This window comes from Taudactylus pleione, unplaced genomic scaffold (assembly GCF_031769625.1).
Source record: "Taudactylus pleione unplaced genomic scaffold, aTauple2 ptg001392l, whole genome shotgun sequence".
In the NCBI taxonomy this organism is placed as follows: domain Eukaryota; kingdom Metazoa; phylum Chordata; class Amphibia; order Anura; family Myobatrachidae; genus Taudactylus; species Taudactylus pleione.
Window position 1 is genome coordinate 291482 of NW_028285792.1, and position 108519 is coordinate 400000.

Below are 108519 nucleotides of genomic sequence, written 5' to 3' on the forward strand. Positions count from 1 at the left end.
GGGGTCCTCTTGTGTTACTGATGGGTAGTACATGTCATAGATCGGGGTCCTCTTGTGTTACTGATGGGTAGTACATGTCATAGGTCGGGGTCCTCTTGTGTTACTGATGGGTAATACATGTCATAGGTCGGGGTCCTCTTGTGTTACTGATGGGTAGTACATGTCATAGATCGGGGTCCTCTTGTGTTACTGATGGGTAATACGTGTCATAGATCGGGGCCCTCTTGTGTTACTGATGGGTAGTACATGTCATAGATCGGGGTCCTCTTGTGTTACTGATGGGTAGTACATGTCATAGGTCGGGGTCCTCTTGTGTTACTGATGGGTAGTACATGTCATAGGTCGGGGTCCTCTTGTGTTACTGATGGGTAGTACGTGTCATAGATCGGGGCCCTCTTGTGTAACTGATGGGTAATACATGTCATAGGTCGGGGTCCTCTTGTGTTACTGATGGATAGTACATGTCATAGGTCGGGGTCCTCTTGTGTTACTGATGGGTAATACATGTCATAGGTCGGGGTCCTCTTGTGTTACTGATGGGTAGTACATGTCATAGGTCGGGGTCCTCTTGTGTTACTGATGGGTAGTACATGTCATAGGTCGGGGTCCTCTTGTGTTACTGATGGGTAGTACATGTCATAGGTCGGGGTCCTCTTGTGTTACTGATGGGTAGTACATGTCATAGGTCGGGGTCCTTGTGTTACTGATGGGTAATACATGTCATAGATCGGGGCCCTCTTGTGTTACTGATGGGTAATACATGTCATAGATCGGGGCCCTCTTGTGTTACTGATGGGTAGTACATGTCATAGATCGGGGCCCTCTTGTGTTACTGATGGGTAGTACGTGTCATAGATCGGGGCCCTCTTGTGTTACTGATGGGTAATACGTGTCATAGGTCGGGGTCCTCTTGTGTTACTGATGGATAGTACATGTCATAGGTCGGGGTCCTCTTGTGTTACTGATGGGTAATACATGTCATAGGTCGGGGTCCTCTTGTGTTACTGATGGGTAGTACATGTCATAGATCGGGGTCCTCTTGTGTTACTGATGGGTAGTACATGTCATAGGTCGGGGTCCTCTTGTGTTACTGATGGGTAATACATGTCATAGGTCGGGGTCCTCTTGTGTTACTGATGGGTAGTACATGTCATAGATCGGGGTCCTCTTGTGTTACTGATGGGTAATACGTGTCATAGATCGGGGCCCTCTTGTGTTACTGATGGGTAGTACATGTCATAGATCGGGGTCCTCTTGTGTTACTGATGGGTAGTACATGTCATAGGTCGGGGTCCTCTTGTGTTACTGATGGGTAGTACATGTCATAGGTCGGGGTCCTCTTGTGTTACTGATGGGTAGTACGTGTCATAGATCGGGGCCCTCTTGTGTAACTGATGGGTAATACATGTCATAGGTCGGGGTCCTCTTGTGTTACTGATGGATAGTACATGTCATAGGTCGGGGTCCTCTTGTGTTACTGATGGGTAATACATGTCATAGGTCGGGGTCCTCTTGTGTTACTGATGGGTAGTACATGTCATAGGTCGGGGTCCTCTTGTGTTACTGATGGGTAGTACATGTCATAGGTCGGGGTCCTCTTGTGTTACTGATGGGTAGTACATGTCATAGGTCGGGGTCCTCTTGTGTTACTGATGGGTAGTACATGTCATAGGTCGGGGTCCTCTTGTGTTACTGAGCACCGGGGTTCTTCTTCCATTCCCATGTTTCTCAGCGCCTCCCCATTGAAGCTCATCATTTGGTAGCCAGGGTCCTCTGTCAGGTTCTCAGCCCCCAGGGACCGGTACAGGCTGATGGCTGGAAGGTTCCATTTCAGGACTGACAGGTGGATCTGGGCGCAGCTGGACTTTAGACCCTCCTGAAAAAAACCCAGCAGGATATAAGGACAGCATTAGATTGTTTGGAAGTCATTGAACCACATCTTTCGTTATCATTGCCAGTGGCGGTGTTTGCAAATTAGGGGGTGGAAACTGACTCAGCTGATATCTGTTTCTGTCCCTCCATTTTCATTTGCAAAAACATCCCCCATATCTTTCTATGGGGGCTGCACATTTTTGACATTTTCAGAGCACTGATCTTGGCCCCTATTGCTAATAGAGATGTGCATGGACCCTCGTGTTATGGTTTTGCTGTGTTGTTGTGTATTGGCAAAACCACCCTCAAGTGTTTCAGTTTGGAATTTTTTCAATTGATAAAAAACAGCTAAAATCATGTAATCTGGGCACCGCAGTGGTAGAAAGGATGGCAGTTTAATAAACTATACAATGCTACAGAATGTTTTCATTAGTCGGGAACTAATAGCCTAAAAGTTAATGCCTAGTAGAAGAATATATAATATATTACTATACATGTCTCCAAACAGAAAATCACAGGCCTCAGGCCAATACAGGTAAATGGAGATGGAGTAACATCCTAGCAGACTTTACACCAATACAGGAAGATGGGCAAAGCCTATAATGTAAAGTGATGCATGATGTAAGTATCCTGGGGATTATGTTGTATGTTAAAAAGGACATGCACAGGGGGGCGTGGCCTAGCTGCTGAACGTGGAGGAAGCAGGAGACAGGAGCTCCTGCTTTTTCTTAGCACAAATACAGTGCAATCCGGATCCCTTTTGGGGATTTTATACAACTGCCTTCTGCCCTGACACCCGCTTGTACCTCCGGATGTGGAGTGGTGCCCCTGGACTGCACCCCGACGCTCCCGCTTGTGAGGCCTACTGATCACACAGAAGCCGCGGCCTCAATTTGCGGGACTCCCCGGTGGCCTCATACGCGGCGCTTCCACGACCTCGAGGTGGATCTCAAGTGGGGCCATCTCCCTTCCCTGCCCGCCGAGTGGCCTACTCGGGTGTGACATCGGTGCTTCCCCGCACTGCTCCGGGGCTGCCTGCTCACCTCTGTTGGGAGCTTTCCTGTTGTTGCTCCGTTGGCGGCCGCCATTTTGGAGGACGGATTCCGGCTCTGTGAGCGCTGCATCCCTCTCTGCTATACCCGCGGTGAGTGACCTGTCAGCTGGCCTGGGGTCTATGCTCTCCCTCCTTTGCTGGGCTGGGTGTCTGAGTGCAGAGTGGGATCTCATAGTTCCTGAGGCATTTATAGCATACGCTTTTCACTGACCATAGCTAATTTGGAACATTCATCTGTTTTTTTGCTCTCTCAACTCTGCACCCTCTGTTTTACATTTGACTCTCCATCCTGTTACCACCTTGCTGTGAATAACCAACAATACTCTTTTTTTTTTCAATTCTGCATTTTTGCTATACATGGCTATGAGAGTATGTAATTTCTAATGGTCTCCAACAGTGACATTCTACTGCCATCGAGTGGCTAATGTGATATATTGCTTCAAAAGGAATTTCCTATACCCCAATATCCCCACATGGAAGTGATAATTTTCTAATGTGAATATTTTCCCACCACCACCGCAACTACACACCGCATAGCATATCCCCATTTTTCCAGAGATTACTTAGTTATAAGCTATTTTTTCAATTGGTCATATATCCAGTAAACATGGGGCCTAAGAAGACTCCTAAACCAGCTAAAGGTATCCCTCCGGTGAGTTTCTTCAAGACTGCATCTGCGACCACCCCACTGCCGAAAGACTCCGTACAATCTTCACGACCGCGAATGTCGCACGATAAATCTGCTGCTTCTCCTCCAGCTTCATCCACACATGCTCCCCCAGATGATGCTTCTATGGATGAACCTATCACTGTGAGGCGCATGCTGCAGCTCCTAGGTGATCTTAAGAAAGATATCACAGCCGAATTATCTTCTACTGTTGGGGAATTGAAGCATGATGTTGCTGAACTAGGTGGTCGTACGGACCTTCTCGAAAATAAGATGGGAGAAGTAGTCGCCTCCCACAATGACCTAATATCCGCTCATGAAACTACCCAAGCGGAACTCTCTGCACTTCGGGACAAAATGGCTGACCTTGAAGACAGGGCTCGCAGAAATAACCTTAAAATCCGTGGAATTCCGGAGTCGATACAGTTTTCGGAGCTTCCTGAGTTTGCTGTGACCCTATTCCAGAAACTAATCCCAGATATACCTTCTTCACAATTTTTCTATTAGACCGTATCCATCGTCTCCCTAAAGCTCGCAATGCCCCTGAAGCCTCTCCGTGAGACACTATTGTGAGGATGCACTATTTCCATGTGAAGGAGCGTTTACTTCGTATATCTAGAGAGGCTAGATCTTCTGATGTATTGGGCAACTTACAAATTTATGGAGATCTCTCCCCGGCTACATTAAATAAAAGAAGATCCTTCTCCAGCTTCACATCAGCTTTACGTCAAGCTCAAATCCAATATAGATGGGGGTTTCCATCTAAACTTATTGTCACTTACGATGGATCTGCAAAAGTGCTATGTTCCCCGGAAGACGGTATGAAGGCTTTGGACCTTTGGCGGATCTCATACACTACGAAATCTACTGAACATATTCCTACAATCAGTTCTGATTGGCTCTTAGCAGGCAAAAACGGTTGACTGTTTTACGATCTACATTTCTTTATCTTAATTTAATGCTTGCACCCATGTTTATGATGTCTCCTATATCGTGGTTGCTGGACATTTTATTGAAGTTTTCAGGTTTAGGCAGTTTTTTGAAACTCCAATTGTTTTTTCTATATGTTACACAGATTTAGATTATGATAACTATTTTCTACATTTTATTCATTTTAAATATTGATTGATATAAGGTGTTTATGCTCTAGTACCATTTTCTATGTCGATTATTGCTAAAATAGGCTTAATTTTTTTTTTGTTTTTCCTTATATCTTTTTAGTATTCGTTTTTTCAGATATATTTGGTGTGTGTTTTGCTATATTATTTTTGAGTGTTATTTGTTATATTGTTCCCAGGTGGTGGGAAACGTGTCACTACCCCCGTGGTTCTACCATTTTCGCCAGTCTGTTTAGTGGCCCTTATGACTCCCGCCGTGGAGTCATTTCTATTTATATTCTCTTCTATTTTATTTTCTTTTTCTTTTTTGACCCAATTTACAGGCTCTATATTGCTTGCCTTTTTTTGTATCTTTATGCCAATGTTGATCAACCCAGGACAGATAGGATGTTCTTTCTCTGGTTACGCGTGTTTTTAGATTTGTTAAAATGGTGAATCTTATGTCTATCAATGCTAAGGGCTTAAATTCCCCTCATAAACGTAAGATTGCCCTCCGCTATTTTAGAACTCACAAAATGGACGTAATAGCAATTCAGGAAACTCATTTTGCCAAGGATGCCTCTCCCGCTTTTTCTGACCCTCATTATTGGTATGGCTATTTTGCATCAGGTCCCACAAAGAAGAGGGGAGTGGCAATTCTTTTTCACCGCAACTGTAATTTTGTTTTAAAATCCCAAGTAGCAGACCCCTTGGGTAGATACCTTGTCTTGATGGGAGAGCTGGAGGGTAAAGCTGTTACTATAGCATCTGTATATGCCCCAAATACTGGTCAATTGTCATTTATCAGGAAATTTTTCAGAATTACCCAGAGGGTATGTTTGGGTCAGATTATCTTACTCGGCGATTTTAATTTAGTTCTAGACCCATGTATGGATAAATCGAATAACACAGGTGGTGGCATTGCTACTGACCCTACTGGTGTATCGGGGGCTTTTGGCCGAACGATTCTGGAGTATGGTCTGTATGATGTTTGGCGGGCAATGCACCCTACGACCCGTGATTACACCTTTCTCTCTCGTGTTCATGGATCATATTCCAGGATCGACCTTGCTCTTATAGATAAATGGTCCCTCCAACAGATTAGAGGTGCAAATATTCTCCCTATCACATGGTCTGATCATGCCCCTTTGACAATTATGTGGGATTGTAGTGTATCTCTCCCCTCTAGTAGACCATGGAGGTTCAATAATTTTCTTTTATCCTCTACTGAGGCGAGGAAGGCCATTCAGTCCGCCCTATCAGAATACTTTCAATATAATAAACCCACGGATACTACTCCCTTTAATTTTTGGTGCGCCTTTAAGGCTGTTCTTAGAGGATCAGCAATCCAAGTAGCATCTAGAATTAAGCGTCAAGAAGCTCAAAAACAAAAGGAAGTAGAAACTAGACTTCGGGACTTGGAAGACCTACATAAATCTGACCCCTCCAACTCTGTACTTTTCCAAAAAATCCTTAAAGTTAGAGAAGAATTAGAGATATACACTTTGAAAAAGATTAAATTCACAATTGATAGGATGAATCAAAGATTTTACGTGGATGGTAATAGGGCATCCCGACTTTTAGCCCGGAAGCTGAGAGGAGAAGAGGCTTGTGCTTCAGTTCGGGCCCTCCTATAATTGTTCTGGAGCCAAATTGACCAACCCACTAGACATTTCTAATGCCTTTGCAGAGTATTACTCACGCCTCTATAATTTGAAAGATGATGTACACACAGTTCAACCCACGTCAGAGACTATCTCTGCTTTTCTATCAGATCTTGCTCTACCCTCCCTTACTGAACAGTCACTAGTTTCTTTAAATACCCCCTGGACAGAGGGAGAGATGAGAAATGCCATGAAATCCTTGAAACGTGATAAAGCACCTGGACCTGAAGGCTTCTCTAACAATTTCTATATGGAGTTTCAATCGGACCTTATTCCGGCGCTGATGGGGGTGTTTGAGGCGGGGACCAATTCAGGCTCATTTCTTCCTGAGATGCTTGAAGCTCGAATTATAACTATCCTTACACCGGGCAAAGACCCCACCCATGCCCAAAATTATAGGCCCATAGCTCTATTAAACACTGATATTAAATTATATGCGAAAATGGTAGCCAACAGACTAAATCCGTTACTCCCTGATTTGATTAACCCAGATCAGGTTGGTTTTGTGTTGGGCCGACAAGCTCCAGATAACACATGAAGAGCCTTAAATGTCATTGAACATTTTTCACAGGTCGGGGACCCGCTTCTGGCACTTTCATTAGATGCCGAGAAAGCCTTTGATAGGCTGCACTGGGGATTCATGAAGGCTGTACTCTCCAAATTTGGTCTTACAGGATGGTTCTTAGATGCCATTCTTGCACTTTATAGTGCCCCTGGAGCACGTGTGTGTTGCAATGGTTTCTTATCCTCTTTGTTCCCTATAAGCAATGGTACCAGACAGGGCTGTCCTTTATCCCCCTTGATTTTAGTTTTAGCAATAGAACCTTTAAAAGAATATATCCGCACTTCCTCCATTCTTCATGGCCCTCTTATAAACGGGTCACATCATAGAATTTGTCTTTTTGCGGACGATGTCCTTTTGTAACACATCCGGAAACCTCTTTCAAATTTACAACAGCTGCTTAATAGTTATTCTGCGGCCTCATATTATAAATTAAATACATCTAAAACGGAAGTATTAGCAATAAATGTCCCACCCCAGCTTCTGTTTTCTCTTAAATCTCGTTATAATTACAATTGGCAAACAGTCTCTCCGCTATCTTGGTATTTCTTTATCAGCTAAAGAAGACACTCTCCTTGAATTTAATTATGGCCCCTTATTGAACCAATTTGTTATTTACACAAAAGATTGGATGAACCACGAGGTTTCCTGGATGGGCAGAATGGCGGCCGTCAAGATGACTCTTCTCCCCAAACTTATGTATTTATTTAGATCAATTCCCAGGACACTCCCTCTCTCATGGCTAAATAGATTTAATGCAGTGCTGAATAAATATATCTGGAATAATAAGAGAGCCAGGATTGCTAAGACATATCTGATGATGTCCAGATCATCAGGGGGTTTGACTTATCCCAATTTAGCACTTTATCAAACAGCATGTCTGATCGATCAACTTAGTGACTGGTCAAATGTTCTCAATCCTAAACCTTGGTTAAGTTGGAAAGCGATATGTTAGGCAAATTCCACCTCTGTGATTTACTTTGGGTCCCACCCAGCTCTAGAAAGTCCTTAAAAATATGTCTACAGCTACATTAGCTTCTTTAAAAGCATGGGATAGTCTATCTACCCTCCTACAATTTAACCTGCCATCTTTACATCTCTCTGTTCAGGGCCTCTCACAATTAATTCCAAATTTAACTTTATCCTCTTGGCACCCCAAAGGTATTCGTACCCTTCATGATTTTTTTTTATAAATAACACTTTCCTTTCTTTTGCCCAATTACAAGCTAGGTTCTCTATTCCTTCTAGAGATTTTTACAAATTTCTCCAAATCAGACATTGGGTTCAATCTTTCCCACATTTAGTAGGGTTGACTGGTACGATCCCTTCTAATGTTTGTTCACATATATTCTCAATTTCCCGCAAAGGGGGTATATCTTTTTGGTATTCTTTAATTCTAACAGCGGAAGAACCAGCCAAGATACCAGCTATTATTAAATGGGAAAATCATTTAAATATATGTTTAGACTAGGGATGTGCAGGCTCGGTTCTACTCGGTTCCGTTCGGTTCTTTTTACCGGATCTTATTGGGTTTCAGCTGTCACGAGTTTTGGATAGCCAATAAGATTCGGTAAAAAGAACCGAACGGAACCGAGTAGAACCGAGCCTGCACATCCCTAGTTTAGACCCACATGTATGGTCCCAATTATTTTTTTCTGTATTCAAAATGTCTAGATGTATCTCTCATATCGAAATGTATATGAAACTATTCTATCATATTTATCTGACCCCAGACAGACTACACAAAATTTGGCCTTCCCAATCTAGTCTATGTTGGCGTTCATGTGGTCAATTGGGTGAGATTCTCCATATTTTCTGGAGTTGCCCTGCTATACGTCCCCTCTGGCTAGAGGTAGAAGTCTTGATTTTGGAGGTTACTGGTTTGCGGCTGTCTTTGTCCCCAGCCACTGCTCTTTTACATATATTTCAGGAAGACGTTCCAGTTAACCATAGGTATTTTATCGGACATGTACTTATTGCTACTAGGGCAGCCATAACTCAATTCTGATTAAAGACTAAATTAAATCATAGTTTTTTTATGGAAACGCTGAATTGTCCATATTCTCCCTCTACTAATTCACCAATGATAAAGTGGTTCAGTTGGCATGAGTTAAATATGGGGGGCTCATCCCTCACAGTAAACACGGGTTGATACTCCAGGGTTCTGTTATGTTCTTTATTTTGATTTGACTGTTGCAGTTGTGAAGAGGTCTTTGTTATTAGTATTTATTATCTTTTATCTTTACATTATATTATACCAAATATAAAATATCAATGTTTTATCTGTAATTTTCTTCTTTTTATTTGTTATCTTATTGCCTGTACCCCCCACTCCTTTATCTTTTTCTTTTCTTTTTTTTTTTTTTATTTTCTGTACCCCTTTTTTTTCTCTTTTTATTTGGAAAAAAAATCTAACAAAATATTCAATAAAAATTAATGTTAAATTGTGCATGTCCTTTTTTTTTTTTAACAAACCAAGCACTTCAGCAACAAGGACCGCCACTTTTGTGGCTGAGGCGCTTAATTTGTTTGGACCCCCACAAAAAAAAACAACATTTTGGTGCTTTGGTTAAACTAACCTAACAATGGGCTTAAGACTAACAGTGTTAATATATTGCTGTTGTATATTATCATCATCCTCATCACCACACAATACAAGCTCAGCATCACTGCAATCCAACTGTACAGTCTCTGGGCCTGATTCAGTAATGCAAGGAGCTTTGCAGTTCCATCCTTGCAGATATGGTAATGCAGCAGGAGGCATCACACCTACTACTGGATTACTTATCCAAGCTGTGTTGTCCAATGCAGCATTGGATAATCTGTGGTAACTTCGGCCGGCTAAGTGACCCATGGGCTCAGACAAGACAGCCGCCAGAGATGACAGGAAGAGGCCAAGAAATCTCCATCAGCCAACAGAGATCCTTGTCTGTTCCCTCTCCCCCAACAGCAGCGATGCACCTCTGTTTGGGAAACGGAGGCCATCGCTGCTCCCTCCTGCTCCCAAACAGCAGCCGACTGTCAATCTATGATAGTCTGCTGCAGGACCCATACTGCAAATGCGAAGATTCCAGACCATATAATAAGGGACTCTGGGCCTGATTCAGACCCGCTCGCAATTGCTATGCGCTAGCAAGCGGGTCTATGGCCAGGCAGTGCGCACGCACGAGCCCTGGAGCGAGCAACAAATCACTCACTCCGGCACTCGCATCTGGCCAAACTGAGGCGTTCCCGAAGCAATGCCTGACATTTGGGGCGGCCCCACTGACATCACCAGAGATGTCAGTGGTGCCGGAAGCTCACTGGGGCTTGCGGGAATGAGACCCTACCACAAGGGTCTTGTTGCAAGCCCGATGGTCACGATGGTCGTGACCATCGCGACCATCACCTGGCCGCTCGCATAAGCTGTGGGTGGTCACAGGAGGCTGAAACAACAACACAAAAAACCCCTGATTCAGAGCGAGCGCTCTGAAAGAGCGTCCGACTATGAATCAGGGCCTCTGTTTGTACAAGTCGACAAAGTTCTTCCTCATAGAATTTGTAGTTCATTTTACTAAACATCAGTTTTCCACTCTTTTTAGAATGATCTTCCTATGCCGATCGCTCACAAAGTTCCCGACTGGGCTAATCATTCTTTCCGAGTACACTGAAGAGTGGGCAGCATGCTGTTAGTACATCATAGCTAGATTGGACATGGGGCTCTGAATTTCCCTTTTTCCTTTCAGTATTCAAAGGGACTGAATGACATGCTAATTTGTACATTTTCATTAAAATAATCCTCCACCATTCTATTGATGCTTACTGTGTCAAATTGAGTCATGGTAAAGGTGCCAGTAATTGTTGGCAATTTTTTTAAGCCTGGTCAGATGTCATAATGTTCTTTATCTGTGGTGCGCTGAATTGACTCATCATTATCTCCAGTGGGTCACTTGGAAAAGGTCAGTTTTTTTCCTGACAGGAACATTTGCAAGAGAAACTGAAGCAGGAGATGTCGTCATGCCACTTGAGCTGAAAACATGCTCACAAGAAGCTCTTTGCATCTCTTAAGATCTGTGTTAGTTGGAAAGAAAGGCATTACATATGACTTCTTAGTGTCATCTCCTACTTCAGCTTCTCTAGCTGATTTTCCAGTAGTTTAATTAAGGGTATGACCTGACTAGCAGTGTCTGAACTCAATCTTGCTTCAGTTGATGGAATGACAAATTGAACTATTCTTGCAGCTGCTGCTGCAATATTTTACATGCGGTTGCTGAATGAAGAGAATGGCCAGAAATTTTCTATGCCACAGACAGCATCTTCTGCATGTACCTTTAATTTTTTAAGAATTCTGAACCACCAATTTTAATGTGTGAGCAAATTATGGAACGTGTTCAAGTTCACCCAGTTATAATGCTAGTAGAATGTTACTTGCTGTGACCGGGTGGCTTCCAGCCCGGACAACCAATCACAGATTGGTGTTTCGATCCCCACTTGGACCATGGGGTATCACGGATTCCCACTTACCATCAGTGACAGCCTGTCACTGACTCCACCCACTGCGCTGTGGGTGTAACTATGCTGCCACCACCAAACTCTACCATCAGTGTTTGGAACCGCTTCTTAGGTACACTCAGGCTCTACACCTGGAACTGCTTCTGCTGCGTATGCGTTTCACTAGCTGCAGCCACGGCTGTTCCCACCTGATCCCTGATCCCTGGAAATGGACCAGGTCTGCATGGTAGCGGGCAGAGGGCTTGAACTTGGAGACACTGAGCTCTTACCCAGAACAGCCGGAGAACGGAATGGCATTTGGCCAATTCTGTTGGTCGCAGGATTGAGGTAATTGAAGTTAGGCAAGATGTTTATTGCTCAAAGTCTTAAAAAAGACTCAGCCTTCCGAATGAAGGGGTACATCGCATACAGGAATCTTATCAGCAGTTCTTCTCCTCAAAGAATTTTTACCAGGCACGAAGACTTCTTTTATGCTACTCCAATACACATTACCACAGGGGGTAAGTCCGCCCTGGGTTCCTGTTAGCCAATCAGGCTATCTCACAAAACATAAATAAATACGTCTTACATTTCACAGAAATTAAATCAATTTCCTTGATAACACCCAAAAACATTTGGTTTCCTAAGCACAATCTGAGTTAGCATTTACTGTTGCTGAAAAGGTAAATATAATGCAAATTTCTATTGCATTCGTCTCTTCACATGTCTATGACTAAACCAGTTTGGGCTTTCTGAGTCTTACACCTTCTAAGTTCTTACACAACATAGAAGCTCCCTAACCACAAACAACTTGTCTTTTACCAAACTTGCTTTGTATTGTACATAGAGACACACAGGAGACCTCTGCATTGCATATCAATGAAAGTCCTGTAAACGAAGGTTTGGTCACTACGTCAGGATAATTAACATGTCACTAGGAGGTGAGAATATCTCATAACCATTTGACTTAAATGTTACAGCCTTCTAAAACAAAACAACTTATACATTCCTTATAAGTGCATAGGCTAAACATTTATAAGTACATTTCCACAACTGCGCACAGCACATTGAATGACATGTTCAAACACATTACGTATACATTCGCAGTACGTGGCGCACTGCGCCTAGAGGTCCTTTTAAAAATGGTGCAGCGGCATGCAGTTTAATCACGTGTGGTTGGCCTCTGGCCACACTTGCATTATCAGAAATTACAAATCCTGAGGATGGCGTTAGAGGGGTAAGTCCTGAGGATGGCGTTAGAGGGGTAAGTCATTTTGCTATCACATCCCTGAGTTTTTCCAACAGATTGCCACTGGTATGCCTCTTAGTGAAGCCAGTGATACAGAGAGTAGTGATGTGTGTTTAGATACTGCTGCTGTGGCTGAAGGTGATACACCCACCCAGTGTGCTGTCACAGTCATGTAATTGTTCGTTTAACCAGTACCGCTTGTCCACATAGCTGAGGCTACGTGAAGTGGGTACAATGGCATTTTGTATATAAAGAATAACTTATTCTTTAATATCCCTGTACAGCCAAGGAATTGCTATTCTGGTAAAAAGGAATTGAGATGGAATTTGGAAGCAGGGAGACAGGACCTCAACTAATCTGCTGAAACCAGATGGATTGATGGTGGATTTTGGATGCAGATCTAATGTTAGCATAGCCATCATGGCTTCAGTGATCCGCTGTGCAACAGGAGGGTGGCTGTCCAACTTGGTTCCTCTTGCAAATGATTGTTTCACAGTCAATTATTTTGTGAACTACTAATCTTCTTATTGGTCCCCTTCTGTGATGAAATTCACCCCCAGCAGCAGCAGTGGAGGAGTCAGGTAGACTTTGCATATTGGATGCAGGAGAACTATCTGTGATCATTAATGAGGATATTGATGATGTAGGTGTTGGTGGTGGAGATTGCATGTGCTGGGATCCATCCATTCTGCTGGTAGCTTGCTGTTATTTTACAGGATCTTCTTATTGCCCAACACATTCATCATCAACATCCTGTGTCAGATACACAAATATCCCCCTCGTCCTGTTGCACTTCCACAGTAGCATCCTCAATTTCTACCGTAGCCACCACTTTTTGTACCGCACCTCAATAATGGTAAATGCCAGCTATAATTTGCACTGCCGCATTTCGGGTCGAGGCGGTATTTTCACACTATAACCGCGTGGTAAATATGTCCCTTCATGCTAAAAACTCTTTCTGACATGTACTTACCTTAGCGACTTTTCTCATTAGTAGCCGCCCAATGCCCCGTCCTGTCAGAGAGAAAGGACAGTAGGTCAGCATCTGCATATTGCTGATATTAGAGTGGTTAGCAGAGACTTATTGGGCCTACTGTACATGCAAAAGTCTGTGAGATATGGGCAGGGGTGAGTTACAGGTGGCAGCGAGATACAGACAGCAGTTTGATAAAGGCAGCAGCAAGGTATGGGTAGGGGTGAGTAACAGGTGGCAGTGAGATACAGGCAGCAGCTAGATACATGCAAGGGCAGGTAACAGGTGCGATCAGATACAAATAAGGGCAGGGGCGAGATACAGGCAGCAGAGAGATACAGGCAGCAATGAGATGCAGGCAGAAGCCAGATACAGGCAGCAGCGAGTAACAGGCAGCAGCAAGATGCAGGCAGGCGTGAGATATAGGCAGGGTCAAAATACAGGCAGCAGCGAGATACAGGCAGTGGCGAGATACGGATCGTATTTATGACATCGGACTATTGTGTGCGCCATTGCCACTGCGCCAACCTCTGAATTAAGCCCAGTGTGAGGTGTGAATGCAGTTGGCTATTAATTGAATCCCTTCCATTTAGTAAATAAGTGACATATGACCATTCCCATCCCCAGAAGATGTTACTGACCTCTGAATTGGGGGGAGACATACAGGTCCTCTAGGTGTAGGGTTCGGCCCGTCCAGCTACTGTAACTGTTGGCAAATAGGGCATATCCAGCGAAGGGGACGCCTGGCAGGGGGCAGAGACAGGATATTGAGCAACGAGTCTTAGACACTAATCCTCTTAGAAAGACGGAAGAGTCCATAAACAAGGTTTCCGTCCGGGACCATGGACCTCTTACACACTCAGTATAAAGGTTTCCATCTGGTACCATGGACCTCTTACACACTCAGTATAAAGGTTTCCATCTGGTACCATGGACCTCTTACACACTCATTACAAAGGTTTCCATCCGGTACCATGGACCTCTTACACACTCAGTATAAAGGTTTCCATCCAGGACCATGGACCTCTTACACACTCACTACAAAGGTTTCCATCTGGTACCATGGACCTCTTACACACTCATTACAAAGGTTTCCATCCGACCCCATGGACCGCTTACACATTCACTACAAAGGTTTCCATCCAGGACCATGGACCTCTTACACACTCACTACAAAGGTTTCCATCGGGGACCATGGATCTCTTACACACTCACTACAAAGGTTTCCTTCTGGTACCATGGACCTCTTACACATTCACTACAAAGGTTTCCATCTGGTACCATGGACCTCTTACACATTCACTACAAAGGTTTCCATCCGGGACCATGGACCTCTTACACATTCACTACAAAGGTTTCCATCTGGGACGATGAACCTCTTACACATTCACTACAATGGTTTCCATCTGGGACCATGGACCTCTTACACATTCACTACAAAGGTTTCCACCCTGGACCATGAACCTCTTACACACTCACTACAAAGGTTTCCATCCGGTACCATGGACCTCTTACACATTCACTACAAAGGTTTCCATCCGGGACCATGGACCTCTTACACACTCATTACAAAGGTTTCCATCCGGGACCATGGACCTCTTACACACTCATTACAAAGGTTTCCATCCGGGACCATGGAACTCTTACACACTTACTACAAAGGTTACCATCCAGGACCATGGACCTCTTACACACTCACTACAAAGGTTTCCATCGGGGACCATGGATCTCTTACACACTCACTAGTAAAGGTTTCCATCTGGTACCATGGACCTCTTACACATTCACTACAAAGGTTTCCATCCGGTACCATGGACCTCTTACACATTCACTACAAAGGTTTCCATCCGGGACCATGGACCTCTTACACACTCATTACAAAGGTTTCCATCCGGGACCATGGACCTCTTACACACTCATTACAAAGGTTTCCATCCAGGACCATGGAACTCTTACACACTTACTACAAAGGTTACCATCCAGGACCATGGACCTCTTACACACTCACTACAAAGGTTTCCATCGGGGACCATGGATCTCTTACACACTCACTACAAAGGTTTCCATCTGGTACCATGGACCTCTTACACATTCACTACAAAGGTTTCCATCTGGTACCATGGACCTCTTACACATTCACTACAAAGGTTTCCATCCGGGACCATGGACCTCTTACACATTCACTACAAAGGTTTCCATCTGGGACGATGAACCTCTTACACATTCACTACAATGGTTTCCATCTGGGACCATGGACCTCTTACACATTCACTACAAAGGTTTCCACCCTGGACCATGAACCTCTTACACACTCACTACAAAGGTTTCCATCCGGTACCATGGACCTCTTACACATTCACTACAAAGGTTTCCATCCGGGACCATGGACCTCTTACACACTCATTACAAAGGTTTCCATCCGGGACCATGGACCTCTTACACACTCATTACAAAGGTTTCCATCCAGGACCATGGAACTCTTACACACTTACTACAAAGGTTACCATCCAGGACCATGGACCTCTTACACACTCACTACAAAGGTTTCCATCCGGGACCATGGACCTCTTACACACTCACTAGAAAGGTTTCCATCCGGGACCATGGACCTCTTATACATTCACTACAAAGATTTGCATCCGGGACCATGGACCTCTTACACACTCACTACAAAGGTATCCGATGATCAGGCAAATCTCTGGGGGTCACTTACTAAGTCACAGTAATTATTGGTAAAATCATAAGAAGTTGCAAAGGTTTATCATCAGACTCACCCATTCATATATTAATCCAAATGCTTATAAAGCATACCAGAAACATTCACTGGGGGCGACGAAGTTGTGGACACATTTGCTATCGCAGCTGCTAACATGGTAGCAGCTGTGATAGCTGTGATATGGCGTCACGCCTCCTGCGTACATTACTGAGCGGAACTGCGTTCAAGGAAGTAGCATTGGATAATCTGCGATCCCATCGGGTGGCTAAGTGACCCATTGGTTCACACAAGCTGGCTGCCAAAGATGCACAAAAGAGACCAAGAAATCTCTGTCAGCCTGATGGAAATCCTGGCCTCTTCACTCCCTCCCAACGGTGGCAACACACCTCCATTTTGGGAAAAGGAGGCTGTCGCAGCTCCTTCCACCAGAAATGGCAGCAGACACTCAATCGCTGACAGTCTGCTTGCGGGATTGCAGACCCATTCTGCACATACGCAGAAAGGGTTCTGCACATGCACATATTCCCAATAATTGGGAATCTACGGTCAGCGCTAATTCAGGCCCAATATACGTCTGTCATCCATGTGTGTCCCAATTTTAAAAACTGAACTGTTATTCTTGATTCACATGAGCCTTACATGCCAAAATACCCCATTCACATATTGATCCATAAACTTGACCCCTGCACCCACTAAACCTCTGACATGATCTACATCACCCACTAACCCTCCAACATACTCTAAATTACCAACATGATCTATATCACCCACTAACCCTCCACCATGATCTATATCACCAACTAACCCTCCAACATTATCTATATCACCCACTAACCCTCCAACATGATCTATATCACCCACTAACCCTCCAACATGATCTATATCTCCCACTAACCCTCCAACATGATCTATATCACCCACTAACCCTCCAACATGGTCTAAATCTCCCACTAACCCTCCAACATGATCTATATCACCCACTAACCTCCAACATGGTCTATATCACCCACTGACCCTCCAACATGATCTATATCACCCACTGACCCTAAAATGATCTATATCACCCACTAACCCTCCAACATGATTTATAACACCCACTAACCCTCCAACATGATTTATATCACCCACTAACCCTCCAACATGATCTATATCTCCCACTAACCCTCCAACATGATCTATATCACCAAGGAACCCTCCAACATAATCTATAGCACCCAATAATCCTCCAACATAATCTATATCACCCACTTACCATCCAACATGATCTATATCACCCACTAACCCTCCAACATGCTCTATATCACCCACTAACCCTCCAACATGCTCTATATCACCCACTTACCCTCCAACATGCTCTATATCACCCACTTACCCTCCAACATGATCTACATCACCAACTAACCCTCCCACATGTTCTATATCACCCAGTTACCCTCCAACATGCTCTATGTCACCCCCTAACCCTGCAACATGTTCTTTATCTGGGGGGGCAGACAGACAGGAGTCACAGAGGAGAGAGTGAGTGAGTGAGTAGCATAGAGTGGTGGGTCAGGATGAGTCCTGCAGCCATTCTATCTACAGTACTAACCTTCCAACATGATCCCTTCACATGTTAATACTCCAGTATGTTCAATTCTTGCCACTGAACCACCAACTTGACGCCTTCTAGTCATTGACCCTCCAACATTATTTCTTAAATCATCAGTTCCTCTATTTTGATCTTTTTCCCCATCTTACCAGCCCTGTCACCTAGTGAGCCTCTAACTTGAACCTAACATTGACCTTTCAGCATGACCTTGACAAAAGCATGTAGGGAGTAATTATAAGGCGAGAAACTGCATGAGGGTAGTATGTATATTTACTAATGAAGGACCGAGTTGGTAGGGTCTAAATAATGTGAGGGATCACATGGGTGCAACTTCATCAAGGCCTTTCTTCACTAATCCTAACCCACCTCATGCTCTTTCCTCCCTATCTTCCCCTTCTGTGTCACGCCTGCCTGTCTGCCTCTCCCCTTCTGTGTCACGCCTGCCTGTCTGCCTCTCCCCTTCTGTGTCACGCCTGCCTGTCTGCCCCTCCCCTTCTGTGTCACGCCTGTCTGCCTCTCCCTTAATGTGTCACGCCTGCCTGTCTGCCCCTCCCCTTCTGTGTCACGCCTGTCTGCCTCTCCCCTAATGTGTCACGCCTGCCTGTCTGCCCCTCCCCTTCTGTGTCACGCCTGTCTGCCTCTCCCCTTCTGTGTCACGCCTGTCTGTCTGCCCCTCCCCTTCTGTGTCACGCCTGTCTGTCTGCCCCTCCCCTTCTGTGTCACGCCTATCTGTCTGCCCCTCCCCTTCTGTGTCACGCTTGTCTGTCTGCCCCTCCCCTTCTGTGTCACCCATCTGTCTGCCCCTCCCCTTCTGTGTCACCCATCTGTCTGCCTCTCCCCTTCTGTGTCACGCCTGTCTGTCTGCCCCTCCCCTTCTGTGTCACGCCTGTCTGTCTTCCCTCCCCTTCTGTGTCACGCCTGTCTGTCTGCCCCTCCCCTTCTGTGTCACTCCCGTCTGTCTGCCCCTCCCCTTCTGTGTCACTCCCGTCTGTCTGCCCCTCCCCTTCTGTGTCACGCCTGTCTGTCTTCCCTCCCCTTCTGTGTCACGCCTGTCTGTCTGCCCCTCCCCTTCTGTGTCACGCCTGTCTGTCTGCCCCTCCCCTTCTGTGTCACGCCTGTCTGCCCCTCCCCTTCTGTGTCACTCCCGTCTGTCTGCCCCTCCCCTTAGAATGTAAGCTCTCACGAGCAGGGACCTCTTCCCCCATGTGCTTCTCTATACATTTTCTTCTACTCCTTACTCCCCATTATGGCACCTAACACGTCTCTGCCAACTCCCGGCTGCTTATTGTGAGTGTAATAATCACTATTGCAGCAATGTATATAAATCGTGTCCTTGTCCTGCACTGTAATGTACTGTAATGTACTGTAAGTTACTGGTTTCTTGTTCACCTATTAGTTCTATGTACTATGTAAGGCGCTGCGCAACACTTGTGGCGCCATATAAATAAAGGATAATAATAATAATAACTAACCAATGCTGTGACCTGAGCACAAAGACAGCAAACACAGAATCATGTCTTTAATGTTCTCCTATTTTTGGATGTATGGCATAGAATGCTGATCCTATATTGTGTATGATTAATAGCAGTGATTACGATTTATGTAATTATTATAATGTTAGGACTTTTATAGGCCTGATGGACAGCGATGATAGATAAGGAGGCAGACTGACCGAGATAGACATTATTAGTACATAGACACAGTGACCCAGAGACTCCTCCACTCACCTGCCTCACTTCTTTCATTCTCAGGCAGCTCAGCCACTAAACAGCGAAACCACGGCGTGTCCCCAAATCCATCTCTGTGTAGTTCTGTGGTAAAGAGAGAACCGGTCATATTTCCATCTCAATATCACATTCTCTGTCACTGGTTACATCCTCCCCATTCTCCTATGGGCTTCTAATCGTAAGGAGATGTGAGAGGGATCCAATCAGATCCCTCCCAGCACCCCCTGCAGCGTGCGCGTCCTTTTGCGCATACACAGGAGGACGCCAGAGAGACTTCTGGGTCATAGAGTCGGAAGTCCCTCACTCGCAAAGGACAACTCTTCTCCAGAGAGCTGTCCTTTGCGTTTCTCTTCATGCATACCGACGTAATTAACGCCGGCATGCACGCGAATGGTGGCGGATGCATCGCATGCAAATTGCTATGGGTCATGCATCCCGCTCTCGGTCACCGAGCCCCTAATCCTGGGCCGCCCTTTTGTATGATGTATAAATCCAGAGTCTCCTGCTGGCCATTATATTGTACGAGTACAGGCAACACCCCGCATGGAATGACCCTCTCCCCAGTATATGGTGTAAACAGCATTGAAGTTTTATTTCATTTGACATTTATAAAATGACGTTTGTACTCTTGCTGTGACATAACAGAGACTGCTGATCCTGTGTCCAGCTCCATTTCAATAGTTTGTCCATTTACTCACGGAGTGACCCAAATTGCTCGTATGTCGCCACCTTTTACTGCAAACGCTTCCAAGCTGCCCAGATCATTGTCACTGTCTGAGTCCTCCTTGTGGTCTCAGGGTGATATTCCTGCGACTGGCAAACCCGTCTAATATGCCCTTTTATGTCACATTTCCTACACAGGTCATGTTCTCTGGGTGACTGTGTACCTGCAGCACAGCGGTAGCGTACATCTAACGGGGCGCCATGTGCGTGCCAAGGTGTTGTTGGTGCCACCATTTTGTGAGCTTGAGATGCTGACTTCCCTCCTATCTGCGATTCCATAACATCCTCAGCTGCAGCTCCTATAGACAGCGTCACCTGTACTGCGCGTTTACACGTCAGATCTGTCTCTGTTAATAAAGGTTATTGTACAATCTCGCTAGAGATCTCACACCGGACGGTCTCTCAGGGCATCATTCAGGCCATCTCCAAACTGACAGAACTCCGATGGTCTTTTTAGTTCTGCCACATACGCAGCCACTGTCTCCCCGTCCTCCAGGTTCTGTTTATGGAACCTGAACCATTCTGCTATCAGGAGAGGCTCTGGGGACAGACGCTCTTGTAAAATCAGCCTTCTCCCCCTGCGTCCTGAAGTTACGCAACTGCGCCCTGAGATCTCCTTACCTTCCTCCGTTAGCTTTATAAAATGTGTTATTTTCTCATATTCAGCCAATTCCTGTAAATAAAGATGTGAAGTTAATATCTCTTTATTAGCTGATTAACAATCAAAAGCATTATCAGTGTATACTCAGTATTATTATACAGAGCTGTGTGATCATTATCAGTGTATACTCAGTATTATTATACAGAGCGGTGTGATCATTATCAGTGTATACTCAGTATTATTATACAGAGCGGTATGACCATTATCAGTGTATACTCAGTATTATTATACAGAGCTGTGTGATCATTATCAGTGTATACTCAGTATTATTATACAGAGCGGTGTGACCATTATCAGTGTATACTCAGTATTATTATACATAGCAGTGTGACCATTATCAGTGTATACTCAGTATTATTATACAGAGCAGTGTGACCATTATCAGTGTATACACAGTATTATTATACAGAGCGGTGTGACCATTATCAGTGTATACTCAGTATTATTATACAGAGCGGTGTGACCATTATCAGTGTATACTCAGTATTATTATACAGAGCAGTGTGATCATTATCAGTGTATACTCAGTATTATTATACAGAGCGGTGTGATCATTATCAGTGTATACTCAGTATTATTATACAGAGCAGTGTGATCATTATCAGTGTATACTCAGTATTATTATACAGAGCAGTGTGATCATTATCAGTGTATACTCAGTATTATTATACAGAGCAGTGTGATCATTATCAGTGTATACTCAGTATTATTATACATAGCAGTGTGACCATTATCAGTGTATACTCAGTATTATTATACAGATCGGTGTGACCATTATCAGTGTATACTCAGTATTATTATACAGAGCGGTGTGACCATTATCAGTGTATACTCAGTATTATTATACAGAGCGGTGTGACCATTATCAGTGTATACTCAGTATTATTATACAGAGCGGTGTGATCATTATCAGTGTATAGTCAGTATTATTATACAGAGCAGTGTGACCATTATCAGTGTATACTCAGTATTATTATACAGAGCAGTGTGACCATTATCAGTGTATACTCAGTATTATTATACAGGGCAGTGTGACCATTATCAGCGTATACTCAGTATTATTATACAGAGCGGTGTGACCATTATCAGCGTATACTCAGTATTATTATACAGAGCAGTGTGACCATTATCACTGTATACTCAGTATTATTATACAGAAAGGTGTGACCATTATCAGCGTATACTCAGTATTATTATACAGAGCGGTGTGATCATTATCAGTGTATACTCAGTATTATTATACAGAGCAGTGTGACCATTATCACTGTATACTCAGTATTATTATACAGAGCGGTGTGATCATTATCAGTGTATACTCAGTATTATTATACAGAGCAGTGTGACCATTATCAGCGTATACTCAGTATTATTATACAGAGCGGTGTGACCATTATCAGTGTATACTCAGTATTATTATACAGAGCAGTGTGACCATTATCAGTGTATATATCAGTGTATACTCAGTATTATTATACAGAGCGGTGTAGCCATTATCAGTGTATACTCAGTATTATTATACAGAGCGGTGTGACCATTATCAGCGTATACTCAGTATTATTATACAGAGCGGTGTGACCATTATCAGTGTATACTCAGTATTATTATACAGAGCTGTGTGACCATTATCAGTATATAGTCAGTATTATTATACAGAGCAGTGTGACCATTATCAGTGTATACTCAGTATTATTATACAGAGCTGTGTGACCATTATCAGTGTATACTCAGTATTATTATACAGAGCGGTGTGACCATTATCAGTGTATACTCAGTATTATTATACAGAGCGGTGTGACCATTATCAGCGTATACTCAGTATTATTATACAGAGCAGTGTGACCATTATCAGTGTATACTCAGTATTATTATACAGAGCAGTGTGACCATTATCAGTGTATACTCAGTATTATTATACAGAGCGGTGTGACCATTATCAGTGTATACTCAGTATTATTATACAGAGCTGTGTGACCATTATCAGTGTATACTCAGTATTATTATACAGAGCGGTGTGACCATTATCAGTGTATACTCAGTATTATTATACAGAGCAGTGTGACCATTATCAGTGTATACTCAGTATTATTATACAGAGCGGTGTGACCATTATCAGTGTATAGTCAGTATTATTATACAGAGCGGTGTGACCATTATCAGTGTATACTCAGTATTATTATACAGAGCAGTGTGACCATTATCAGTGTATACTCAGTATTATTATACAGAGCGGTGTGACCATTATCAGTGTATAGTCAGTATTATTATACAGAGCGCTGTGACCATTATCAGTGTATACTCAGTATTATTATACAGAGCGGTGTGATCATTATCAGTGTATACTCAGTATTATTATACAGAGCGGTGTGACCATTATCAGTGTATAGTCAGTATTATTATACAGAGCGCTGTGACCATTATCAGCGTATATTCAGTATTATTATACAGAGGGTGTGACCATTATCAGTGTATACTCAGTATTATTATACAGAGGGTGTGACCATTATCAGTGTATACTCAGTATTATTATACAGAGCGGTGTGATCATTATCAGTGTATACTCAGTATTATTATACAGAGCAGTGTGACCATTATCAGTCTATACTCAGTATTATTATACAGAGCAGTGTGACCATTATCAGTGTATACTCAGTATTATTATACAGAGGGTGTGACCATTATCAGTGTATACTCAGTATTATTATACAGAGCGGTGTGATCATTATCAGTGTATACTCAGTATTATTATACAGAGCGGTGTGACCATTATCAGTGTATAGTCAGTATTATTATACAGAGCGGTGTGACCATTATCAGTGTATACTCAGTATTATTATACAGAGCAGTGTGACCATTATCAGTGTATACTCAGTATTATTATACAGAGCGGTGTGACCATTATCAGTGTATACTCAGTATTATTATACAGAGCGGTGTGACCATTATCAGTGTATACTCAGTATTATTATACAGAGCAGTGTGACCATTATCAGTGTATACTCAGTATTATTATACAGAGCAGTGTGACCATTATCAGTGTATACTCAGTATTATTATACAGAGCAGTGTGACCATTATCAGTGTATACTCAGTATTATTATACAGAGCAGTGTGACCATTATCAGTGTATACTCAGTATTATTATACAGAGCGGTGTGACCATTATCAGTGTATAATCAGTATTATTATACAGAGCGGTGTGACCATTATCAGCGTATACTCAGTATTATTATACAGAGCAGTGTGACCATTATCAGTGTATACTCAGTATTATTATACAGAGCAGTGTGACCATTATCAGTGTATACTCAGTATTATTATACAGAGCTGTGTGACCATTATCAGTGTATACTCAGTATTATTATACAGAGCAGTGTGACCATTATCAGCGTATACTCAGTATTATTATACAGAGCGGTGTGACCATTATCAGTGTATACTCAGTATTATTATACAGAGCAGTGTGACCATTATCAGTGTATACTCAGTATTATTATACAGAGGGTGTGACCATTATCAGTATATACTCAGTATTATTATACAGAGCAGTGTGACCATTATCAGTGTATACTCAGTATTATTATACAGTGCAGTGTGATCATTATCAGTGTATACTCAGTATTATTATACAGTGCAGTGTGATCATTATCAGTGTATACTCAGTATTATTATACAGAGCAGTGTGACCATTATCAGCGTATACTCAGTATTATTATACAGAGCGGTGTGACCATTATCAGTGTATACTCAGTATTATTATACAGAGCGGTGTGACCATTATCAGTGTATACTCAGTATTATTATACAGAGCGGTGTGACCATTATCAGTGTATACTCAGTATTATTATACAGAGCGGTGTGACCATTATCAGTGTATACTCAGTATTATTATACAGAGCAGTGTGACCATTATCAGTGTATACTCAGTATTATTATACAGAGCGGTGTGATCATTATCAGTGTATACTCAGTATTATTATACAGAGCGGTGTGATCATTATCAGTATATAGTCAGTATTATTATACAGAGCGGTGTGACCATTATCAGTGTATACTCAGTATTATTATACAGAGCGGTGTGACCATTATCAGTGTATAATCAGTATTATTATACAGAGCGGTGTGACCATTATCAGTGTATACTCAGTATTATTATACAGAGCGGTGTGACCATTATCAGTGTATACTCAGTATTATTATACAGAGCAGTGTGACCATTATCAGTGTATACTCAGTATTATTATACAGAGCGGTGTGATCATTATCAGTGTATACTCAGTATTATTATACAGAGCAGTGTGACCATTATCAGTGTATATTCAGTATTATTATACAGAGCGGTGTGACCATTATCAGTGTATATTCAGTATTATTATACAGAGCGGTGTGACCATTATCAGTGTATACTCAGTATTATTATACAGAGCAGTGTGATCAATATCAGTGTATACTCAGTATTATTATACAGAGGGTGTGACCATTATCAGTGTATACTCAGTATTATTATACAGAGCAGTGTGATCATTATCAGTGTATACTCAGTATTATTATACAGAGCAGTGTGATCATTATCAGTGTATATTCAGTATTATTATACAGAGCGGTGTGACCATTATCAGTGTATACTCAGTATTATTATACAGAGCAGTGTGATCATTATCAGTGTATACTCAGTATTATTATACAGAGCAGTGTGATCATTATCAGTGTATATTCAGTATTATTATACAGAGCGGTGTGACCATTATCAGTGTATACTCAGTATTATTATACAGAGCGGTGTGATCATTATCAGTGTATACTCAGTATTATTATACAGAGCAGTGTGACCATTATCAGTGTATATTCAGTATTATTATACAGTGCAGTGTGATCATTATCAGTGTATATTCAGTATTATTATACAGTGCAGTGTGATCATTATCAGTGTATATTCAGTATTATTATACAGAGCAGTGTGACCATTATCAGTGTATACTCAGTATTATTATACAGAGCAGTGTGACCATTATCAGTGTATACTCAGTATTATTATACAGAGCAGTGTGACCATTATCAGTGTATATTCAGTATTATTATACAGTGCAGTGTGATCATTATCAGTGTATACTCAGTATTATTATACAGAGCAGTGTGACCATTATCAGTGTATACTCAGTATTATTATACAGAGCGGTGTGACCATTATCAGTGTATACTCAGTATTATTATACATGAAATTGGTTTCCGTACCCGGATCATCCTCATGATTTGCGGACTGTCTGTGGGCTGTGCCAGGCGGATATTATAGTCCATCTTCTGATGAGCTGTTTCTATGAGAGATGAGACATATTAATATAGATTTAAATTTCAAAGAAAAAAAATGTATCATTAGATCTCTAATCGGGTTGGGTACAGGATGCTGGCAGTCGGGGAGGCTGGCAGTCGGGGAGGCTGGCGGTGGGGAGGCTGGAGGTGGGGAGGCTGGCAGTGGGGAGGTTGGCAGTCAGAATACCGGGGCTGGGATCCCAAAAGGGTTTACATACCGACACTTGTTAGTCCATATGCTAACCCTCCCCCTCTCCCTAACCCTAACCCTCCCTCTTTGGTGCCTAACCCTAACCCCCAAATCTAACCATCTCCTATCCCCCGATACTTACACCCCACTTAAATCGATGCAGAGCCGGATACAGGGGTTGGGTCAGTAAGCTCAGTCATCACAGAATTATTTGCCCCCCCTGATTTCTGCTTATGGATCATGAGCTTTCCAGATAAGAGAGCCAATGCAACATAATGTGACCTGGGGGCACTACAATGGTGCAAAATGTGACCTGGGGGCACTACAATGGTGCAAAATGTGACCTGGGGGCACTACAATGGTGCAAAATGTGACCTGGGGGCACTACAATGGTGCAAAATGTGACCTGGGGGCACTACAATGGTGCAAAAGTGACCTGGGGGCACTACAGTGGTGCAAAATGTGACCTGGGGGCAATACAATGGTGCAAAATGTGACCTGGGGGCAATACAATGGTGCAAAATGTGACCTGGGGGCACTACAATGGTGCAAAATGTGACCTGGGGGCAATACAATGGTGCAAAATGTGACCTGGGGGCACTACAGTGGGGCAAAATGTGACCTGGGGGCACTACAATGGTGCAAAATGTGACCTGGGGCAATACAATGGTGCAAAATGTGACCTGGGGGCAATACAATGGTGCAAAATGTGACCTGGGGGCACTACAGTGGTGCAAAATGTGACCTGGGGGCACTACAATGGTGCAAAATGTGACCTGGGGGCACTACAATGGTGCAAAAGTGACCTGGGGGCAATACAATGGTGCAAAATGTGACCTGGGGGCACTACAGTGGTGCAAAATGTGACCTGGGGGCACTACAATGTAACATAAACTAGGGAACAATTATGCCTAAAATGAACATAAGCTGTGGGGAGGTGCAGGTGCCCCTTACAAATGTTGCTAAATAGCCAACAAAGTTCTAGTAACATCATACTTGCTGACTCTCTCTGAAATATTAACAATGTTCCTGACTCCCTAAAGCAGGGATGGGGAACCTCAGGCCCGGGGTCCGTATAAGGCCCCCAGAATCATTTGGTCTGGCCCTCTGAACTTCTTTCTGTTAGCCTCATCTGGATAGCTGGGTGCCTATAATGTCCCCCTGCAGCCAGAATCTATGCAGCAGTGCCACCTGGAACAGTCACACTGCTGCCCTGACAGCTCCCCGGAGCATCCTCAGGATGCTCCAGGCATTGCTGTAATCACTGGCGATTGTGGCTCCATCCCCGTGTGACATCACACAGAGGGGGTGTGGCCTGCACTGGGCCCACGAATAATGTTATATATATCAAAATGGCCCTCGGCAGAAAAAAGGTTCCCCACCCCTGCCCTAAAGAGTCTAGGGGGTAAATTTACTAAGCTGAGAGCTTGGCCATTTTTTCCCACTGTCAAAATTACTAATGTCAAACTCGGGAGAAAGATTTCCTTTGCTACGGAAAAATACTGGAGAGTTAGCAAACTCAATTCACCATCGCAAAACTCGAGAACCTTTTCACTGGTGAAGATAGGATTCTGGAATTTACCAAGCAGAGAGTTTCTAAACTCTCATGAAAAGTGAAAACTCTCCTATAAAAACTTGTGAAATAAATACACCTGCCTGTTATCTGCGAGTTTGGCAGAAACATACAGAGATCGCTGTGATCCATGTAAGTTTCTGCCTGTAAATATAGAAAATAATTTTAAATATCCAAAACAAAATGACATAGGGTCCCCCCCTAAAGCTTAACCAGCCCCAGGTTTGCCAGCCTGTCCTGGTTTCTAACATAACGGGGAACAAAATGTGTAGGGTTCCCCGTCATTTAGAAACCAACACCAGGCTGCAGGGACAGTCCTGATTTTAAATATAGGGGGGGGGGAATGACTCCATGGATTACTGCGGAGACCAGCGCCAGGATATAGGTGAGCATGAAATCTTTTTTGCAGGGCCAGTCAACACGGATTCTACTGGAGAAGAGGACAGAAACATCTGGTATAGGTAAGTATGTGTGAATGGGTACGTGTGTGTAATAAAGTTATACTTTGCACGGTGTGTGTGTTTTGTGTATTTAACTATTTATTTTACAGTGGGGGTACAGGTGCCTCCCGTCTGCTGGCACTTGTAGTTCCACAAGTGCCAAAGGGCAGCATGCTGGCACCTGTAGTTCCACTGTAAAATACAATATTTAAATTATATTTCCCCACTTTATTAACCCCATACCCAATGCTCCAGCGGTGCAGAGAAGAGCCCCAGGTTTCAGACCAAGCCTGGGGTTAAGGGAGAGGGGGGACACCTTTTTTGGGGGGTCCCCACCTCCCCTGAGATCCTTGGCTTGGCCTGACCGGCTTGGGCTGCTGATGCTTTGGACCTGGAGCACGGTAAAAGGGCCGTTTTGGGTCTGGTGCTGGTTTTAAATATAGGGGAGACCCTACGTAATCCCCCCCCCCTATATATAAAATCAGGACTGTCCCTGCAGCCTGGTGTTGGTTTCTAAATTACGGGAGAACCACACACATTTTGTTCCCCGTAATCTTAGAAACCAGGACAGGCTGGCAAGCCTGGGGCTGGTTAAGATTTAGTGGGGGGGCTATGTCATTTTTTTTTTTTTTAACCAGTTTTTTTACAGTTACAAGTACAACACAAGCAGCCTTCACATATCTCACTGATCTATCTCACTGATATGTGCAGGCTGCTAGCTCAGCAGAGTGTTGCAGAGAGAAGACACAGCAATCTCAGGTGAGTCATCTCCTGCAAAACCTGTTATCCGGGGGAGAAATCTCGTTCTGCTTCACCGTCGGACGTCTCACTCTCAGCTAAACTCACTTCTTGGTAAATTTGAGAGTCTCAGGAGCTTCAAATCACCCGAGTTTAGGTGACGCTAATCGAGTTGAAAAAGAAGCAGACTCTCCCAGACTCGATTCTTAGTAAATGTATCCCTAGTAATCTCCCTGATTGCACCTTTCCCCCATTATGTAGCTGTTTATATACTGTATATATAATAGGGATCACAAAATACGTGCTATAGAGCGTTTTTACATGCTACAGGCATTTGTGGACCTGGTTCTTAAAACAGCGGGTCCCGCAGGACGTGCTCTGCTGTGTGAGCTGCAGCAGCCGAACGGAGCCCGGCAGCGTGTCCCCAGCCAATGGCGGCCTGGCAGCAGCGTGTCCCCAGCCAATGGCGGCCTGGCAGCAGCGTGTCCCCAGCCACTCGTGAACTGGCAGCGAGCCCTGATACCTCCTGTTTCCCTCCTTGCCCACCAGCGCGCTCTCCCCGAGTCTGTCACAGTCTGCACTGCATTGGTCATCTCTTCCTTGGCTGCACTCTACCCCAACTACCTACCCCCAGCACTGTCCCAACTGCTTCCTGCCCTCACACCCCCCCCATTTTATGAGAAGTACCCACATTTTTTAGAGTGAGGGGTCCCAAGGACCCACAAATGTTTTTGCTCAGTGCAATCACTGACATAGATATATATATATATTATATACACATTTATACATTCAAATTGGATCATTAGTGTAATTTCCCTGCATAGTTATATGGCACAATGGGCGTGATTCAGAGATGCTCGCAAAAAGCGAGCGCTTGCTCTGAATCAGGGCGGGCGCAGTTTTTTTTAGGAGCGGTCTCCCTGCCGCTCGCATAGCTGTGGGTGACCACCCACAGCTATAGCGAGCGGCCATGATGATGGTCATGATGGTCAAGACCATCGTGACCATCGGGCTTGCGACGAGACCCTTGTGGTAGGGTCTCATGGCTGCAAGCCCCAGAGAGCTTCTGGCTCAAATAGAACCGGAAGCTTTCTCACTGACATCACTGGTGATGTCAGTGGGGCCACCCACAAACGGCAGGCGTTCGCTTGGGAATGCCTCCATTTGTGAAGCCACCCCCCCGGCCACGCCTACAAAATGGGGCAAGCTGTCGATCAACATCGACAGCCGCCCCTTTTGTAGTGAGTCCTGGAGCGAGCGCACACACCACGCGTGTGCACTGGGCCACCATTGACCCGCTTGCGAGCGGGTCTGAATCAGGCCCTATGATCCCTATGGCTACAGGCGTTTTCTGAAAAGTATCAGTGTGTTTTTTTGTCAACCGGTAGATCTTACTGAGTAGTGATGGGAAATTAGTTCATTTTGGTGATTAGGTCATTATGATCTAGTTCACTCAAAAGATCAGTTCATTTAGGTCATTACATTACTGGCTCTGATACGCTGCTGAGAGAAGTGATTGGAAACAGAACTGGTCTATTACACATACAGTATGGCATTTCTACTAGATGATTCTTGTTCCAATGATCAGATATGTTTAATATGTCTGATCTTTTAATATTTTAAAAAAAAAGCAATCACTTATACAGCAAAGTAGTAGTGATAGGTGTAGCTCTGCAATGTTCATTATTTTTGAGAGAGACCCAAATTAAGAATATTGTCACCTGTCACTTTTTCTTGCTATTAGAGCATAGTAATTGGGAAGAAAAAACAGTAATTGTAAAAATCCCATACTGTACCTTTATCCCATCTTATTTTTAATTGCACCCATTAATTTCACTGAATGCACACCTGGGCTAGATTAAAAATGGGGTTGATGGGACTACACAGCTCCAGGCCTTCATATAAACATAGGCCCATCATCATTACAGCATTATGGTACCCAGCTGCCTCGCTGGCACACAGTCGGCTATAAATCATAAGTATTCTAATGGCATTTCTGTTTTCCTCTCAAAAATATAACATTTTTCTATTTTTCAGTATTTAGGGAGATAATGGGTGGGATAGTGTAGGGGTTGTATATGCAAGCTTCTATCATTTATTTAGCACTAGTCTATAAAATGACAGAAGCTGATTGGTTGCTATGGGCAACTTTCATTTGATCTTTCTTGAAGGTTTGATACATCTCCTCCTATGTCTTGTGGAATAAACAAAACTACAGTATATAGCATGCAGCACTCAGCACTTGATCTGATGGGGAATGTATCATGTGACTTGTGAGCTACATGATCCACTCACTGGCCTAAACGAACTACTGACCTATATACCAGGAGAATAATGACTCATGAGCTCTACAGAATCCTCTCAATGTCTGATCATAGCAGTGCCACCTGTGGTCATTTAGCAGTACTGACTCATGATGAATGTATGAGGGAGCTGATAGGGAATGTATCATATGACTTACATGAGTCACTGACCTAATCGAACTACTGAACTAGATGCCTGGAGAATGACTCCATGAGTCATCATGACAATCTAGTTCAATCAGCTGCACATAGCCCTCACAAAGTCTGAGCATAGCAGTGCCACCTGTGGTCTTTTAGCAGTACTGACTCATGCCTAATGGAGCTGCTGTGCTCTCTTTGCCAGAGCTGTGATCTAAGTGAACTAGTTCATTTTGAACTGATCATATGTGAACTACCCATCACTATTACTGATTGCTTTGAGGCTCATTACCATATGGATGTAAGTCAGTTCTATGACACGCCTCTCACATGTAATAGTACATGCCCACTTTACCACAGTGCTCATAGGTGTTGCTTTCAAAATCTCCCTGAAATGCTTTTTGAAAAGTAGGTAAGTATGTGATACATCCCTGACTGTAAATATTTAACCATTTGGACCACTTACTGTACTTACACACATGGTCAGGGCCGCCATCAGGGGGGGTAGAGAAAGGAGGACCCAGGTGCAGCGGTGCGGTAGGTAGAATTGGCATGATTATGGTGACCGTGACGGCTGCGAGGTGGAGCTCGCGGACTGACAACCGATCAGGAGCCTCCGCTCTTGATTGGCTGCCAGTCTGTGATGTGATTTGCTCACAGCGGCGCTATCTTTGAAATGCCGCTGCCGGTACAGCACGGAGCTGCTGCACTACTGCCAGAGCCACCCAGACCCCTCTCTGCTCTCTTTCCATATTTCTCTCGGCGCTGATTCAGGCAGGCAGGCTGACATATAAACCACATAGCCATGTGCTCTCTCCAGTCCAGCCAGCCTTCCCTGTCCCCCTCCTAGTCAGGCCAGCCCTCTATGTCCCCCTCCTAGCCCAGCCAGCCTTCCCTGTCCCCCCCCCTCCTAGCCCAGCCAGCCTTCCCTGTCCACCCCCCTCCTAGTCCAGCCAGCCTTCCCTGTCCCCCTTCTAGTCCAGCCAGCCTTCCCTGTCCCCCTCCTAGTCCAGCCAGCCTTCCCTGTCCCCCTCCTAGTCCAGCCAGCCTTCCCTGTCCCCCTCCTAGTCCAGCCAGCCTTCCCTGTCCCCCTCCTAGTCCAGCCAGCCTTCCCTGTTTCCCTCCTAGTCCAGCCAGCCTTCCCTGTCCCCTCCTAGTCCAGCCAGCCTTCCCTGTCCCCCTCCTAATCAGGCCAGCCCTTTATGTCCCCACTCCTAGTCCAGCCAGCCTTCCATGTCCCCACTCCTAGTCCAGACAGCCTTCCCTGTCCCCCTCCTAGTCCTGCCAGCCTTTCCTGTCCCCCTCCTAGTCAGGCCAGCCCTCTATGTCCCCCTCTTATTCCAGCCAGCCTTCCCTGTTCCCCCCTCCTAGTCCAGCCAGCCTTCCCTGTCCCCCCTCCTAGTCCAGCCAGCCTTCCCTGTCCCCCCCTTAGTCCAGCCAGCCTTCCCTGTCCCTCCTTAGTCCAGCCAGCCTTCCCTGTCCCCCCCTTAGTCCAGCCAGCCTTCCCTGTCCCCCCTCCTAGTCCAGCCAGCCTTTCCTGTCCCCCCTCCTAGTCCAGCCAGCCTTCCCTGTCCCCCTCTTAGTCCAGCCAGCCTTCCCTGTCCCTCCTTAGTCCAGCCAGCCTTCCCTGTCCCCCCTTAGTCCAGCCAGCCTTCCCTGTCCCCCCCCTAGTCCAGCCAGCCTTCCCTGTCCCCCCCTTAGTCCAGCCAGCCTTCCCTGTCCCTCCTTAGTCCATCCAGCCTTCCCTGTCCCCCCTTAGTCCAGCCAGCCTTCCCTGTCCCCCCTTAGTCCAGCCAGCCTTCCCTGTCCCCCCCTTAGTCCAGCCAGCCTTCCCTGTCCCCCCTTTGCATTGGCTCCGGACAGAGGGACTTTCAGGTGTAACACCCAGAAGCACCTTTGGCGACCTTCTGCGCATACTCAGAAGGCCGCGGTCCACTGGGGATGATGGGAGGGATCTGATCGGATCCCTACCAAGTGGGAGCATCCTAATAAGAAGCCCATAGGCTGCTATTGGGTAACGCCACTGATGGTGCATTTCTGCAATCTAGTCAGAGTTGTTCCCATACAGAACTCTGTACTGTCAGTGCGGCTCCCTTAGCTCTACGTACCCGTGACAGACACAGCTGTTGTGGTTTCACTGTAAGTTCTCAATCTGCCTATTGCAATTATTGGCAGGATAGTGCAGGCATGTGCGTAATTACTATGGGTGCAAGGGCTGCGGCTGCTATTAATTAATATTAATATATTAATGTTACAGTTAATATTTTTTCCCCTTTTCTGGACTTTAATGAACTGTGCAGCAACCTGATCATATAGAGGGACTGGGCAAAGATTCTCCGATAAGACTAAAAAGGGGGAGTCCTGTCTACAGAGGAGAGTTGAAGAGTCACAGGGGCAGGAGAGAGGAGGAGCGCCATTCTGGATACCTGAGGTGCAGCGGGTCTGGTGATGGAGTGCATTGTGAGGACCATGGTGGGAGCTGTTCCTCCGGTGTGGGTCTGGTGATGGAATGCATCATGAGGACCATGTTGGGAGCTGTTCCTCCGGTGTGTGTCTGGTGATGGAGCGCATTGTGAGGACCATGGTGGGAGCTGTTCCTCCGGTGTGGGTCTGGTGATGGAATGCATCGTGAGGACCATGTTGGGAGCTGTTCCTCCGGTGTGGGTCTGGTGATGGAGCGCATTGTGAGGACCATGGTGGGAGCTGTTCCTCCAGTGTGGGTCTGGTGATGGAATGCATCGTGAGGACCATGTTGGGAGCTGTTCCTCCGGTGTGGGTCTGGTGATGGAGCGCATTGTGAGGACCATGGTGGGAGCTGTTCCTCCGGTGTGGGTCTGGTGATGGAATGCATCGTGAGGACCATGGTGGGAGCTGTTCCTCCGGTGTGGGTCTGGTGATGGAGCGCATTGTGAGGACCATGGTGGGAGCTGTTCCTCCGGTGTGGGTCTGGTGATGGAGCTCATCGTGAGGACCATGGTAGGAGCTGTTCCTCCGGTGTTTTGGTCGGCTTCCGGCTCTGAGTGACAGCGGCCACTCACCGCTACCACAGTGCTACAGCAGGGGGAGCAGCTGAGTTCAGGAAAGAGTCCCAGCACACAGAGAAGCAGGTCGCCATCCCATACAGAAGAATCCCACAGCACTGGCAGTCCTTTCCCCCACATCACCCACAACCTGCGCCTGGAGAAGTTGGTAAATCAGCTCAGCTTACGTCTAACACTGAGCCACAACTAGCACCACACTGAGACACCATAGACTGCAGAGAAACTCAAATCACACCAGGATCAGCAGTTAGACTACACTACTCAGAGCCAGGGGTGTAACTAGGGGTGTGCGAGCAGTGCGGCCGCACATAGGCAAGTTCTAAACTTTATTGTGTTCTGCTGGGAGAACACATCTCAGAACAGGCACTGGAGCCAGAGAAGGGACCAGAGCACCGGAAAAAGATGCCGGGTTACCTGCACACACTGACTCAGGTAAGTGTCACCTGCTATTCACCACTGTGAGGTGGAATTTGATGAATAGCAAAATGTTCTTATCCCCATACTAATGTATCCATACTAATCTACTAATGTGCCCATACTAATGTACTACTGTACCCATACTAATGTACCCATACTACTGTACCCATACTAATGTACTAATACTAATGTATCCATACTAATGTACTAATGTACCCATACTAATGTATTACTGTACCCATACTAATGTACCCATACTACTGTACCCATACTACTGTACTAATGTACTAATACTAATGTACTAATGTACCCATACTAATGTACCCATACTAATGTACTACTGTACCCATACTAATGTACTAATGTACCCATACTAATGTACTAATGTACTAATGTCTTCATACTAATGTACTACTGTACCCATACTAATGTACCCATACTATTGTACTACTGCACCCATACTAATATACTACTGCACCCATACTAATATACTACTGTACCCATACTAATGTACTAATACTAATGTACTAATATACTACTGTACCCATACTAATGTACTAATACTAATGTACTACTGTACCCATATTAATGTACCCATACTAATATACTACTGTACCCATACTAATGTACTCGTACTAATGTACCTATACTAATGTACTAATGTACCCATACTAATGTACCCATACTAATGTACCCATACTACTGTACTAATGTACTAATACTAATGTATCCATACTAATGTACTAATGTACTCATACTAATGTACCCATACTAATGTACTACTGTACCCATACTAATGTACTAATGTACCCATACTAATGTACTAATGTCCCCATACTAATGAACTACTGTACCCATACTAATGTACCCATACTAATATACTACTGTACCCATACTAATGTACTAATGTACCCATACTAATGTACTAATGTACTAATGTCCCCATACTAATGTACTACTGTACCCATACTAATGTACCCATACTACTGTACCCATACTACTGTACTATTGTACCCATACTAATATACTACTGCACCCATACTAATATACTACTGTACCCATACTAATGCAGGGCCGGATTAACAATGGGGCGGGTGGAGCTGCAGCTCCAGGCCCTCCCATGAAAATAGGCCCACACCACCAAGAAGGATCCGCTGGAGACAGGAATAATTTTTTTTTCCTGTTGGAACAAGCGGCCGTCCGATGACCTGCCCTTACAAACCCCACACCCATCAACTACCTGCAGTCCGCACCACCCCCCCCCCCCCATCCGGGAAAACCTAGTCCTGGCTGCCTTGATTATGTATAGAGCGGCGCAGTAGAAGGCTTTGCTTCACAAGCCCTCCCTGCGCCGCGTAGTGTGCCTCAGCTCCTCCTCTTTGCCATGTGATGTCTAGCCACGTGACGTCACATAGGCGCCGCCGCGCCGGGCTCTCGTGGGTGGTTGTCGGAATAAGGAGGAGACGGACCTGACACCAAGAGCACCTGACCTTCCTGTCAGTGCAGTGCCAGTGGGGAGAAGACCCGTGGAAGCCGAAGGTGCAAGCATGGAAGAGGGGTCGAGGCAGAGGAACAGACAAGAGAGAAGAAGGTAAGTGAACTACGGAGGGGGGTGCAGAGTGAGGGGGGGAGGGGAGGAAGCAGAGGGGTGCAGAGAGGGGGGAGGGAATGAACACCATAATGGACACAAAGAGGGATTTATACTAATGGATACAGAGGGAGGAAGGACATAATGCAGACAGATGAGGGGACATAATGATAAACACAGAAGGGGGCATAATAATGGATATGGGTAGGCACATGAAAATGAACACAGGGGGATGGCACATACTAATGGACAGAGGCAGGGCATGATTAACATAGAGGGGGGAACATAATAATGGGGATGGGGGCTATAATAATGGACACGGTGGGGGAAGACATAATAATGGATACAGGGGGGAAAGACATAATAATGCACACAGATGGGGGGCATAATAATGAACACAGGGGACACCCACATAATAATGGATACAGAGGGGGTGCGGCACATACTAATGGACACTGTGGGGGCATAATAAAGAACACGGGGGAACATAATGAACACAGAGGGGGGTGGGGCATACTAATTGACACAGAGGGGGAAGGACATAATAATGCACACAGATAGGGGGACATAATAGACACATAGGGGACATAATAATGGACACAGAGGGGGGAATAATAAATAACAGTAGGGGGACATAATAATGGACACATGGGGTATGGCACATACTAATGTACACAGAGGGGGGAATAATAAATAACAGTAGGGGGACATAATAATGGACACATGGGGTATGGCACATACTAATGGACACTGACCGGAGGCATAATGAAGAACACACGGGGGGCATAATAATGGACACAGAGGGGGGTGGCACATACTAATGGACACAGAAGGGGAATAATAACACAGAGGGGGAACATAATAATGGACACGGGGGGGCATAATAATAGAGACAGAGGGGGGTGGCACATACTAATGGACACAGAAGGGGAATAATAACACAGAGGGGGAACATAATAATGGACACGGGGGGGCATAATAATAGAGACAGAGGGGGTATGGCACACATTAATGGACACAGACTAAGGGCATAATAATGGACACAGGGGGGATGGCACATACTAGTGGACAGAGAGGGGGGGCATAATAATGGACAAAGGGTGAGGGACACAATAATGAACACGGGGGACATAATAATGTACACATGGGGGAAAAAAATAATGGACACAGAGGAGGGGGGAGTACATAATAATGGACACAGGAGGGGTAGCACAACACAGAACATACAGATGAGGGGGCAGCACAACACAGAACATACAGATGAGATGTGAGTGAGGGGTATTTGTGTGTCTGTTGTGTGGTCAGGGAATGATGTGAGTGAGGGGTATTTGTGTGTCTGTTGTGTGGTCAGGGAATTATGTGAGTGAGGGGTATTTGTGTGTCTGTTGTGTGGTCAGGGAATTATGTGAGTGAGGGGTATTTGTGTGTCTGTTGTGTGGTCAGGGAATGATGTGAGTGAGGGGTATTTGTGTGTCTGTTGTGTGGTCAGGGAAGTGTCTGTTGTGTGGTCAGGGAATGATGTGAGTGAGGGGTATTTGTGTGTCTGTTGTGTGGTCAGGGAATGATGTGAGTGAGGGGTATTTGTGTGTCTGTTGTGTGGTCAGGGAATGATGTGAGTGAGGGGTATTTGTGTGTCTGTTGTGTGGTCAGGGAATGATGTGAGTGAGGGGTATTTGTGTGTCTGTTGTGTGGTCAGGGAATGATGTGAGTGAGGGGTATTTGTGTGTCTGTTGTGTGGTCAGGGAATGATGTGAGTGAGGGGTATTTGTGTGTCTGTTGTGTGGTCAGGGAATGATGTGAGTGAGGGGTATTTGTGTGTCTGTTGTGTGGTCAGGGAATGATGTGAGTGAGGGGTATTTGTGTGTCTGTTGTGTGGTCAGGGAATGATGTGAGTGAGGGGTATTTGTGTGTCTGTTGAGTGGTCAGGGAATGATGTGAGTGAGGGGTATTTGTGTGTCTGTTGTGTGGTCAGGGAATGATGTGAGTGAGGGGTATTTGTGTGTCTGTTGTGTGGTCAGGGAATGATGTGAGTGAGGGGTATTTGTGTGTCTGTTGTGTGGTCAGGGAATGATGTGAGTGAGGGGTATTTGTGTGTCTGTTGTGTGGTCAGGGAATGATGTGAGTGAGGGGTATTTGTGTGTCTGTTGTGTGGTCAGGGAATGATGTGAGTGAGGGGTATTTGTGTGTCTGTTGTGTGGTCAGGGAATGATGTGAGTGAGGGGTATTTGTGTGTCTGTTGTGTGGTCAGGGAATGATGTGAGTGAGGGGTATTTGTGTGTCTGTTGTGTGGTCAGGGAATGATGTGAGTGAGGGGTATTTGTGTGTCTGTTGTGTGGTCAGGGAATGATGTGAGTGAGGGGTATTTGTGTTTCTGTTGTGTGGTCAGGGAATGATGTGAGTGAGGGGTATTTGTGTGTCTGTTGTGTGGTCAGGGAATGATGTGAGTGAGGGGTATTTGTGTGTCTGTTGTGTGGTCAGGGAATGATGTGAGTGAGGGGTATTTGTGTGTCTGTTGTGTGGTCAGGGAATGATGTGAGTGAGGGGTATTTGTGTGTCTGTTGTGTGGTCAGGGAATGATGTGAGTGAGGGGTATTTGTGTGTCTGTTGTGTGGTCAGGGAATGATGTGAGTGAGGGGTATTTGTGTGTCTGTTGTGTGGTCAGGGAATGATGTGAGTGAGGGGTATTTGTGTGTCTGTTGTGTGGTCAGGGAATGATGTGAGTGAGGGGTATTTGTGTGTCTGTTGTGTGGTCAGGGAATGATGTGAATGAGGGGTATTTGTGTGTCTGTTGTGTGGTCAGGGAATGATGTGAGTGAGGGGTATTTGTGTGTCTGTTGTGTGGTCAGGGAATGATGTGAGTGAGGGGTATTTGTGTGTCTGTTGTGTGGTCAGGGAATGATGTGAGTGAGGGGTATTTGTGTGTCTGTTGTGTGGTCAGGGAATGATGTGAGTGAGGGGTATTTGTGTGTCTGTTGTGTGGTCAGGGAATGATGTGAGTGAGGGGTATTTGTGTGTCTGTTGTGTGGTCAGGGAATGATGTGAGTGAGGGGTATTTGTGTTTCTGTTGTGTGGTCAGGGAATGATGTGAGTGAGGGGTATTTGTGTGTCTGTTGAGTGGTCAGGGAATGATGTGAGTGAGGGGTATTTGTGTGTCTGTTGTGTGGTCAGGGAATGATGTGAGTGAGGGGTATTTGTGTGTCTGTTGTGTGGTCAGGGAATGATGTGAGTGAGGGGTATTTGTGTGTCTGTTGTGTGGTCAGGGAATGATGTGAGTGAGGGGTATTTGTGTGTCTGTTGTGTGGTCAGGGAATGATGTGAGTGAGGGGTATTTGTGTGTCTGTTGAGTGGTCAGGGAATGATGTGAGTGAGGGGTATTTGTGTGTCTGTTGTGTGGTCAGGGAAGTGTCTGTTGTGTGGTCAGGGAATGATGTGAGTGAGGGGTATTTGTGTGTCTGTTGAGTGGTCAGGGAATGATGTGAGTGAGGGGTATTTGTGTGTCTGTTGTGTGGTCAGGGAATGATGTGAGTGAGGGGTATTTGTGTGTCTGTTGTGTGGTCAGGGAATGATGTGAGTGAGGGGTATTTGTGTGTCTGTTGTGTGGTCAGGGAATGATGTGAGTGAGGGGTATTTGTGTGTCTGTTGTGTGGTCAGGGAATGATGTGAGTGAGGGGTATTTGTGTGTCTGTTGTGTGGTCAGGGAATGATGTGAGTGAGGGGTATTTGTGTGTCTGTTGTGTGGTCAGGGAATGATGTGAGTGAGGGGTATTTGTGCGTCGGTTACCTGGTCAGGGCATGATGGCAAGTGAGGGGTATTTGTGCATCTGTTATGAGGGGTATATCAGTGTGTCAGCATTAGGGTCAGGAAGTGGTGGTGAGAGGGATCACAGATGTTGAAATATGGGGCCGGTGAGCGATAGTGAATGATGGGTACTTCAGTGTTTGAGAGATGGCCTCCATGAGTGGTAGTGGGTAAGAGGTTCAGCATATAGCATTGATTGAGGGGTGAAAGGTGTTTCAGTGGGTGGTGGGTAATGTAGTGTAGTACAGGCAGCAATACTTACATCTGTGCCTACACAAAGGTAGTGCGATAGGTGACTACTATCGGCCTACCAATATGTATGTGGGGGGGGCACATATATATATATATATATATATATGTGTGTGTATATGTATAATATATATGTGTGTGTGTGTGTGTATATATGTATATGTGCGCAAAGTGGGGAGGTGCTAGACCACTCCCCAATATACTGGCCACGCCCCCCACATCGTTAGTCACACCCCTGTTACACTGGTCACACCCCTGCGGCAGCATACAATAGGCCCTTCATAAATTTCAGCTCCAGGCCCATTTGGACCTTAATCTGGCACTGTACCCATACTAATGTACTACCTTACCCATACTAATATACTACTGTACCCATACTAATGTACTACTGTACCCATACTACTGTACCCATACTAATGTACTACTGTACCCATACTAATGTACTACTGTACCCATATTAATGTACTAATACTAATGTACTACTGTACCCATACTAATGTACTAATACTAATATACTACTGTACCCATACTAATATACTACTGTACCCATACTAATGTACTACTGTACCCATATTAATGTACCCATACTAATGTACTACTGTACCCATACTAATGTACTACTGTACCCATATTAATGTACCCATACTAATGTACTACTGTACCCATATTAATGTACCCATACTAATGTACTAATACTAATATACTACTGTACCCATACTAATGTACTACTGTACCCATACTAATATACTACTGTACCCATATTAATGTACCCATACTAATGTACTAATACTAATATACTACTGTACCCATACTAATGTACTACTGTACCCATACTAATATACTACTGTACCCATATTAATGTACCCATACTAATGTACTACTGTACCCATACTAATGTACTACTGTACCCATACTAATGTACTACTGTACCCATATTAATGTACCCATACTAATGTACTAATACTAATGTACTACTGTACCCATACTAATGTACTACTGTACCCATACTAATATACTACTGTACCCATACTAATGTACTACTGTACCCATACTAATGTACTACTGTACCTGTTACAAGTCCAGTCCAGGACTTGTCTCCTGCCGGTATTCCTCCTGCTCCTGACCATGCTTCTAGGTTGCCGGTTGCTAGGAGACCCAGACGTCAGAGGATGTCACATGTTTCCTCCTAGTGTTGCCTGATTGGCAGCTGATCCTATTTGAACTTCCTGGACTGTCGCCGCCCTGTCAGTTATAGAGTTTTCATGTGGAACTTCTGGTTATGCACCTGCTCTCTGTGCATCCAGACTTCCAGCTATAATTTGTACATACTGCGTGTATTCTGCTCACCGGCTACTAAGTGACTCAAGTACCCTGGGTCCAAGCATCGCTGTCTGTAGAGCCTCCAGGCCATACAGCTATCCTGCTTCTATACCACGGTGCAAGCATCGCTGTCTACATACCCTCCAGGCCATACAGCTATCCTGCTTCTATACCACGGTGCAAGCATCGCTGTCTACAGAGCCTCCAGGCCATACAGCTATCCTGCTTCGATACCACGGTTCAAGCATCGCTGTCTACAGAGCCTCCAGGCCATACAGCTATCCTGCTACTATACCACGTTTCAAGTAACACTGTCTGCAGAGCCTCCAGGCCATACAGCTATCCTGCTTCTATACCACGGTGCAAGCATCGCTGTCTACATACCCTCCAGGCCATACAGCTATCCTGCTTCTATACCACGGTGCAAGCATCGCTGTCTACAGAGCCTCCAGGCCATACAGCTATCCTGCTTCTATACCACGGTGCAAGCATCGCTGTCTACATACCCTCCAGGCCATACAGCTATCCTGCTTCTATACCACGGTTCAAGCATCGCTGTCTACAGAGCCTCCAGGCCATACAGCTATCCTGCTTCTATACCACGGTGCAAGCATCGCTGTCTACATACCCTCCAGGCCATACAGCTATCCTGCTTCTATACCACGGTGCAAGCATCGCTGTCTACATACCCACCAGGCCATACAGCTATCCTGCTTCTATACCACGGTGCAAGCATCGCTGTCTACAGAGCCCTCCAGGCCATACACGCTACCCTGCTTCTATACCACGGTGCAAGCATCGCTGTCTACATACCCTCCAGGCCATACAGCTATCCTGCTTCTATACCACGGTTCAAGCATCGCTGTCTACAGAGCCTCCAGGCCATACAGCTATCCTGCTTCTATACCACGGTGCAAGCATCGCTGTCTACATACCCTCCAGGCCATACAGCTATCCTGCTTCTATACCACGGTGCAAGCATCGCTGTCTACATACCCACCAGGCCATACAGCTATCCTGCTTCTATACCACGGTGCAAGCATCGCTGTCTACAGAGCCCTCCAGGCCATACACGCTACCCTGCTTCTATACCACGGTGCAAGCATCGCTGTCTACATACCCTCCAGGCCATACAGCTATCCTGCTTCTATACCACGGTGCAAGCATCGCTGTCTACATACCCTCCAGGCCATACAGCTATCCTGCTTCTATACCACGGTGCAAGCATCGCTGTCTACATACCCTCCAGGCCATACAGCTATCCTGCTTCTATACCACGGTGCAAGCATCGCTGTCTACAGAGCCTCCAGGCCATACAGCTATCCTGCTTCTATACCACGGTGCAAGCATCGCTGTCTACAGAGCCTCCAGGCCATACAGCTATCCTGCTTCAATACCACGGTGCAAGCATCGCTGTCTACATACCCTCCAGGCCATACAGCTATCCTGCTTCTATACCACGGTGCAAGCATCGCTGTCTACAGAGCCTCCAGGCCATACAGCTATCCTGCTTCTATACCACGGTGCAAGCATCACTGTCTACATACCCTCCAGGCCATACAGCTATCCTGCTTCTATACCACGGTTCAAGCATCGCTGTCTACAGAGCCTCCAGGCCATACAGCTATCCTGCTTCTATACCACGGTGCAAGCATCGCTGTCTACATACCCTCCAGGCCATACAGCTATCCTGCTTCTATACCACGGTGCAAGCATCGCTGTCTACATACCCACCAGGCCATACAGCTATCCTGCTTCTATACCACGGTGCAAGCATCGCTGTCTACAGAGCCCTCCAGGCCATACACGCTACCCTGCTTCTATACCACGGTGCAAGCATCGCTGTCTACATACCCTCCAGGCCATACAGCTATCCTGCTTCTATACCACGGTGCAAGCATCGCTGTCTACATACCCTCCAGGCCATACAGCTATCCTGCTTCTATACCACGGTGCAAGCATCGCTGTCTACATACCCTCCAGGCCATACAGCTATCCTGCTTCTATACCACGGTGCAAGCATCGCTGTCTACAGAGCCTCCAGGCCATACAGCTATCCTGCTTCTATACCACGGTGCAAGCATCGCTGTCTACAGAGCCTCCAGGCCATACAGCTATCCTGCTTCTATACCACGGTGCAAGCATCGCTGTCTACATACCCTCCAGGCCATACAGCTATCCTGCTTCTATACCACGGTGCAAGCATCGCTGTCTACAGAGCCTCCAGGCCATACAGCTATCCTGCTTCTATACCACGGTGCAAGCATCGCTGTCTACAGAGCCTCCAGGCCATACAGCTATCCTGCTTCTATACCACGGTGCAAGCATCGCTGTCTACATACCCTCCAGGCCATACAGCTATCCTGCTTCTATACCACGGTGCAAGCATCGCTGTCTACATACCCTCCAGGCCATACAGCTATCCTGCTTCTATACCACGGTGCAAGCATCGCTGTCTACAGAGCCTCCAGGCCATACAGCTATCCTGCTTCTATACCACGGTTCAAGCATCGCTGTCTACAGAGCCTCCAGGCCATACAGCTATCCTGCTTCCATACCACGTTTCAAGCATCGCTGTCTACAGAGCCTCCAGGCCATACAGCTATCCTGCTTCTATACCACGGTGCAAGCATCACTGTCTACATACCCTCCAGGCCATACAGCTATCCTGCTTCTATACCACGGTGCAAGCATCGCTGTCTACAGAGCCCTCCAGGCCATACAGCTATCCTGCTTCTATACCACGGTTCAAGCATCGCTGTCTACAGAGCCTCCAGGCCATACAGCTATCCTGCTTCTATACCACGGTGCAAGCATCGCTGTCTACATACCCTCCAGGCCATACAGCTATCCTGCTTCTATACCACGGTGCAAGCATCGCTGTCTACAGAGCCTCCAGGCCATACAGCTATCCTGCTTCTATACCACGGTGCAAGCATCGCTGTCTACATACCCTCCAGGCCATACAGCTATCCTGCTTCTATACCACGGTTCAAGCATCGCTGTCTACAGAGCCTCCAGGCCATACAGCTATCCTGCTTCTATACCACGGTGCAAGCATCGCTGTCTACATACCCTCCAGGCCATACAGCTATCCTGCTTCTATACCACGGTGCAAGCATCGCTGTCTACATACCCACCAGGCCATACAGCTATCCTGCTTCTATACCACGGTGCAAGCATCGCTGTCTACAGAGCCCTCCAGGCCATACACGCTACCCTGCTTCTATACCACGGTGCAAGCATCGCTGTCTACATACCCTCCAGGCCATACAGCTATCCTGCTTCTATACCACGGTTCAAGCATCGCTGTCTACAGAGCCTCCAGGCCATACAGCTATCCTGCTTCTATACCACGGTGCAAGCATCGCTGTCTACATACCCTCCAGGCCATACAGCTATCCTGCTTCTATACCACGGTGCAAGCATCGCTGTCTACATACCCACCAGGCCATACAGCTATCCTGCTTCTATACCACGGTGCAAGCATCGCTGTCTACAGAGCCCTCCAGGCCATACACGCTACCCTGCTTCTATACCACGGTGCAAGCATCGCTGTCTACATACCCTCCAGGCCATACAGCTATCCTGCTTCTATACCACGGTGCAAGCATCGCTGTCTACATACCCTCCAGGCCATACAGCTATCCTGCTTCTATACCACGGTGCAAGCATCGCTGTCTACATACCCTCCAGGCCATACAGCTATCCTGCTTCTATACCACGGTGCAAGCATCGCTGTCTACAGAGCCTCCAGGCCATACAGCTATCCTGCTTCTATACCACGGTGCAAGCATCGCTGTCTACAGAGCCTCCAGGCCATACAGCTATCCTGCTTCAATACCACGGTGCAAGCATCGCTGTCTACATACCCTCCAGGCCATACAGCTATCCTGCTTCTATACCACGGTGCAAGCATCGCTGTCTACAGAGCCTCCAGGCCATACAGCTATCCTGCTTCTATACCACGGTGCAAGCATCACTGTCTACATACCCTCCAGGCCATACAGCTATCCTGCTTCTATACCACGGTTCAAGCATCGCTGTCTACAGAGCCTCCAGGCCATACAGCTATCCTGCTTCTATACCACGGTGCAAGCATCGCTGTCTACATACCCTCCAGGCCATACAGCTATCCTGCTTCTATACCACGGTGCAAGCATCGCTGTCTACATACCCACCAGGCCATACAGCTATCCTGCTTCTATACCACGGTGCAAGCATCGCTGTCTACAGAGCCCTCCAGGCCATACACGCTACCCTGCTTCTATACCACGGTGCAAGCATCGCTGTCTACATACCCTCCAGGCCATACAGCTATCCTGCTTCTATACCACGGTGCAAGCATCGCTGTCTACATACCCTCCAGGCCATACAGCTATCCTGCTTCTATACCACGGTGCAAGCATCGCTGTCTACATACCCTCCAGGCCATACAGCTATCCTGCTTCTATACCACGGTGCAAGCATCGCTGTCTACAGAGCCTCCAGGCCATACAGCTATCCTGCTTCTATACCACGGTGCAAGCATCGCTGTCTACAGAGCCTCCAGGCCATACAGCTATCCTGCTTCTATACCACGGTGCAAGCATCGCTGTCTACATACCCTCCAGGCCATACAGCTATCCTGCTTCTATACCACGGTGCAAGCATCGCTGTCTACAGAGCCTCCAGGCCATACAGCTATCCTGCTTCTATACCACGGTGCAAGCATCGCTGTCTACAGAGCCTCCAGGCCATACAGCTATCCTGCTTCTATACCACGGTGCAAGCATCGCTGTCTACATACCCTCCAGGCCATACAGCTATCCTGCTTCTATACCACGGTGCAAGCATCGCTGTCTACATACCCTCCAGGCCATACAGCTATCCTGCTTCTATACCACGGTGCAAGCATCGCTGTCTACAGAGCCTCCAGGCCATACAGCTATCCTGCTTCTATACCACGGTTCAAGCATCGCTGTCTACAGAGCCTCCAGGCCATACAGCTATCCTGCTTCCATACCACGTTTCAAGCATCGCTGTCTACAGAGCCTCCAGGCCATACAGCTATCCTGCTTCTATACCACGGTGCAAGCATCACTGTCTACATACCCTCCAGGCCATACAGCTATCCTGCTTCTATACCACGGTGCAAGCATCGCTGTCTACAGAGCCCTCCAGGCCATACAGCTATCCTGCTTCTATACCACGGTTCAAGCATCGCTGTCTACAGAGCCTCCAGGCCATACAGCTATCCTGCTTCTATACCACGGTTCAAGCATCGCTGTCTACAGAGCCTCCAGGCCATACAGCTATCCTGCTTCCATACCACGTTTCAAGCATCGCTGTCTACAGAGCCTCCAGGCCATACAGCTATCCTGCTTCTATACCACGGTGCAAGCATCGCTGTCTACATACCCTCCAGGCCATACAGCTATCCTGCTTCTATACCACGGTGCAAGCATCGCTGTCTACAGAGCCTCCAGGCCATATAGCTATCCTGCTTCTATACCACAGTTCAAGCATCGCTGTCTACAGAGCCTCCAGGCCATACAGCTATCCTGCTTCCATACCACGTTTCAAGCATCGCTGTCTACAGAGCCTCCAGGCCATACAGCTATCCTGCTTCTATACCACGGTGCAAGCATCACTGTCTACAGAGCCTCCAGGCCATACAGCTATCCTGCTTCTATACCACGGTGCAAGCATCGCTGTCTACAGAGCCTCCAGGCCATACAGCTATCCTGCTTCTATACCACGGTGCAAGCATCGCTGTCTACATACCCTCCAGGCCATACAGCTATCCTGCTTCTATACCACGGTGCAAGCATCGCTGTCTACAGAGCCTCCAGGCCATACAGCTATCCTGCTTCTATACCACGGTTCAAGCATCGCTGTCTACAGAGCCTCCAGGCCATACAGCTATCCTGCTTCCATACCACGTTTCAAGCATCGCTGTCTACAGAGCCTCCAGGCCATACAGCTATCCTGCTTCTATACCACGGTGCAAGCATCGCTGTCTACATACCCTCCAGGCCATACAGCTATCCTGCTTCTATACCACGGTGCAAGCATCGCTGTCTACAGAGCCTCCAGGCCATACAGCTATCCTGCTTCTATACCACGGTGCAAGCATCACTGTCTACAGAGCCTCCAGGCCATACAGCTATCCTGCTTCTATACCACGGTTCAAGCATCGCTTTCTACAGAGCCTCCAGGCCATACAGCTATCCTGCTTCTATACCACGGTGCAAGCATCACTGTCTACAGAGCCTCCAGGCCATACAGCTATCCTGCTTCTATACCACGGTTCAATCATCGCTGTCTACAGAGCCTCCAGGCCATACAACTATCCTGCTTCTATACCACGGTTCAAGCATCGCTGTCTACAGAGCCTCCAGGCCATACAGCTATCCTGCTTCTATACCACGTTTCAAGCATCGCTGTCTACAGAGCCTCCAGGCCATACAGCTATCCTGCTTCTATACCACGGTGCAAGCATCGCTGTCTACATACCCTCCAGGCCATACAGCTATCCTGCTTCTATACCACGGTGCAAGCATCGCTGTCTACAGAGCCTCCAGGCCATACAGCTATCCTTCTTCTATACCACGGTTCAAGCATCGCTGTCTACAGAGCCTCCAGGCCATACAGCTATCCTGCTTCCATACCACGTTTCAAGCATCGCTGTCTACAGAGCCTCCAGGCCATACAGCTATCCTGCTTCTATACCACGGTGCAAGCATCACTGTCTACAGAGCCTCCAGGCCATACAGCTATCCTGCTTCTATACCACGGTGCAAGCATCGCTGTCTACAGAGCCTCCAGGCCATACAGCTATCCTGCTTCTATACCACGGTGCAAGCATCGCTGTCTACATACCCTCCAGGCCATACAGCTATCCTGCTTCTATACCACGGTGCAAGCATCGCTGTCTACAGAGCCTCCAGGCCATACAGCTATCCTGCTTCTATACCACGGTGCAAGCATCACTGTCTACAGAGCCTCCAGGCCATACAGCTATCCTGCTTCGATACCACGGTTCAAGCATCGCTGTCTACAGAGCCTCCAGGCCATACAGCTATCCTGCTACTATACCACGTTTCAAGTAACACTGTCTGCAGAGCCTCCAGGCCATACAGCTATCCCTCTTCTATACCACGGTTCAATCATCGCTGTCTACAGAGCCTCCAGGCCATACAACTATCCTGCTTCTATACCACGGTTCAAGCATCGCTGTCTACAGAGCCTCCAGGCCATACAGCTATCCTGCTTCCATACCACGTTTCAAGCATCGCTGTCTACAGAGCCTCCAGGCCATACAGCTATCCTGCTTCTATACCACGGTGCAAGCATCGCTGTCTACAGAGCCTCCAGGCCATACAGCTATCCTGCTTCTATACCACGGTGCAAGCATCGCTGTCTACATACCCTCCAGGCCATACAGCTATCCTGCTTCTATACCACGCTGCAAGCATCGCTGTCTACATACCCTCCAGGCCATACAGCTATCCTGCTTCTATACCACGGTGCAAGCATCACTGTCTACAGAGCCTCCAGGCCATACAGCTATCCTGCTTCTATACCATGGTTCAAGCATCGCTGTCTACAGAGCCTCCAGGCCATACAGCTATCCTGCTACTATACCACGGTGCAAGCATCGCTGTCTACATACCCTCCAGGCCATACAGCTATCCTGCTTCTATACCACGGTGCAAGCATCGCTGTCTACATACCCTCCAGGCCATACAGCTATCCTGCTTCTATACCACGGTGCAAGCATCGCTGTCTACAGAGCCTCCAGGCCATACAGCTATCCTGCTTCTATACCACGGTGCAAGCATCGCTGTCTACATACCCTCCAGGCCATACAGCTATCCTGCTTCTATACCACGGTTCAAGCATCGCTGTCTACAGAGCCTCCAGGCCATACAGCTATCCTGCTTCTATACCACGGTGCAAGCATCGCTGTCTACATACCCTCCAGGCCATACAGCTATCCTGCTTCTATACCACGGTGCAAGCATCGCTGTCTACATACCCACCAGGCCATACAGCTATCCTGCTTCTATACCACGGTGCAAGCATCGCTGTCTACAGAGCCCTCCAGGCCATACACGCTACCCTGCTTCTATACCACGGTGCAAGCATCGCTGTCTACATACCCTCCAGGCCATACAGCTATCCTGCTTCTATACCACGGTGCAAGCATCGCTGTCTACATACCCTCCAGGCCATACAGCTATCCTGCTTCTATACCACGGTGCAAGCATCGCTGTCTACATACCCTCCAGGCCATACAGCTATCCTGCTTCTATACCACGGTGCAAGCATCGCTGTCTACAGAGCCTCCAGGCCATACAGCTATCCTGCTTCTATACCACGGTGCAAGCATCGCTGTCTACAGAGCCTCCAGGCCATACAGCTATCCTGCTTCTATACCACGGTGCAAGCATCGCTGTCTACATACCCTCCAGGCCATACAGCTATCCTGCTTCTATACCACGGTGCAAGCATCGCTGTCTACAGAGCCTCCAGGCCATACAGCTATCCTGCTTCTATACCACGGTGCAAGCATCGCTGTCTACAGAGCCTCCAGGCCATACAGCTATCCTGCTTCTATACCACGGTGCAAGCATCGCTGTCTACATACCCTCCAGGCCATACAGCTATCCTGCTTCTATACCACGGTGCAAGCATCGCTGTCTACATACCCACCAGGCCATACAGCTATCCTGCTTCTATACCACGGTGCAAGCATCACTGTCTACAGAGCCCTCCAGGCCATACACGCTACCCTGCTTCTATACCACGGTGCAAGCATCGCTGTCTACATACCCTCCAGGCCATACAGCTATCCTGCTTCTATACCACGGTGCAAGCATCGCTGTCTACATACCCTCCAGGCCATACAGCTATCCTGCTTCTATACCACGGTGCAAGCATCGCTGTCTACATACCCTCCAGGCCATACAGCTATCCTGCTTCTATACCACGGTGCAAGCATCGCTGTCTACAGAGCCTCCAGGCCATACAGCTATCCTGCTTCTATACCACGGTGCAAGCATCGCTGTCTACATACCCTCCAGGCCATACAGCTATCCTGCTTCTATACCACGGTGCAAGCATCGCTGTCTACAGAGCCTCCAGGCCATACAGCTATCCTGCTTCTATACCACGGTTCAAGCATCGCTGTCTACAGAGCCTCCAGGCCATACAGCTATCCTGCTTCCATACCACGTTTCAAGCATCGCTGTCTACAGAGCCTCCAGGCCATACAGCTATCCTGCTTCTATACCACGGTGCAAGCATCACTGTCTACATACCCTCCAGGCCATACAGCTATCCTGCTTCTATACCACGGTGCAAGCATCGCTGTCTACAGAGCCCTCCAGGCCATACAGCTATCCTGCTTCTATACCACGGTTCAAGCATCGCTGTCTACAGAGCCTCCAGGCCATACAGCTATCCTGCTTCTATACCACGGTTCAAGCATCGCTGTCTACAGAGCCTCCAGGCCATACAGCTATCCTGCTTCCATACCACGTTTCAAGCATCGCTGTCTACAGAGCCTCCAGGCCATACAGCTATCCTGCTTCTATACCACGGTGCAAGCATCGCTGTCTACATACCCTCCAGGCCATACAGCTATCCTGCTTCTATACCACGGTGCAAGCATCGCTGTCTACAGAGCCTCCAGGCCATATAGCTATCCTGCTTCTATACCACAGTTCAAGCATCGCTGTCTACAGAGCCTCCAGGCCATACAGCTATCCTGCTTCCATACCACGTTTCAAGCATCGCTGTCTACAGAGCCTCCAGGCCATACAGCTATCCTGCTTCTATACCACGGTGCAAGCATCACTGTCTACAGAGCCTCCAGGCCATACAGCTATCCTGCTTCTATACCACGGTGCAAGCATCGCTGTCTACAGAGCCTCCAGGCCATACAGCTATCCTGCTTCTATACCACGGTGCAAGCATCGCTGTCTACATACCCTCCAGGCCATACAGCTATCCTGCTTCTATACCACGGTGCAAGCATCGCTGTCTACAGAGCCTCCAGGCCATACAGCTATCCTGCTTCTATACCACGGTTCAAGCATCGCTGTCTACAGAGCCTCCAGGCCATACAGCTATCCTGCTTCCATACCACGTTTCAAGCATCGCTGTCTACAGAGCCTCCAGGCCATACAGCTATCCTGCTTCTATACCACGGTGCAAGCATCGCTGTCTACATACCCTCCAGGCCATACAGCTATCCTGCTTCTATACCACGGTGCAAGCATCGCTGTCTACAGAGCCTCCAGGCCATACAGCTATCCTGCTTCTATACCACGGTGCAAGCATCACTGTCTACAGAGCCTCCAGGCCATACAGCTATCCTGCTTCTATACCACGGTTCAATCATCGCTGTCTACAGAGCCTCCAGGCCATACAACTATCCTGCTTCTATACCACGGTGCAAGCATCGCTGTCTACAGAGCCTCCAGGCCATACAGCTATCCTGCTTCTATACCACGGTGCAAGCATCGCTGTCTACATACCCTCCAGGCCATACAGCTATCCTGCTTCTATACCACGGTGCAAGCATCGCTGTCTACATACCCTCCAGGCCATACAGCTATCCTGCTTCTATACCACGGTGCAAGCATCGCTGTCTACAGAGCCTCCAGGCCATACAGCTATCCTGCTTCTTTACCACGGTGCAAGCATCACTGTCTACAGAGCCTCCAGGCCATACAGCTATCCTGCTTCTATACCACGGTTCAAGCATCGCTGTCTACAGAGCCTCCAGGCCATACAGCTATCCTGCTTCTATACCACGGTGCAAGCATCACTGTCTACAGAGCCTCCAGGCCATACAGCTATCCTGCTTCTATACCACGGTTCAATCATCGCTGTCTACAGAGCCTCCAGGCCATACAACTATCCTGCTTCTATACCACGGTTCAAGCATCGCTGTCTACAGAGCCTCCAGGCCATACAGCTATCCTGCTTCTATACCACGTTTCAAGCATCGCTGTCTACAGAGCCTCCAGGCCATACAGCTATCCTGCTTCTATACCACGGTGCAAGCATCGCTGTCTACATACCCTCCAGGCCATACAGCTATCCTGCTTCTATACCACGGTGCAAGCATCGCTGTCTACAGAGCCTCCAGGCCATACAGCTATCCTGCTTCTATACCACGGTTCAAGCATCGCTGTCTACAGAGCCTCCAGGCCATACAGCTATCCTGCTTCCATACCACGTTTCAAGCATCGCTGTCTACAGAGCCTCCAGGCCATACAGCTATCCTGCTTCTATACCACGGTGCAAGCATCACTGTCTACAGAGCCTCCAGGCCATACAGCTATCCTGCTTCTATACCACGGTGCAAGCATCGCTGTCTACAGAGCCTCCAGGCCATACAGCTATCCTGCTTCTATACCACGGTGCAAGCATCGCTGTCTACATACCCTCCAGGCCATACAGCTATCCTGCTTCTATACCACGGTGCAAGCATCGCTGTCTACAGAGCCTCCAGGCCATACAGCTATCCTGCTTCTATACCACGGTGCAAGCATCACTGTCTACAGAGCCTCCAGGCCATACAGCTATCCTGCTTCGATACCACGGTTCAAGCATCGCTGTCTACAGAGCCTCCAGGCCATACAGCTATCCTGCTACTATACCACGTTTCAAGTAACACTGTCTGCAGAGCCTCCAGGCCATACAGCTATCCTGCTTCTATACCACGGTTCAATCATCGCTGTCTACAGAGCCTCCAGGCCATACAACTATCCTGCTTCTATACCACGGTTCAAGCATCGCTGTCTACAGAGCCTCCAGGCCATACAGCTATCCTGCTTCCATACCACGTTTCAAGCATCGCTGTCTACAGAGCCTCCAGGCCATACAGCTATCCTGCTTCTATACCACGGTGCAAGCATCGCTGTCTACAGAGCCTCCAGGCCATACAGCTATCCTGCTTCTATACCACGGTGCAAGCATCGCTGTCTACATACCCTCCAGGCCATACAGCTATCCTGCTTCTATACCACGGTGCAAGCATCGCTGTCTACATACCCACCAGGCCATACAGCTATCCTGCTTCTATACCACGGTGCAAGCATCGCTGTCTACAGAGCCCTCCAGGCCATACACGCTACCCTGCTTCTATACCACGGTGCAAGCATCGCTGTCTACATACCCTCCAGGCCATACAGCTATCCTGCTTCTATACCACGGTGCAAGCATCGCTGTCTACATACCCTCCAGGCCATACAGCTATCCTGCTTCTATACCACGGTGCAAGCATCGCTGTCTACAGAGCCTCCAGGCCATACAGCTATCCTGCTTCTATACCACGGTGCAAGCATCGCTGTCTACAGAGCCTCCAGGCCATACAGCTATCCTGCTTCTATACCACGGTGCAAGCATCGCTGTCTACATACCCTCCAGGCCATACAGCTATCCTGCTTCTATACCACGGTGCAAGCATCGCTGTCTACAGAGCCTCCAGGCCATACAGCTATCCTGCTTCTATACCACGGTGCAAGCATCGCTGTCTACAGAGCCTCCAGGCCATACAGCTATCCTGCTTCTATACCACGGTGCAAGCATCGCTGTCTACATACCCTCCAGGCCATACAGCTATCCTGCTTCTATACCACGGTGCAAGCATCGCTGTCTACATACCCACCAGGCCATACAGCTATCCTGCTTCTATACCACGGTGCAAGCATCGCTGTCTACAGAGCCCTCTAGGCCATACACGCTACCCTGATTCTATACCACGGTGCAAGCATCGCTGTCTACATACCCTCCAGGCCATACAGCTATCCTGCTTCTATACCACGGTGCAAGCATCGCTGTCTACATACCCTCCAGGCCATACAGCTATCCTGCTTCTATACCACGGTGCAAGCATCGCTGTCTACATACCCTCCAGGCCATACAGCTATCCTGCTTCTATACCACGGTGCAAGCATCGCTGTCTACAGAGCCTCCAGGCCATACAGCTATCCTGCTTCTATACCACGGTGCAAGCATCGCTGTCTACATACCCTCCAGGCCATACAGCTATCCTGCTTCTATACCACGGTGCAAGCATCGCTGTCTACAGAGCCTCCAGGCCATACAGCTATCCTGCTTCTATACCACGGTTCAAGCATCGCTGTCTACAGAGCCTCCAGGCCATACAGCTATCCTGCTTCCATACCACGTTTCAAGCATCGCTGTCTACAGAGCCTCCAGGCCATACAGCTATCCTGCTTCTATACCACGGTGCAAGCATCACTGTCTACATACCCTCCAGGCCATACAGCTATCCTGCTTCTATACCACGGTGCAAGCATCGCTGTCTACAGAGCCCTCCAGGCCATACAGCTATCCTGCTTCTATACCACGGTTCAAGCATCGCTGTCTACAGAGCCTCCAGGCCATACAGCTATCCTGCTTCTATACCACGGTTCAAGCATCGCTGTCTACAGAGCCTCCAGGCCATACAGCTATCCTGCTTCCATACCACGTTTCAAGCATCGCTGTCTACAGAGCCTCCAGGCCATACAGCTATCCTGCTTCTATACCACGGTGCAAGCATCGCTGTCTACATACCCTCCAGGCCATACAGCTATCCTGCTTCTATACCACGGTGCAAGCATCGCTGTCTACAGAGCCTCCAGGCCATATAGCTATCCTGCTTCTATACCACAGTTCAAGCATCGCTGTCTACAGAGCCTCCAGGCCATACAGCTATCCTGCTTCCATACCACGTTTCAAGCATCGCTGTCTACAGAGCCTCCAGGCCATACAGCTATCCTGCTTCTATACCACGGTGCAAGCATCACTGTCTACAGAGCCTCCAGGCCATACAGCTATCCTGCTTCTATACCACGGTGCAAGCATCGCTGTCTACAGAGCCTCCAGGCCATACAGCTATCCTGCTTCTATACCACGGTGCAAGCATCGCTGTCTACATACCCTCCAGGCCATACAGCTATCCTGCTTCTATACCACGGTGCAAGCATCGCTGTCTACAGAGCCTCCAGGCCATACAGCTATCCTGCTTCTATACCACGGTTCAAGCATCGCTGTCTACAGAGCCTCCAGGCCATACAGCTATCCTGCTTCCATACCACGTTTCAAGCATCGCTGTCTACAGAGCCTCCAGGCCATACAGCTATCCTGCTTCTATACCACGGTGCAAGCATCGCTGTCTACATACCCTCCAGGCCATACAGCTATCCTGCTTCTATACCACGGTGCAAGCATCGCTGTCTACAGAGCCTCCAGGCCATACAGCTATCCTGCTTCTATACCACGGTGCAAGCATCACTGTCTACAGAGCCTCCAGGCCATACAGCTATCCTGCTTCTATACCACGGTTCAAGCATCGCTGTCTACAGAGCCTCCAGGCCATACAGCTATCCTGCTTCTATACCACGGTGCAAGCATCACTGTCTACAGAGCCTCCAGGCCATACAGCTATCCTGCTTCTATACCACGGTTCAATCATCGCTGTCTACAGAGCCTCCAGGCCATACAACTATCCTGCTTCTATACCACGGTTCAAGCATCGCTGTCTACAGAGCCTCCAGGCCATACAGCTATCCTGCTTCTATACCACGTTTCAAGCATCGCTGTCTACAGAGCCTCCAGGCCATACAGCTATCCTGCTTCTATACCACGGTGCAAGCATCGCTGTCTACATACCCTCCAGGCCATACAGCTATCCTGCTTCTATACCACGGTGCAAGCATCGCTGTCTACAGAGCCTCCAGGCCATACAGCTATCCTGCTTCTATACCACGGTTCAAGCATCGCTGTCTACAGAGCCTCCAGGCCATACAGCTATCCTGCTTCCATACCACGTTTCAAGCATCGCTGTCTACAGAGCCTCCAGGCCATACAGCTATCCTGCTTCTATACCACGGTGCAAGCATCACTGTCTACAGAGCCTCCAGGCCATACAGCTATCCTGCTTCTATACCACGGTGCAAGCATCGCTGTCTACAGAGCCTCCAGGCCATACAGCTATCCTGCTTCTATACCACGGTGCAAGCATCGCTGTCTACATACCCTCCAGGCCATACAGCTATCCTGCTTCTATACCACGGTGCAAGCATCGCTGTCTACAGAGCCTCCAGGCCATACAGCTATCCTGCTTCTATACCACGGTGCAAGCATCACTGTCTACAGAGCCTCCAGGCCATACAGCTATCCTGCTTCGATACCACGGTTCAAGCATCGCTGTCTACAGAGCCTCCAGGCCATACAGCTATCCTGCTACTATACCACGTTTCAAGTAACACTGTCTGCAGAGCCTCCAGGCCATACAGCTATCCTGCTTCTATACCACGGTTCAATCATCGCTGTCTACAGAGCCTCCAGGCCATACAACTATCCTGCTTCTATACCACGGTTCAAGCATCGCTGTCTACAGAGCCTCCAGGCCATACAGCTATCCTGCTTCCATACCACGTTTCAAGCATCGCTGTCTACAGAGCCTCCAGGCCATACAGCTATCCTGCTTCTATACCACGGTGCAAGCATCGCTGTCTACAGAGCCTCCAGGCCATACAGCTATCCTGCTTCTATACCACGGTGCAAGCATCGCTGTCTACATACCCTCCAGGCCATACAGCTATCCTGCTTCTATACCACGCTGCAAGCATCGCTGTCTACATACCCTCCAGGCCATACAGCTATCCTGCTTCTATACCACGGTGCAAGCATCACTGTCTACAGAGCCTCCAGGCCATACAGCTATCCTGCTTCTATACCACGGTTCAAGCATCGCTGTCTACAGAGCCTCCAGGCCATACAGCTATCCTGCTACTATACCACGGTGCAAGCATCGCTGTCTACATACCCTCCAGGCCATACAGCTATCCTGCTTCTATACCACGGTTCAATCATCGCTGTCTACAGAGCCTCCAGGCCATACAACTATCCTGCTTCCATACCACGTTTCAAGCATCGCTGTCTACAGAGCCTCCAGGCCATACAGCTATCCTGCTTCTATACCACGGTGCAAGCATCGCTGTCTACATACCCTCCAGGCCATACAGCTATCCTGCTTCTATACCACGGTGCAAGCATCGCTGTCTACAGAGCCTCCAGGCCATACAGCTATCCTGCTTCTATACCACGGTTCAAGCATCGCTGTCTACAGAGCCTCCAGGCCATACAGCTATCCTGCTTCCATACCACGTTTCAAGCATCGCTGTCTACAGAGCCTCCAGGCCATACAGCTATCCTGCTTCTATACCACGGTGCAAGCATCACTGTCTACAGAGCCTCCAGGCCATACAGCTATCCTGCTTCTATACCACGGTGCAAGCATCGCTGTCTACAGAGCCTCCAGGCCATACAGCTATCCTGCTCCTATACCACGGTTCAAGCATCGCTGTCTACATACCCTCCAGGCCATACAGCTATCCTGCTTCTATACCACGGTGCAAGCATCGCTGTCTACAGAGCCTCCAGGCCATACAGCTATCCTGCTTCTATACCACAGTTCAAGCATCGATGTCTACAGAGCCTCCAGGCCATACAGCTATCCTGCTTCCATACCACGTTTCAAGCATCGCTGTCTACAGAGCCTCCAGGCCATACAGCTATCCTGCTTCTATACCACGGTGCAAGCATCGCTGTCTACATACCCTCCAGGCCATACAGCTATCCTGCTTCTATACCACGGTGCAAGCATCGCTGTCTACAGAGCCTCCAGGCCATACAGCTATCCTGCTTCTATACCACGGTTCAAGCATCGCTGTCTACAGAGCCTCCAGGCCATACAGCTATCCTGCTTCCATACCACGTTTCAAGCATCGCTGTCTACAGAGCCTCCAGGCCATACAGCTATCCTGCTTCTATACCACGGTGCAAGCATCACTGTCTACAGAGCCTCCAGGCCATACAGCTATCCTGCTTCCATACCACGTTTCAAGCATCGCTGTCTACAGAGCCTCCAGGCCATACAGCTATCCTGCTTCAATACCACGGTGCAAGCATCACTGTCTACAGAGCCTCCAGGCCATACAGCTATCCTGCTTCTATACCACGGTTCAAGCATCGCTGTCTACAGAGCCTCCAGGCCATACAGCTATCCTGCTACTATACCACGTTTCAAGTAACACTGTCTGCAGAGCCTCCAGGCCATACAGCTATCCTGCTTCTATACCACGGTTCAATCATCGCTGTCTACAGAGCCTCCAGGCCATACAACTATCCTGCTTCTATACCACGGTTCAAGCATCGCTGTCTACAGAGCCTCCAGGCCATACAGCTATCCTGCTTCCATACCACGTTTCAAGCATCACTGTCTACAGAGCCTCCAGGCCATACAGCTATCCTGCTTCTATACCACGGTGCAAGCATCGCTGTCTACAGAGCCTCCAGGCCATACAGCTATCCTGCTTCTATACCACGGTGCAAGCATCGCTGTCTACATACCCTCCAGGCCATACAGCTATCCTGCTTCTATACCACGGTGCAAGCATCGCTGTCTACAGAGCCTCCAGGCCATACAGCTATCCTGCTTCTATACCACGGTGCAAGCATCACTGTCTGCAGAGCCTCCAGGCCATACAGCTATCCTGCTTCTATACCACGGTTCAAGCATCGCTGTCTACAGAGCCTCGCGGCCATACAGCTATCCTGCTACTATACCACGGTGCAAGCATCGCTGTCTACATACCCTCCAGGCCATACAGCTATCCTGCTTCTATACCACGGTTCAATCATCGCTGTCTACAGAGCCTCCAGGCCATACAACTATCCTGCTTCTATACCACGGTTCAAGCATCGCTGTCTACAGAGCCTCCAGGCCATACAGCTATCCTGCTTCCATACCACGTTTCAAGCATCGCTGTCTACAGAGCCTCCAGGCCATACAGCTATCCTGCTTCTATACCACGGTGCAAGCATCGCTGTCTACATACCCTCCAGGCCATACAGCTATCCTGCTTCTATACCACGGTGCAAGCATCGCTGTCTACAGAGCCTCCAGGCCATACAGCTATCCTGCTTCTATACCACGGTTCAAGCATCGCTGTCTACAGAGCCTCCAGGCCATACAGCTATCCTGCTTCCATACCACGTTTCAAGCATCGCTGTCTACAGAGCCTCCAGGCCATACAGCTATCCTGCTTCTATACCACGGTGCAAGCATCGCTGTCTACATACCCTCCAGGCCATACAGCTATCCTGCTTCTATACCACGGTGCAAGCATCGCTGTCTACAGAGCCTCCAGGCCATACAGCTATCCTGCTTCTATACCACGGTTCAAGCATCGCTGTCTACAGAGCCTCCAGGCCATACAGCTATCCTGCTTCCATACCACGTTTCAAGCATCGCTGTCTACAGAGCCTCCAGGCCATACAGCTATCCTGCTTCTATACCACGGTGCAAGCATCACTGTCTACATACCCTCCAGGCCATACAGCTATCCTGCTTCTATACCACGGTGCAAGCATCGCTGTCTACAGAGCCCTCCAGGCCATACAGCTATCCTGCTTCTATACCACGGTTCAAGCATCGCTGTCTACAGAGCCTCCAGGCCATACAGCTATCCTGCTTCTATACCACGGTTCAAGCATCGCTGTCTACAGAGCCTCCAGGCCATACAGCTATCCTGCTTCCATACCACGTTTCAAGCATCGCTGTCTACAGAGCCTCCAGGCCATACAGCTATCCTGCTTCTATACCACGGTGCAAGCATCGCTGTCTACATACCCTCCAGGCCATACAGCTATCCTGCTTCTATACCACGGTGCAAGCATCGCTGTCTACAGAGCCTCCAGGCCATATAGCTATCCTGCTTCTATACCACAGTTCAAGCATCGCTGTCTACAGAGCCTCCAGGCCATACAGCTATCCTGCTTCCATACCACGTTTCAAGCATCGCTGTCTACAGAGCCTCCAGGCCATACAGCTATCCTGCTTCTATACCACGGTGCAAGCATCACTGTCTACAGAGCCTCCAGGCCATACAGCTATCCTGCTTCTATACCACGGTGCAAGCATCGCTGTCTACAGAGCCTCCAGGCCATACAGCTATCCTGCTTCTATACCACGGTGCAAGCATCGCTGTCTACATACCCTCCAGGCCATACAGCTATCCTGCTTCTATACCACGGTGCAAGCATCGCTGTCTACAGAGCCTCCAGGCCATACAGCTATCCTGCTTCTATACCACGGTTCAAGCATCGCTGTCTACAGAGCCTCCAGGCCATACAGCTATCCTGCTTCCATACCACGTTTCAAGCATCGCTGTCTACAGAGCCTCCAGGCCATACAGCTATCCTGCTTCTATACCACGGTGCAAGCATCGCTGTCTACATACCCTCCAGGCCATACAGCTATCCTGCTTCTATACCATGGTGCAAGCATCGCTGTCTACAGAGCCTCCAGGCCATACAGCTATCCTGCTTCTATACCACGGTTCAAGCATCGCTGTCTACAGAGCCTCCAGGCCATACAGCTATCCTGCTTCCATACCACGTTTCATGCATCGCTGTCTACAGAGCCTCCAGGCCATACAGCTATCCTGCTTCTATACCACGGTGCAAGCATCACTGTCTACAGAGCCTCCAGGCCATACAGCTATCCTGCTTCTATACCACGGTTCAAGCATCGCTGTCTACAGAGCCTCCAGGCCATACAGCTATCCTGCTACTATACCACGTTTCAAGTAACACTGTCTGCAGAGCCTCCAGGCCATACAGCTATCCTGCTTCTATACCACGGTTCAATCATCGCTGTCTACAGAGCCTCCAGGCCATACAACTATCCTGCTTCTATACCACGGTTCAAGCATCGCTGTCTACAGAGCCTCCAGGCCATACAGCTATCCTGCTTCCATACCACGTTTCAAGCATCGCTGTCTACAGAGCCTCCAGGCCATACAGCTATCCTGCTTCTATACCACGGTGCAAGCATCGCTGTCTACAGAGCCTCCAGGCCATACAGCTATCCTGCTTCTATACCACGGTGCAAGCATCGCTGTCTACATACCCTCCAGGCCATACAGCTATCCTGCTTCTATACCACGGTGCAAGCATCGCTGTCTACAGAGCCTCCAGGCCATACAGCTATCCTGCTTCTATACCACGGTGCAAGCATCACTGTCTACAGAGCCTCCAGGCCATACAGCTATCCTGCTTCTATACCACGGTTCAAGCATCGCTGTCTACAGAGCCTCCAGGCCATACAGCTATCCTGCTTCTATACCACGGTGCAAGCATCGCTGTCTACATACCCTCCAGGCCATACAGCTATCCTGCTTCTATACCACGGTGCAAGCATCGCTGTCTACAGAGCCTCCAGGCCATACAGCTATCCTGCTTCTATACCACGGTTCAAGCATCGCTGTCTACAGAGCCTCCAGGCCATACAGCTATCCTGCTTCCATACCACGTTTCAAGCATCGCTGTCTACAGAGCCTCCAGGCCATACAGCTATCCTGCTTCTATACCACGGTGCAAGCATCGCTGTCTACATACCCTCCAGGCCATACAGCTATCCTGCTTCTATACCACGGTGCAAGCATCGCTGTCTACAGAGCCTCCAGGCCATACAGCTATCCTGCTTCTATACCACGGTGCAAGCATCGCTGTCTACAGAGCCTCCAGGCCATACAGCTATCCTGCTTCTATACCACGGTGCAAGCATCGCTGTCTACAGAGCCTCCAGGCCATACAGCTATCCTGCTTCTATACCACGGTGCAAGCATCGCTGTCTACAGAGCCTCCAGGCCATACAGCTATCCTGCTTCTATACCACGGTTCAAGCATCGCTGTCTACAGAGCCTCCAGGCCATACAGCTATCCTGCTTCCATACCACGTTTCAAGCATCGCTGTCTACAGAGCCTCCAGGCCATACAGCTATCCTGCTTCTATACCACGGTGCAAGCATCGCTGTCTACAGAGCCTCCAGGCCATACAGCTATCCTGCTTCCATACCACGTTTCAAGCATCGCTGTCTACAGAGCCTCCAGGCCATACAGCTATCCTGCTTCTATACCACGGTGCAAGCATCACTGTCTACAGAGCCTCCAGGCCATACAGCTATCCTGCTTCTATACCACGGTTCAAGCATCGCTGTCTACAGAGCCTCCAGGCCATACAGCTATCCTGCTACTATACCACGTTTCAAGTAACACTGTCTGCAGAGCCTCCAGGCCATACAGCTATCCTGCTTCTATACCACGGTTCAATCATCGCTGTCTACAGAGCCTCCAGGCCATACAGCTATCCTGCTTCTATACCACGGTTCAATCATCGCTGTCTACAGAGCCTCCAGGCCATACAGCTATCCTGCTTCTATACCACGGTGCAAGCATCGCTGTCTACAGAGCCTCCAGGCCATACAGCTATCCTGCTTCTATACCACGGTGCAAGCATCGCTGTCTACATACCCTCCAGGCCATACAGCTATCCTGCTTCTATACCACGGTGCAAGCATCGCTGTCTACAGAGCCTCCAGGCCATACAGCTATCCTGCTTCTATACCACGGTTCAAGCATCGCTGTCTACAGAGCCTCCAGGCCATACAGCTATCCTGCTTCCATACCACGTTTCAAGCATCGCTGTCTACAGAGCCTCCAGGCCATACAGCTATCCTGCTTCTATACCACGGTGCAAGCATCGCTGTCTACATACCCTCCAGGCCATACAGCTATCCTGCTTCTATACCACGGTGCAAGCATCGCTGTCTACACAGCCTCCAGGCCATACAGCTATCCTGCTTCTATACCACGGTTCAAGCATCGCTGTCTACAGAGCCTCCAGGCCATACAGCTATCCTGCTTCCATACCACGGTTCAAGCATCGCTGTCTACAGAGCCTCCAGGCCATACAGCTATCCTGCTTCTATACCACGGTGCAAGCATCACTGTCTACAGAGCCTCCAGGCCATACAGCTATCCTGCTTCTATACCACGGTGCAAGCATCGCTGTCTACAGAGCCTCCAGGCCATACAGCTATCCTGCTTCTATACCACGGTGCAAGCATCGCTGTCTACAGAGCCTCCAGGCCATACAGCTATCCTGCTTCTATACCACGGTTCAAGCATCGCTGTCTACAGAGCCTCCAGGCCATACAGCTATCCTGCTTCCATACCACGTTTCAAGCATCGCTGTCTACAGAGCCTCCAGGCCATACAGCTATCCTGCTTCTATACCACGGTGCAAGCATCGCTGTCTACATACCCTCCAGGCCATACAGCTATCCTGCTTCTATACCACGGTGCAAGCATCGCTGTCTACAGAGCCTCCAGGCCATACAGCTATCCTGCTTCTATACCACGGTTCAAGTATCGCTGTCTACAGAGCCTCCAGGCCATACAGCTATCCTGCTTCCATACCACGTTTCAAGCATCGCTGTCTACAGAGCCTCCAGGCCATACAGCTATCCTGCTTCTATACCACGGTGCAAGCATCACTGTCTACAGAGCCTCCAGGCCATACAGCTATCCTGCTTCTATACCACGGTTCAAGCATCGCTGTCTACAGAGCCTCCAGGCCATACAGCTATCCTGCTACTATACCACGTTTCAAGTAACACTGTCTGCAGAGCCTCCAGGCCATACAGCTATCCTGCTTCTATACCACGGTTCAATCATCGCTGTCTACAGAGCCTCCAGGCCATACAACTATCCTGCTTCTATACCACGGTTCAAGCATCGCTGTCTACAGAGCCTCCAGGCCATACAGCTATCCTGCTTCCATACCACGTTTCAAGCATCGCTGTCTACAGAGCCTCCAGGCCATACAGCTAACCTGCTTCTATACCACGGTGCAAGCATCGCTGTCTACAGAGCCTCCAGGCCATACAGCTAACCTGCTTCTATACCACGGTGCAAGCATCGCTGTCTACATACCCTCCAGGCCATACAGCTATCCTGCTTCTATACCACGGTGCAAGCATCGCTGTCTACAGAGCCTCCAGGCCATACAGCTATCCTGCTTCTATACCACGGTGCAAGCATCACTGTCTACAGAGCCTCCAGGCCATACAGCTATCCTGCTTCTATACCACGGTTCAAGCATCGCTGTCTACAGAGCCTCCAGGCCATACAGCTATCCTGCTACTATACCACGGTGCAAGCATCGCTGTCTACATACCCTCCAGGCCATACAGCTATCCTGCTTCTATACCACGGTTCAATCATCGCTGTCTACAGAGCCTCCAGGCCATACAACTATCCTGCTTCTATACCACGGTTCAAGCATCACTGTCTACAGAGCCTCCAGGCCATACAGCTATCCTGCTTCCATACCACGTTTCAAGCATCGCTGTCTACAGAGCCTCCAGGCCATGCAGCTATCCTGCTTCTATACCACGGTTCAAGCATCGCTGTCTACAGAGCCTCCAGGCCATACAGCTATCCTGCTTCCATACCACGTTTCAAGCATCGCTGTCTACAGAGCCTCCAGGCCATACAGCTATCCTGCTTCTATACCACGGTGCAAGCATCGCTGTCTACATACCCTCCAGGCCATACAGCTATCCTGCTTCTATACCACGGTGCAAGCATCGCTGTCTACAGAGCCTCCAGGCCATACAGCTATCCTGCTTCTATACCACGGTTCAAGTATCGCTGTCTACAGAGCCTCCAGGCCATACAGCTATCCTGCTTCCATACCACGTTTCAAGCATCGCTGTCTACAGAGCCTCCAGGCCATACAGCTATCCTGCTTCTATACCACGGTGCAAGCATCACTGTCTACAGAGCCTCCAGGCCATACAGCTATCCTGCTTCTATACCACGGTTCAAGCATCGCTGTCTACAGAGCCTCCAGGCCATACAGCTATCCTGCTACTATACCACGTTTCAAGTAACACTGTCTGCAGAGCCTCCAGGCCATACAGCTATCCTGCTTCTATACCACGGTTCAATCATCGCTGTCTACAGAGCCTCCAGGCCATACAACTATCCTGCTTCTATACCACGGTTCAAGCATCGCTGTCTACAGAGCCTCCAGGCCATACAGCTATCCTGCTTCCATACCACGTTTCAAGCATCGCTGTCTACAGAGCCTCCAGGCCATACAGCTAACCTGCTTCTATACCACGGTGCAAGCATCGCTGTCTACAGAGCCTCCAGGCCATACAGCTAACCTGCTTCTATACCACGGTGCAAGCATCGCTGTCTACATACCCTCCAGGCCATACAGCTATCCTGCTTCTATACCACGGTGCAAGCATCGCTGTCTACAGAGCCTCCAGGCCATACAGCTATCCTGCTTCTATACCACGGTGCAAGCATCACTGTCTACAGAGCCTCCAGGCCATACAGCTATCCTGCTTCTATACCACGGTTCAAGCATCGCTGTCTACAGAGCCTCCAGGCCATACAGCTATCCTGCTACTATACCACGGTGCAAGCATCGCTGTCTACATACCCTCCAGGCCATACAGCTATCCTGCTTCTATACCACGGTTCAATCATCGCTGTCTACAGAGCCTCCAGGCCATACAACTATCCTGCTTCTATACCACGGTTCAAGCATCACTGTCTACAGAGCCTCCAGGCCATACAGCTATCCTGCTTCCATACCACGTTTCAAGCATCGCTGTCTACAGAGCCTCCAGGCCATACAGCTATCCTGCTTCTATACCACGGTGCAAGCATCGCTGTCTACATACCCTCCAGGCCATACAGCTATCCTGCTTCTATACCACGGTGCAAGCATCGCTGTCTACAGAGCCTCCAGGCCATACAGCTATCCTGCTTCTATACCACGGTTCAAGCATCGCTTTCTACAGAGCCTCCAGGCCATACAGCTATCCTGCTTCCATACCACGTTTCAAGCATCGCTGTCTACAGAGCCTCCAGGCCATACAGCTATCCTGCTTCTATACCACGGTGCAAGCATCGCTGTCTACATACCCTCCAGGCCATACAGCTATCCTGCTTCTATACCACGGTGCAAGCATCGCTGTCTACAGAGCCTCCAGGCCATACAGCTATCCTGCTTCTATACCACGGTTCAAGCATCGCTGTCTACAGAGCCTCCAGGCCATACAGCTATCCTGCTTCCATACCACGTTTCAAGCATCGCTGTCTACAGAGCCTCCAGGCCATACAGCTATCCTGCTTCTATACCACGGTGCAAGCATCACTGTCTACAGAGCCTCCAGGCCATACAGCTATCCTGCTTCTATACCACGGTTCAAGCATCGCTGTCTACAGAGCCTCCAGGCCATACAGCTATCCTGCTACTATACCACGTTTCAAGTAACACTGTCTGCAGAGCCTCCAGGCCATACAGCTATCCTGCTTCTATACCACGGTTCAATCATCGCTGTCTACAGAGCCTCCAGGCCATACAACTATCCTGCTTCTATACCACGGTTCAAGCATCGCTGTCTACAGAGCCTCCAGGCCATACAGCTATCCTGCTTCCATACCACGTTTCAAGCATCTCTGTCTACAGAGCCTCCAGGCCATACAGCTATCCTGCTTCTATACCACGGTGCAAGCATCGCTGTCTACAGAGCCTCCAGGCCATACAGCTATCCTGCTTCTATACCACGGTGCAAGCATCGCTGTCTACAGAGCCTCCAGGCCATACAGCTATCCTGCTTCTATACCACGGTGCAAGCATCGCTGTCTACAGAGCCTCCAGGCCATACAGCTATCCTGCTTCTATACCACGGTGCAAGCATCGCTGTCTACAGAGCCTCCAGGCCATACAGCTATCCTGCTTCCATACCACGTTTCAAGCATCGCTGTCTACAGAGCCCTCATGGCCATACAGCTATCCTGCTTCTATACCACGGTCCAAGCATCGCTGTCTACAGAGCCTCCAGGCCATACAGCTATCCTGCTTCTATACCACGGTGCAAGCATCACTGTCTACAGAGCCTCCAGGCCATACAGCTATCCTGCTACTATACCACGGTGCAAGCATCGCTGTCTACATACCCTCCAGGCCATACAGCTATCCTGCTTCTATACCACGGTTCAATCATCGCTGTCTACAGAGCCTCCAGGCCATACAACTATCCTGCTTCTATACCACGGTTCAAGCATCGCTGTCTACAGAGCCTCCAGGCCATACAGCTATCCTGCTTCCATACCACGTTTCAAGCATCGCTGTCTACTGAGCCTCCAGGCCATACAGCTATCCTGCTTCTATACCACGGTGCAAGCATCGCTGTCTACATACCCTCCAGGCCATACAGCTATCCTGCTTCTATACCACGGTGCAAGCATCGCTGTCTACAGAGCCTCCAGGCCATACAGCTATCCTGCTTCTATACCACGGTTCAAACATCGCTGTCTACAGAGCCTCCAGGCCATACAGCTATCCTGCTTCCATACCACGTTTCAAGCATCGCTGTCTACAGAGCCTCCAGGCCATACAGCTATCCTGCTTCTATACCACGGTGCAAGCATCGCTGTCTACATACCCTCCAGGCCATACAGCTATCCTGCTTCTATACCACGGTGCAAGCATCGCTGTCTACAGAGCCTCCAGGCCATACAGCTATCCTGCTTCTATACCACGGTACAAGCATCGCTGTCTACAGAGCCTCCAGGCCATACAGCTATCCTGCTTCCATACCACGTTTCAAGCATCGCTGTCTACAGAGCCTCCAGGCCATACAGCTATCCTGCTTCTATACCACGGTGCAAGCATCACTGTCTACAGAGCCTCCAGGCCATACAGCTATCCTGCTTCTATACCACGGTTCAAGCATCGCTGTCTACAGAGCCTCCAGGCCATACAGCTATCCTGCTACTATACCACGTTTCAAGTAACACTGTCTGCAGAGCCTCCAGGCCATACAGCTATCCTGCTTCTATACCACGGTTCAATCATCGCTGTCTACAGAGCCTCCAGGCCATACAACTATCCTGCTTCTATACCACGGTTCAAGCATCGCTGTCTACAGAGCCTCCAGGCCATACAGCTATCCTGCTTCCATACCACGTTTCAAGCATCGCTGTCTACAGAGCCTCCAGGCCATACAGCTATCCTGCTTCTATACCACGGTGCAAGCATCGCTGTCTACAGAGCCTCCAGGCCATACAGCTATCCTGCTTCTATACCACGGTGCAAGCATCGCTGTCTACAGAGCCTCCAGGCCATACAGCTATCCTGCTTCTATACCATGGTGCAAGCATCGCTGTCTACAGAGCCTCCAGGCCATACAGCTATCCTGCTTCTATACCACGGTGCAAGCATCGCTGTCTACAGAGCCTCCAGGCCATACAGCTATCCTGCTTCTATACCACGGTTCAAGCATCGCTGTCTACAGAGCCTCCAGGCCATACAGCAATCCTGCTTCCATACCACGTTTCAAGCATCGCTGTCTACAGAGCCCTCCAGGCCATACAACTATCCTGCTTCTATACCACGGTTCAAGCATCGCTGTCTACAGAGCCTCCAGGCCATACAGCTATCCTGCTTCCATACCACGTTTCAAGCATCGCTGTCTACAGAGCCTCCAGGCCATACAGCTATCCTGCTTCTATACCACGGTGCAAGCATCGCTGTCTACAGAGCCTCCAGGCCATACAGCTATCCTGCTTCTATACCACGGTGCAAGCATCGCTGTCAACAGAGCCTCCAGGCCATACAGCTATCCTGCTTCCATACCACGTTTCAAGCATCGCTGTCTACAGAGCCCTCCAGGCCATACAGCTATCCTGCTTCTATACCACGGTTCAAGCATCGCTGTCTACAGAGCCTCCAGGCCATACAGCTATCCTGCTTCCATACCACGTTTCAAGCATCGCTGTCTACAGAGCCCTCCAGGCCATACAGCTATCCTGCTTCTATACCACGGTCCAAGCATCGCTGTCTACAGAGCCTCCAGGCCATACAGCTATCCTGCTTCTATACCACGGTGCAAGCATCACTGTCTACAGAGCCTCCAGGCCATACAGCTATCCTGCTTCTATACCACGGTTCAAGCATCGCTGTCTACAGAGCCTCCAGGCCATACAGCTATCCTGCTACTATACCACGTTTCAAGTAACACTGTCTGCAGAGCCTCCAGGCCATACAGCTATCCTGCTTCTATACCACGGTTCAATCATCGCTGTCTACAGAGCCTCCAGGCCATACAACTATCCTGCTTCTATACCACGGTTCAAGCATCGCTGTCTACAGAGCCTCCAGGCCATACAGCTATCCTGCTTCCATAATACGTTTCAAGCATCGCTGTCTACAGAGCCTCCAGGCCATACAGCTATCCTGCTTCTATACCACGGTGCAAGCATCGCTGTCTACAGAGCCTCCAGGCCATACAGCTATCCTGCTTCTATACCACGGTTCAAGCATCGCTGTCTACAGAGCCTCCAGGCCATACAGCTATCCTGCTTCCATACCACGTTTCAAGCATCGCTGTCTACAGAGCCCTCCAGGCCATACAGCTATCCTGCTTCTATACCACGGTCCAAGCATCGCTGTCTACAGAGCCTCCAGGCCATACAGCTATCCTGCTTCTATACCACGGTCCAAGCATCACTGTCTACAGAGCCTCCAGGCCATACAGCTATCCTGCTTCTATACCACGGTTCAAGTAACACTGTCTGCAGAGCCTCCAGGCCATACAGCTATCCTGCTTCTATACCACGGTTCAAGCATCGCTGTCTACAGAGCCTCCAGGCCATACAGCTATCCTGCTTCTATACCACGGTTCAAACATCGCTGTCTACAGAGTCTCCAGGCCATACAGCTATCCTGCTTCTATACCACATTTCAAGTAACACTGTCTACAGAGCCTCCAGGCCATAGAGCTATCCTGCTTCCATACCACGTTTCAAGCATCGCTGTCTACATACCCTCCAGGCCATACAGCTATCCTGCTTCCATACCACGTTTCAAGCATCGCTGTCTACATACCCTCCAGGCCATACAGCTATCCTGCTTCTATACCACGGTCCAAGCATCACTGTCTACAGAGCCTCCAGGCCATACAGCTATCCTGCTTCTATACCACGGTTAAAGCATCGCTGTCTACAGAGCCTCCAGGCCATACAGCTATCCTACTACTATACCACGGTTCAAGTAACACTGTCTACAGAGCCTCCAGGCCATACAGCTATCCTGCTTCTATACCACGGTAGAAGCATCGCTGTCTACAGAGCCTCCAGGCCATACAGCTATCCTGCTTCTATACCACGGTTCAAGATTCGCTGTCTACATACCCTCCAGGCCATACAGCTATCCTGCTTCTATACCACGGTTCAAGCATTGCTGTCTACAGAGCCTCCAGGCCATACAGCTATCCTGCTTCTATACCACGGTTCAAGCATCGCTGTCTACAGAGTCTCCAGGCCATACAGCTATCCTGCTTCCATACCACGTTTCAAGCATCGCTGTCTACAGAGCCTCCATGCCATACAGCTATCCTGCTTCTATACCACGGTTCAAGCATTGCTGTCTACAGAGACTCCAGGCCATACAGCTATCCTGCTTCTATACCACGGTTCAAGTAACACTGTCTGCAGAGCCTCCAGACCATACAGCTATCCTGCTTCTATACCACGGTTCAAGCATCGCTGTCTACAGAGCCTCCAGGCCATACAGCTATCCTGCTTCTATACCACGGTTCAAGCATTGCTGTCTACAGAGCCTCCAGGCCATACAGCTATCCTGCTTCTATACCACGGTTCAAGCATCGCTGTCTACATACCCTCCAGGCCATACAGCTATCCTGCTTCTATACCACGGTTCAAGCATCGCTGTCTACTGAGCCCTCCAGGCCATACAGCTATCCTGCTACTATACCACGGTACAAGCATCGCTGTCTACAGAGCATCCAGGTCATACAGCTATCCTGCTTCTATACCACGGTTCAAGCATCGCTGTCTACTAAGCCCTCCAGGCCATACAGCTATCCTGCTTCTAAACCACATTTCTAGCTATGCTGTCTACTAGGCCCTTCACGCCATACAGCAATCCTGCTTCAACACCACGTTTCAATCACCGCTGTCTACTAGGCCCTCCAGGCCATACAGCTATCCTGCTTCTATACCACGGTTCAAGCATCGCTGTCTACAGAGCCTCCAGGCCATACAGCTATCCTGCTTCTATACCACGGTTCAAGCATCACTGTCTACATACCCTCCAGGCCATACAGCTATCCTGCTTCTATACCACGGTCCATGCATTGCTGTCTACAGAGCCTCCAGGCCATACAGCTATCCTGCTTCTATACCACGGTCCAAGCATCGCTGTCTACAGAGCCTCCAGGCCATACAGCTATCCTGCTTCTATACCACGGTTCAAGATTCGCTGTCTACATACCCTCCAGGCCATACAGCTATCCTGCTTCTATACCACGGTTCAAGCATCGCTGTCTACAGAGCCTCCAGGCCATACAGCTATCCTGCTTCTATACCACGGTTCAAGCATCGCTGTCTACAGAGCCTCCAGGCCATACAGCTATCCTGCTTCTATACCACGGTTCAAGTAACACTGTCTGCAGAGCCTCCAGACCATACAGCTATCCTGCTTCTATACCACGGTTCAAGCATCGCTGTCTACAGAGCCTCCAGGCCATACAGCTATCCTGCTTCTATACCACGGTTCAAGCATTGCTGTCTACAGAGCCTCCAGGCCATACAGCTATCCTGCTTCTATACCACGGTTCAAGCATCGCTGTCTACATACCCTCCAGGCCATACAGCTATCCTGCTTCTATACCACGGTTCAAGCATCGCTGTCTACTGAGCCCTGCAGGCCATACAGCTATCCTGCTACTATACCACGGTACAAGCATCGCTGTCTACAGAGCCTCCAGGTCATACAGCTATTCTGCTTCTATACCACGGTTCAAGCATCGCTGTCTACTAAGCCCTCCAGGCCATACAGCTATCCTACTTCTAAACCACATTTCTAGCTACGCTGTCTACTAGGCCCTTCAGGCCATACAGCAATCCTGCTTCAACACCACGTTTCAAGCACCGCTGTCTACTAGGCATTTCAGGCCAAACAGCAATCCTGCTTCAACACCACGTTTCAAGCACCGCTGTCTACTAGGCCCTCCAGGCCATACAGCAATCCTGCTTCAACACCACATTTCATGCACCACTGTCTACTAGGCCCTCCAGGCCATACAGCAATCCTGCTTCAACACCACGTTTCAAGCACCACTGTCTACTAGGCCCTCCTGGCCATACAGCAATCCTGCTTCTATACCAGGTTACAAGCATCGCTGTCTGCTAGGCCCTCCAGTCCATCCAGCGTTCCTGCTTCTTCACCACGTTTCAAGCATCTCTGTCTGCTAGGCCCTCCAGGCCATACTGCTATTCTGCTTCTAAACCACATTTCTAGCTATGCTGTCTACTAGGCCCTCCAGGCCATACAGCAATCCTGCTTCAACACCACGTTTCAAGCACCGCTGTCTACTAGGCCTTTCAAGCCATACAGCAATCCTGCTTCAACACCACGTTTCAAGCACCACTGTCTACTAGGCCCTCCTGGCCATACAGCAATCCTGCTTCTATACCAGGTTACAAGCATCGCTGTCTACTAGGCCCTCCAGTCCATCCAGCGTTCCTGCTTCTTCACCACGTTTCAAGCATCTCTATCTGCTGGGCCCTCCAGGCCATACTGCAATCCTGCTTCTATACCAGGTTACAAGCATCGCCGTCTGCTAGGCCCTCCAGGCCATACAGCAATCCTGCTTCTTCACCATGTTTCAAGCATTGCTGTCTACTAGGCCTCCTGGCCATTTAACAACTTTAGTTTGGACTGTAAACCTACAGTATATTCTATTGACTGTCCTATGGTTTCAGCTCCTTATTGCATCATTGACATGTTGTGTTTTCACTGGTCCATCATATCATTTATTTAGTAAACTGCCATGATTTAACTATACTTCTTGTGTTTGTTCTTTGATGTGCCACGTATCTCCAACACCTCCATCTCAGTCCTAGCAATTGCTAGAGGATCGTAACATTATAGCCGACCAAATCTTTGGACTACGATGGAGCATACGGAGAACCTAGCACAAATTCTGGCAGCTCAAATTCAGACTCTTACTCAAAAAGTTAATGAACTGTCACTTAAAGTTGAAGATGTCCGTACCTCCTCGTTACAAGCTGCTCTTAAGGAGCCCAAAATGAACTTGCCTGATTGTTTCGCTGGGGACAGAAACTTGTTTGTGAATTTCCGTGAGAGTTGTAAACTTTATTTCCGCATGCATCCAGTCTCTTCTGGTTCTGAGACACAAAGAGTTGGACTTGTTATTTCTCTGCTTCAGGGTGATCCGCAAACATGGGCATTTGGACTGCCTTCCTCACATGTTGCCCTTCAGACTGTGGATGCCTTTTTCCTCCAGCTGGGCCTGTTGTTTGAAGACCCAGATAAGGTATCACTTGCAGAATCCAAACTTCACTCTCTTAAACAGGGACAAAAAGCTGCTTAGGATTATTGTTCTGAATTTCGTAGATGGGCAGTGGAATCAGGCTGGAATGATTCGGCTTTGCGTAACCAGTTTCGGATTGGTCTTTCTGAAGAAATAAAGGACATTCTTGTGCAACATTCCCCAGGGTCTAAGTGTACTGAAGGGATTACACTTAGGTTTAGCCTCAATTTCCTCCAAGAATTCAGTACTAGTTCCTGTATCCATTCATTCAGCTAATAAAGAGTTCAAGACACAGTCTTTTTTGGATAGTGGAGCAGCAGCTAATTTTATGGACTATGCGTTCTTTCAGAAGTTAAAGATTCCTGCAGTTCCATTGGAGCAAGAAGTTTCCATTTGTAGCCTGGATGGAAGCTTAATCCCTAAAGGAACTCTTCGGCTTTCCGTGGGTGTTTCGCATATAGAACTCATTTCATTTTTTCTTATGCATAGTCCTTTGGTTCCAATTGTTTTGGGCCTCCTGTGGCTAAGATTACACAATCCTTCCATTGACTGGTCCTCTGGGGAGATTACTAAGTGGAGTCCTGAATGTCAGTCCTCATGCCTTTCAGTCCCTGTGCGGATGCTACAATGTCCTGAAGTTTTGTCCGCTTGTGGAATTCCTACTCAATATTTGGATTTTGCTGATATGTTTTCTAAACAAAAAGCTAATGCATTGCCTCCACATCGACCATATGATTGCACCATCAATCTTGTTCCTGGTTCTAAAGATGTTAAAGCTGACGCTCTCTCCAGAAGTTTCTTCTCTGTCCAACAAGTCTTCGTTTCTGAAGAACCCATCATTCCAAAAGATTTAATTCATTTTGGCTTAACCCGGACTCTAGCTGAGACACTCCAGAGATGCCAATCTGAAGCTCCATCGAATGTTCCTGCTCATCTTCTTTTTGTTCCTGAGAGATTTAGGAAAACTGTCCTTTTGGATTTTCATTCTAAAAAAGCCTTTGGTCATCCAGGCATTACTAAGACTATGGACATTCTCTCCTGTTCTGTCTGGTGGCCATCCTTAGCCAAAGATGTCCGTGAGTTTGAGTTAGCATGTGAAGTCTGTGCCCGTAATAAGACTCCTCGGATAGCTCCTCCTGGTCTTCTTCTTCCGTTGTCTACACCTAAGAATATTGCTGACAGGCATAGAAGACCATGTTTTTTGAAAAAGGGAGATTTGGTCTGGCTTTCTACTAAGAATATCAAGCTGCGCCAACCTAATCATAAATTGGGACCTAGATTCATTGGGCCTTTTCGCATCATTGCTCAAGTGAATCCCGTCGCTTTCAAGTTGCAACTACCCAATTCTTTACGTATTAAGAACACTTTTCATTGCTCTCTCCTCAAACCGTTTTGTTCTTCCACGAGATTTGGAAGTAAGCCTAGTGCCAAACCTGGTCCAGTGGCTGTCCATGGTCAACAGGAATTTGTTGTTGAAAGAATTCTGGACTCCAAGTTCTCCAGAGGTAAATTACAGTTTTTGGTTAATTGGAGGGGTTACGGCCCAGAGGAATGTTCCTGGGTTTCAGAAGATGCACTCCATGCTCCCAGACTGAAAAGACTTTTCTTTCAGTAGTTTCCTGATAAACCTGGATCTGGGGGTTCTTCAACCCCACGTCAAGGGTGGGGGTACTGTTACAAGTCCAGTCCAGGAATTGTCTCCTGCCAGTATTACTCCTGCTCCTGACCATGCTTCTAGATTGTATGTTGCTAGGAGACCCAGACATTAGAGGATTTCACATGTTTCCTCCTAGTGTTGCCAGATTGGCAGCTGATCCTATTTGAACTTCCTGGACTGTCGCCGCCTGTCGGCTGTAGAGTTTTCATGTGGAACTTTTGGTTATGCACCTGCTCACTGTGCATCCAGACTTCCAGCTATATTTTCTACATGCTGCGTGTATTCTGCTGACCGGCTGTTAAGTGACCCAAGTACCCTGGGTCCAAGCATCGCTGTCTACAGAGACTCCAGGTCATACAGCTATCCTGCTTCTATGCCACGGTTCAAGCATCACTGTCTACAGAGCCTCCAGGCCATACAGCTATCCTACTTCTATACCATGGTTCAAGCATCGCTGTCTACAGACCCTCCAGGCCATACAGCTATCCTGCTTCTATACCACGGTTCAAGCATCGCTGTCTACTGAGCCCTCCAGGCCATATAGCTATCCTGCAACTATACAACGGTTCAAGCATCGCTATCTACAGAGCCCTGCAGGCTATACAGCTATCCTGCTTCTATACTACAGTTCAAGCATGGCTATCTACAGAGCCTCCAGGCCATACAGCTATTCTGCTTCTATACCACGTTTCAAGCATCGCTGTCTGCTGAGCCCTCCAGGCCATACAGCTATCCTGCTTCTAAACCACATTTCTAGCTATGCTGTCTACTAGGCCCTCCAGGCCATCCAGCGATCCTGCTTCTTCACCACGTTTCAAGCATTGCTGTCTACTAGGCCTCCTGGCCATACAGCAATCCTGCTTCTACACCAGGTTTCAAGCATCGCTGTCTGCTAGGCCATCCAGGCCATACAGCAATCCTGCTTCTTCACCACGTTTCAAGCATTGCGGTCTACTAGGCCTCCTGGCCATTTAACAACTTTAGTTTGGACTGTAAACCTACAGTATATTCTATTGACTGTCCTATGGTTTCAGCTCCTTATTGCACCATTGACAGTTGTGTTTTCACTGGTCCATCATATCATTTATTTAGTAACTGCCATGATTTAAATATTCTTCTTGTGTCTGTTCTTCGATGTGCCACGTATCTCCAACACCTCCATCTCGGTCCTAGCAATTGCTAGAGGATCGTAACAGTACCCATACTAATGTACTACTGTACCCATACTAATGTACTACTGTACCCATACTAATGTACTACTGTACCCATACTAATGTACCCATACTAATGTACCCATACTAATGTACCAATGTACTACTATATGGGGAGTGTGGAAAGTAACGCAGGGGGAGATATCCAGGAGATATCAGTGATATCTCCTGTGCTAAGTGGCTTCATGAATACTAAAATAACGTTAATTAAGGAAAATGTCCTTAAAAACATTATATTAGTGTTGATGAATAGGCCCCTATGTGAGTTCAGAATATATGGATTATGGAATACGGATTACAAGCCTTGAAAAAGGTCTATCCTTAGACCAAAACATCGGTTTTCTTTAATGCAACCTGGAATGATTTCTCCTCATTACAGATGAAAAATAAAAACTGTTGATGATTATCAAAATCTGGTGAGTGCCCCAGTAACTGCGCTATCTAATGTGTGGTTCACCTCACTTGTGGATATTTGGATTACTGTCCAAAAAGGAGCACTCCACTGATTAAATTTTGGATAATGATATATATATATATATATATATATATATATATATATTGTGATAGGATCACTGGTAAAGTGGTCTGTGGCAGGTACATTTGTCCCAGATTCCTGTCTTATGTGTTCTAAACCCCCAGGAGAAAGTCTGCAGTGTAGCAGGCTTGAGTCTCGGCTTTTTGAAAAGCCGGTTTGGGACCTGGGGGTTGCGGGTGAGAGGAGAGGGAGGGCTCCACCCATGGCCACTCCAGGTTTTGGTTCTCTTAGCCTGGTAACAGGCTTGTTAGGGTTTCCACCTGAGAGTGGCCAATATAAGCCTAGTGTGTTGAGGGCTGATTGTCTCACCTGGGAGAGCAGACAGGGAGTTTGCTCAGAGACACTTGAAAACCTAACTGTAAGTGTTGTGCTGTGCCCTTGTTGCTGGTGAGGGCATTAGGCCGTGCCAGGTTCTGGTAGTGAGGGAACTACCTGTGAAGTTAGTGCCCCGACAGGGCTAGGATTTATGTTTATGTTTTCTTTATGTTTGTTTCTGTCAGGCCATAAAAGAGGTGGTACAGCACCTGCCAGGTTCTGGTAGTGAGGGAACTACCTGTGAAGTTAGTGCCCCGACAGGGCTAGGATTTATGTTTATGTTTTCTTTATGTTTGTTTCTGTCATTGTACAATAAAGACTGGCGCCGACCAGCTTGTACTTGCATCCAGACTGGTGTGCTGCTTCCCTGCTGCTGTGTGTGTATGTGTGTAAGGAAGGAGTCCTCTACCCAGGAGAGGGACCCCCTAACCTAACTGTGTCATAATATGGTGGAGAATGCAGGCAACCACACACACTGAAGTTGCAGCAAGAGGAAAACTTTCCATTTAAAAATTAAAGGGACAGACACCCAATTTGTAAGTGTGGAAATAACGCTGTGTCCTTGGAGTCCCATAGAGGAGGCGTCAGCCAATGCTCAGAGAGGCAAGGTTCAGCTTCCAACCTACACCCCAGGACAAAATGGAGGACATTATTAAGGCCTTGCTCCAAGCTACAGCAGCTCAGCAGGAGACAAACAAACTTCAGCAGGAATCTACCAGGGTGCAACTGTTGGCCTTGGAGACAGCCCAGAGGCAACAACAGGTCGCCATCGAGGAAACCTGCCAGGCCATAAAAGAGGTGGTACAGCACCTGCTCGCCCGACCCACAGATGTTGCTACTGGTCCTCCCACCCCCACTCACTCCGTACGAGCCAGTCACTTCCTCCAAAAGATGACTTCGGGCGATGATGTGGAGGCCTATCTCACCGCGTTTGAAAGAACGGCCGAAAGGGAGAGTTGGCCCAAGGAGCAGTGGGCAAGTCTGGTGGCACCTTTTTTGTCTGGGGAGCCACAAAAGGCCTATTTCGACTTATGCCTGGCTGATGCCAAGGACTATAAAAAACTAAAACAGGAGATCCTAACTCGCTTGGGAGACACCACCTTTGTTCGTGCCCAACAGGTCCACCTCTGGGAGTTCCATAGGGACAAGCCTCCACGTTCACAGATGCATGACCTCATCCATCTGTCCTCATGGCTACAACCCAAAACGTTGACGGGACCACAGATCGTGGAAAGGGTCGTGATGGACCGGTACCTGCGATCATTACCTGTGACTCTGCGCAAGTGGGTGAGCCATGCAGACCCTAAGTCCACGGACCAGTTGGTCGAGCTGGTGGAGAGGTACGTGGCGGCTGAGGAGCTGATGAGTATGCCCCACCGAGCCCCGATGGCGCACCGGCGAACTCCCACAGACACTGGTAAGACTGTTCCAGGGTAAGAAGGGTGCTGGGCGGTGGAATGTACCTAAGACTGAGGGTGTAGAACCTGGAGACAGGCCTGCCAGGCCAGAAAGGTTCTTGCCCCGTAAACGACTAGATATTAATATGACTCAGTGTTTCCGATGTGGTGGCTTCGGCCATATTGCCGCTAATTGTTCACTTACAACTGAACCTATGCAATGTGATACTGCTCATGTCTACCGCAGGGGGTCTTACTTTGCACAGATAGCCTGTACGGCTGACCGGCAGGCTGAGACTGATAAGCACATGTGTGTACTCACTGTAGATGGCAACCGAGTAGAGGCACTGTTAGACTCTGGTAGCTTGGTGACACTTCTAAAAGCTGAGCTGGTGAACCCCTTGAGGCATACAGGGAAAACTGTTGGTGTGACCTGCATACATGGGGATACTCGATATTATGTTACTGCCGAGGTGAACATCGAGACACCATGTGGCTCTGCTATAGTTTCTGTGGGTTTGGTGCATGGTCTGGTGTACGATGCAATATTGGGGAGAGACTTTGCTCACTTCTGGAAGTTGTGGGAAAGCCGTTTTGTTCCAGAGGTGAACAACCCCGATCCATTTGAGAAGGTTGTCGATGTAGTGGAGGAGGGAGTTTCTTCTGAGTCAGTTATTCCATTTTTCTACTATGGTTGGCGAACTAGAGAATGCGGAACGTGACGGTGGCCCGCCAACTGATATGCCTCCCATTGAGGTGGGAAGTGTTGTTGGGCCAGATGATCATCTGCCTGATTTAGGAGGTCAGAAGAGAGGTCTTTGCCGTGGAGCAGTTGAATTACCCTACTTTGGTAAAAGCCAGGGAGAATGTAAAAGTAGTTGATGGTAAACCCGTAGACCCTGATAGTCCTTTGTCCTATCCCCACATGGCAATGTGTCAGGATTTGTTATATCAGGTGACTAAGAAGGGGGAAGATATTGTGGAGCAACTAATAGTTCCCAAAGCCTACAGAAGAACAGTGTTGGAACTGGCCCATGGTCATATAACGGCAGGCCATCTAGGGGTAGAGAAAACCACTGAGCGAATAATGCAGAGGTTTTTCTGGCCCGGGCTTCATAAAGAGGTATCTGACTTTTGCGCATCCTGCCCTGAGTGTCAGTATCATGCTCCCAGGCCACATTTTAAGGGTCCACTAGTTCCATTGCCTATCATAGAGGTGCCGTTTGAAAGAATAGCGATGGATTTGGTGGGACCCTTAATGAAGTCTGCCAGGGGACACCAGTATATTCTGGTCATAATGGATTACGCTACCAGGTACCCGGAAGCGATCCCGTTGCGCAATACGTCAACCAAGACCATTACCAGAGAGCTAGTTCATGTCTTTAGCAGGCTGGGTATACCCAAGGAGATACTAACTGACCAGGGTACACCGTTTATGTCAAAAGTCATGAAAGAGTTATGCCGCCTGTTCAAAATTGAACAGTTAAGAACTTCGGTTTATCACCCCCAAACCGATGGGCTGGTCGAGAGGTTTAACAAGACGTTAAAACACATGCTTAGGAAAGTGGTCGACAAGGATGGTAGGGATTGGGATTACTTATTGCCGTATTTATTGTTGGCCATAAGAGAGGTTCCCCAGTCCTCCACCGGGTTTTCACCCTTCGACTTGTTGTATGGGAGACACCCAAGGGGGTTACTAGACATTGCCAAAGAGACATGGGAGGGGCAGTCTAGTCCTTACAAAACGGTGATTGAGTATGTTTCTCAAATGCAGGAGAGAATTTCTGCGGTAGTGCCGATAGTGAGAGAGCACCTGGAACAGGCTCAACAGGCACAGCAGAGGGTATACAACTGCAATGCCCGGTTACACAGCTTTGCTCCTGGGGACAGAGTGTTAGTGTTGGTTCCCACTGTGGAAAATAAACTTTTGGCTAAATGGCAAGGGCCCTTTGAAATCTTAGAAAGAGTGGGACAGGTCAATTACAAAGTTTACCAGCCGGGGAAAAGAAAGCCGGAACAGATATACCATATAAATCTATTAAAGCCCTGGAAAGATAGAACGGTACTGTCGGCCATCCGAGCCCCTCCAGTATATCCAGGGCCCTTAGTTCCCGAAGTGACAGTGGCAAAAACCCTGTCGGCAATTCAACAACAAGAGGTCAAGGAGTTTCTGATCAGAAATAGGGTGCTATTCTCTGACGTACCTGGGAAAACCTCGGTCATTAAACATGACATCATCACTGACCCAGGGGTTAAAGTTAATCTAAAGCCCTATAGGTTACCAGAAGCAAAGAGAATCGGTGTCGAAAGAAATTAAAAATATGCTAGAGTTAGGGGTTATTGAAGAATCACATAGTGAATGGTCAAGTCCCATTGTGTTGATTCCAAAGCCCGACGGGAGTGTGCGTTTCTGCAATGACTTCCAAAAGTTGAACAGTGTTTCAAAATTCGATGCCTACCCGATGCCAAGAGTGGATGAACTGATTGAGAGACTAGGGACGGCAAGGTATTTAACCACTCTTGACCTAACCAAAGGGTATTGGCAAGTACCGTTAACCGAGAGCGCCAAACAAAAGACAGCTTTTTCAGCGCCAGAGGGCTTGTTTCAGTACAAGATGTTGCCCTTCGGGCTACATGGGGCACCTGCTACCTTCCAAAGAATGATGGACAGGATTCTAAGGCCCCATAGACGGTATGCGGCTGCTTATCTGGATGACGTGGTCATTCATAGTCCTGATTGGCAGTCTCACTTACCCAGGGTACAAGCAGTGTTGGATTCCATCTATAAGGCAGGTTTGACAGCCAACCCAAAAAAGTGTTGTCTAGGCATGGAGGAAGTAAAATATCTGGGATACACCATTGGCAGAGGCCTGATAAAGCCTCAGCTCAATAAAGTTGATGCCATACAAAACTGGCCACGGCCTCTGAATAAGAAGCAGGTGAGAGCCTTCTTGGGAATTACGGGGTACTACAGGAGGTTTATACCCAACTTTGCCACCATGGCAGTCCCACTGACTGACCTGACCAAAGGCAAACAAAAAGTCATGGTAGAATGGAGTCCTGAGGCAGAGAAAGCTTTTCAGGAGTTGAAAGTAGCGTTGTGTTCCCAACCAGTCCTGATGACTCCTAATTTTGAAAGGGAATTCATAGTACAAACCGATGCATCAGAAGTAGGTATAGGAGCGGTTCTGTCCCAGAACAAGGAGGGTGAGGAACACCCTATTTTCTATCTAAGCAGAAAGTTGAATGTACATGAGAGAAACTATGCCACAGTGGAGAAGGAGGCGTTGGCCATAAAGTGGGCGTTAGAGGCTCTCAGGTACTACTTGGTTGGAAGAAAGTTCAAATTGATCACTGACCATGCCCCTTTGAAGTGGATGTCCGAAAATAAGGACAGTAATGCGAGGATTACGAGATGGTTCTTGGCGTTACAAACTTTTAAATTTGCAGTGGAACACAGGCCAGGAAGCCAGCTGGCCAATGCAGACAGGTTGTCATGCGTTCATTGTTTGGGGGCTTCAGTTGTTCCGCCCCACAGGTCGAAACAAAGGGGGGGATATGTGATAGGATCACTGGTAAAGTGGTCTGTGGCAGGTACATTTGTCCCCGATTCCTGTCTTATGTGTTCTAAACCCCCAGGAGAAAGTCTGCAGTGTAGCAGGCTTGAGTCTCGGCTTTTTGAAAAGCCGGTTTGGGACCTGGGGGTTGCGGGTGAGAGGAGAGGGAGGGCTCCACCCATGGCCACTCCAGGTTTTGGTTCTCTTAGCCTGGTAACAGGCTTGTTAGGGTTTCCACCTGAGAGTGGCCAATATAAGCCTAGTGTGTTGAGGGCTGATTGTCTCACCTGGGAGAGCAGACAGGGAGTTTGCTCAGAGACACTTGAAAACCTAACTGTAAGTGTTGTGCTGTGCCCTTGTTGCTGGTGAGGGCATTAGGCCCTGCCAGGTTCTGGTAGTGAGGGAACTACCTGTGAAGTTAGTGCCCCAACAGGGCTAGGATTTATGTTTATGTTTTCTTTATGTTTGTTTCTGTCATTGTACAATAAAGACTGGCGCCGACCAGCTTGTACTTGCATCCAGACTGGTGTGCTGCTTCCCTGCTGCTGTGTGTGTGTAAGGAAGGAGTCCTCTACCCAGGAGAGGGACCCCCTAACCTAACTGTGTCACAATATATATATATACACACACACACACAGTCAGGTCCATAAATATTGGGACATTGACAGAATTTTCAGATTTTGGCCTCTATTCACCACCAAAATGGTTTTGAAATGAAACAAACAAGATGTGCTTTAGCTGCAGACTTTCAGATTTAATTTGCGGGTAATTACATCCATATCGGGTGAACGGTGTAGGAATTACAACGGTTTCTATATGTGCCTCCTACTTTTTAAGGGGCCAAAAGTAATGGGACTATCAACTCAAAAGCTATTTCATGGACAGGTGCGGGCTATTCCCTCATTATTTCATTATCAATTAAGCAGGTAAAAGGTCTGGAGTTGATTCTAGGTCTGACATTTGCATTTGGAATCAGTTGCTGTCAACTCTCAATATGAGATCCAAAGAGCTGTCACTATCAGTGAAGCAAGCCATCATTAGGCTGAAAAATTAAAACAAACCCATCAGAGAGAGAGCAAAAATATTAGGTGTGGCCAAATCAACTGTTTGGAACATTCTTAAAAAGAAAGAATGCACCGGAGAGCTCAGCAACACCAAAAGACCCGGAAGACCACGGAAAACAACTGTGGTGGATGACAAAATAATTATTTCCCTGGTGAAGAAAAACCCCTTCACAACAGTTGGCCAAATCAAGAACACTCTCCAGGAGGTAGATGTATATGTGTCAAAGTTAACAATCAAGAGAAGACTTCACAAGAGTGAATATAGAAGGTTCACCACAAGATGTAAACAATTGGTGAGCCACAAAAACAAGAAGACCAGATTAGAGTTTGCCAAACAACATCTAAAAAAGCCATTACAGTTCTGGAACAACATCCTATTGACAGATGAGACAAAGATCAACTTGTACCAGAGCGTTGGGAAGAGAAGGAAAGGAACTGCTCATGATCCAAAACATACCGCCTCATCAGTGAAGCATGGTGGTGGTAGTGTCATGGCGTGGGCATGTATGACTGCCAATGGAACTGGTTCCCTTGTATTTATTGATGATGTGACTGCTGACAAAAGCAGCAGAATGAATTCTGAAGTGTTTCGGGCATTATTATATGCTCATATTCAGTCAAATGCTTCAGAACTCATTGGACGGCGCTTCACAGTGCAGATGGACAATGACCCGAAGCATACTGCAAAAGCAACCAAAGAGTTTTTTAAGGCTAGAAAGTGGAATGTTATGCAATGGCCAAGTCAATCCCCTGACCTGAATCCGACTGAGCATGCATTTCACTTGATGAAGACAAAACTGAAGGGAAAATGCCCCAAGAACAAGCAGGAACTGAAGACATTTGCAGTAGAGGCCTGGCAGAGCATCACCAGGGATGAAACCCAGCGTCTGGTGATGTCTATGTGTTCCAGACTTCAGGCTGTAATTGCCTGCAAAGGATTTACAACAAAGTATTAAAAAGTGAAAGTTAGATTTAGGATTGTTTAGTTTGTCCCATTACTTTTGGCCCCTTAAAAAGTGGGAAGCACATATAGAAACCGTTGTAATTCCTACACCGTTCACCTGATTTGGATGTAATTACCCTCAAATTAAATCTGAAAGTCTGCAGGTAAAGCACATCTTGTTTGTTTCATTTCAAAATCATTGTGGTGGCGAATAGAGGCCAAAATATGAAAATTCTGTCAATGTCCCAATATTTCTGGACCTGACTGTATATGTATATATATATATAAATGTGTGACTATTTATATATTAATGTACTGTGTTAATATGAAAATGTGTGTGGCTCCTCCCTTGAAAAAAAAAAAAAATGAATAAAAAAAAATTAAAAATAAATATATATATATATATATATATAATGTGTGTGTGTGTGTGTGTGTGTGTGTGTGTGTGTGTGTGTATATATGTATATGTGTATATATATATATATATATATATATATACACTTATCTGTAATCATGTGTGTTTGGCCCAGCCTGTGTATTTGGTGAAGTGGTCAAGGAGGAGGCATTTGGGTGGGTTGGGGGACCCAGAGATATCAGTTTACCGAGCCCCAAGTCTTCTGTTGCCAGCCCTGATTCCAGTCGCTTTAGGTAGCCCGAATGGATTGAAGAGGTAGAGAAGTGAGTCCAATTTAGGAAATGGGTATATTTACTAAAGTGGGAGTTTTAGAAGTGGAGATATTGCCCATAGCAACCAATCAGATTCTACTTAACATTTATCTAGCACCTTCTAGAAGATAATAGCTAGAATCTGACTGGTTGCTATGGGCAACATCTCTACTTCTAAAAACTCTCACTTTAGTAAATCTAAGTGTAATAGTTCCCTGAGTTGGTACATAGGGGCCCTTACAAACTCTTGCTTTGGGGCCTTCAAATACCTAGTTACACCCCTGGGTGCGGGTAATAAGGCCCCACATGGGTTTTAGCATCTGATATACAAAACCGACACAAGTAAAACGTTTCCAACATAGAAATATAAGTATACATTTTGCTGGCATAACGGGATAACCCGTTATGCAGGGGCATCTCTACAGTATAATGGGTGCAGGGTGTGCGGGTAACACGGGGGCCCACACCGCACGCCCTGCATCCATATTTTTAATACTTACCTCTCTGGAGTTCCAATGTTGGCGCTATCAGCGCTGTAAAAATTGCTTAGAAAAAGGCCACCAGCGTTTTGCACATGCGCAGTAGACTCTGGGCACTGCCAGCCACCGGAGAGTGAGGAAGAGGCCCTGGACGGAGACTGCACATGGGCCCCCTCCTCTCCCCTGTGACTGCAGCAAAGTGATAATCCGCCCTGTGCTGGCACCACTCCCGAACATGTGATATCAGAACAGGGGGGCACCAGGAAGAAGCTACAGTAAGGACACCTCGGCCGCCTCTGCGCTGGCTGCACCCACCCTGCGGAATACCCACTCTCGCTCCGACAAGACTTTCCTCTAGTCTCCAAACCTTCCAGCACTTCCTGAGAACTCATCTCTCAGGCATCAAATACCAGATCCACCCAGGTAACCTCCATAGGCTAATGTATTACTGTACATATATACAGTGCACATATATTCTCTTACTACACCCACACATCCCCCAGCCCAACATTCCTGTGTGACCGGATCATGCATCCCCCCGAGAGCCTCTGCAATCTGGCTAGACCGATATGCAATATGTAGCACCTATCCTTGTGCATGCCTACATGCCTATTTCCCTACAGATTGTAAGCCTTTGAGCAGGGCCCTCCTACCCATACTTGCCGACAATCAGCTCCAGCCTTCCCGGAGGGAGCTGATTATCGGCTAATAGCGGGGGGTGGGGCCAGCCATTGGAGGTGGGGGTGGGGCGGCCATTTTGGGTCACACTGGGGGCGTCATTGTGACTCCACCCCCTCTTCACAATGCCGTGATTTTCGGCATTGTGAAGCAAGGGGCGGGCCCACGATGACGCGATTCTGCGCGAATCGCGTCACCGGGCCCCCAGCTGCGGGGATTTCTGTTTTTTTTCAGGGGGGAGGTAGGGAGGGTGTGAGACTTCCGGGAGGCTTGCCTGCCTTTCCGGGGGGCCGGGAGCGGCACCCGAAAATCGGGAGGGTAGGCAAGCCTGCTCCTACCTCTATGTCTGTCTGTTATTACCCTGTCTTGTTTTATTACTGTTTGTTCCCAAATGTAAATAACAATTGAATATGCTGGCGCTATATAAGTGGCTGCCCTAATCATTCACCACTTCATTGGGGAAACCTCACTGATAAGGACATGCGCCATATACAAGGTGACAGATTATAGACCTGATAATCGTAAATTCTTATCCCTGCTATTCGTGGCAATATAAAATGATCTACGGTGGGGATTTGGTATGAAACACATCCTGGGCCGGGGGATCTGATGGGAGCCAGTCCCTGCGATGTGTGACGTGATCGCTGATGTGACGACTTTTGTACTGAGGGACCTTGTGTGCGGGCGGCCATTGCCGGGAGGGATCCTTCTCCAGGGCAGATTATGAGATCTGCGGCCTATAGGCGACGTCCAAGCTACAGTGGCTAAAAGGGCCAGGCTCTGAAACGCAGACCCGTAACTAGACTTTTTGGTGCCCTGTGCCAGAGAGAGCATTGGCGCCCCCTATATATTTAAAATAGGGATATAACGCACCCAAAAAAGGGCCCTGGCGTCATGGGGAAGGGCCAGGGAAGAGATCGAGGAGGCCAGGAGATGCTGGGGATAAAATAAGAGGAAACTACAAGTGAGAATGATAATAAATAGGAAACTGATAGGCCCAAACAGCGCCCCCTGCCCTGCGGTGCCCTGTGCCAGGGCACAGGTCGCACCACCCTAGTTACGGCCCTGCTGAAACGCTTTGCATTCCGGAGTTTGGTCAATCTCACAATACGAAATGTCAGGTGTCCTGGACCATCATAGCGAGAATAAAGTATTCCCCAGAACTACACAAAGGAGTTTTAGGTGCACTGTCAACAGCAGCTGGTGAGAGAGTCGTCATGGTGAGAGGGTAGTCAGTCCTCTATAATATCATAAATAAATAAACAAAAACCAGCGCTGGCTAGAAAACGGTTAATATTTCATACAGACGGTGTTGTTATAAAAATATTTTATTATATTGTTATCAATTAAAATCCAAAATGGTATTGTGCAAGAAAAGAAATACTGTAAAAATTAATGATAAAAGATAAAAAGTTCCAATGTGTGCCAAAAAAAAGGAAACCTACACCACTAGCGTTCCTATTGTGTCTTACTGTATATAGGACCTCCTCCAATGAATTAGCAGCAATGTTCACCAGTGAATGTGGAATGATCCCCAAAGTCCATAAGGACTCAGGGCCTGATTCAGAGCCGGACACTCTGAACGAGCGCCCGCTCTGAATCAGGGCGTTTTTGGGGGGTTTTTTTGTGCGTCCTGGCCGCTGGCATAGCTGTGGGTGACCACCCACAGCTTATGCGAGCATCCATGATGGTGGTCGCGATGGTCAAGACCATCGCGACCATCGGGCTTGCGACAAGACCCTTGCGGTAGGGTCTCGTTGCCGCAAGCCCTGGAGTGATTTGGGCTCTATCAGAGCCAAAATCACTCCCACAGACATCACTAGTGATGTCAGTGGGGCCGGACCCAGACGGTAGGCGTTCCCATGGGAACGCCTCCGTCTGGGCAGCCACGCCCCGGGCACGCCCACCAAAGGGGGCGTGCTGTCACTCACCATCGACAGCACGCCCCCTTTGGTGTGGGACCTGGAGTGACGGCTTCCCCGTCGCTCGCCAGGTCTTGCGCATGAGCATGACGGAACTCCCTCCATCGTGCGCATGCGCACTTGGGCACCATCGACCCACTTGCGAGCGTACAGCGCTCGCGAGCGGGTCTGAATGAGACCCTCAGTCTTTGTTGTTGTGTGCTCTAGGGGTGTCCATAGGTGATGAGCCACAATCCGGTGATCTGGAGAAATGTAGGTCCAAAAGATAATCCGTAGGTAAGAGCCAATATTCCATATAGGTCCAAAGTGGTGTGGTATGAAGCTCAACGCGTTTCCCTGGGTAAGTGTAATCCCAGCTTCCTCAGGAGCATTAATGATCCATGTAAATACCCTTTGGATAATTGCAACTCATTAACACCTGCGTGTGTATTGGGTAAAAGTTGTATTTTTATTGTAATAAAATCAATAGGATAACAATACAAAAATACTTATAGACAATATCAGGGTCATTGTTGAAAAACATAATGCAAATATAACAAGACACTACAAAAAGTTAAAACTCAATAACAAAAATTGCCAGTGACATCATAAAATATCAGGAAAAGGACCCATATATATGGAAAAGAATAAAAAAATAAAAATAAAAAAAAACAGACAAAAAAAAAGAAAAAAAAACCACAAGCAGATAAGAACATAACTAGACAACAGGGTGAAAGGGGGGGGGGAAGGAAGGGAATAGATAGAAATATATTGGGCGAAAAAGAGAACAGTCACCTCAGATCGAAAAATATAATCTCGGGTTCATCAGTACCCATTAAAAAGGGTTGAGAGAAAAATAATGAGAAAAGTTAAGTATAGCTGTTATTTAACTTTGAACAAAGTGCAAGGGCGTAGGTTTTATCACTATTTGGGACAGGTCTAGGAAATTGAAGAGCGGGAAGATAAAATATTTTTGAAGATCGCAGAGTCCTTGATATCTATCCAGCGAAGCCAGGTATCTCTGAAGGACTCATAATCACCATCGGCAGGGGTCAGTATATCATCCATTTCCATATATAGATCCAGCCTAGTGAACCATTCCATAACTGTTGGAGGAGAGGAGGAATGCCATTTCACCGGGATGACCGCTTTAGCAGCATTGTTCAAATGACATAACAAAGTTTTCTTAGATTTCGAAAGGGGTCTGGATGATAGACGAAACAACCAAAACATTGAAGCTGTAGGGACCGGTTCATCTAGAATTTTTGCAGAAAGGTTGAGGACTTCGTTCCAAAAAAGCTGAAGGATAGGACATTGCCACCAGATGTGTAGTGGGTTACTTGGGGCCCCAGAGCAGCACCAGCATATGTTCAGAACACCAATCCCCATCTTAGAGAGGGTATCTGGGCATCTATACCAACGTCATAGCAATTTATATTGGGTCTCCCTAACACCAACACTAGGAGAGCAGGCATGAGCCAACTTAAATATTTGCTCCCACTCATCATCAGTTAGGCCAACTCCAAGCTCTTGGTGCCAAACCTTAGTAAAATTGGGGAGAGAGAGGCTAGCGCCCAGACAAATTCTCTAATGAGAGCCTGGACTTCCAGAAACCATCTAGGAGGCCTGGCAGCCATTTCGAGAAGACGCTTAACACAGGGGCTCCCGGCGCTCACCTTCTCTTTATCGCCCTACAGTACATCCACTACTGCCATCTGGCTCTAGGAGTGTCTCCCCGGTATCCTACACCGGGCGCGCATTGGGTGGTGACGATCGCGGAGCCGGGGGAGGATCTTCTAACTTCCTCACGGGTTGCGCCCTCCACCCTTCCACAAGCCGGGACCTCGAGTTTGGAAGCCTCCCTGACGATTGCGGAGGTGACGGCGCTGAAGCGCGCAGCACTAACTCACCACCCTCCTCTTTGTGGCTGCCCTGATTGGAGACCTGCGATCTCCCCCCCAGGTATCTTGCCTCCTGTCTCGGGATCTGGACCCTCTCTCACTGCCGGAGCTGACCTCCGGAGCTGGGGACTGTCAGCCATCTTGGTCCTCCCAGTTGTGCTAAATCCTGGTGTGCCTGTCGGGGCCTGTTCCTGGGGCTCATTGATAGTAGGCTGGCCTGTGTCTGCTGTCCTCAGTGCAGCTCACCCCCAAGGCACTGTCAGAGGCTTATGTCCTCTCTGCCCTGCGTGCAGGTAGTGGTTATTAGCCTGCTGGATCACCCCTAGCCCCTGGGTGTTCTCTTCATATTGCAGCCCATCCTACTTCACCTGACCACGCACTTTTACTATATGGTGATACTACTAGCCCTGAATATTGCAGTCGGGGGGCATTTTTATTATTATCTATATCTATGGGTGTGTATATAGCTCTTTTTATGCCTATAGGGGTAATAGCTTTATGAGAATATAAGATTCCACTCTGGAGACTCAGGCTCAATCTTGTGGTTTCTCACTGTAATATCTCCACCCATTGTATTTCTTTACTAAGCTCCTACTACCCACTAACAGGCTGCACTTGAATAGGGCTATATAACTTATTCACGGTTCTATATTTCTCAGTTGTCAGGTCCTCAATCCTGACTAATTGAATAAAATAACACATTAAGTGGGCATGTCCCCCATCCCCCGGGTGCTTTAATCCCCTATATATTTTATTTTTTCTCTGTTTTTTTTTTTTTTATATATATATATATATATATATATATATATATATATATTTACTGGCTCTGGGTCTTTTTTTTTTTTTTTTCTCTCGGCAACCCTGACACTGGTGGCCCACACATGCAGAAATCTACTACCAAGACTCCTAAACTAGGGGGAAGTGATATTTCGCAACACTTCACGAGAGGTACGAAATCATCTCAACAAAGGGGTCCCCCTTCCCCCCCTTTCATTGCCATGGATAAGGATGGTTCTCACTCACCCACCCCATCCACTAAAGAAGACATTCTAGCTCTTCGCTCCCTCATTACGGAGTTTAAGGACTCTCTTGAAACCAAACTCGACAATGCAGTTGCCTCTATTAAAGCTGAAGTTTCAACTCTGGCTGCAAGAACCACTAAACTTGAGTCTCGCCAGGACGGCTTTCAGAAAGCCTTAAATGAAACTAGCAGAGACCTGGATCATGTCGTCACTGAACTTTCTGACCTTCGCTCTAAAAACGAAGATTTGGAAAACCGGGAACGTAGGAATAATATCCGCATTCGTAACATCCCGGAATCGGTTTCTCCTGATGTTCTGGAATCATATCTGTATAAACTTTTCGCTTTCCTACTCCCTGACCTTGGCTCACGCTCACTACCACTTGAAAGGGCTCACCGCGCTCTTCGGCCAAAACCCAGGGACAACGACCCTCCTCCTGATGTCATTATGAGGTTCCTTAGTTATAAGGACAAAGAACTCATTCTCAACCCTACAAAGGGTAAACCACACATCCTATTCGAATCAGCCAAGCTCCAATTCTACCAGGATCTTTCACCCCTGACGATTGCCAAGAGAAGAGACTTTCGGGACTTAACCAAGGCTCTTCGTGATAGAAGAATCAGATATCGCTAGGGGTTCCCCTTTAAGCTTATTGTAGACCTGAATGGCAAGACTGTTATCATTCGAGATCTTCGTGAATGTAAGGACTTGCTTCACTACCTAGAGGAATTGGGCCCCTCCCCTGAAGGGAACCCCGACGTTTTGTGAGTGCCTTAACCATCAAAAATTGTCCCTTGTTTCTGCTATATTATTCTTCACACTTAAGTCTTGTTTTTTTTACTAACTTACAACCATGATCTGATTACTGGTTTCCGCTCTGTATTTACCCCACCCCCTGCCTCTCCCCTTTCTTGCTCGTCTCTCTTCTAAGTAATATAGTTGAGATGTAGACTGTATATTTACTTTCTAGATATGGTTATCATTTGTTACTAATATCTGAAAAACTCGCTATTATGTTCTGTATCTATTTTTTTACATATATCTTTAGCTGTTCTCTTTATTTAGCTACTAGCTAATATTGATCCGTTATGCTATTTACTGTATATTTTCATTTACTTTATTCATTTTTTTTTTCTCTCTTTGTAATTATAGTAATCTTTATGGTTACCATTTGTTGCTATTATTGGGACAACTCTGTGTTATGTTATGTATCCATTTCCCATATATGTATATTATTTTTAGCTGTTTTTTCAGTTTAGATGCTAGCTAATACAGATCTTTTATGCTGCTAGTTGTTTATTATTATTATGTCTTATCTTTTATGATGCCTTGCTCTCCTTACTACAATTGTAATCTATAACTTCACCCTATATACGTTTCCTCCCCCTTTTTTTTTTTTTTTTTTTCTTTTTCTCTTGTTTTTATTTTTTGTATGTCTCTCTAAGTTTTGCTCTTTTTGTGATTGAAATTACCAATCTGTTACTTCTTTCCCCTTCTCGCCCCTTTCTGCACCCGGGGGATGCTTCTGATCCCATACAAATCCTTCTCTGTTCTTTTTTAGGAGATTTATATCTTTCTCTAATTGCGACACTGTCAACATTATTTGTTATTTTTGTGGTGTTCTACTCTATTAGAGGGTTATTTGGCTTTTTTAGCCTGCTCCTCTCTGGATTTCTAAGTCCAACCTTTTGAGTACATTCTCCTCCTTCTTTGTAGGTAGGGTTTTCGTACTCAGTTCCTGTGTTGTTGTTGTGGTTTTTTTTTTTTTTTTTCCCTTCCTTCTTCTCTCCTTTTTCTTTCTCCCCCCTTCTTATTTTTTCCCTTACTCTATTTTTTCTCTACATTTTCCCTTGGGAGCTGGGACCCTTATTTCCATTCCACTGCTCCTTCCTAGCCTACCCAAAACTGACCCGATATGCCTCTCACTATAGCCTCAATGAATGTCCGCGGCCTCAATACTCCTCAGAAGCGTTCCCACCTGTTTCGCACTATTCGATCAATAAAAGCCGGCATAGTCCTTTTGCAGGAAACCCACTTCCGCTCACCAAACCACCCTTCTCTTACCTCCAGATACTTCTCCACCGTGTTGTATTCCTCCAGTACATCTAAACATAATGGTGTGGCCATTCTCATTAAAAATAACTTACCTTTTTCCCAAGAATCTGTATATACCGATGCGGATGGTCGATACATTATTCTCACTGGCAGGCTCGGACACACAGAGGTGACTATCGCCACAGTATATTCCCCTAATGTAAACCAATGTCGTTTCTTTAATTCCTTTTTTAAAATACTGTACAAACGTCGTATTGGTCACTTGCTTCTTGGTGGCGACTTTAACTCTGTTCTGGATCCGACCTTGGATAAGTCTCTTTCTCGGACCCGCCCTTCCACTTGTCCTATATCTAAAACTCTAAATAAACATATGAAATTGGCTGGTCTATTTGACACGTGGCACTCCCTCAATCTCTCTTCTAAGGATTACACATTCTATTCCAACCCCCATCGTACTTATTCCAGAATCAATTTTATTTTATGTAGTCTCCCCATTTCCAAACACCTTACAGATGCGAGTATCATTCCTAATTCCTGGTCTGATCACTCTATCGTTACTTCCTCCCTCGATTTCTTAGATACCCCGGTTATCAGGCCCACTTGGTGGTTAAATGAGACCCTTCTTAAAATCCCTCACTTCCAAACAAAAATTATAGGTGTCTTAAAGGACTACTTTGCTCTTAATGTCTCCGGCTCTGGATGTTCTCCCATGGAGTGGGAGGCTCATAAGTCCGTCCTTCGTGGGCACATCATCAGCTTTGCTTCTCACAGAAATAAACAATACAAGCATCTTCTCCGATCTTTCACTGATCAGGTTCACCACTTGGAGTCTCTCCATAAGCGCACACCCACTGATGCTCTCTATAAACAACTCACCACTGCAAAATCTGCCCTTAACTCGATTCTCTCTGAAAAAACGGAAAAATCTCTTAGATGGCTGAATCAGCGATTCTATGAAAAGAGCAATAAGGCGGACACTCTTCTTGCCAATCGTTTAAAGGCTCACAAGGTTGCTATGGCGAATCCTGCGCTTAAGGACCATTCTGGATCTCTACAATACAGTCCCTCCAAAATCAATTCTATCTTTAAAGATTATTATTCTTATCTTTATAACCTTTCAGATCCCGATCCGTCCCCACCCCCCCCTCCCCATCTCCATTACTGACTACTTGACTTCTTGTGATCTACTTCACATCGATGCTTCCACCTCTGAATTACTTAACCTCCCCATAACTGAGGAAGAGGTTACCTGTGCACTTAAACATCAGAAACCTTCGAAGGCACCTGGTCCGGACGGTCTCCCCTTTTCTTACTATAAAACATTCCAGTGCTCTCTAATCCCCCATCTCACAAACTCTTTTAATCAAATTTTTGAAGGTAACTTTTTTCCCACTGATACCACTAGGGCTAAAATAACAGTTATCCCGAAACCGGATAAGGACCCCCATTTGGTAACTAACTATTGACCAATTTCCCTTCTAAATACGGATCTCAAACTTTTTGCAAAAATGTTGGCAAATAGACTAAACCCCATTCTCTCTTCTCTTATTCATCCGGACCAGGTAGGTTTCGTCCCCTCCCGACAAGCCCTCTATAACACTAGGCGTACAGTGGATCTTATACATCATGTAAACTCTATTAAACTTCCCTCTCTCTTTCTTGCTCTTGATGCCGAAAAGGCCTTTGATAGGGTCTCTTGGCCCTTTATGATTAATACTCTTCTTGGCTTCGGTTTTCATGGTAGATTTCTCCAGGCCATTAGGGCCCTTTATCATAACCCATCTACTTCGGTTCTTGCAGGGGGTCTTCTTTCTGACTCCTTCACCATCTCAAATGGCACTAGGCAGGGGTGTCCTCTATCCCCGCTGATTTTCGCTCTAATTATTGAACCCCTGGCCTGTAAAATCCGAGGGAATCCAGACATTTCTGGCATTCAAGTAGGCGACTCCTCGTATAAAATCTCTCTATTTGCCGACGATGTCCTCCTTACTCTCACCAACCCCTTGATTTCCCTCCCAAATCTGTTCCAAGAAATCTCCCTTTATGGACAATTTTCCGGTTATAAAATCAACAACGACAAATCAGAAGCTTTACCCCTCCATATTCTGAGGTCGTCTTTAGAGCTCCTCCGTCTTAATTTCAATTTTAACTGGCGTTTGGAATCTATTAAATATCTAGGTGTCAACCTGACAAAATCTTATCACGGTCTCTACAAGGCAAACTATCTCCCTCTGTTTAGAGCCATAGAACAAGACCTTTTTCATTGGCACTCTCTATTTATCTTTTGGACAGGCCGTATAGCCGTGATTAAAATGAATGTCCTTCCCAAACTCCTCTACCTTTTCCAAACCCTTCCTGTGGCAGTCCCTCCCCATGTTCTATCTTCTTTACAGGCAAGTTATGGTAAATTTATCTGGAATTACAGAAGACCTCGTATACGTAGAGCAGTCCTTTTTAAGACCACTTCAGCTGGCCGCCTAGGTCTCCCCTCATTATCCAAATACTACCAAGCCTCTAGACTTAGTCAATTAGTCTCCTAGCACTCTCCAAAGGGAACCAAACGATGGGTTGATCTTGAATCAGCACTCACCAAAACCCCATCGGTCTCAAACCTACCATGGCTCCCCAGAAAACTCAGACCTCTCTCTATCTCTTTGGTCCCATCAGTTTCTCTTACTTTATTTGTATGGAACTCTCTCGATACTAAGTTCTCTCTGTCTACTCACCCCTCGCCTCAGACACCTCTCTGGTTTCACCCTTCTTTTCTCCCTTGCCACTCGCCCCATATGATCTCTACATGGTCTGCAGTTGGTATCACCCGCTTTCATCACATCCTGGGCAATTTTGCCCTCCATTCTTTTACTGAGTTATGGGAGATACATTCTTTACCGCAGTCCTGTTTCTACCAGTATCTCCAGATTCGCCACTTTGTCCATTCGTCCCTCTCTTCTCTTGACGCTTTACGAAACCCCACGGCTATGGAACACCTTTGTATTTATAGACCCGCGGAAAAGGGCTTAATTTCTCAGATCTATCATTCTATACTAGATCAGGATAGCCCGCCCCTAGAGACCCATGAGTGTTGTTGGGAGATAGACTTGGGTACCTCTCTGGGAGGAGACACTTGGGAGGCTATACGCCTTAATATATCGAAATGCTCAATTAGTGTCTCCATTAAGGAAAACTCTTATAAGGTATACACTCGATGGTATCTTGTCCCGGAGCGTCTTCACCAAATATACCCTAATTCTTCTAACCTTTGTTGGAGACAATGTGGACAAGTCGGCTCTTTCTACCATATTTGGTGGTCCTGTCCATATATTGTCCCTTACTGATCCATGGTCCAATCTACTATATTGTCAATGATTCCCTATGCCTCCCCTCTTACTGCTGCTTCGTTGCTCCTGTGTGCCCCGATCTGTCAACTTTCCAACCATGAGAATAAGTTGGCCCTACACATCTCCTGTGCTGCCAAGTATCAGATTGCTAGCTCTTGGAAACAACCACTCCCTCCTACTCGTCAACAGTTTCTCACCGCGTCTGGTTTGTGGCCAAAATGGAATATATCACAAGCCTTCAAAACAACAGGGTGAACAAGTTTAATGCAATCTGGTCTCCCTGGTATGGCTCCCAGGGTGTGACCCCTCCTGGTCTCTCATAATTATTTGCCCTCTGCTCTTTTCTCTTTTCTTTCTCTTTTCTCTCCCTCTCAAATTCTTTATTCTATCCCCCCAGCTCGCTCTCTTCCTCTTCACTCCCTGATTTTTATTTATATAATTTTTTATTTTTTTTTATTTTCTCTTCTACATAATTTCCAAATTTTTAATTTGTATTTATTTATTTACTTTCCTACTCAATTTTTATTATTATTATTTTATTTTATTTTTCTCTCTTTATATTTTTTTTTACTCTTCTCTTGATATTTTGTTTCTTTGTTCTGTGCTACTTTCTTAAGGAATTACAAAGAAAAAAGAGGGAAAAAAGGAAAAGTTCATTTTCAATATCAGTATATCATTATACTTGTTACCTATCTATTTGTATGATGAATATTTACTGTTTATTTTGTTCCTTAATCCCCCTTGGGGACTGCACTGTTTTTTTTTCCTGTTTCTCTTGTATTGATACCCCAATAAAATTATATGATTATAAAAAAAAAAGAAACCATCTAGGAGATAATTTAATTGGGAGGGTTTGTAACAAGTAAAGGATCTTAGGGAGAGAGTTCATTTTGAGAATGCCCAGTCTCCCAAACCATGAGAAGGCACCTGATTTCCATAATCTCAAGTCTGAACGTATCTTGTCTAGAAGGGGAGTGAAATTGGCCTCAAGCAGGTGGGAGAGATCTCTAGTAAGATTAACTCCCAGATATGTAAGCTGGGAAGAGTGCCAGGTGAAAGGGAACGCTGATTTAAGGCCTGCAACCATCTGTGGAGGTGCCGTAATATTCAAGGCCACCGATTTAGAATAATTAACTTTGAAATTAGAGAGGTCTCCAAAAATCTTGAATTCCTCTAGTAGGTTCGGTATTGAAATAATGGGATTTGTAATTGTGGCCAATAAATTATCGGCAAATAGAGCTAGTTTATATTCATCACTATGTAACCTAAAGCCCGATATGTTCGGATTCAGCGTGACTGACCTCGCCAGAGCCTCCATACAAATAATAAAAATCAGGGGGGATAAGGGACAGCCTTGTCTAGTTCCATTGTTAATGGAGAAGGAGTTTAGAAAGGGAATCGTTAACTCTAATGCGGGCAGAGGGGGAACGATAAGGAGCGAGGATGCATTGAAGGCAAATAGGGCCTAGTCCCAAGTGTCTCAGTATTCCAGACATGAAACTCCAATCTACCTTGTCAAATGCCTTCTCGGCATCAGTAGACAGCAGAATAGCTGGGGTATCTGTAGTCGAGATATAGTGGATGAGGGCTATAATTTTGGAGGTATTGTCCCTAGCTTCATGTCCTGGGAGAAACCCTACCGGAGCGTTATGACTAAGAGAAGGTAGGAAATGCTTTAATCTGTTTGCGAGAAGTTTCGCATACAATTTAACGTCTATGCTGAGAAGGGAGATTGGGCGGTAACTGGGACAAATGGAGAAGTCTTTGCCTTCCTTAGGGATGACCGTTATATGGGCTTCTAAGGATTGGCATGAAAAGGGGGTCTTATCGGAAACTGAATTAAAGGCCTCCAACAGTGGAGGAGCCAGTTTGTTCTTGAAAGCTTTGTAATAATTTATAGAGAACCCGTCAGGGCCAGGACTTTTCCCGGAAGGGGTAGATTTAATGGCCTCCAGTAGCTCAGGTAAAGTGAAGGGTCTCTCCAAGTCCTCACTGGCATGGTCGTCCAGCCTGGGGAATCCAATTCTAGTGAGATAGGCCTCAATAGCCTGTTGTTTCCCAAGAACGTCAGGAAAGGCCGAGGGGGCAGGTAAATTATATAGTGATGAATAATAGGAACAGAAAGCTTCTGCAATCTTGTGAGAATCATGGGAGTTTTATATGGAGTGTTCGATCATAAAGAGATGATTCAACAGAGAGTAAAGAATTTTCCTTGGTGGGTGCACTCCGTGCATATGAAAAAAAAAATTAAAATCTAACTTTTACTTGTATATTCTTAAAAAATAAAAAATATTGTACATACAAAACATATCTGCAAACAATGTAAGTATATATATTGCTGCAGTATTCTTTTTGAAATTATGGCTCAATTAGTATATACAGTAAGGTCTGTTCTTTTAGCAACATGCTTATCTATTTATTATTGCAGTTTGAATTAATCATTGTTAAACTCATGTTGCCAAATTACACAAACTTTGAACACAAGAGTGAAATATAATATTTAAACCACTTCAAATAATCTGTCCTATCCCATATTGTGACATTGGTTACTACCTCATGCCGAGATCTGATCAGGTATCTTTTCTTTCATAATAGGTATAAATTCTCGGAGTCACAGTCTACATGTGGGGGTGGTTTTAGTGCTGCATAATAGTCACATCCCCATGATTAACCCTTGTAAATATGGAGGGAAAATCTCCTCACGTATATTGTGCGAGTATGTTCCTTCGCTAATCCTCTCTCAAAGTTTAACCCTTATTCTACTGGCCTCAGAATGGAAAAAAGTTGTTCACCATGCTGCTTGATTCAAATATAGGATAACTTATAATAACCAGTGCCCTTTATATACTACACAGTAGATATCTGCAATTGAATGGCGTGTGGAGGACATCATCCCTTCAATTGAAGGGTATTGGGTATTTAATCACATTAAACAGGTGTGAATCCACATATTATATATCATAATAGTGACATGATTATTAAGCATTAGCATAAAATCCGTAGTTATGAGATAATTATTCAGGAGGACCAGTCTCTGTGTAATCAAAGAGAGAGAAATAATACTCTGCCCTATTGGGAGAAGACCTCTCACCACTGTCCCCATTTACCAATAGGTATTGAACAGGTCAGAGGGAGACAGAGACCCCCTGGGTGCAGATTGGAAGTAAGGGAGAGAGAGGAGAACGTAGAGTCGGTTTCCACTGTCCCAGCTAGCTGTGGTTTCCCCCTTTTTTTAGAACGCAGTGCAGGGCAGAACCACCGGAGAAAGCGGAATGAGAGAGCCGACGGAGGTACCTTAGTGTCCTGGAAAGGTAATCAGACAAAGGTGGGGTGTGCGGGAACGATATCCTGATGTGCAGTCTGGTGAGGCCGTCGGCAACCGGGTCACATGGGCGCCCTTGTGAAACCCGGGATTCTGGCACTGGCTGATGATGCACGATGATTACTGGAGAGCTTGTTCACATCGGAGCCACATGGGAGTATCATGGGAGACCAGTCCCCTCCCATCTGTAATAGGGATGAAGGAATGAGCTCTTTGAGTTTGCAGAGCTCTAGCTAGCATTTTTCTGGGTTTATTGCCCCAGCGATAATATAGACTACGAAATTTTCAAAAAGAATGTTTGACCTTTTCCAGTAAAAGTTTATTTAAGGCGGAACGGGCTTGGAGTAAGTCCACATAAACATCAGAGGAAAGGGAGGTTTTGTGGGTAGACTCCAAAACCTGTATTTTCTGAAGTAAGTCTTCTCTCTGTCCCATCCTTTGTTTCTTTTAAGTAGGAACCAAGTTGGATGCTTTTTCCTCTAAAAGCACACTTATGGGCTTCCCATACAGTGAGATTAGATACATCCAGGGTGGTATTACATTCTAGATATATATCAATAGCCTCTTCCAACTGAGATCTACAATAAGGGTTGGACAGAATGGACTCATTAAAATGCCAGGATGTGGTGATTGGATCAAAAAATACGAGGGAGATGTCTACCCTCACTGGAGTATGATCAGACCAGGTTGTCACTCCTATGGAAGTTTCCTGTACCAGGTGGAGAAAGCTATGGCCAACCAATATATAGTCTATCCTGGAATAGGACTGGTGGGAGCTAGAATAAAATGAGTAATCTCTTTCTGATGGATGTGAGATACACCAGATGTCGGACAGCTGATGAGTATAAAGTAACCATCTTGCCTTCCTTGATGTATGACAAGGGACTGTTGAGGAACCCGATGTAGTGTCCAAGAGATGATCTAGAGCCCAGTTGAAGTCTCCACCTACTATCAAGATCCCCTGTTGGAGTGTGTCAATTTTATCCAGAACCGTCTTAAGAAAAGTTGTCTGGCCCTGGTTTGGGGCATAAATATTAACAAATGTGAAAGGTTGATTAAAAATAGAGCATTTAAACAGTAGACATCTCCCCCTCCTCCAAATTATGTACTTCAGAGTGTGTGACTGGCAAACGTTTAGCAAATAAAATAGCCACTCCCTGAGATTTCGATTGGGGATAGTTACTATAATGCGTTATGGTGTAAAATTGAATGCTAAGCCGTGGGGCAGAGGGGGAATGGCGGAAGTGGGTTTCCTGTACAAAGACGATATCCGCTCTATCACCATGGAAAGATCGAAGGGCCTGGGTTCTCTTTTCTGGGACATTCAGCCCTCTGGCATTTAAAGAGACTATACGGAGTGAAGCATTAAATGAGAAGAAAAAAAGAACCACTGCCGGACAATAAGGGGACCGCCAGGGAACCCATGTCACGGGAATGACCCCACCATCTTATAGAAAAAATAACAATATAATAGAAAACACCCAATCTTATTAATATAATTTGAATAAACATAATTGCATAACTCCTTGTAAAGAATGAAATGTAATAGAAAAAATAGTATATAGTAGCAATCTAAATAAGAAATTATAATAATGGCAGCTTGATTTATCTAATATGTCTGACTATAAATGGACCTTGGGAAAAAGAAAAGTAATAAATAAAATAGGCCTAACAAGCCTCTAGTAACGTAGGAGGTCACAAAGACTAATTAGAAGTCAGAACAAATAGTGAATACAGCCTCAATTAAGGAGAACCTCATAACAAACTGAGCATACAGTATATCAAGTGGGGTCAGATGCTAGTGGGGGTCAGCTCCTTTAGGCTTTTTTTTATGGTGCTGTACTTGTTGCCAATGGTCTCTCCTCGGACGGCCAGGAGGTACAGGTAGAGGGAATGAAAAGGCCTGCCAATCGGGAAGTGTAACAGGCTCCAAGCACAGTGCAGAACAGAAGTCAGGTAAGCTCTGGGGAGACTGGAGCACCAGGTGTTTACCGGCATGGGTGACCTGTAGAGAGAACGGGAACCCCCATCTATATTTGATTTCTTGTTTATGCAAGGAATCTGTTAGGAGTTTCAATAACCATCGCTGTTGGAGGGTCTGCCAAGAGAGGTCCTGGAATATTTGTAGATGAGTACCGTTGAACTCCACACCTTCCAAATTGCGGACTTTATGGAGAAGCTCTTCTTTTTGTGAGAAGTAATGGACCCGGCAGATAACATCTCTCGGACGATCAGTTACAAGACCCTTTGGACAGAGAACTCTATGAGCACGGTCAAATTCAATAGGGTCATTGGGGTCAAGTTCCAGGATTTCTCCAAAGATTTTATTTAGGGCAGCAGTCAGACCAGATGGAGGGACATCCTCAGGAAGCCCCCAAACACGAATATTGTTCCTGCGGCCTCTGTTGTCCAGGTCGCCCAGTCTGTTTTGCATTGTCCTCCTATCTAAAGCTTGCTGGGAGATTAACTCATGAAGATGAGATAACTGGTTGTCAACTGACTTTCTCTTCTTCAAGGGTAACCATGCGGGAACCCAGGTGTTTAACATCAGCTTGTACTAAAGAGATCTGAGTCTGCATAGAGCCCTGGATTCGCGACTCCAGAGCCTGCATGTCTTGTTTAGAGGGGAGAGATCGAACATGGGTTAAAACTTCCATAATTTCCCCTCGTAATTGGGACAATTGAGCATGAAGGTCACCAGGTGACGGAGAGAGGGTCATGTAGTGTTAGATAAATGGATGGCGGATTCCCCTGTTAGTGAGGCTACATAGCAAGCATGGAACGGTCACAGAGAGCCTCCAGCTACACATTATAACCCCACTGACAAGGGGGATAGATTTTGCTGCCCGCCTTTGATGGGTAGGTAAACGCAGGGAGAGATGGTGGAGCAGGGAGAAGAAATTAAATAAAAAAAAATATATATATATATATATATATATATATATATATATATATATATATATATATATATGTATATATATATGTCACCCCCAGCTGTGCGAGCGGCCTGCAGGCCAGAAAAAAATAAAATAGGAACGCCTCTGAATCAGGCTTATGGACTTTGGGGATCATTCCACATTCACTGGTGAACATTGCTGCTAATTCATTGGAGGAGGTCCTATGTCCAGTAAGACACAATAGGAACGCTAGTGGTGTATGTTTCCTTTTTTTGGCACACATTGGAACTTTTTATCTTTTTATCATTCATTTTCACAGTATTTCTTTCTTGCACAATACCATTTTGGACTTTAATTGATAACAATATAATAAAATATTTTTATAACAACACCGTCTACATGAAATATTAACCTTCTTCTAGCCAGCGTGGTTTTTAGTATATTTATTCCTCAGAACTACTGGTGATGCCAAGTACACCCACAAGATCTAAGACTACCCAAACAATGAATGCCCCAAAAATGGCTGAGGGCACAAGAGGAGCTGTAATAATTGGCTATAACAGCGCCCGTTCCTGCCCATTAGAAGTCCTGAACTAAACAAGACTTCTCTGTGCTTCTAAATTTCCCACCAAGGGGACTTTGTGAGTTGCTGAACCCTTCATAGCCTCTGTCTGTATTCCTGGGGTACCACCAGAAGCCCCCCACCCCCTCTCCTCAGCTTACCCATTCCCTTGCAGCCTTACCTCCTCAGATTCCGTGGGAGGCTTCCCTGCACCTCAGTGTCTCCCCCAGTGTCTGCTGACAGGGGTGAGGGGTCTGCAGCTGCTGGTCCTGCAGGTGGGGGGAGGACGTGTGTGGGAATACAGGCTTAGCCTGTACTGCTGCATCTGACCACTGACCAGGGAGGAGGGGGAGGACAAGCTGTCCCTGTCAGACCCACACAGTATATAACAGCCTGGGAGTTTGCTGGCAGTCCCTAGATTTAAAGGAATTGATTTATAAGATGGTCTGTGTACTAATAAGTGTGATCACTATTGCCGGCTATCACAATGACATTTAATTATAGAATCTCTGTGACACAGCCCAGACATATATGTAGGACCCGGCCTCTGCCCAATTCCATTGTGTAATAATGATCCACATGTTATAGAGGTATTCACTGATATATTGCTGTCACTACCTTCTGTGGTGCTTTTAATAAAAAAAAACTGTTCAAAAGTAAAGTGTGTCTATTAGTGCACAGTAATATTCCCTAATTGTGCAAGTGTGCATGTTGGTGCACAGTAATATACTGTAATTGTGCATGTTGGTGCACAGTAATATACTGTAATTGTGCATGTTGGTGCACAGTAATATTCCCTAATTGTGCAAGTGTGCATGTTGGTGCACAGTAATATACTGTAATTGTGCATGTTGGTGCACAGTAATATACTGTAATTGTGCATGTTGGTGCACAGTAATATTCCCTAATTCTGCAAGTGTGCATGTTGGTGCACAGTAATATACTGTAATTCTGCAAGTGTGCATGTTGGTGCACAGTAATATTCCCTAATTCTGCAAGTGTGCATGTTGGTGCACAGTAATATACTGTAATTGTGCTTATTAGTGGTAGGGTTGTACACCTGGACAATTTTTGATAGATTTGGATTCGGCTGTGATTCGATGTCCGGATTTGGATTTGGATTGTTTTTTTAAATTGTCAAAAAAAAAAGCTAAAATCACATCATTTGGGCCTTTTTTGTTCTTAGAGTATTAACCTCAAACTGCGAGGATCACAGGGCTTAGAGCTTAGAGCGGTACATGAAGAAAGCGCACCCAATAGAACAAACAGAACTTAACAATACAGTAAAAAAAAAAAACTTGCAGCTCAGGTAAACTGCGTAGATTACAGGGCTTTATAGCGGCACGTGAAGACAGCGCACCAAACAGTACAATTTACAGCAGAGTACAGCGCAGCATAAAGCAGCGTGCAGTGTGCCCCCTATACACAGTCACTTTATATAGAGCACAGACACTTGTGAGTCCAGAGTCTCAGCACAGCCAATACAGCAGAGTATAGTGCAGCACACAGAAGCGTGCAGTGTATCCCCTATACACAGTCATATTACAGTACAGCCACAGCACAGCCTGAGCCAATACAGCAGAGTATAGTGCAGCACACAGAAGCGTGCAGTGTATCCCCTATACACAGTCATATTACAGTACAGCCACAGCACAGCCTGAGCCAATACAGCAGAGTATAGTGCAGCACACAGAAGCGTGCAGTGTGCCCCCTATACACAGTCACATTACAGTACAGCCACAGCACAGCCTGAGCCAATACAGCAGAGTATAGTGCAGCACACAGAAGCGTGCAGTGTATCTCCTATACACAGTCACATTACAGTACAGCCACAGCACAGCCTGAGCCAATACAGCAGAGTATAGTGCAGCACACAGAAGCGTGCAGTGTATCTCCTATACACAGTCACATTACAGTACAGCCACAGCACAGCCTGACCCAATACAGCAGAGTATAGTGCAGCACACAGAAGCGTGCAGTGTATCTCCTATACACAGTCACATTACAGTACAGCCACAGCACAGCCTGACCCAATACAGCAGAGTATAGTGCAGCACACAGAAGCGTGCAGTGTATCCCCTATACACAGTCATATTACAGTACAGCCACAGCACAGCCTGAGCCAATACAGCAGAGTATAGTGCAGCACACAGAAGCGTGCAGTGTGCCCCCTATACACAGTCACATTACAGTACAGCCACAGCACAGCCTGAGCCAATACAGCAGAGTATAGTGCAGCACACAGAAGCGTGCAGTGTATCTCCTATACACAGTCACATTACAGTACAGCCACAGCACAGCCTGAGCCAATACAGCAGAGTATAGTGCAGCACACAGAAGCGTGCAGTGTGCCCCCTATACACAGTCACATTACAGTACAGCCACAGCACAGCCTGAGCCAATACAGCAGAGTATAGTGCAGCACACAGAAGCGTGCAGTGTATCTCCTATACACAGTCACATTACAGTACAGCCACAGCACAGCCTGAGCCAATACAGCAGAGTATAGTGCAGCACACAGAAGCGTGCAGTGTATCTCCTATACACAGTCACATTACAGTACAGCCACAGCACAGCCTGACCCAATACAGCAGAGTATAGTGCAGCACACAGAAGCGTGCAGTGTGCCCCCTATACACAGTCACATTACAGTACAGCCACAGCACAGAATGTTTAGTCACTCACATTGGTCTCCATGATAATTACCATCACCAGCAATTACCCCAACGCTGTCTGTGCTATTCTGGGTACATACCTGTCACATACACCGTGTAAGGGAACAGCCCTGGGGATGCGCACTCCGACCTCTGACCACACGTTACCGGGACGGAAACTCAGTGCTCGGGTGTATTACCCAGCATGGCCTATAGAGGGCAGCATTACATCAGTAACCAGACACATGGGAGATCCTTATACATAGTATAGAATACAGGCCCTGGTGGGCGTCTGTCTGTGTGTTGGGGATAATCTCAGGAACCACTGGGCGGATTTTGATGCAGTTGTCACTACTCTATAGAGCAATTGTGGATAGTGTGTGACAAAAGGGGGCCGAGCAGTGACGGCCGTCCTAGCACTTTCTTGCCTAAACCATTACAGATATATCACAGCGATGCCTTTATTTTATATCATGTAGAGATTGATACGTATTATCTGGTATGTCCAGAAACATTGATGTATACAAAAATGTAATTTCAAACAAGTCTAATTCCCGGTAAGAGACTGCGTTGGCATCTGATGTAAGTCAGCAAAACGATAGACTGCGGAAGTAATTATTAGGACCAGGGGGAGACATAGCATTAGGGGGAAGGTTAGGGTTAGGGACAGGCTGTGGGAGAGTTAAGGTTAGGGACAGGCTGTGGGAGGGTTAGTGTTAGGGACATGAGCCCTGTACAATGTATGGGGGATAATGCAGATATCTCCTGTATGTGACACACACACAGCGTACCATGAGCCCTGTACAATGTATGGGGGATAATGCAGATACCTCCTGTATGTGACACACACAGCGTACCATGAGCCCTGTACAATGTATGGGGGATAATACAGAAACCTCCTGTATGTGACACACACACAGCGTACCATGAGCCCTGTACAATGTATGGGGGATAATGCAGATACCTCCTGTATGTGACACACACACAGCGTACCATGTGCCCTGTACAATGTATGGGGGATAATGCAGATACCTCCTGTATATGACACACACACACAGCGTACCATGTGCCCTTTACAATGTATGGGGGATAATGCAGATACCTCCTGTATGTGACAGACACACAGCGTACCATGATCCCTGTACAATGTATGGGGGATAATGCAGATACCTCCTGTATGTGACACACAGCGTACCATGTGCCCTGTACAATGTATGGGGTATAATGCAGATACTTCCTGTATGTGACACACACACACACACACACACACACACACACACAGCGTACCATGTGCCCTGTACAATGTATGGGGGATAATGCAGATACCTCCTGTATGTGACACACACAGTGTACTATGAGCCCTGTACAATGTATGGGGGATAATGCAGATACCTCCTGTATGTGACACACACAGCGTACCATATGCCCTGTACTATGTATGGGGGATAATGCAGATACCTCCTTTATGTAACACACACACACAGCGTACCATGTGCCCTGTACAATGTATGGGGGATAATGCAGATACCTCCTGTATGTGACACACACACACAGCGTACCTTGAGCCCTGTACAATGTATGGGGGATAATGCAGATATCTCCTCTATGTGACACACGCACACACACACAGCGTACCATGTGCCCTGTACAATGTATGGGGGATAATGCAGATACCTCCTGTATGTGACACACACACAGCGTACCATGAGCCCTGTACAATGTATGGGGGATAATGCAGATATCTCCTGTATGTGACACACACACACAGCGTACCAAGTGCCCTGTACAATGTATGGGGTATAATACAGATACCTCCTGTATGTGACACACACAGTGTACTATGAGCCCTGTACAATGTATGGGGGATAATGCAGATACCTCCTGTATGTGACAGACACACAGCATACCATGAGCCCTGTACAATGTATGG

The 108519-nt window shown here is 46.9% G+C and overlaps 1 protein-coding gene across 1 annotated transcript; it reads right to left on the reverse strand.

Moving 5' to 3' along the window:
- Nucleotides 1-1621: 1621 nt before the first annotated feature.
- LOC148442758 (thialysine N-epsilon-acetyltransferase-like) lies at nucleotides 1622-106757 on the reverse strand. The gene is made up of 7 exons (XM_088463518.1): nucleotides 106691-106757; nucleotides 26253-26332; nucleotides 20984-21035; nucleotides 19640-19723; nucleotides 14250-14351; nucleotides 13609-13649; nucleotides 1622-1876 (listed from the first exon to the last, which is right to left on the reverse strand). Exons 2-7 carry the CDS (start codon nucleotides 26313-26315, stop codon nucleotides 1667-1669), a joined length of 552 nt encoding a protein of 183 aa, XP_088319644.1. The 5' UTR covers nucleotides 26316-26332; nucleotides 106691-106757; the 3' UTR covers nucleotides 1622-1666.
- Between the last annotated feature and the right edge of the window lie 1762 nt (nucleotides 106758-108519).

Bases quoted from the DNA above. Each gene is read 5' to 3' on its own strand.
- LOC148442758 (XM_088463518.1), bottom strand. From the start codon at position 26,315: ATGGACTATAATATCCGCCTGGCACAGCCCACAGACAGTCCGCAAATC. The intron at 19,724-20,983 runs GTAAGGAGATCT...TCTTTACCACAG, and splicing joins TATAAAGCTAACGGAGGAAG to AACTACACAGAGATGGATTT. The intron at 14,352-19,639 runs GTGAGTGGAGGA...GCCCCCTGCCAG, and splicing joins GAATGAAAGAAGTGAGGCAG to GCGTCCCCTTCGCTGGATAT.